This window comes from Vicia villosa, linkage group LG6, assembly GCF_029867415.1.
Source record: "Vicia villosa cultivar HV-30 ecotype Madison, WI linkage group LG6, Vvil1.0, whole genome shotgun sequence".
Classification (NCBI taxonomy): Eukaryota; Viridiplantae; Streptophyta; class Magnoliopsida; order Fabales; family Fabaceae; genus Vicia; species Vicia villosa.
In genome coordinates this window covers 142,713,979-142,833,463 of record NC_081185.1, presented here as the reverse complement: position 1 = coordinate 142,833,463, position 119,485 = coordinate 142,713,979, and the positions used below count along the sequence as shown (strand labels likewise).

At 34.7% G+C, this 119,485-nt stretch overlaps 10 protein-coding genes, 1 long non-coding RNA gene and 2 pseudogenes across 13 annotated transcripts; 9 read left to right on the top strand and 4 right to left on the bottom strand.

The window, feature by feature from the left end:
• The first annotated feature begins 8,542 nt into the window (after positions 1-8,542).
• LOC131612611 (F-box/FBD/LRR-repeat protein At1g13570-like) lies at positions 8,543-11,165 on the top strand. 2 transcript variants are annotated; one of them, XM_058884376.1, is made up of 5 exons: positions 8,543-8,678; positions 9,027-9,475; positions 9,695-9,846; positions 9,981-10,178; positions 10,253-11,165. In XM_058884376.1, exons 2-5 carry the CDS (start codon positions 9,034-9,036, stop codon positions 10,547-10,549), a joined length of 1,089 nt encoding a protein of 362 aa, XP_058740359.1. In that variant the 5' UTR covers positions 8,543-8,678; positions 9,027-9,033; the 3' UTR covers positions 10,550-11,165. The 2 variants fall into 2 exon arrangements, with proteins under 2 accessions (XP_058740359.1, XP_058740358.1); XM_058884375.1 differs by having other exon boundaries at positions 9,027-9,846.
• A 16,751-nt stretch (positions 11,166-27,916) lies between these two features.
• On the bottom strand, positions 27,917-29,725 carry LOC131614864 (uncharacterized). Its single transcript, XM_058886403.1, has 2 exons — positions 28,526-29,725; positions 27,917-28,390 (listed from the first exon to the last, which is right to left on the bottom strand). The coding sequence occupies exons 1-2, from the start codon at positions 29,723-29,725 to the stop codon at positions 27,917-27,919; spliced, it is 1,674 nt and encodes a 557-aa protein (XP_058742386.1).
• A 5,296-nt stretch (positions 29,726-35,021) lies between these two features.
• Positions 35,022-36,866, top strand: LOC131612610 (F-box/FBD/LRR-repeat protein At1g13570-like). Its single transcript, XM_058884374.1, has 3 exons — positions 35,022-35,915; positions 36,050-36,214; positions 36,289-36,866. Exons 1-3 carry the CDS (start codon positions 35,109-35,111, stop codon positions 36,589-36,591), a joined length of 1,275 nt encoding a protein of 424 aa, XP_058740357.1. The 5' UTR covers positions 35,022-35,108; the 3' UTR covers positions 36,592-36,866.
• A 1,029-nt stretch (positions 36,867-37,895) lies between these two features.
• On the top strand, positions 37,896-39,978 carry LOC131612608 (F-box/FBD/LRR-repeat protein At1g13570-like). Its single transcript, XM_058884373.1, has 4 exons — positions 37,896-38,035; positions 38,177-38,987; positions 39,081-39,242; positions 39,317-39,978. Exons 2-4 carry the CDS (start codon positions 38,184-38,186, stop codon positions 39,611-39,613), a joined length of 1,263 nt encoding a protein of 420 aa, XP_058740356.1. The 5' UTR covers positions 37,896-38,035; positions 38,177-38,183; the 3' UTR covers positions 39,614-39,978.
• Positions 39,979-47,292: 7,314 nt separating this feature from the next.
• On the top strand, positions 47,293-49,504 carry LOC131612607 (uncharacterized). The gene is made up of 4 exons (XM_058884372.1): positions 47,293-47,419; positions 47,715-48,518; positions 48,633-48,794; positions 48,869-49,504. Exons 2-4 carry the CDS (start codon positions 48,282-48,284, stop codon positions 49,163-49,165), a joined length of 696 nt encoding a protein of 231 aa, XP_058740355.1. The 5' UTR covers positions 47,293-47,419; positions 47,715-48,281; the 3' UTR covers positions 49,166-49,504.
• Positions 49,505-58,943: 9,439 nt separating this feature from the next.
• Positions 58,944-60,009, bottom strand: LOC131612606 (uncharacterized). 2 transcript variants are annotated; one of them, XR_009287437.1, is made up of 3 exons: positions 59,747-60,009; positions 59,291-59,437; positions 58,944-59,110 (listed from the first exon to the last, which is right to left on the bottom strand). It is a non-coding gene; the product is annotated as an uncharacterized LOC131612606 (long non-coding RNA). The 2 variants fall into 2 exon arrangements; XR_009287436.1 differs by lacking the exon at positions 59,747-60,009 and adding an exon at positions 59,567-59,723 and having other exon boundaries at positions 58,946-59,110.
• A 428-nt stretch (positions 60,010-60,437) lies between these two features.
• LOC131610299 (pentatricopeptide repeat-containing protein At4g13650-like) lies at positions 60,438-63,789 on the top strand. Its single transcript, XM_058882204.1, has 2 exons — positions 60,438-60,583; positions 60,685-63,789. The coding sequence occupies exons 1-2, from the start codon at positions 60,473-60,475 to the stop codon at positions 63,787-63,789; spliced, it is 3,216 nt and encodes a 1,071-aa protein (XP_058738187.1). The 5' UTR covers positions 60,438-60,472.
• Positions 63,790-63,956: 167 nt separating this feature from the next.
• LOC131610300 (T-complex protein 1 subunit theta-like) lies at positions 63,957-66,675 on the top strand (annotated as a pseudogene).
• Positions 66,676-67,005: 330 nt separating this feature from the next.
• LOC131610298 (protein NDH-DEPENDENT CYCLIC ELECTRON FLOW 5-like) lies at positions 67,006-68,656 on the top strand (annotated as a pseudogene).
• Positions 68,603-71,525, bottom strand: LOC131610297 (protein SINE1-like). Its single transcript, XM_058882203.1, has 3 exons — positions 71,390-71,525; positions 69,613-70,960; positions 68,603-69,316 (listed from the first exon to the last, which is right to left on the bottom strand). Exons 2-3 carry the CDS (start codon positions 70,951-70,953, stop codon positions 68,819-68,821), a joined length of 1,839 nt encoding a protein of 612 aa, XP_058738186.1. The 5' UTR covers positions 70,954-70,960; positions 71,390-71,525; the 3' UTR covers positions 68,603-68,818.
• A 14,535-nt stretch (positions 71,526-86,060) lies between these two features.
• LOC131612605 (uncharacterized) lies at positions 86,061-87,154 on the top strand. The gene is made up of 4 exons (XM_058884371.1): positions 86,061-86,309; positions 86,407-86,808; positions 86,914-86,959; positions 87,053-87,154. The coding sequence occupies exons 1-4, from the start codon at positions 86,275-86,277 to the stop codon at positions 87,056-87,058; spliced, it is 489 nt and encodes a 162-aa protein (XP_058740354.1). The 5' UTR covers positions 86,061-86,274; the 3' UTR covers positions 87,059-87,154.
• Positions 87,155-90,785: 3,631 nt separating this feature from the next.
• LOC131614863 (uncharacterized) lies at positions 90,786-92,352 on the bottom strand. The gene is made up of 2 exons (XM_058886402.1): positions 91,850-92,352; positions 90,786-91,512 (listed from the first exon to the last, which is right to left on the bottom strand). The coding sequence occupies exons 1-2, from the start codon at positions 92,350-92,352 to the stop codon at positions 90,786-90,788; spliced, it is 1,230 nt and encodes a 409-aa protein (XP_058742385.1).
• A 3,508-nt stretch (positions 92,353-95,860) lies between these two features.
• Positions 95,861-97,180, top strand: LOC131612604 (E3 ubiquitin-protein ligase SIRP1-like). The gene has a single exon (XM_058884370.1). The coding sequence runs from the start codon at positions 96,081-96,083 to the stop codon at positions 97,080-97,082; it is 1,002 nt and encodes a 333-aa protein (XP_058740353.1). The 5' UTR covers positions 95,861-96,080; the 3' UTR covers positions 97,083-97,180.
• Positions 97,181-119,485: the final 22,305 nt, after the last annotated feature.

Sequence of the window (119,485 nt, the reverse complement as noted above, 5' to 3'; positions counted from 1 at the left end):
TGGAAACAATTTGAGCTCAAGACCGAGAATTTAAATTGCCACTACCAAAAATATACTTACCACCCCAAATTTTTTCACTTATTTCAAAACTGCCTCTGGATAAAATTGGATTAAAATGTACTAGCGAGATTTTCAGTAGTTCATCTGAGATTTTTGGTATTAGTTAAAATTTATTTTCCATTCAAAATTGCCGGTATAAATTTATACCAATTATTTTTTTAAAAAAAATCAGTATCTTTAAAATAATACTATCGGTTTTTCAAAAGGTAATCATGTTATATCGGAAATTTTAACGAATATTAAATTTTCGGTAGTGCAAATTTTCAACAGTTACAATTATATTGACAGTTTTGCACGGATGTGATTACATCGACAGTTTTGTACGGCTGTGATTACATTGACAATTTTGTATGTCCAAAATAAATCTGAAGTTGTATAAATAAGGGTCATCTGTTGTTGAGAAAAACATCTCAGAATGCATCTTCCTCAATTTTGATTAAGGCATAAGTGTCCTTTAACGGAGTGAAACCTCTTGTAAAGTTATGGCTTTCGAAGGACACCGCGCATCTCTCCGGCTTGAGATCCACGTTGAATAATTTGTTGTCTGACACTGAGAATAGAAAGGTGGCTAAAATCAAGTTTCGTGCAGACTGAACTGATATTGATGGAAAAGTGAAATACGACCTTATTGAGTTAAAGACCGGTGAAGATTTGAAGGTTATGTGTAGAACATTTCAGCGTAGGCTAACGAAGGGTCAGTGGAGTTTGACACAACAATTTCAAGATCTGTCGACGATATAATCAAGATGTAGAAACATCCTGAATCATCGGATAGTGTCAAGGTTTTTATGTTCCTTATTGTTAATTTATGTTAGTTGTAATGTATTAAATTGTGTCCATCTTCCATATATGTATTCGACAAAATATTATGTAATAAAAAGTACAGTGACAAATAGTCCCATTCACAAAATATACAAATAATACAAAGGTAAAACCAAATAGCTAAATAGGCCCCCTACCGGGGGGTGTTCCTGCCCGCGATAATCTAGTAAAAACGTCACCATATGAATTTACCAAACTCATGAGGTTATCCATAATAACAACGATCATCTGCAGGCCTTATTGGTCATCAATACCATATGGAGGCGGCTGCACGTCATCAGCAAGTCCCCTAACATCCGAAGGCACATCATCATTCGTCAAAGTAGGTGGGAGGATGTGAGAGTGTGATACAGTAAGGTATCACTCCATGTAACCATCCTCACACTGCGTAGGATACAAAACCTCAATTGTGCTATGTCTAATGGCACGACCATAACTGATGGTATTACTCTAAAAACACTTGTCAATGCCCGAAGCTGAAACAACAGGAACTGGTCGTGGGATGTCTTAGACATACACATGCTGGCGCAGACACCTCTCAAGTAAGTGTCTAGCCACTAAGGTCCCCCACCGCATATAAACAGAAAATAGAGAAGACTCATCAAAATCACGATGGACTATGTGATTTGTGTAGGGTGTCCAGATGACATCCTCTACTATCAGCGCATGAAGCCTTCTCCTGCGCTCTACAACACCACTTAGATGTGCTTGCATGGTCTTCCATCTCTTTGCCCATGGGGAGCCAATAAGGGCATGCTGCACTCATATGTCACAAATGGTGAGGAAATACTCGTTTGTCCAACATTGATAAAAGAACATATACAAATCAAGAAATGTCATACATAAAAAATTTTAATATACCTGGAATAGACTCAAATAGCTAGAAAATTGTCTGGTGTCAAAGGCAGTCGCAACTCCAAGTGATACATATAGGTTAGTAAATATAGCACACCCAAAAGCCTAACTAGTTTGCTCAAGGCTACTGAACATACACATGTAACGAGCATCAATATAAATATGAGACTTATCCACAAAGATAGTACATGTTACTAGATGTAGCATGTATACACTTGCGGTTTCCTCATACATCTTCCGCTCCTCAAGCTCGGTATACCTATCTCGAAGCTAAGACATATGAAAGTGAGCCCCCTACAAAAATCAAACTCTTATTGCACGACCTTCTTAATAATTCTCAAATTCTGTGTAGTCGCGATACATGCAAGCTCCTAGTTAATAACAGGATCGAAGAAGAATCTACCGACAACAGGGAGATGGAACTAGAAGGATAAATCATCCAAAGTGATAGTCATCTCCCTAAATGGAAGATGGAAGGAAGATGTCTTGTGCCATCGCTCAACAAATGCAGCCAGGAGTGAAGCGTCAACCATGGTGAGTAAGCAATCACCATTAATAGAAGACCAAAATCAACAACAATTTACATGTCCTTGTTAGACATCACAACCTTATAGAAGTTTTTCATCTTTGACCCATGGGATATCACCTTCAGCATGGGATGTTCCTGTGACAAACAAAGTTTAAAAAATTATCAGTTACTTTTAACACATCAATAATAAATAACTTAAAGTTAAACAAAAAATATATATACCTCTCCCTACCATAATTTGTATGCCACATGGTCGACATATTCTATAAGCACTGATCGTTCATTGAGTCCTCCGGGGAACTCTCTGTTAGTATGCATAGAAGGCTTTGTGAAAGTAATACTAGTAGCATCGAAGTTAGCTTTCTCGACCTCAGTAGCAGCATGGATTGCGTCTATCACGGTCTCATCAATAATATGGGTTGCATCTATGTCGGCCACCTTATCAGCAACAGGGTCGCATCTGTCTCTACCACCTCATTAGCAACAGGGGTTGTATCTGTCTCGACCACCTCAGTTAGGTCAATAACAACCTGGCCTTACTCCTCCTTAACATGAGCAGCCTAGACAGCCGACTCATTTGCATCATATTTGGGCTACACATCAGCTCTAACAGTTCGGTGTTGGGTGCAATGAGGTGCGCGGAAGGAATGCTCAACCAAATGTTTCTGGTGAGAATCAGTTGGAACTACTCTTCCCTCCCGTAGTTGCGACGACTCTGCCTCAGATGCCCTAGCACGGGCCATCGTTGCCTCTCTATGTGTGATCCTAAAAGCAATACTCGCGTCTTTTCCCCGAAAGACTTTTGATAAATGCGAAAATTTTGAGTGAGTTTAGAAATATGATTTTAGAGTTGTGAAGGATAATATGGTAAATTCATTCAATGTTTGGAGTGGAAGCGGCAGATATAAGTTGGGGCTGACAGGTTAAATTTTTATGACTTATTATTTTGTTTAAAAAATAATTATTGTAATAATTTATTTTAATGAATTTAAAATATATAATATGGATTCAATTAGAAATTAAATCTACATAAAAAGTTTATAACATTAACAAAAATATATATATTTATACATGAAATACAAATTAATTATAATGACATTTTGTTCAACATGTGCTAAGTTTTTTGTTATAATATTAATAAAGAAATTTATTTTCATAATGATGACTTGGAGGAGATTGTGTAGTGTTTGACGATAGATCTTGATCTTGTTGTGATGTTTTGTCTAAAGTATTCATATTATCAAAATCAAATAAAGAAAATGGTTGATAACTCAAAACATCATTGTCCGCGATTGTGTTGGTGTTTGGCCTAGTTGGTTCAAGTGAAGGGGTATAATATTCATCTTGTGTGGATGTTGTAGTGTGTTGAGAGCAAGAATGGTTAAAGGTGTTTTTGCGATGGGGGTTTGAGTAGTCAAAGTTTGGTTGAGGGATTGAAGTGTGTTGAAGGTGACCAAATTTAGGTTTATTGTCGGGATTTTAGGTAGTAATAGTCTGTTTGAGGGGCTAGGGTGTGAGGAGTTTGTTGTTCAAGATGGGTGGTATAAAATGTTTCTTGTTGAGTGGTTTGAGTGTTGCTTGTGGAATGTTGGAGTATGTTGGCATTTGTAGAATTTTTTGGCCATAAGATTGTTGAGATTGAGTTGGTCGGAGGTATGTGATTAGATATGAGATACTTGAAGAATAAGAAGAAGGTTTGGATGGAAATTGTGATGGATAGACTTGGGGATGTCTCATTTTGCTCCTCGTTCAAATCGAATAAATTTTGATTCCATTACTTGATCATGGATGTCTCATGTTATTTTTTAAGGTGGAGATGATATTTGTTGTTGGAAGCCAAACTGGAGTTTGACCCTATCAGTCTGATGCATTTCAGTTATATGGAATTCATTGGCCAAATTGGTATTTGTTATTCTTGTTGGAAAGCTTCCTTTGACATCCCTATGAAAATAATTGGTCACAATATGAAGGATTTACTCTTTTCCATGACAAGCTTATGTGAAGCAAAAAGAAAGTACACTCAAACAATAGCCGCATTAGAATCAAAATGGACAATGTTGAGAAAGTAAAACGAAAATATGGGATTTGTCGCCTAACTGGCCATTTTGATGTAGGATGGCATTTTTAGCCTTTCAAGTTTGTTTCATGCCCCAAAATAATATTTTAATATTTTTCACAATTTTTTATTTTATTTTTGTTTTGGATTAAAAGTTCATTAGAGTTTTTTTTCTATTTTATTTCTGTTTTGGATTAAAAGCCCTTCAGAGTTTTTTTTTTTTTTTGTATTTAAATGCCTTTGGGTTTTGTCGTCAAGGTTATCTTTTCATATAATAAAATTCAGTATTTTATTCTTTATTTGGTGAACTCTAGAGCTTATCTAACAGGTTTTGCACTTGCAATCATGTGTTTTCATTCTAGGTTTAACAATTGCTAATCCCTAGTGTTTCTATTTGGGTCAGGTGGCATCAAAACATGTTATCTGCTATTTCTTTGTGTAGCTTACTCAGCCATAGGCGATCAACTAATGACTAGAGAAGATCTTAAGGGTATTACTATGGATTTTACTACAACCCTAACTACTTTGACCAAACAAATGACGATTTTAACAACTCAGATGAACAACACCAACAACAACGGGAACAAACAAATAGACAGGAGAAGGGAACCCATTAGGGTTCTGCGGGGTGGAAACAATTGTATTATTATTGTTGAAAATTTGAGTTTTGAAGAAGAAGAACACTATGAGGAAGAGGTTGATCATGGGAATCAATAGAATAACCATTATTGGGTGAAAATATGTACAATGATAGGTCTAGAAGGGGGTTAAATAGATCCTTTCCTAATTAGACATTTACAAATTCAATTTAGGTTCCATGTACGAAATCAAAGATTTTAAGAGGTACAGAAGCAAAACACAAATCAAGAGAGCTTGGAAGCATCTTAATAAATCAATCCATATGAAATGGTATATGATGTCCTATATGTGTTTGATTTCTTGGAATGTAAGTCAATCACAAGGCTACTCAAGTAGCTTTTCAACAAAGTATTTTAAAACACACAACTCATAGATTCTAACAAGACACAATTGAAGTCATGATACTTCAATAAGATTGATACACCACATACCTAAGCGTACACATTAAATCGCTATAAGCAAAGTCGAACTTATGTGGTATACAATCAATGAAAGAAATGCATCAATGCAATAACATGATAATGGGTACTAGAAAAGTAAACAAGGTAAGGGAAAAAGAAAAGATACACAGTGATATATAGTGGTTTTGCTATCGTCCTCGCATTGCCGACTCCACTCTTCAAGTATTGCACACCATTAGAAAATAATCACGATCTTTCACTATTTTGATAAGTTTGATTATAATATTTTGATTACAACGAACTATCATACGATAACTATCCCTATTGATGCAAACACCAAACTGCTAACAAAAAGTCAAGATCACTAAGGATCTTGATCCAACAACCTTGCTACACAATAAATTTTACTCCAAATATTCATATGCGGCAATCAACCTGATTCCACTTATCTTTTGTCTGAGTGATTGTCATAGCCAAGCGTTTATTAGACAACTCCCAACTTTGTTTGCAAGCAATCTTTCTCCAACGATATGACGACTTTTGCTCATTATTCTTTCGTTTTCATCCAATTTGCTCGTAAAAATCACGTTATGATGACTGTCATCAGATTGCAATGATAAAAAAAATAGAAAAAATTTATACCACTTTAAAGAATCCTTAAATCAACCGCTTAACCGATAGTGAAACTAAATTTGTTTCACATAGGTGACATTTCGATGAGCTTTATTTTAATATGACACGACTTTATTTTATTTTCTCATTGTTATTTATCTCTTAACGACACAAACCATAATGCGAAGAGATTTTTGAGTTTTAGAAGAGAGTTAGAAACGATGTTGTTTCACCATGGGAGCTCTTGCTACATTTTCCTCGTGGACTCTTGAATACGATCTTTTCCTCAAGAAAATTGTTGACATTTTTTTTCGTTTATTTTCTTTTTAGGTTTTTTATGGGTTTGAATTTGAGTATTAATGCTTCATGTTTAATTTTTAAGATAAGCTTCATGAATTTTAAATTGAAATTGATTTGAATCTTATTTCAAATGAATTTTAGTATCAATGACTCGTTGTAGTCTAAGGTTGTTTTTCTAAGTTTTTATCTCTATTTGAATGTTGATGTTTTGTGTTTTTTTTTGGGGACAAACCAAATGAGCTCTAAATTGAATCGGATAGATATGCATTTCATTTTCCTTGTGTTGTTTGGTGTTCATACTAGAGACAAGATAACCATTTTAGGATTCTGGTTTAAATTATTTTTTTCAAGTTTTGAATTTACAGGGTTGCAAAAGGCGCAGTGCAATTTTCTCAAAAATATACTATCGAGAAAATATAAGATATATGGTAATTTATCGTCTATGACCCTTAGAAGTTGTTGTGTAAATTCTACGTAAAAAATAGAACATTGTTTCTGTTAAGAGAAAATCTATCTATTTTTGAGATACTTACTATGTTCAGCTTAAAGTTATGTTTGGGAGTTTGGAGGGGAGGGGAGGGGAAGGCTTCCAAAAATAAAATTTAAAAAAAATGTAAGAAAATATTTGATATTTTTTGAAAAAATGAATTTGTTTAGAATGATAAAAGAGTTATTATCACTACTAAATTTTTAATTTTCAAAATAGTATAACAATGTAAAAGATATATCGAAAATTTATGTAACCCCTTCAAAACCCTCCAAAACCCTTCTTCAATACAATTTTTGAGTTCCCCCATTTTATGGGGTTTTTGGTGTTATGAATAAACTCAAACCCTCCAAAACCCTCCTACCCAAAATCTATTTATCCTTTTCACTCAATTCCTCCTATTTTCCAAAGCCCTCCCCTCCCTTCCCCTCCAAACTCCCAAACATAGCCTAAAAGAATATGTAAAGACGCGGGTACTTTTATGGGTTAATCCAGAAAATGACAACTATATTTTGTTGTTGAGAGAGAGAGGATTAAGGGTTCTCCAACCTTGATATATAAAACTGAAACAAGTCCAAAAAAAACAATATTACAAACCAAATACAATCACGATAAAAAAAACACCGGGTCTTTTCTTTACAAAAATCGTAAAAGTTACATAGAATAAGTAATATCACCAAATGAAGATCATCTCCACAACAAAATCTTGATTTTCCACACAATATCATTTATATTCCAAACCTCATTTTTAAAGCAAAAGTCATTTCTGGTCAACCAAATAATCCAACAAATAGCCAACTATAACACCCCCAATTTACCTACTTCATGTGAACATGTGTATCTTAATATTCACCTCTCATTATATCTGCACAATATATATTTTTATTATTATGTTTACATGTTAATTCACCATCTTATTAAATACATTACTATTAAGTATTTTAAGAAAAATATTTGATTATTTTTTAACTAAACATTGAATTTTGTGCTAATATTACCAAAAACAAGTATGACTATGTGTAAAATACCCATAGAATAAACGTTAGTGCAAGTTGGGTATGGAGATTTTTTTCATAACCTAAATATGGCGTAAATACTATAATAATCTATTAAACATAGGTGTTTATTGGTTCGGACAAATTTGAATCCAAACTAAATCATAGTGTTTTGTTCGAACACTTTTTAGTTCGCCCCAAAACTAAACCAAATCAATGAAATCCGATGTTAGTTGGTTCAGACATCGACTTTTCAAAATTCTATCCGCGGACCTGTCTATCCGAACCAACCTTAATTAATCTGTATAATTTATATCATAACTGTTATAGAAACTAGTAAAAAATATTCAACTTCAAAAAGAAAAAATCATTTATAATATCGGACCAGCGAACACCCCTACTAAAGCCCGACTTTTTTTTTTGGTTTATCACCACCGAACCGTGGTTCTCCCTACCAAATCTAGCGTCAATCACCACTGAACCAACGGGTACTAAAACCCTATTTATACTCATATTAAAATAAAACCAATTTAAATGTCATTTAAGCCTACCTTAACATCTTTGTTGCCAAAATTTAATTTAATAGACTAAGTTGATTAACAAAGAAGAACATAAATGTAATTTTTTTATAACAAAATGTAAATTTTATTTACTAAAAGACCAACTTAAAGTTATAAATTAAGTTTAAGAACCACCGGACTGATTGAACTTAATTTTAAATGTTGTTAGCTAATCATTTAAGTAAGTTTGTTTTATAATTTTTTGGGTCAAACTCCTGTATCTATAAAAAGTTTTTAAAATTTAACTAAATAAAAATAGTAAGAGACTCCATCATACAAATGACTCCACCCACTCTCTCACTTTATTGACCTTGTGAACATTTCGGCAATTCCTACAAGCCACCGTCGTCTCACTCTCAACGGTAATGTGTTCATCAAAATCGCTACTCTATCATTCATCTATTATCATCATCATCATCCATTCTTTTGTTTTCATAGCATTCATCTTAATGTTTAAGATTCATAACAGTGATTTATTAGGGCATTTCACTTTCAGATTTATTCAGTTTGAAATCACTCTCAGATCTGATTTTTGTACTATGATATGGTTCCAAGTATTAATTCATTCCCTTTTTGAAATTTGTTCTTTAGTTTGTGAATTTTTGTGAAAAATATTGATTAACAATGCAAATGCTTTACAACTCTATGCAAAAGAGCAAAATAAACATAAAAGATGTTTATATTATTTACAATTCATCTTGAATTCGTAGTTCTGTGATGAGGACTTCGCGGAAGAAGAAGAAGAAGGCCAATACAAATGATCGAATTAGTGACTTACCGAGCAATGTCATTGATGGTATCCTAGCAAACTTGAAAATCCGAGACCTAGTTAGGACTAGTATTTTGTCTAAAAAGTGGAGGTATATGTGGACTTCAGCCCCACATCTTTGTTATGATGATGACTTTTTTGAAAGGTTTCTGCGTCTTCGTGACCCTGACACGGTAGTTTGTAAAATCATCATGGATGTTCTTATGCTCCGCAATGGGCCAGTATGCAAGTTTTCTATTGACGAATCTGGATACTGTGGCTCTTTGTTCTCAATGGAAAATATCAATATGTGGATCCCTTTTATGTCAAAGGATATTAAACATCTCGAGCTTGAGACCTACTGTATTCCTGAAGATGAAAATAAAAAAATGCCGGATATTCTCTTCTCTTGTAAGGAATTGACTTTCCTTAAATTTAGTTCATTTGACTTGTCAGTTCCACCTAATTTCTACGGCTTTAAAAAATTGCTTGAACTTCACTTAGTTATGGTTACATTCGCGTCCAGTGCACTTGAGAGTCTTATTTCTGGTTGTCCGTTTCTTGAAAAACTCAGCCTTGAAGAATGTATTTGTTCTAATTATCTTGTTATAACTTCTCCTTCTCTCAAAGTCTTAGTGCTAGTATTGTACGGCGCAAAGTCAATTTGTCTCAAGGAAGCAAAGAATCTGATCGATTTTACACTCAAGGCATATCGTACTAGAAGTTTGATCAAAAGTTTGCCAAAAATTAAGAAGTTTTCTCTCGGCAAATTGATGCAACAGGTTAGAAAACAACACAAATTGTAGTATTGAATTCTGATCGATTGTCCAATCCAATATTTATAATGAAAGTTGTGTTATTGCTACTTCTAAGCTTTGTAAAGATAATCTCATAAATTTGTTGTTTGTATGTATAGTATCCATATGCTGGTATTCCACCAAATCATGTTATTCCTCCATATGCTGATATTCCTCCCATGCTGCTAACAAGTTCATTCAGCTCTTTAGAGTATTTGAAATTGGAGGACTTCAATTTCAATGATAAAGAAGACATTTTGTATGTTGTCAGTGCTCTCAAAAGTGCTCCTAGGTTGATTGAACTTATTATTAAACAGGTGAACATGAAAACCTATGCTTCTTAGTTTGTTTCTTATTGTTGTATTTTGACTCTTTCATTTTTATATTTCAGAGATTCAGCAAGGTTGATACCACACAAGTGTTTGACCTTTCAAAGGAGTTAAAAAGCCTTAGCTGTTGCCTTAAACTTCAGACAGTGAAAGTCTACACTGGAGATTGCTCTCAGTATGCAATGAGTTTGATAAAGTCCATACTTGCAAATTCACCTTTGTTAAAGATTCTTACTTTTTATTTCTGCAGTTATCATAGATTAGATTCACGTATGTTGTTAAAAATTTCACAAGACTTGTTAATGATGAAACGAGCATCACCAGGAGCACAGGTTAATTTCCTTCACTCTGCTTATTGACACTATTGAATTCTGCCATCCATCATCCCTCGAATCCAACTAACTGCCTTGAAATAAAAACAAGAAAGTTGTATTGAAAAGAAACCAGTGATGGATATTGCAGCTAAACAAGTTAAGATAGGGGAATGAGAGTATTTGGGGATGTGGTCAAGTGGATGTATTGTTTGATGTAATGAACTTGTACTCATGTAGCCATTGTTTATAATAGTTTGTGCGGTGAAGAGGGTGGTTGCACAATAGACTACTTCTTGGATGATGAATCAAGAATGTTTAAATCACAGTTTTCATGTTTTCTTGCCTTCTTGTCTTGTTTCCTTTTCTTTACTTACTAACTCCAATATGTTAGGAGTTAGTTATAATGGTTGAAAGTTAGTTACTTGAGTGCTAAGAAAAATATGTGTATGAGTGGTGCATGGAAGCTTATCATAGAAGTAACTCATTTTGTATATAAGTGTAGCTTACATTCAGTTCATATTCAATGAAAAAGTTTCCGTTTACATGTTTATTTTATAAACTTCACTAATAGAACTTGAATTATGGCCTTCCAACTCTTTTTAATCATTAATTATACTAATTTAAATCAGTGGAGCTATCTTTTTTGGTATAAAACATGTATCTTCTACGGGCATGAGATCCACTTCAAGACCTCCGGTTAAATTGGAAGAGACACTTACTATTTCTACCAGCTCTTGGATCCAGTTGAGTTACTTTTGTCATAAACTTGTTAAACTGAAATAAAATCTACAATATGTTTGCATTAATCAATAGTCATCTTTATTTTTCTTGTTGTAAAAAAATTTAGGTGAGTTAGACTTTTGGGGTTCACCAGATTACTTTTGGGTTCACCAAATTCAAATCATCATTATCCTATTTTACAAACTTAACCGGTAACAATCAAATATAATGACATTAGCAACAGTAAAAAAGTAATTAATATGTAAAAAAGAAAAATATCTAACACTCCTCCTTGAAATATTTCTTGAATACTCCAAGCATTGATCTCATTCTTCAAACTTTTCCTTTGAAAGAGGTTAGGTCATTATATGTGCGATATATTTTTTGAATTGCAAAGTTTTAAACTGACTTTCTTTGACTTATTAGTGAATACTTTTCCTTTGAAAGAGGTTAGGTCATTTATATATGCGATATATTTTTTGAATTGCAAAGCTTTAAACTGACTTTATTTGACTTATTAGCTTCACTAATAGAATGATATTTAACATTAATATGTTTGATTTTTTCATGCTGGGTTCGATTTTTTTCACGATAATATCATATTTATTATCCACCCTCATGACAATAACTTTGCTTTGAATTGACCCACATCTTACAATTTTTTTTTGATTAGTTTGATTATTGCTACTGCGAAGGAAATATACCAGCTTGAACTGATGATTGATTGATGACTTCTTGTTTTTTAACTCCTTGAGAACATATCACTGACAAATCAACTTGAGCTTTTATAAAATCAACTCAAATAATCTTGAACTACAACATGATATTTTGTACATGATCAACCCACAAACCTTTAACAACCACTCAAACTTGTTACACAGATTTATCTTAAAAATCGTAACCCTAATTTTTTTTCTCATTTAACTTACGACCTTCTAATCTTTTATAAATATTACGCAAGATAATCACATTATGAAACAAATTTCTGAATAGTACAAAGTACAACGTGACTCCCAATAATTTTTGACAATTTCTTTGTACACCCCCATAGCGTAAAGACCCTTGTTGGAAACCTCAAAATATCCCTATAATTCGGAGATGCATCTCCGAAATCACCCATTTTCACATTTTCAATAATTTCGGAGATGCATATCCGAAATCAGGTGAACATGAAAACCTATTCGTTTTAGCTTGTTTATTATTGTTGTATTTTAACTCTTTAATTTTTCTACTTTAGAGTCACAACGATAATGATACCTCCCAAGTTACAAGTGTCGGACCTTTCAAAGGAGTTAGAGTGTCATAGTTGTTGCCTTAAACTTCAGACAGTGAATATCTACGTTAGAGCTAACCCTCGATATGTAATGAGTTTGATACAGTTCATACTTGCAAATTCTCCTTCTTTAAAGATTCTTACTTTTAATTGCAATTCCAAAAAATTAAATGCACGCACATTGTATAGAATTTCACAAGACTTGTTATGGATGGAACGAACATCACCAAAGACACATGTTAAGTTTCTTCTTTCCACCTTTCCATAAAAAAAACAAAGTTCCTTCGTTGTGGTAATTAGTTGTAGTTATAGTTATAGATTGTATAATGAACTTGTACTGATGTAGCCAGATTGTACCCACTTTGTGAGATGAAGAGGTTGGTTGAACAATGGTACCTACTTGTAATAGTTTGTTAACTTTCTGTTTATAATAATTTATTGATATAAAATAAAGTTTGCTTTATCATCTATTTGATTCTATTTAGATTGAAAAATGTATCTCCATCCTTTAGTTTTCGTATAATTAAGGATTCATAACTATAATTTATTAGGATACTCACTCTTCATACTTAGATTAGTTGGTTTCAGATCCATTTATTTCTCATCCTTTTCAGTATTTGATGTTACTCTCATATCTTCGTAGAATATATGATTCTAAGTATTATGATATCAGATGCCAATTGATTCCCTTTTTAGAAATAATTTACAACTTTTTTACCAACATATTTAAATATTTATCTTGTGGCTACTCTTTATATCTTGATAGAGGACCAAAGGCGATTAATACTAACTGTAAACAAATATAAAGAAAAAACCAAGTATCATAACAATAATAATAGAGAAAATGGGTGATACACTGACAGTGTAAAATAGTTTTACATTGTCAACGAATCACAATCATGCATCCTATTAAAACACTCTTTTATTTTAAAAAAATTTAATGACATGACAAAATGGTGGTTGTTTATTGGATGACAGTGTAATACTATTTTACACTGTCAGTGCATATCCATTAAACTCATAATAATATAAATAAAGTTTAATTTATATCCACTGACAGTGTAAAATTATTTTACACTGTCATCCAATAGAAAACTAACAAAGTGCCTTGTCATTAAAAGAATTTTTAATTTAAAGTGTGATTTATTCTGATACAAGGTTGTGATTGGTTCACAGTGTAAAATAAACCTTGTTCTCATATAAATATATTTAAATTGACAATCATAATATTTCAAGAATTTGAATAATTAAAAGTAAAATAATACTACTAAATAACAAAAAAAAATCTAAAATAAAATAAATAATATTTATAGTAATTGTAATTAATATTTTATATATTAATTAAATCTAATAAATACAACGCAAATGCTTTACAACTTGCCAAAATATTCATATCACTTCACCCTGACTCTTTCACTTTCCTGACCTACCTTTCTGGGAACATTTCGGACTCCTACAAGCAACCGCCGTCTCATTCTCAACGGTAATGTGTTCATCAAAATCGCTACTCTATCATTCATTTATCATCATCATCATCTATTCTTTTGTTTTCATAGCATTCATCGTAATGTTTAAGATTCATAACTGTGATTTTTATTAGGGCACTTTGTCGCACGCTCGCGAAAAATGAACAGAGTCGCCACCAATATATTTATCCCATAAGGGAAAGGAATATCAGAAAACCTAACAAAGGAAGGAACAGGGTCTTGCGACCAGAGAATCAAGGTACGGGAGTCGGTTACGCGAGGGGAAGGTATTAGCACCCCTCGCGCCCATCGTACTCGATGGTATCCACCTATGTTTGTTTCTATCTAAAGGGTGTGTACTATGTCTATGTCTACATGTGAATGAATGCAAAAGAAATACGGGGAAAAGAAAGAATATTTACAAGTGTGCTCGTTCAAGCCCCGCGACTTGATGCCTACGTATCCTTTTCAGGAATCAGAGCGCCGTAGTTCGGCTCCATAGTTTCGTTTGTTTTTGTGTTTTTTAGTTGGGCGGCGTTAACGTTCGCGCTCTTGCACAAGGGGACAGCCTAGGATGCAATGGAGCGGAAATAACGGTGCCCTTAAGAAAGCGAGAGAAGAGAGAGAGAGTTTGAGTGTTTCGAGGAAATCCCTTAAGCAAGGGAAACTCGAGTTACTCTTTGGTTTGTGTTTTTTAGAGGTTGGGAACTTACGCCTGAATGGAACCCTTAAGCAAGGGAGCTCCAGGCACTCGAACATCCCTTAAGCAAGGGAAGTTACAAGCTTCCATTCCCTTTTTATTAGTCAAAGTATTTATTAGTCATTTTTTATGAGTTTTCTTGGTGTTTTTTATGGGAGTTTATTCAAGTATTTTTAAATGGATTAAAGTTGTAAAAGAAAAGAACTAGCCTAAGAAAACTAGCCTAATATGAATGAGGAATTCTACTTATTATTATCATGGTTTCTACCTAAGGTTAGGATTTAAAAGAAGCATGAAAATAAAGCGGTAAGTAGAATATAGCAAATAGCATAAAAGCATGAAGTCGAACAAGTCAAAAATATAGCACAAAAGATGAATTAAAAAATACTACTATTTTTTATGGATTTTTTATGGAAGAAATGAGTTCAAATCAAGTAAAAGACCAAAACAAAATAGCCTAAAACTACTATTTTTTAGTGATTATTTTTATATGTGTCAAAAATTGTGTATCAAAGTCTAAAATGATAGTGGAAAAACTAGTGTTTTTTATTTGATTAAAAGAAATGACAAAGCCTAGTTAAAAGCATAAAAAAAATAAGGAAACAGGGGGTGCAAACTGAATTTGAGGGTGTGATTAGTAGCTGGGCGTAGGGCCCAGAGTCTGACTCAAGGAGTTATTTCTGGTTCAGCATTCTCTTGTGGCCAAAAACGTGATATGGGCCAAGAGGGGGTGCGTTAGCAACCCGGCCCAGAATGGATCTCTTGTTGTTGTTCTTAGCACCAATGGGCCATATGGGGGGTATGAATAGCGGACAGGCCCAAGAGCTTATTTTCGTTTTGATCCATTTATTATATTCAGATTTTATTAACAAAATTAATTGAAAAGAAATAGTAAAAAACAAAAACAAGGCTAGGGTTGCTTCAATCCCAAATTCCTCTTCCAGACTCTCTCGTCTCACTCCCTTCTCTAAACCTACAACGGCGGCGGCGCCGGAGGAAACCGTTCCTCCTGGCAATCACCTCCACCGGATAACCTCTTTCCTTCTCTTACTCGGATCGAACCCAAAAGCCAGAGAAAACCAAATACGAAACCTAACATTTTCAATCGCGAATCAACGATGTACAACGAGAAATGAGGCGCACGACCTCAGGGGAAACATCTACGGAATCCTACTTTACACAACCATGGCGAGAACAAGCTAAGAACAGAGATAGAGGCCGAGGACTCAGGGAACTCACTTGTGGTGCTGAACGAAGTGGAGATCGCAAAATAAGCGTGCGTGACTGAGAGGAGATATAGGACCAGGTAACTTCGAATCCTTGTTTGCTGCTTCTTCTTCTTTGTTTTCTACTTTCTTCTTTTTCTTTGTGATTTCTATGCTGTGAGTGATCGAGAGCTGAGAGATGATGATTGTTGTTGCCGTTGTTGACGTGAGAGTGAGAGTGGAGAGGGGCTGAGCACAAGCTTGCCAAAGCTCTAGTGATGAGCTTTAACAGCCTTATGAATGTGCGTATGGTGGTGGTGAGGGTGGTGGTGAGAGCGTTTGAACTGAGGTTTCACGATCTTTCCTTCAAAGTCTACAAGCGAGACAATGGAGAGGACTGATAGTGCTTATGTCAGCTTATGGGTGGGTGGAGTTGGTTTTATAGGACAATGATTGGGCAATCATTAGGAATTTTTAGATGTGGGACTCAGGTTTACAACTTGCAATGCTTTTTCCTGATTTTTGAGTGTGGGACTTTGTTTGCAGCATATTTTTGATTTCTCGGATGTGGGACTCGTATTTGTTTTTTTTCTGATTTTTGAGTGTGGGACTGACATTGTTTCTATGTATGCAGGTTTGAGTCATGATTCTTTTGTGTTTGATGCTCCTGTTTTCGTTCCGTTTATTGGCTGCAAGTATATCAGGTATGATGCTGACAGGTCCTCATTTTCATTTTTGTCATCCTTTTTTCAAATTTCCTGAACTATCTTTGTGCTGTGATGATGCCTCAGAGGCATGGCCACCTTGCTTTCTAGCAATACCACTTTTCATTGAATGCCTTAAACTTGATGGTTCGGGAGGAATCATTGCAATGGGAAGCTCATAATCAGGCACTTCATCAACGGGCTCGTCTTTAGGTACGATCAATGCATTGGCATGAGGCATTTGGTTGCTTGGTAACACAGGCCTTCTAGGTTGAACTGTTGTTTATAACCCTGTTTTTTTGTTGATAACTCGCCGTCCAATTCTGTTTTGAACTGGATGTGGCTTTTGGTTTTTTGATTGCAAATGCGGGAATTGGTTTTGTATTGTATGATGACTGTTAGGAGTTATTAACAAATGGCTTTTGAATGACTGAAATGAGTTTGAACAAGTGTTATGATGGTGGTTTTGGATGCAGGGCAGTAGCAAGTTTTTTTTTTGTCAAATGGAGTTATATCCTCTTTTAGCAGAGCTGAGTTTTGGTAAATATACATGTATGTAATGCTGCAGGTTATTTTTGTTTTCGTTTTGAATTGGAATTTGAGGTGTATTTATTTTTCTGGTCTTGTAGTGCAGGGAATGTTGTGGTATGCTGTTGGAATTGGTTGAATGAAAATAACTCTGTGACACAGTTTGGACATGTACTGAACCGCTTTTGTTTGTGTACTGCAGGTGAATATATTATGGTCTGAATATATGGTGGCTGGACTATGAAAGTAGCATTGAATATCTATGAACCGTCAAGCCGAACTAGGTCCTTTTTTTGGTGAGATTTGTTGTCTTTCCTGGTATTGTGTGGAGGACTGTTTTGCGAAAGGTTTTAAGTTAGCTGAGGTGTGGTTAAGGGGTGAATGGTAATTGGTTAGGTTTGAGGCAGCTGCGGTTTTGGTTTATTGATGTGAGTATGGTAGCAGGTGCAGGATTTGCTTCCTTGTATTTATTATTATTTTTTTATATTGCAGTCAATGTTCATAGGAAACAGCCAACTAAGAAGCATGGAAACAATATCAAGCCCTTTTGAACATAGTTTCTCTGTATATGTTGTAGGTGGTATCCAAAGACACAACGCACACACTCCCGGAAATTGTTGAAGAGAATTGGGAGCGTCTATGCCTTGCACAAAGCATTAACAACTTGGGCATTATTGCGTGCAGAATCACAGCCTTCTTTTTTCCTTTTCTTCTCTTTTTTGTAACTTGGAATGAACATGGATTGTGAGATAGCATGAATTGTAATGGTTTGTAAAAATTCCCTTGCTGTTTTTTTGTTGGATTGATATGAATGGTGTAGCATATTGAACCCTTGAATGTAATACTTGGATGTTTGAATGAACAATATGGATATTGACGGGCCTTTTGGTAGTTTTGTAACCTTAACTCAAAGAGTCTCATCCGATTTTTATGAACTTTAATGTGAATATCCTTGTAACCTGATAAAGACAAATCCACAACGCATATGCCTCCAGAACCCCTAGTTCATAGATCAATACTCAGAAGGAATTGATGGATTAGGCTTATTTGATTCGCACACCTCAACCTAATGTGAAACCCTAATCTGCTTCATGATCCCTGATCCCATGCTTCTGAGTGCCTCATCAAATGAATGCGAAATTATGTAAATGACCTAACAGAGGTATGCAAATGATTCAAAGCTATAAGCCAGTTAGACATTAAGGGGTAGGACAAATTTGGGGTATGACAGCTGCCCCTATTTAATCGTCTTATACCTGAGGGTGAGATAGGCGCTAGCCTTTCGAACATTCGAAGTAGAAGAAGATTAAATATCAAGACCTGAAATTTGTCCTGAAAAGATGGTGTAGGTGTTATCCTTATTTTTGTTTTGATATCTGCTGGGGAAAGAGGAATTTATTTTTGCTTTTCTGGTGGAAGAATATACAGTGAATAGTTGGATGAACGGTGATAGCTTGTAACTTGGTGGCGGTGCCGACACGGGGTTTTCAAAGAGAATGGTGGTATGAAACAATGATCGAAAGGAAAAGACCTCGTGCGATTTACGACTCAACGTCAGGACTGAAAGGAATAAGATCTCGTGGCGATCTATGACTCAACATCGAAAGAAGATCTCGTGGCGATCAACTCGTCGACAGAAGAAAAGGGAATAAGATCTCGTGGCGATCTTATGACTCAACATCGAAAGAAGATCTCGTGCGATCTTCCACACTTTAGGAGGAATAAGATCTCGTGGCGATCTATGACTCAACATCGAAAGAAGATCTCGTGGCGATCAACTCGTCGACAGAAGAAAAGGGAATAAGATCTCGTGGCGATCTTATGACTCAACATCGAAAGAAGATCTCGTGCGATCTTCCACACTTTAGGAGGAATAAGATCTCGTGGCGATCTATGACTCAACATCGAAAGAAAATCTCGTGCGATTTTCCACACTTTGGAAAGGAATGAGATCTCGTGGCGATCTATGACTCAACATCGAAAGAAGATCTCGTGCGATCTTCCACACTTTAGGAGGAATAGGATCTCGTGGCGATCTATGACTCAACATCGAAGGAAGATCTCGTGCGATCTTCCACACTTTAGGAGGAATAAGATCTCGTGGCGATCTATGACTCAACATCGACTCAACATCAGGGGACAAAGGAAGACATTGTATCAGACGTTCATCAGAGATCGAGGATACCTCGCATCGGCACCGTGGTTGGAAGAGATTAGAAATGTAGTAGCCGATACCAATCGGAATTTGTAAGGACAACCTTTTATGTGGGAATGTATCATCGTCTTGATTGAGGGACGATTTGTATTGTCTGGCTTATGCTTTGTATGCATGTTTGAATTTTTCTATGGCGTAATGATCCGCTTTGACGGATATGCTACGCTTTTGAGGATGCAACATGAATGCAATGAATACTATATGCAAGGTGCCAAATAAAGGCTTTGGTGAGGCAGAGGAGTGGGATCATTGGGGTCCGTTGCTTGTGATCTTGAGCCATCATCGAGAGTTGATATTGGAACCCTACAGTACCAAAGATTATTGGTAACTGCGTTGAGGGTTGGAACATAGCCCTGTTGGTGATGACATGATTTTGCTCGACTCTCCTTACATCCTAAGGTGCTTGGGGAATCACGAGTTTTGAGAGACCGCTCTTCGTCTGTCATGTGGAAGAGGGATATGGACCTTTTCAGGTGCCCCATGCTTACCAGTACTGATGAATTATACTCTGGAACTTTCACGTGGGATGATGATGACTTTTGTGACACATCGTGAGCCAAGATGATGGCTAGAACCTGCAACCTGCACAGAAAACAACGTTTGGATGCAAATGGTGCCCCTTAGAACACTTTTATGTTTATGTAACATCATGTTTCGTTTTGATTTTGTGATTATTTGCCCCCATGCTTTCAATGCAATGTTTAATAACGAATTAAATCACATCTCGCATGCGAAAAAGAAAGAAAGAAAACTTTTGCATCGAAAGATCATTTTATTGATGGAATGCCTGTGAATAGGCTTCTGTACAAGGAAGCAACTCCTAAATGAGGTAGTTGCGAAAAAGAAAATAAAATGCAAAGAGTAAAATGGCAAAGAGAAATGCTCGGATTTCCATTAAAACTGATATCGCTACAGTTCCCATATCCTCGATTCTCTCAATGCTTTGCTTCAGAAAGGTAATGGTTGGATTGATTCGTCCGTTCTGTCAAGGGCGTATAGCGGTCTTTGTGAAGGATATTCAGACTGCAGCCTCTCGCTTTTGATCCCTAACTTTTGCCTGGATCGCCCTTTCGGGTTTTCAATCCAGCGGGATGCCCCTTTTTGCCTAAGTCGCCTTTTCAGGTTTTCAACTTAGCGGGTTATTCTTATTTTTTGTTTTATCCCTAATTTTTGCCCAAACCCTTTTGGTTTGCCGGGATGCCCTTATTTTTGCCTAGGTACGTCGACCTAGCGGGTCTTTTATGCGTAGTATTTTTTGACTGAGTCTGAATTGACTGGAAGCGGAACGTCTTCCCCATCCATCTTTGTCAAGATTAAAGCCCCACCTGAAAATGCTTTCTTCACAATGTATGGTCCCTCATAGTTGGGAGTCCATTTGCCCCTTGGATCGGTGTGAATTGGCAAGATCTTCCTTATGACTAGGTCACCTGTGTGGAATTCTCGAGGCCGAATTTTCTTGTCATACGCTTTCTTGATCCTCTTTTGATACAACTGGCCATGGCAGATAGCAGATAAGCGTTTCTCCTCAATTAGATTGAGATGATCAAGCCTCGTTTGAACCCATTCAGTTTCATCGAGTTTGGCGTCCATCAAGACTCTCAACGAAGGGATTTCCACTTCGACAGGTAGTACGGCCTCCATACCGTAGACAAGAGAGAATGGAGTTGCCCCAGTTGAAGTACGAACCGAAGTTCTATAGCCATGCAAAGCAAATGGCAACATGTCATGCCAATCTTTATACGTTCTAACCATCTTCTGGACAATCTTCTTTATATTCTTGTTAGCAGCTTCGACTGCGCCGTTCATCTTTGGCCGATAGGGTGATGAATTGTGGTGTTCAATCTTGAACTCTTCACACAACTCTGCCATCATCTTGTTATTAAGATTAGACCCATTGTCAGTGATGATCTTGTTTGGAACCCCGTATCGGCATATGATCTCTTTCTTGATGAAGCGAGTAACGACTTGCTTGGTTACGTTCTTGTAAGAAGCAGCTTCAACCCATTTGGTGAAGTAGTCGATAGCAACAAGAATAAATCTATGACCATTTGAAGCTTGTGGCTCAATTCGTCCAATCATGTCTATGCCCCACATAGCAAAGGGCCAAGGTGATGTCAGAACATTCAGAGGCGTTGGAGGAACATGAATTCTGTCAGCATACATTTGACATTTGTGACATTTTTTCACATACACATAACAATCACTTTCAATCGTCATCCAATAATATCCTGCTCGCAAGATCTTTTTGGCCATAGAATGTCCACTGGAATGAGTTCCAAAAGATCCTTCATGAATTTCGCGCATGATCAATTCTGCTTCGTGTCTATCCACGCATCTGAGCAAAACTGAATCATAGTTTCTTTTGTACAGGACGTCTCCTGACAAGAAGAATTTGGATGCTAACCTTCGAAGCGTTCGCTTATCACCGATCGTAGCATCTTCGGGATACTCTTGCTTCTCAACATACCTCTTGATGTCGTAATACCATGGCTTTTCATCATACACATCTTCAGTAGTGAGGCAATGAGCAGGGAATGCATGGGCAGGCTCTTTGTAACGGAGGATCGTTATGTCCGGCATTTCTTTAGGGGAGCTAACTCTGAACATGGCCGCCAAAGTAGCCAAAGCATCTGCCAATTGATTTTCCTCTCGGGGGATGTGATTGAAAGTGATTTCCTCGAAAGCGGGCAGCAACTCCAAGATATAGTCCTTATAAGGAACTAAATTGGGGTGTCGTGTTTCCCAATCACCTCTCACTTGATGTATAACCAAGGCAGAATCCCCATAAACCTCAAGGATCTTGATTCTCATATCAATGGCTGCTTCGAGACCCATTATGCAAGCTTCGTATTCTGCGACATTGTTCGTGCAATCAAAGCATATTCTAGCTGTGAAAGGGATGTGAGTTTGACGAGGAGAAGTCAAAACTACCCCAATACCATGGCCCATAGCATTTGATGCACCATCGAACGTGAGAGTCCATCGCTCTCCTGGTTCGGGTCCTTCATTATCATCTAGTTTCATGATATCTTCATCAGGAAAGTCAAACTTCATTGACTGATACTCTTCTAATGGCTGATGAGCAAGATGATCTGCAAGGACACTTCCTTTGATAGCCTTCTGTGTGACATACTGGATGTCGTATTCTGATAAAAGCATTTGCCATCGGGCTAGCCTTCCTGTAAGAGCCGGTTTTTCAAAGATGTACTTTATCGGGTCCATTTTGGAGATCAATAGAGTGGTATGAGTCAACATATACTGCCTCAGTCGGCGAGCAGCCCATACCAAAGCACAGCAAGTTTTCTCGAGTAGTGAGTAGCGGGATTCACAATCGGTAAACTTTTTGCTCAGGTAATAAATGGCGCACTCTTTTCGACCAGACTCGTCATGTTGGCCCAACACACACCCCATAGATCCTTCAAGCACAGTTAAGTACATAAAAAGCGGCTTCCCCGGAACCGGAGGCATGAGAATTGGTGGCTCTTGGAGATACTGCTTGATCTTTTCGAAGGCTTCCTGACAATGATCATCCCAACGGATATCTTGATTTTTGCGCAGCAGCTTGAATATGGGTTCACAAGTGTCAGTGAGATGAGAAATGAACCTGGCTATGTAATTCAATCTCCCAAGGAACCCTCGAACTTCTTTTTCATTCTTCGGTGCTGGCATGTTCTGTATTGCTCTTACTTTATCAGGGTCGACCTCAATCCCTCGTTGGCTCACAATGAATCCAAGTAATTTTCCAGATCGCACTCCAAAAGTGCACTTGTTTGGATTAAGCCTCAACTTGAATTTTCGCAGACGAGCAAACAGTTTCTCAAGATATACCAAATGTTCCTCCTCAGTTTGGGATTTTGCAATCATATCATCGACGTACACCTCAATCTCTTTATGGATCATGTCATGGAAGAGGGTCACCATTGCTCGTTGATATGTTGCACCGGCATTCTTAAGACCAAAAGGCATCACCTTATAACAATATGTACCCCACGGAGTAGTAAAAGTGGTCTTGGTCATGTCTTCAGGAGCCATCTTTATTTGATTATAGCCAGAAAAACCATCCATGAAGGAGAACACCGAATACTGAGCAGTGTTGTCGACGAGCACATCAATATGAGGCAGAGGGAAATCATCCTTCGGACTTGCCCTATTCAAATCTCGGTAGTCAACACACATGCGTACCTTCCCATCCTTCTTAGGAACGGGTACTATGTTTGCAATCCAAGGAGGATATTCACATACTGATAAGAAGCCTGCCTTCAACTGTTTTTCAACTTCTTCCTTGATTTTCAAAGCCATATCGGGTCGAGTTCTTCGTGGTTTCTGTTTTACAGGCGGACATTCTGGTTTGAGCGGTAACCTGTGCATAACTATATCCGTGTCTAAACCAGGCATGTCTTCGTATGACCAGGCGAAGATGTCAACATACTCTCGGAGCAGCTCAATCAACCTTCTCTTTACATCATCTTGCAAAGCGGCCCCTATCTTGACTTCTCTCTTTGCTTCTTCTGAACCGAGGTTGATGATTTCTATGGCTTCCTGATGTGGCTGAATAGATTTCTCCTCTTGTCTCAAGAGTCTTGCCAATTCCTCAGGGACTTCACAATCTTCCCCACTATCCTCATCAGCTTGGTCAATTGGATTCTCAAGGATATTAAGACGTGGAACTGTAACATTATCATTTTTGATGGAATTCGAGCCGGATCTGCACGATGGGTGATTTATGCCTTAGAATGCAACACATAAAAAGAAAAGGGAAAAGAAAAGCTTTGCCATTTTTGAAAAAAATTTTAAAGTAAAAACAAAAATGAAAGAAATGGAACAGTAATTGCATGCGAAGATATGATTTTCATTCAATATTAAACAAATTGAAACAACATGGGGGCCCTTCTTTATACAAGCGGTCAAAATGCTTAAGGCGAAGCATATGACTTATCGAAACAAGAAAATTACATCTCCATAAAAGTGACTCTGGGGACGTCCAAGATAGTCCAATTGTTGAGCTCCTGTCCAGGCGCAGCATGGCAAATGAACCTGGAGAGATCTTCTTCATCATCATCATCCACGGCGAGAACCTGACTTCCAGAACTGGTGCTTGCACTGACGAATACTTGAGAAATGGGGGGAATCACCTTCTTTCCAGGAATTATGCTGAGTTGAGTAGAAGAAGATGGTTGATACCCAAGGCCATACTTGTCTCGCTTCTCATGAACATCAATCAGCTTGCCCCAGGCACTATGGGGAGTACCAGCTTCTAAAAAGGCCTTAGCATCATTTAGAGACGAGAGGGGTGCTCCGAGTTCCTTCTTATTCTCAACCACGGGGAGTTTATCAACCGACACAATCTCTAAAGCCTGAAAAGGTGTCTCTTGTATCTCTCCCTCCACTTCAACGTAACGGTATGACGCCAGATTATTGACTATCAAATCTTCTTCACCAGTGATCACAACAATCTTGTCATTCACAACAAATTTCAAACACTGATGGAGGGTAGACGTCACAGCCCCAGCAGCATGGATCCAAGGACGACCCAAGAGGCAAGTGTATGACGGACGTATATCCATAACATAGAAGGCAATATAGAACATGTGAGGGCCAATCAAGACAGGCAGATCAATTTCCCCTTCTACGGACCTTCTAGAACCATCAAACGCTCTGACACTCATAGTGCACGGTCTCATCATAACCCCATCCATACTCAGCTTAAACAAAGTAGTCTTGGGCATCACATTAAGAGAAGAACCTGTATCAATCAGAACTCGAGACAACACAGCATCCAGACACTTGACTGAGATATGCAATGCTTTGTTGTGTGCCCTACCCTCAGGTGGAAGTTCATCATCGGAGAAACCCAAACAATTACCAGCAGCAATGTTGGTCACAACCCCTTCAAACTGAGGCACGGTAATGTCTTGAGTTACGTGAGCGGAAGCCAGAACTTTCATCAGAGCATCACGATGAGCTTCAGAATGCACCAAGAGAGACAAGATGGAGATCTTGGCTTGGGTTTGATCAAGTTGGTCAATCACTTTGTAATCACTCTTCTTAATGATCTTCAAGAGTTGCTCGGCATCTTGTGCATTACGTGTTGCAGGAGGGTCAACAGCAACTTGCTTTCCTTTTGCTTGTGCACTAGCCTCTTTATTGGTCTCTTTAGGAGGTGGAGGAGGGGCAGCAAAGATCCGACCACTACGGGTAATACCACTAGTGCCAGTAATATTTGTGATACTCGAAGTACCCACTGGAGGACAGTCAAACTTCTTCCCTCGAATATACACGACATTATAACTCCAAGGAACCGCCTTAGAATCATTCACAGGAGAGGGAACAAGAGACGAGGTTGAAGGAGTCGAAGGAACTTTTGGAACCTGAATAACCAACGGAATCCTCGGAGCCTGAATGACCAAGGGAGTACTCGGAGCATGAATGACCAAAGAAGTGTCCTGAGTCCTCGATACCTCAGCAGGATAGTAAGGTATCTCTAGAGTAGCCACATCCTCGACAGGAACGACCCTTTCCACTCTAAGAACACCTTCATCCATTAGTTTCTGGATTTCTTCCCTCAACCTAGTGCATTCCTCGGGGTTAGAAGAACATTGCAAACAGTAGTCATGTAGTTCACACAAAACCTTTTGTTGCATAAGATATTCTCTGACAACTGCTAGTGGCATCCTTACCTCATTAACATCACTTACTAGGATCTGATCATCACATAACTCAATAGCATTGGTTGCACCAACATGCGGAGGCATAGGGTTATTCTGCACATTGGGACCAGTAGGAGTGAATGAGATAAGCTTGTCGTCAAGGAGATCCTGAACCTTCAACTTGAATGCTCTACACTTTTCAATAGTATGGCCTGGAGTCCCTGAATGAAATTCACATCGAGCATTAACATCATAACCAGGAGGGAGAGGACTAGGTGGAGATCCAAGTTCACGGAGTTGTACCAATTGACCAGCAAGCAACTGAGGGAGGAGTTGGGCATATGACATCGGAACCGGATCAATACGCCTATCTTGGAATCTTGTTCTCTGTGGGCCCCTTTGACCTTGAGGCCTAGGGTTCTGTTGACGATTTTGAGGAGCGGCAGCTTGTTGTTGTGGTACGAAAGGCTGTTGGGGTGCCATCCATGGTTGTGGAAGAGCAGCAGCATATGCCTGAGGGACATATGGACTAGGAACAGCATAAGGCATCGGATAATAAGGAGGTGGAACAGCAGAATATGCAGGAGCTCGGCTTTGGTCAACAGAGGCAGTGCTAGTCTCACCTTCCTTCTTCCTCACAAACCCAGAATACGGCTTCTTACCGTTACCACTTGAGGTGCTAGGACTGGTAACACCCTGAATGGTACCCGCTTTGACACAGTTCTCAACTCTCTCACCAATGATAACCACATCCGAGAAGGAGGGGGAAGTATTACTAACCATGTGCTGAAGATACGGCCCTTTCAAAGTTCCCATAAACAGATCAATCAACTCGCGGTCCAAGAGAGGAGGTTGGACACGGGAAGCAAGTTCACGCCACCTCTGGGCGTATTCTTTAAAAGACTCCTCAGATTTCTGTGACATATTTTGCAGCTGTGCACGGCTAGGAGCCATAGCAGTATTGTAGTGGTATTGTTTCAAGAAGGCATCAACAAGTTCTCCCCAAGTACTAACATTAGACCTCTCGAGCTTCATATACCACTCTAATGGGGCTCCAGTGAGACTATCCTGGAAGAAATGCATAAGCAAAGGTTCGTTCTCAGCGTGGGCGGCCATCTTACGGCAGTAAGAACGAATGTGAGTCTCTGGGCAGGTAACTCCCTTGTACTTATCAAAATCTGGCACCTTGAACTTCGGGGGAATGACAATCCCAGGTACCAAGCACATAGCAGCGGTGTCAAAACTCGAAGTTTTAGCAACTTCAACAGCTTTAAGACGTTCTTCAAGAGCTTGGTACATCTTAGCAGTCTCAGTCAGCTCAGCAGTAAGATCATGTTCAAGGTCAATAACCTCGTGGTGGTCATCCACTACCTTCGGTATCCCCTCAGCAGGAATCTCCTTAGTTTTCACCCCTCCATCAGCAGAATTGGTAGGAGTGTCTTTGATCAACCCAGCAACGCTCTTTCTGAGCTCTTCTTGCCCTTGGACAACGACATGAAGAGTCTCCATAAGTTGGGTCATTCTTTCCCCCATAACATCCATATCCCTACGGAGGGCAGCTTGACTCTGTTCAAATTGATCCATGATTCTCTCGTTGCTCCTGGTGCGGTAAGGATGTAAGAAAGTCAGCTTCGTCGTTGGAAAAGAAATCTGGAATTGGAAGGGACCCCAATTAGAACCTGATAAAGAACCTGAAAATGCAGTATGATATGAGTGCATGGGTGCATGTGTGCATATTATATTATTTTCAAGAATTTTTGGCTTTGTCTCGAACCAACACCACAAGATAATGAGACATAACGAAGCGCCACCAAGATAAACAACCATAATCCATTAATTCCACAACCACGTTTGAAGTACAAAATATTCTGCTCTCATGAGCCAACAATACAGAAAATGGAAATAAGAACCCCATCCAACAAGACTGGTGGTGATTCTATAACAAAAACCAATACTAAGCAGAATTTCCCATGTCCAAATGACGAAGTGGGCTATCTCCAATGTTCTTATAGCTCCAAGCCTTCATTTCTTCAAACAGCTTTTTGGTCTCAGCATGGGTTGGTCTTTTAACAACTTCTTGAATCAATAGGTCCTTTCTGAAATGCATGGTCTCCAAGTAACGGCTTCTCAATTCCCAACCTCTGGCTTCCTCTTGAGCTTGAGTATCACTTTGGCCCTTTTCCTCCACTCGACCCTTCAACTTGCGAATCTCTTCATAACACCCCTCAATCCTTGCCTGACGTTCCAGAAGGAGCTTGTCTGCTTTCTTTCGACGGGCTTTCTCTGATTTGGCTATATCAGTCTGGATTTGGAGCCTCTTTGTCAGTTCTGCCAGCTGATCCTCATAATGCTCTTTGATCTCCCTCTCTTGAATTTTAGTGGACTTGGGATCGACAACCATTCTTGGCCTCTTCTGAGAAGTGCTTCCCTTGGCATACAACTCTTCAAGCTCTATTTCTCTCATTTTCAACTTATGAAGGGCAGAAAGCTTCTCTTGCCTATCGGTATTCATCTTAACTTGCATCGTCTCCATTTGTTCAGTCAATTTCCGATTCTGCTCAACAGTCTGATTATAATGAGGCATGGAGACAATGTTGGGTTGTGCGCCAACAGGAGGGTATAAAGGATCCTTGATAGGGAAAGGCATTCCTTGGGTATTAGCCACAGTTTCGACCCACTTAGTATAGTCTTCATAAGTCGCACAGTCCCTTTGACCAAAATGCTTCTTGTCTCTCCAACAGATGTTCTTCCAGGCTTGTACAGCTTCTGCCATCTGCCCATTGTCGGTGACCACATGATAGAAAATGTTCTCAGCTATCTCAGATTGCTCAGGAGGATTGACGAAAGCATACCCATAAGTTCTCCTAGCCAAGACGGGATTATAATTGATCCCACCTCTAACACCCATGAGGGGCACATTATTGAACTTTCCACAACTCATGATAACATCCTTGTCTTCCAAAGATCTGTTATACCATACAATGTCTTTGGCTCTAAGTCCCATAATCCTTTCAGCCCATTTAGAGGTGTGCCTACTATCGACGAAAGCTCCACGTTCAGGCAAATGTGATCTGAACCAACGGTATAGCAAAGGAGCAAAACATCTGACCAAACCCTTCTTTTGACGATTCTTTTGATGAACTGAATGATAAACATCCCCCAAGAGCGTAGGAACAGGATTCTGTAGAATGAACAAATGGATTGCACTCATGTCAACAAAATCAGGCACGTTCGGAAACATTAGGATACCGTAGATACTTAGAGCCAGGATAGCCCTAAAAGTGTCCCATTCTTTCGCTTCAGCAGCATCACACCCTCTTTTGACCAGGAACTCCATATGAAAACCCTGACATCTTCCTCTCTCGGAAAGATTTGCATCAACAACTGACTTGCTCAAATAAAGAGCCTTGGAGATTTCCAAAGAAGTGGGAGCCTTCATGGTGCTATAGTACGGAACTTCTCCCTTCTTGATCGGAACACCAAGGAAAAGAGAATATTCTTCCAATGTGGGAACCAAAAGGTAGTCAGGGAATGTGAAGCAACGGAGAGAAGGGTTGTAGAACTGAAGCAAGGTATGAACTCCTTCTTGCTCGTATTTGGTGAACGGCATCTTGAGAAGACTCAGAATATACCCATACATTTCACGGAACCTGGTTGTTTCATCCGGCGTGATTTTCTTAACCAGACACTCGAGAGAATCCAGATTCGGATTTAGAAATGTGTAGGAGATGTTGCGACTACCAGTCTTCAATGGAGGAGCCATAAGTTGGTCGGAGACAAAGCCAAATGTTCCTGAAAATAAATAAACATGCATGTTAAATGATATGGCGGAATGCATTTCATCGGGAGAATCCTAAAGTCCATTCGTAATTACATATTTTTTCTTTTTTCTTTTTGTGGAATAAGATATTCTCTTTTTCTTCCCATTTTCTTTTCTTTTCTTCTTATTATTTTTTTTTTTTTGAAGTGGACTTTAGAATTCTCCTCAAATGAAGTGAGGTGGATGCAGTAACATGATGTGTCATGGTGCAATGTGGTGAGAGACTGAGTGCCTCTCGCAATTCTGAATATCTGAGTAACACTGGGTATAACAAGTTCAAAGTTTCGGCTTCAGATTGCAATGTGAAAATCCGGGTATGATGAAGGCTAGTATCCTGTCCCTCCCCAAACTCACGGGTATGAATTCTAGACACGGACAGGTGGTCCCTAATGGTCACTAGGGTCTACAGTTCCCATGGGGTACAAAGTGTTTGAGGCAACAAGCGTGCCAGACACAGTGTTCCATGAAAGAACCTCGCCCAGTTGTGGTACCCCATATTGAACTCATCCATAGCAAGCGCTACGGTAGTCAACATGAGCATCCACGCTAATCCTATGTGTCACTTGGCCTGAGTAGTGGGCCTTTTACCTCAAAACCCCCCCACCTGCAAAACAGAACAGAAGACCCCAAGGAACACAGAATATAATCCATATGCATGATGTGCAAACAGAAATAAACATGATATGCAAGCAGAAAACATGCAAACATATATACAAGATATAAACATAAAAACAAGTAAACACCCAGTAAATAAACAAACAAACGTAGGCTAGGATCGACTCACTAAGGATGGGCCAGCAACAGGTCTAGCAACATCCCCAGCAGAGTCGCCAGCTGTCGCACGCTCGCGAAAAATGAACAGAGTCGCCACCAATATATTTATCCCATAAGGGAAAGGAATATCAGAAAACCTAACAAAGGAAGGAACAGGGTCTTGCGACCAGAGAATCAAGGTACGGGAGTCGGTTACGCGAGGGGAAGGTATTAGCACCCCTCGCGCCCATCGTACTCGATGGTATCCACCTATGTTTGTTTCTATCTAAAGGGTGTGTACTATGTCTATGTCTACATGTGAATGAATGCAAAAGAAATACGGGGAAAAGAAAGAATATTTACAAGTGTGCTCGTTCAAGCCCCGCGACTTGATGCCTACGTATCCTTTTCAGGAATCAGAGCGCCGTAGTTCGGCTCCATAGTTTCGTTTGTTTTTGTGTTTTTTAGTTGGGCGGCGTTAACGTTCGCGCTCTTGCACAAGGGGACAGCCTAGGATGCAATGGAGCGGAAATAACGGTGCCCTTAAGAAAGCGAGAGAAGAGAGAGAGAGTTTGAGTGTTTCGAGGAAATCCCTTAAGCAAGGGAAACTCGAGTTACTCTTTGGTTTGTGTTTTTTAGAGGTTGGGAACTTACGCCTGAATGGAACCCTTAAGCAAGGGAGCTCCAGGCACTCGAACATCCCTTAAGCAAGGGAAGTTACAAGCTTCCATTCCCTTTTTATTAGTCAAAGTATTTATTAGTCATTTTTTATGAGTTTTCTTGGTGTTTTTTATGGGAGTTTATTCAAGTATTTTTAAATGGATTAAAGTTGTAAAAGAAAAGAACTAGCCTAAGAAAACTAGCCTAATATGAATGGGGAATTCTACTTATTATTATCATGGTTTCTACCTAAGGTTAGGATTTAAAAGAAGCATGAAAATAAAGCGGTAAGTAGAATATAGCAAATAGCATAAAAGCATGAAGTCGAACAAGTCAAAAATATAGCACAAAAGATGAATTAAAAAATACTACTATTTTTTATGGATTTTTTATGGAAGAAATGAGTTCAAATCAAGTAAAAGACCAAAACAAAATAGCCTAAAACTACTATTTTTTAGTGATTATTTTTATATGTGTCAAAAATTGTGTATCAAAGTCTAAAATGATAGTGGAAAAACTAGTGTTTTTTATTTGATTAAAAGAAATGACAAAGCCTAGTTAAAAGCATAAAAAAAATAAGGAAACAGGGGGTGCAAACTGAATTTGAGGGTGTGATTAGTAGCTGGGCGTAGGGCCCAGAGTCTGACTCAAGGAGTTATTTCTGGTTCAGCATTCTCTTGTGGCCAAAAACGTGATATGGGCCAAGAGGGGGTGCGTTAGCAACCCGGCCCAGAATGGATCTCTTGTTGTTGTTCTTAGCACCAATGGGCCATATGGGGGGTATGAATAGCGGACAGGCCCAAGAGCTTATTTTCGTTTTGATCCATTTATTATATTCAGATTTTATTAACAAAATTAATTGAAAAGAAATAGTAAAAAACAAAAACAAGGCTAGGGTTGCTTCAATCCCAAATTCCTCTTCCAGACTCTCTCGTCTCACTCCCTTCTCTAAACCTACAACGGCGGCGGCGCCGGAGGAAACCGTTCCTCCTGGCAATCACCTCCACCGGATAACCTCTTTCCTTCTCTTACTCGGATCGAACCCAAAAGCCAGAGAAAACCAAATACGAAACCTAACATTTTCAATCGCGAATCAACGATGTACAACGAGAAATGAGGCGCACGACCTCAGGGGAAACATCTACGGAATCCTACTTTACACAACCATGGCGAGAACAAGCTAAGAACAGAGATAGAGGCCGAGGACTCAGGGAACTCACTTGTGGTGCTGAACGAAGTGGAGATCGCAAAATAAGCGTGCGTGACTGAGAGGAGATATAGGACCAGGTAACTTCGAATCCTTGTTTGCTGCTTCTTCTTCTTTGTTTTCTACTTTCTTCTTTTTCTTTGTGATTTCTATGCTGTGAGTGATCGAGAGCTGAGAGATGATGATTGTTGTTGCCGTTGTTGACGTGAGAGTGAGAGTGGAGAGGGGCTGAGCACAAGCTTGCCAAAGCTCTAGTGATGAGCTTTAACAGCCTTATGAATGTGCGTATGGTGGTGGTGAGGGTGGTGGTGAGAGCGTTTGAACTGAGGTTTCACGATCTTTCCTTCAAAGTCTACAAGCGAGACAATGGAGAGGACTGATAGTGCTTATGTCAGCTTATGGGTGGGTGGAGTTGGTTTTATAGGACAATGATTGGGCAATCATTAGGAATTTTTAGATGTGGGACTCAGGTTTACAACTTGCAATGCTTTTTCCTGATTTTTGAGTGTGGGACTTTGTTTGCAGCATATTTTTGATTTCTCGGATGTGGGACTCGTATTTGTTTTTTTTCTGATTTTTGAGTGTGGGACTGACATTGTTTCTATGTATGCAGGTTTGAGTCATGATTCTTTTGTGTTTGATGCTCCTGTTTTCGTTCCGTTTATTGGCTGCAAGTATATCAGGTATGATGCTGACAAGTCCTCATTTTCATTTTTGTCATCCTTTTTTCAAATTTCCTGAACTATCTTTGTGCTGTGATGATGCCTCAGAGGCATGGCCACCTTGCTTTCTAGCAATACCACTTTTCATTGAATGCCTTAAACTTGATGGTTCGGGAGGAATCATTGCAATGGGAAGCTCATAATCAGGCACTTCATCAACGGGCTCGTCTTTAGGTACGATCAATGCATTGGCATGAGGCATTTGGTTGCTTGGTAACACAGGCCTTCTAGGTTGAACTGTTGTTTAAAACCCTGTTTTTTTGTTGATAACTCGCCGTCCAATTCTGTTTTGAACTGGATGTGGCTTTTGGTTTTTTGATTGCAAATGCGGGAATTGGTTTTGTATTGTATGATGACTGTTAGGAGTTATTAACAAATGGCTTTTGAATGACTGAAATGAGTTTGAACAAGTGTTATGATGGTGGTTTTGGATGCAGGGCAGTAGCAAGTTTTTTTTTTGTCAAATGGAGTTATATCCTCTTTTAGCAGAGCTGAGTTTTGGTAAATATACATGTATGTAATGCTGCAGGTTATTTTTGTTTTCGTTTTGAATTGGAATTTGAGGTGTATTTATTTTTCTGGTCTTGTAGTGCAGGGAATGTTGTGGTATGCTGTTGGAATTGGTTGAATGAAAATAACTCTGTGACACAGTTTGGACATGTACTGAACCGCTTTTGTTTGTGTACTGCAGGTGAATATATTATGGTCTGAATATATGGTGGCTGGACTATGAAAGTAGCATTGAATATCTATGAACCGTCAAGCCGAACTAGGTCCTTTTTTTGGTGAGATTTGTTGTCTTTCCTGGTATTGTGTGGAGGACTGTTTTGCGAAAGGTTTTAAGTTAGCTGAGGTGTGGTTAAGGGGTGAATGGTAATTGGTTAGGTTTGAGGCAGCTGCGGTTTTGGTTTATTGATGTGAGTATGGTAGCAGGTGCAGGATTTGCTTCCTTGTATTTATTATTTTTTTTTTTATATTGCAGTCAATGTTCATAGGAAACAGCCAACTAAGAAGCATGGAAACAATATCAAGCCCTTTTGAACATAGTTTCTCTGTATATGTTGTAGGTGGTATCCAAAGACACAACGCACACACTCCCGGAAATTGTTGAAGAGAATTGGGAGCGTCTATGCCTTGCACAAAGCATTAACAACTTGGGCATTATTGCGTGCAGAATCACAGCCTTCTTTTTTCCTTTTCTTCTCTTTTTTGTAACTTGGAATGAACATGGATTGTGAGATAGCATGAATTGTAATGGTTTGTAAAAATTCCCTTGCTGTTTTTTTGTTGGATTGATATGAATGGTGTAGCATATTGAACCCTTGAATGTAATACTTGGATGTTTGAATGAACAATATGGATATTGACGGGCCTTTTGGTAGTTTTGTAACCTTAACTCAAAGAGTCTCATCCGATTTTTATGAACTTTAATGTGAATATCCTTGTAACCTGATAAAGACAAATCCACAACGCATATGCCTCCAGAACCCCTAGTTCATAGATCAATACTCAGAAGGAATTGATGGATTAGGCTTATTTGATTCGCACACCTCAACCTAATGTGAAACCCTAATCTGCTTCATGATCCCTGATCCCATGCTTCTGAGTGCCTCATCAAATGAATGCGAAATTATGTAAATGGCCTAACGGAGGTATGCAAATGATTCAAAGCTATAAGCCAGTTAGACATTAAGGGGTAGGACAAATTTGGGGTATGACACACTTCACTATTCATGCTTGGATTAGATGCTTTCTATTATGATATGATTCCATGTATTTTGAAATCAGATGCCAATTCATTCCCTTTTTTAAAATCTATTTTTTTGTTTGTGAATAATTAATAAATATATTGATTAACATATAATATACTACTGTATTGTTGAATGGATACTCATCACCTGCAATGCAAATGCTTTACAACTCTATTGAAACGAAAAAAAACGTTTATATTATTTTCACTTCATCTTGAATTCGTAGTTCTGTGATGAGAACTCCGCGGAAGAATAAGAAGGCCAATACAAATGATCGAATTAGTGACTTACCGAGTAATGTCATTGATGGTATCCTAGCAAACTTGAAAATCCGAGACCAAGTTAGGACTAGTATCTTGTCTAAAAAGTGGAGGTATATGTGGACTTCAGCCCCACAACTTTGTTTTGGTTATGACTTTTTTGTAAGGTTTCTGCGTCTTGATGACCTTGACCCGGTAGTTTGTAAAATCATCATGGATGTTCTTATGCTCCGCAATGGGCCAGTATGCAAGTTTTCTATTGACGTACCTGGGTACTTTGGCTTTGAGTTCTCAACGGAAAATCTCAATATGTGGATCCCCTTTATGTCAAAGGATATTAAACATCTTGAGCTTGTGACCTACTGTACTCCTGAAGATCAAAATAAAATAATGCCGGATACTCTCTTCTCTTGTAAGGAATTGACTTTCCTCAAATTTAGTTCTTTTGACTTGTCAGTTCCACCTAATTTCTACGCATTTAAAAAATTGCTTGAACTTCACTTAGTTAAGGTTACATTCGAGTCCAGTGCATTTGAGAGTCTTATGTCTGGTTGTCCGGTTCTTGAAAAGCTCAGCATTGAAGATTGTACTTGTTCTGATTATCTTGTTATATCTTCTCCTTCTCTCAAAGTCTTAGTGCTAGTATTGTACGATACAAAGTCAATTTGTCTCAAGGAATCAAAGAATCTGATCGATTTTACACTCAAGGGATATTATACTAGAAGTTTGATCAAAAGTTTGCCAAAAATTAAGAAGTTTTCTCTCGGCATATTGACCGAGGTTAGAAAATAACACAAATTGTAGTATTGAATTTTGACTGATTGTCCAATCCAATATTTATAATGAAATTTATGTTATTGCTATTTCTAAGCGTTGTACAGATAATCTCATAGATTTTTTGTTTGTATGTATAGAATCCATATGCAGATATCATTCCTCCCACGCTGCTAACAAGTTCATTAAGCTCTTTAGAGTTTTTGGAATTGAATGGCTTGAATTTGAAGGTTAAAGGAGACATTTTGTATTTTGTTAGTCTTCTCAAAAGTGCTCCTAGGTTGATTGAACTTGTTATTAAACAGGTGAACATGAAAACCTATGCTTCTTTGTTTGTTTCTTATTGTTGTATTTTGACTCTTTCATTTTTATATTTCAGAGTAACAATGTTGATACCACACAAGTGTTGGACCTTTCAAAGGAGTTAGAAAGACATAGATGTTGCCTTAAACTTCAGACAGTAGAAGTCTACACTAGATCTTGCTCTCAGCATGCAATGAGTTTGATAAAGTCCATACTTGTAAATTCTCCTTTGCTAAAGATTCTTACCGTTTATTTCTACAATTATGATAAATTAGATGCACATATGTTGTTAAAAATTTCACAAGACTTGTTATGGATGAAACGAGCATCACCGGGAGCACAGGTTAATTTCATTCACTCTACTTATAGCCCCTATTGAATTCTGCCATCCATCATGCCTCGAATCCAACTGCCTTGGAATTTTAAATGGGAAAAAATAAAAACAAGAAAGTTGTATTGAACAGAAACCAGTGATGGAGATTGCAGCTAAACAAGTTAAGATAGGGGAATGAGAGTATTTGGGGATGTAATGAACTTGTACTGATGTAGCCATTGTTTATAGTAGTCTGTGCGATGAAGAGGGTGGTTGCACAGTAGACTACTTCTTGGATGATGAATCAAGAATGTTTTAAATCACAGTTTTCATGTTTTCTAGTCTTCTTGTCTTATTTCCTTTTCTTTACGTTTTTTAGGTGAATACATCAATTAATGATTTGTATTTTTATTTTGGCGGAGTGCTAGTCTGCTAAAAAAAGGAGCAAGATACTGAAAGTACCGTGTTTTCATTCCTAATTATATAGAATGCGGTAGGCATGGGGAAACAGGCTTGCATGGAAATCTAAGATGGAGTATGCAATTTAAATGATCAATATCCTATTCAACTTTCTTACATGATCAATATAATATTTTCTAAAACTGTTCCTATTTATTTTTCTTTAAAGCTAAAAATTCAAGACAGATAATAATAATAGTTGTGGTACCCTTCTATGTTTATAGGATACTGTATTATTGAGTGTATAGTGATCACCTGAAGGTGGTTTTCATCCGTATGTGATCCAAAAGTAAAATGAAGAAAAATAGGATTAAAATCAGAATACCTAACTTCTGAATTGAAAATCTCAGAAAGATTTAAAAGAAAAACATAAGAAAAAGTAAAATGATGAAAAAAAAAAAGAAGAATCAGAAACCTAAAAAAGACAAAAATATCAGAACAAGACTTTTGATGGTTTGTTATAATGAAATGGACAGTACATAACAAATATATAGAACTAAGTCATAAACTTGTTTTTTAATGGTAATTTGGTAGTATATATTTATAGAACTTGAAATCTTCACAAAACACAATGTGACTGTCAAAATAAAATTTTCACTATTTTAACACTAAGGCCAACTATAGTGAAAACAAAATTTTCTAAACTGAATGAGAGTAGAAATGATGTTTTACCATTTGCAGTTCAATCTAGTAAAATTTTAGATTGAAATTCCTTTCGTTTTGATAAAATAATCTAATATATGTGAATTGATGATCATTTTCACTTACCCCTTGAAATTTTTTTGTTGACATAATTTTACTAGACTTGCATTTTTGTTCATTTATTTATTTTTAATTTAAATGAAGTGAAATCATTTTTAATGTTATTGCAACAATGATGACGTTGACACTATCTTTTGAGGTATGTTTGGTTTGATGATGATAAGGGTAAAGTAGCAGCTACACCACATATCAAAATGTGCTCCATGAACTCTCACTCTCTCACTGTACCGACATTTCTGTGAGCATTTCGGAGACTCCTACAACCCACCACCGTCTCACTCTCTAAACTGTAAGAATTCATCAAAATCATCACTCTTTTGTTTACTTATTAGAGATGATTTATTAGATCACCTGCACGTAGTTTTTAACTGTATTTCTCAACTTTTTTGAACCTTTGAAAGTTAACATATAATATACTTCTGTATTGTAGTTCTGTCATGACTTTGCTCAACGAGGAGACATATCAAAATGATCGAATCAGTGATTTACCAGGTAATGTCATTGATGTCATCTTAGGAAACTTGAAAATTCGAGACCAAATTAGGACTAGTATTTTGTCAACAAAGTGGAGGTATATGTGGACTTCGGCCCCTCAACTTTGTTTTGACCAAGACCTCTTTGAAATTTTTCAACATCTTGATGACCCTAATACCGTTATTTCTAAAATCATCACGGATCTTCTTATGGGTCACAATGGTCCAATACACAAGTTTACTCTTTTCATACCATATAACTCCTATTTCAAGATCACAATGGAACACCTCAATATGTGGATTCCGATTTTATCAAGGAAGGACATTAAATATCTTGATCTTGTGAACGACTACGGTCAAGTTTATCAAATGCCATATATTGTCCTCTCTTGTAAGGAATTGACTTACTTTAAAGTCGGCGGATTTAAATTGTCAATTCCACCTAATTTCTACGGCTTTAAAAGATTGCTTGAACTTCACCTAGTTTGTGTTAGATTCGAGTCTGGTGCACTTGAGAATCTTATGTCTGGTTGTCCATTTCTTGAAAAGCTCAACATTGAATTATGTGATGGTTTTGAATATCTTGATATTTCTTCTACTACTCTCAAAGTCTTATTACTACAATTAAGTGACGATATGAAGTCAATTTGTCTCAAGAAAGCAAAGAATTTGATCGATTTTACCCTTGATGCTAATCACAATAGCTTATCTGATTCGATCAAAAGTTTGCCAAAACTTAAGAGGTTTTCTCTGGTCCGTGGGAAAAAGGTTAGAAAACATCATTAGTTTTAGTATTTTCATTATTGTTCAATTGGCGTCATGGTACAGATAATCTAATAGATTTGTTGTTTGTATACGTAGAACCCATATGCAGAAAGCATTCCTCCCACTTTGCTAACAAGCTCATTCAGCTCTTTAGAGTATTTGCAATTGGATGACTTGAATTTGAACGATAAAGAAGACATTGTGTTTTTTGTTAGTGTTCTCAAAAGTGCTCCTGGGTTGATTGAAGTTGTTATTAAGGTGAACATGAAAACCTATTCTTTTTCGCTTGTTTATTATTGTTGTATTTTGACTCTTTAATTTTTATACTTTAGAGTCACAACGATAATGATACCTCACAAGTGTTGGACCTTTCAAAGGAGTTAGAGTGTCGTAGTTGTTGCCTTAAATTTCAGACAGTGGATATCTACGTTAGAGCTAACCCTCAGTATGCAATGAGTTTGATACAGTTCATACTTGCAAATTCTCCTTCGTTAAAGATTCTTACTTTTAATTGCAATTCCAAGAAATTAAACGCACGCACATTGTATAGGATTTCACAAGACTTGTTATGGATGAAACGAACATCACCAAGGGCACATGTTAAGTTTCTTCTTTCCACCTTTCCATAAAAAACAAAGTTCCTTCATTGTGGTAATTAGTTGTAGTTATAGTTATAGATTGTATAATGAACTTGTACTGATGTAGCCAGATTGTACTCACTTGTGAGATGAAGAGGCTGGTTGCACAATGGTACCTACTTGTAATAGTTTGTAAACTTTCTGTTTACAATAGTTTATTGATATAAAATAAAGTTTGTTTTATCATCTATTGATTCTATTTAGATTGAAATTGTTGAAGTTGGTATTTGTGTTTGTTAGAATTTATTTGAAGTTCCACGTTGTTTTAAGTTTCCGGACTGTTTGGTGTATAAATATGTGAGGACAACCTTACTCTTTGAGTTAGCTTTTGGGATTGTGATCCATACATATTTAATATGATATGAGAGTCGGGTTAAAGATTGCAATGTATTTAACAGAAATATGTATTTTTTATCCTTTAGACTATGTTTGGGAGTTTGGAGGGGAGGGAAGGGGAAGGCTTCCGAAATCGATTTTTTAAAAAAATATAGAAAAATATTTGACATTTTTTGAAAAAATAGTTTTGTTTAGAATGATAAAAGAGTCATTATAATTACAAAAATTTTAATTTTCAAAATAGTATAACAACCTAAAAGATATTTGGAAAATTTATGTAAGACCATGTGCAATGGGTGTGTTTAGTTGAACTCAACATGCAAAATCTCTTCCAATGGGTGTTTAGAGTAGTGTTGAGTGTGAGGTGGAAGAGAGAGGTGTTGAGAAAACTCAACACAATTGAGGCTGGCGCAGGGGGGCATGTGGCAGCTTCTGATTGGCTGGCCAGATTTTTATCCATTTAATACTTTGAATTCAATTATTTCGTTGCAAATCATTTTTTATTTTTTTATTTTTTTACCAAAATTCATGATTTTTTTTTTCCTCTATAAATAGAGACTTGGTTCATTTGATTTGGACACAAAAAAAAAACAAGTTTTTCACTATCTTAATCTTATTATTATCATCTTTCTATTAGTGTTTATTTTGAAGTTAAGTGTCTTTTTTTAGTGAAATGGATCCCAATAATCATTTTAACACTCAGAATTCTGCTAATTTTCCATTTAACCAAAATCCCAACAATTTTCAAAATCCCAACAATTATCAAAATCCCAACTAATTTTGTTTTTATTACAAAAAATTAAAAAATAAATTGTTAAGTATTTATTATTTTAATTTAATTTTAATCGATAATTGTATTTTATGTAATTATAAAAATAAAAATAAAATTTAAATAAGAATATGAAAATAAAAAGTGGTGGGGTAGGGTGTTGAGTGAAAAACCATTGGAGAATGTAAAAGTTGAATGAGTCTTGAGTTATTAGGTGGAAGAGAGAGAAAATGATGTGGAGTGTTGTGAGTTGAAAAAGTGGGTGTTGAGTGTTGAAACCATTGTAAATGGTCTAAGCCCTCCAAAACCTTCTAAAACCCTCTTTCAATACAATTTTTGAGTTCCCCATTTTATGGGGTTTTTGGTGTTATGAATAAAATCAAATCCTCCAAAACCCTTCTACCCAAAATCTTTTTATTCTTTTCACCAAATTCTTTCTATTTTCCAAAGCCCTCCCTCTCTTTCCCTTCAAACTCCCAAACATAGCCTTAGTGTTTGTATAATTAAGGATTCATAAGTATAATTTATTAGGGTATTTCATTTTTCATGCTTAGATTAGTTGCTTTCAGATCCATTTATTTCTCAACATTTTCAGTATTTGAAGTTACTCTCAGATATTTGTAGAATACATGATTATAAGTATGAAATCAAATGCCAATTGATTTTCTTTTTAAAATCTGTTTTTTAGTTTTTAAATAATTTACAACTTTTTTACCAACATATTTTGTAAGACTGTTCAAATTCTTTTTATGGGAAAACTTTGTTATTCATTGTGGTTCTTTTCATTACAAATTATAACTTATTTTATCATTTTATCGGCTTATAACTTATTTTTATATACTATTTTAAGTAGTATTTTAGTTTATAACTTATAATTTATCATTTTTCTTTCACTTTTGTCCTTATTATTTTATCTAAAATTCACTACTATTTTTTATAATTTATTTTAATTTAAAATAAAATAAATATATATTAAGTATTTTATATCATTTTAATTTATTAGTTAATTAAACATTAATTTTATCAAACGAGTCGATTATCTTATCAGCTATAAATCATCAGTCATCAACTATCAATCTTAAACTATAAACTATCAACTAACTTATCAGTTAAGTAGTTAACCAGCTATCAATCATAAACTATCAACTAACTTATCAGTTAAGTAGTTAACCAGCTATCAATCATAAACTATCAACTATTAACTAACTTATAATTCAATAGTTAACCGTTATTTTTACCAAACAAACTTGATATTGAATTTCTAAAAAAAACTATTAACTGATATTTATTTATAATTTACTAAACTCGATCAATTTTTTTCATTAACCCACTTTTTAAGAGTTAGTTTAATTGAAATACACTATCAATTTTACACCGTCTTTCAATTAGAATGAAACATTTTGACACATGAGTATAGAATTAAAAATAAAAATAAATAAATTATAATTAAATTTTTTTAATAACTACTTTCATAATTCTCTCTTCTCATGTGTTAAAATACCTAATTCTAATTCTAATTGGATGACGGGGTAAATCATATATTAAAATGCCTAATTCTAATTTTAATTGGATGACGAAGTAAAGTTGTTTTACAAAGTGTATTATAATTAATCTCATTAGACATTTCTTTTATTTTTTATTTCATGTTTTTACCTTATTATTTATTTTTTTTATTTTTTCTAACACGTAGTTCCGTAAGTTAACTATTCAATTTTACTTACTTGTGCTATTCAAACTTCAAATTAATGTTATTGTTATACTCAATTGTGCTATTATTTTATGTTTATTATTACACTTTTGTCTAATTTAACTTTTATATACTAAATGAAAAGTTGTTGTCAAAATATGACAAATTTTGTTGTTATTTGATAGTGTATAAACGTCTAAATACAAAGTTATGTTATTATCTATATATGTATCTATGACTCAATAAAATATTTGTAAAAAACCAAATCAACCCAACCGAATCAAAGTGCATTGGTTTGATTTAATTTGGTTAGATTTTTTTTTTAAATCAACCGAACTAAACTAAATCACACAATTTTTTCTTTAATGATTCGAATGATTTTTTTTTGTCAAAACCGTCCAAACGGCACCGCGCACATCCTATGATTAAACATTACATATAATATTATACTGTAACTTTTTAAGGTCCAAATACAAAGGGTAAAATGGATGTACTCCATCAATAATTCACTGTAGCGACATTTCTGTGAACATCTCGGTGATTCTTATAAGGTTATGTACAATGGTTTGCATATTCAACATCCTCTTTTTTCACTTTTTATTCTCCACATCATTTTCTCTTTCTTCCACTCACTACAATGATTTTGTTTAATAAAATTCAACATCCAATTCCACCATTTTAAACAATCACAACAACCAATAAAATTTTGCAAAGTATTATATGTGGGCCTACACTTTCTCATTCAACATGTTGAATGTTTTCAGCACATATTAATCCACATCATTTTCAACTCTTTATTCAACACCTCATTGAACATATTCAACTATTAAATAATTTTGTCAACATCCCCATTATAAGTGGTCTAAGCCACCGCCTTCTCGCTCTCGGATTGTATCGACCTTTGTGTGAACATTTCGGCGATTCCCTCAAGCCACCGTCGTGTCACTCTCTCAACAATAAGAATTCATCAGAATGGCTTCACTTTCCTTTACTTATTTTATCATCATCATCCATTCTTTAGGTTTTTATCCTATTATTAAACATGATTCATAAGTTTAGATTACATGCTTTCAGGTCCATTCATTTCTCATCCTTTTCAGTTTTTCAAAGTATCATATGAATAAGGATGCATACATACTTAAATTGTTTTTACTATTTTATTTACACTTGTTCTTCAATTTTCAGTTCTGTCATGATGACTTTACTCAACAAGAAGGCTAACCAAAGTGATCGAATCAGTGACTTACCGAGTAATATTATTGATTGGCATCCTAGTAAACTTGAAAATCCGAGACCTAGTTAGAAGTTAGAACTAGTATTTTGTCAAGAAAGTGGAGGTATATGTGGACTTCATCCCCACATCTTTGTTTTGACCAAGAATTTTATCAAAGGTTTGAGCATGTTCATGACCCTTTCCGGATGTTCTTATGCTTCACAATGGGCCGATGCACAAGTTTTCTATTAAGGTACATCCATTTTGGATCTCGGTGGAAAATCTCAATACATGGATCCCTTTATGTCAAAGGACAATAAACATCTCGAGCTTTTGACCTACCAGTTCTGAAAATCTGGATATTCTCCTCTCTTGTAAGGAATTAACTTACTTCAAATTAAGCTCATTTAACTTGTCAATTCCACCTAATTTCTGCGGCTTTAAAAAATTACTTGAACTTCATTTATATTTTATTGAACTCGAGTCCAGTGCATTCGAGATTTTTATGTCTGGTTGTCCGTTTCTTGAAAAGCTCAGCATTGAATTATGTGAGGGTCCTGGTTGTGATTATCTTGTTATATCTTCTACTTCTCTGAAAGTCTTAGTGTTAGAATTGTCCAATACAACAAACTCGATTTGTCTCAAGGAAGCAAAGAATCTAATCGATTTTACACTCAAGGGATATCTAGCCAAAGATTTTATCAAAATTTGGCCAAAAATTAAGAGGTTTTCTCTGGACTGTTGGGAAAAGGTTAGAAAATCACTAATTGTAGTATTTTCATTATTGTTCAGTTGGCCTCAGGGTTAGATATTTTAAAGACTATCTTAAAAAATATTTATTCAAAATGAAGTTACGAACGAGTGTAACTCGTGATGTAACTCTTCGGGTGTAATTTTATCCTTTCTCATATGTATGTTGTTGAATTTTGATTGATGGTCTTATCCAGTATTTATATTGAAAGTTTTGTTATTGCTACATCTAAGTGCTGTACAGATAAATCTCATAGGTTTGTTGTTTGTATGCAGATAATAGATGCAGATATCATTCCTTCATTGCTGCTAACAAGCGCATTCAGCTCTTTAGAGTATTTGAACTTGGATTACTTAAATTTGAATGAAAAAGGAGACATTTTTTATTTTTTCAGTCTTCTCAAAAGTGCTTCGAATTTGATTGAACTTGTTTTAAAGGTGAACATGAAAGCTATTACTTCTTAGCTTCTTTCTTATTGTATTTTGACTCTTTAATTTTTATACTTCAGAATTACGAATACGATGGTGCTATCAAAAAAGTGTTAGGTCATTTAGAGGAGTTAGAAAGCCATGGCTGTTGCCTTAAACTTCAGACGATGAAAATCTACATTGGATCTAACTCTCATCACATAATGAGTTTGATAAAGTTTATACTTGCAAATTCTCCTTTGTTGAAGACTCTTACTTTGTATTGTATTTATGATGAATTAGATGCGCCTATGTTGTTAATGTTGTTAAATTTTTTACAAGACATGTTACGGTTGAAACTGTTAGAAATCCGGTATGATAATCTTGGATATCTTCGAAGAATCGTGTTTGTTCACTTTCCGAACAAAGTATTTCGACCCTATTCTTGTCTGGGTTCACGAAATCTTTGCGCGGATAATTCTTGAAGAGCAATCTGTTTCTGACAATAGAGAACAGATCAGAATGTAGAGAGGAAGTATAATTTCGTGTGCCAAAATTGACGCCAAATGACTCCTTATATAGGAGATTAATAACAGAAACCGAAAAGGTACAACTTTTCAGAAAAACGGTTATGTCGGTTGGGAAAGGGTACAACTATTCAAACGAATTTTTCGAACGGGGCGCTGCCCCGCACCCTGCCAGGGGCTCTGCCCCTTGGACCCCGACGGGGCGCTGCCCTGCACCCCGCCAGGGGCTACGCCCCTTGGAACCCCATTTCTATTATTCGTATTCAATTACACGTTTGGCTCGACGAGCGTGCACTCCGCACTACCCTAACTCGTTTCAAACTTAACCCATAATTGCTTTGGCCTATAGTAAATCACATTACTACCAAAATACATTGATGATACTAAAATCACCAACAGTAACGGGCATCACCAGGAGCACAGTTTAATTTCCTTCACTCTACTTATGGACAAAGGCATCATCTTATAGGGCATGATTGAATTCTGCTATCCCTCATGCCTCAAATCCAATGGCCAGGAAATTTTAAAGGGAAAAAATAAAATTGAGAAACGTGTATTGAAAAGAAATCAATGGTGGAGATTGCTTGCTTGAAAAACTGCAGGAGAGAAATAAAAGGAGATAATATGGTTCCCTTGTGAAAAGGGAACGAGAGTATTTAGGGAAGTGGTGACAGTGGATGTATTGTATCAGTATGATGTAGTCAAATGGTTTGTATTAGTTTGTGATCAGGAGACTTGTTAATTTCTATTTTGGTTGTTTGTTGGCTGATTTTAGATTTTTGCACGATGAATCATGAATGTTTAAATGACAATGAGATGTGACAAAACAATGGTTCTGGCTTTTTAGCACTCAACTCACTAGTTTTATTTTTATTGAAATTATTGTTTTTTAAATACAAATTTGGGGGGAAAATTACAATGAAAAGGTAACGTGTAATATTAATATTTTGGAAAAAGATTCAAAATCAGAAAGAAAAAAACACTACCACCCAATAGTCGGGGGAAATACGTGGAGGGTCAAATCTTTGAGTGGTTTTGAGAAGAAATGATTCTAACTTAAAATAGAAATTTCTTTAACTAAATATATTAGTCAATTCACGTTTACTTTACTTGTTTAAACATAATTTAATATATTTTCAACTTCACTTTTAAACAAAATCAAAATTTTAAAATTAATTTAATGAAAATTAACTATATATATAGCGTGTGCATTACATATATAGTTTGATTAAAAATTTTACCTTAATATTTTTTAAAATAAAATATATATATTTGATTAAGTATAGCTAATTATAATTATATAATTAAATATGTTTTAAATATAAAAAATTTAACAAAGATCCTTAATAATTTATATATAAAATAATTTCAATTATGTTCTTTAAATTTGAACTATACGTCATATTTACGTGAATAATGTTGTGATATTATAAAAATATATATATATTATTTGTATATATTTTTATGATTAATCATTAAATTCATAATACATATAAAAGTAGATCAATTTAAATTTTAATTATTCATTTAATATTTAATTTATAATTTACAATATTTAAATTTTTTTTATTCTATGTCAAATTTAAATCATATATTCTCTAAATTTTTTTTTATAATCACATTCATATATTAATCAAGTAATTCCATTCATATTTCTTAACTAAGTTTTGAAAGTTAACTATTCAACTTTTATTTTAATTTGTTTGTGTTTCTTTTATTTATAAAATCAACATTAATTTAAATATTTTCATATGATTAACTATTTTATATATATATATATATATATATATATATATATATATATATATATATATATATATATATATATATATATATATATATATATATATATATATATATATATATATATATATATATATATATATATATATATATATATATATATATATATATATATATATATATATATATATATATATATATTATAAATTTATAGGGTCCAAATACAAGAAATGGTAAAATGGATGTACTCCATCATGCAACACAGATAAAATGTGCTCTGCGCCTCTACCCACTCCTTCACTGTAGCGACTTTTCTGTGAACATTTAAGCAATTCTTACAAGCCACCGCGTCTCACTCTCAACGGTAACAACTCTTTCATTTACTTATTATCATCATCATCCATTCTTTTGTTTTCAAAACTGTGATTGTTTATTTATTAGGGCACTTCATTATTCATTGTTAGATTATATGTTTTCAGTTCCAATCAATTCTCAAGCTTTTGAGCATTTGAATTTACTCTCAGATCTTTTTAGTACTTAATTGTTGCTGCAGGTGGTTTACAACTCTATGCAAAATAAGAAAATAAACATAAAAAATGTGAACAAAATAAACTTAATATACTATTTTATTTATAATATTTACACTTTTGAATTTGTAGTTTTGTCATGACTTTGCTGAACAAGAAGGCCAATCAAAATGATCGAATCAGCGACTTACCAAGTAATGTCATTGATGTCATCCTAGCAAACTTGACAATCCGAAACCAAGTTAGAACTAGTATTTTGTCTAAAAAGTGGAGGTATATGTGGACTTCAGTCCCTCAAATTTGTTTTGACAGCGACTTTTCTATGTGGTATTCATATCTTGATGACCCTTACCCCGAAGCTCATAAAATCATCATGGATGTTCTTATGCTCCACAATGGGCCAATACACAAGTTTTCTGTTGACTTATCTGGAGACTTCGAATTTGATATCTCAATGGAAAAACTCAATATGTGGATCCCTTTTATGTCAAAGGACATTAAACATCTCGAGCTTTTGACCTACTGTATTCCTGAAGATGAAAATAAAACAATGCCGGATATTCTCTTCTCTTGTAAGGAATTGACTTCAAATTTAGCTCATTTAACTTGTCAATTCCACATAATTTCTGCGTCTTTAAAAAGTTGCTTGAACTTCACTTAGTTAGAATTGTAGTCAAGTCTAGTGTATTAGAGAGTTTTATGTCTGGTTGTCCAGTTCTTGAAAAGCTCACCATTGATGAATGTATTGGTTGTGATCATCTTGTCATATCTTCTCCTTCTCTCAAAGTCTTGGCGCTTGAAATGTGCGAAACAATGTCAATTTGTCTCAAGAAAGCAAATAATCTGATTGATTTTACACTTGAGGGATATCAGGGCAGATGTTTTATCAAAAGTTTGCCAAAAATTAAGAGGTTTTCTGTGGAAAGATGCATAAAGGTTAGAAAACATCACTAATTTTTTTCGTTGATCCAATCCAATGTTCTTAATGAAAGTTTTGTTATTGCTACTTCTGTATAGATAATCTCATAGATTTGTTGTTTGTATGTATAGTATCCATATGCTGATATTCCTACCACGCTGCTAGCAAGTTCATTCAGCTCTTTAGAGTATTTGAAATTGGATCACTTCAATTTGAATGATATAGAAGACATTTTGTATTTTGTCAATGTTCTAAAAAGTGCTCCTAGGTTGATTGAACTTGTTATTAAACAGGTGAACATGAAAACCTATGCTTCTTAGTTTGTTTCTTATTGTTGTATTTTGACTCTTTAATTTTTATATTTCAGAGTTACAATGTTGATACCACACAAGTGTTGGACCTTTCAAAGGAGTTAGAAAGCCATAGCTGTTGCCTTAAACTTAAGACAGTGAAAGTCTACACTAGAGCTTGCTCTCAGCATTCAATGAGTTTGATAAAGTCCATACTTGCAAATTCTCCTTTGTTAAAGATTCTTACTGTATGCAGATATGATAAATTAGATGCACGTATGTTGTTAAAAATTTCACAAGACTTATTAATGATGAAACGAGCATCACCAGGAGCACAAGTTAATTTCATTCACTCTACTTATGGACACTATTGATTTCTGCCATCCATCATGCCTCGAATCCAACTGCCTTGAAATTTTAAAAGGGAAAAAATAAAAATAAGAAAGCTGTATTGAAAAGAAACCGATGCTGGAGATTGCAGCTGAACAAACTGCAGGAGAGAAACAAAACAAAAGGAGAGAATATGGATCCCTTATGATAAGGGAATGAGAGTATTTGGGGGATGTGGTGACAGTGGATGCATTGTATGCTGGCTTGGCTGACTTTAGTAGTCAAATTGTGTTTGGGATATTTTTTTTTTATGGTTTGTAATAGTTTTTGAATCAGGAGAAATGTGAATTTTCTATTTTGGTTGTTTATTGGCTGATTTTAGAATTTCGGATGATGATGATGATTCATGAATGTTTAAATGACAAGTTTCATGTTTTTTAATTACTAGTTTAGTTCACTTTTCTTGAATGGTCTTTTACTTACATTTCTCAGGTGGAAAAAATTAATTACTGAATGTTGAACACTGAGATCTGAGAAACCAATGGTTCAGTGTGATCATTGGATTAGACATATGGGAGCCATTAAACCTTCTAATGTGTAGCACCCAACTCACTCTAGTTTTATTTTTGGAGGGTCAAATGTTTTAGTGCTTTTGAGCAGAAATGATTCTAACTTAAACTAAAGTGGTTTCTATAACTAAATATATTAGTCATTTCACTTTTGTGGACTTATTTAAACATAAATCGATATATTTTTAACTATTATTAAACATAATCAAGTTTTTAAAGCTAATTTAATGAAGCCCCCACTTCCAACATTCTATGGAGTGCTCTGAGGTTGGGATTGCCTTAGCATCTACTGCATCATCTACAATATAAACTGATGCTGTTGCTACTAGAGTTCTAGGCCTCCCATGACCTATGCGTCTAACCGCCACGATCCTGTTGTCTTAGGTATAGAAATCAAGTTGATCCTGTTGTCTTAGCTCAAAACATCGAGTCATCAACAATGCAACAGCAGCATTAGTCGGTAACATTTTGGTTCTGATATATTTTCGCGTTTCATGGTGTATATGTTGTTATTTTGATTACGTTTGTTTTTTAGCTGTAATTTTATGATGGATTGTTTTTTATGATGTTGTAATATCGTTGTAATAATATAAATATTATGCGTGGTTACTATGGTTTACTTTTTCTTTTGACATGTTGAAACCAAGCTAAGATTCGAAAACATGTTAGCAACGTCGTATGACTGTTTGCTATGCGTTAAGCCTTTGCGCGATGATTTGCGTGTGATGTCGTTTCATATGTTAATTTAATGTTGCAATTACTGTATAATTTTTTATTCAATTGTGACGAGAGTGTTGTGCATTAGCAACTCGCTGGATTTTCTTGTACATGCGTTCGCCATTTTTCTTTCGTTGTCGTTACGTGTCATTCGGTTAAGTATTATGTTAAAGGTCTCACGTCGCATTTCTTCGCGTTGAGGTTATTTGATTTTATCGCTATATTATGTTATTGTTATTTTCCTTTGCTGGCACGTTACATTTCGTCATTGTTTCCTTTGCATTGAGTTTATGTATCATATTTCGATTTGGTTGCCATGATCGCGTCTCACGCTAGCAATTTCTTATTTGATTTGTGTCGGTGCGACATTTCGATTCCAATGCGTGTAAATCAGATCAATTTTGTGTATATGACATTGAATTCTCACCCTCCCGTTATATGAACCCAATTTGTGCCCTCGTGTTATGTGAAATCAATATGTGTCCTTACGTGACAATTCGCGTGTGGCATTATTCCATCTGTTTACTTTATATGTGAGTTATGATTTTTTTTCTTTTTTAATTTGATTTCGATGAATGTGTCATATGCGTCTTGGTTGTGATTATTGTGTACGCACGTTGATTTTCTTCCTAGCGGTTATTGCATGTTGGTGTACCGCTTTCCGTTACATTTCATATCTTGCTTTACTTTCCGATACTCTTGCACCGTTTCATCAAGCTTATTTGCTTGATTGAAACTGACTTATGGCCCTGCAAGCTGCAGAGTTTAAACGTAATTCATTGATACATCAAGTACGTAGTACACACTGGGAAATGACTCACGAACGAACCTACACAATATGAATTGGACATATAGTTAAGGATAACATAAAAGAAATAATATATTCCAAACCAAAGCATAAACTGCTTACTTTGTAAATCATCTTAGAGTCAGTAACATATATTTTAGGAAAATTTCTTAACAGACCTCCTAATCTTCTTGGTCATCCCTGACAAAATTTTCAAAATACCCTTTTTCGGAAATAAAACGTACTTTTATTGAAGAAAAAAAAAGGTGTTTTCGGAAATACACTTCCGAAAACACGAAAAAAAGGTGTTTTTGGAGATGCATTTCCGAAAATTTGGAGATGCATTTCCGAAAACCCCTTTTTTGAGAGAGGGGTGTTTGAGGGGTGTTTTCGGAGATGCATATCCGAAATATTCCAAGACCAAATTGGTCTTGGAATGTTTCGGATATACACTTCCGAAAGAATTCAATAATTATTAAAAAAATTAAAATCAAGGTGAATCAATATAATTAATAGGTATAAAATGAAAGTGAATCAATAAAATGAAGGTGAATCAATAAAATCAAGGTGAATCAAAATTTCCTAAACAATTTTAAAGTTAAAAATTATTTTACTAACTTATATAAATCAAAAACATCTTAATTTCATATGTAAATTTTGAATTATATAAAATTAAATATAAAATTTATTCATTAAATAAAATTAAGACAAAATCTTTTTTTTAATTTTTTTAAACTAAATAAAAAATTATAACTCATTTTTAATTATGAATCAGAATAGAAATATATAAATATATAATCATAATTATTAATTTTGTAAGTGAAATATATAAATATATAATATATAAATATATAATAATTATTATATAAATATATAAATATATAATAATTATTATAAATTAAAACACTCATTTTTTTAATTTTTATAATTATTATATAAATATATAAATATATAATAATTTTTATAAATATATAATAATTATTATAATTATTATATAAATATATAAATTAAAACACTCATTTTTTTTATTTTTTTTATAAATATATAACAATTATTATAAATAAAAAATTATAACTTATTTTGTAAGTGAAATTATTTTAGTTTTTTTAATTAAAATTATTTTAAATTTTAAAATATGAATCAGATAGAAATATATAATAACTATTATTCATAACTAATAAATTATATCAAAATATATAATTATTATTATTCATTACTCATAAATTATATCAAATTTATGATATGTGAATTAATCAATATCCTAAAATTAATTTTTGGGATTTTTTTTAGATTTTTTTTTGTTGTTTCGGAGATGCATCTCCGAATTAGTCAAAATTCCAATTTTTGGGATTTTTTTCGGAAATGCAAGTCTGGAAAAATTTTTAAAAAAAAATATTTCGGAAATGCATTTTTCAAGCGGGGTAAAATGGGATTTTCGCTGGGGGTGACCCCATAGGGAGGTGAGTAAAGAAATTTTCATATTTTAGACACCATATAGTGAACTATATACTTTATTAACCCAGTATTCTTTAATAATCCCATCCTTTTCTATCTATCACTTGTTCAGTGGAGGCACATCGTATTTCATAATCATAACTCAAAAATAAACAACAAAATCACAAATCAATACTCACCGATTAACATTAACCTAAACCACAAAACACATTGAATTCAAAAACTAACTAACATACAAATGGCTCAAAACATCTTCTAGGTTAGCGAAATTAATGTAATCTTTGTTGTAGTAAAGTCCTTGAAAATCCTAACTTAAATATCTCCACTAACCTGATTAAAAGTATCTTAGAGTTCAAGCGATCCATAGAGATGGAAGTTTGACAATATTTTGTCGTTCACTCTTGAGGAGGATTTTCTTAAGGCTTGAGATTTTGAGGAAAGTCGCTTGGTAGAATTATGAATCGGAAAACTCCGAGGAAATTATTTGGCAAGTGGTCGTTTTATGCTTAGTGAATATGATTTATCACTCACACATTTTTGTCTTGAATTGATCATGTCTTTAAGATGTTGAACACTAACGATTGAAGGGAATATCGACCCCAAAGTCCTTAATAAACCATGTATAGATGTACAAATATTCATTCTTCACCCTTCGTGGCCACCACAAGCAAATCTTCTAGTATGACAAGCATAACTCCAATATCACTCCGACCTCATTCTAATATGGATAAATCTAGATATTATCAGAAAGCTTGTACCTAATCATCTTCAAGACAGATTGAACTAATGTTAATAAGTTTATAACATCTTCACAAAAGGCAAATCACTTCCCGAACTACCATTAGATAAACTCCCATAACTACTGAAAAGTTCAATCTCTACAAACTTCTAATCTACTTTCTTTGTACCTTGTTTCAAGCTTTTCAAGCACCGAGACCACAACTCACACCTCTCGACGTCGTTTCGGGGATCTATGACCCTCTTAGTGAACTCACACTATCAAATAAGCACCATGATATAAGAAATGGAAAGCACAAAGAGGAATAAAAGGTTACTTGGTTATGAGCAATTGATAGGGATGAAAGGCAAGGAAGGGAGAAAAATACAGGAAATATTTAATGCAACATAGGAAGGAAATGAAAAACCATCGACCCTATTTATAGGGTTGATTGATAAACAAAAGGAAGACTACATTTGTCGCTATCCTCTTAGGACTATTAAAAGCATGAATATGCCATGAGTTACTACTATTCCCAAGGCATTTGATATTCATCATAACTAGTGTAAATGGAATAGTAAAGAAACCAACATTAGCCGATCATGGTCAAAGGTCTCCCACGCACGAAAAAATAAGATAAAAGCTATCCCAAGAAAGATCGCTCGTTAAGGCACGTCTGACAATCATTAACTGATCCTAGGCAAGATTTTTTCCCCTATGCAACTTATGTTTAATGGGGAGTGTACATGCCCGATCTCTCAGTAGGTCTTTCGACCTTACGCAACTCATGCTTGATGGGTTGTGTACTTGTTCGGTCTTTCGGTAGGTTTCAACCCTGTGCGACTCATGCTTGAGGGGTTGCGTACATGTCCAGTCTCTAGATATGTCTCAAGAAAGAATTTTGCTCTTACTCAGCTCATGTTATAGGAGATGTGTACATGTTCGATCTATTGTGTTAGGTCATCGAGAGTGAGTCAGTTGTAGCCCAATCCGATATAGCACATCTCAAATTGTAGCTCGTCCTGCAGGATAAGGTCGAACTAAGACATCTGATAGGTCAGATTAATCATGTCATCTTAAAACTAATACATAAGAAATATTTGAATTAAAGATACAAGAGATAATACATTTATGGCCGATTGATAACATTATGTACATGATTTGACAATTAAGTTTTATTACTAATTACAACTAGTAGAAGACTCGTGCGTCCGCACGGGTAAATTCATTCATATCTTAGGTCATTTGGTAAGGCTTGGTTGTTTCTGATATACAGTTGTTATTATAAAATTATGAATAACTATAAAATATTTAAGAATGAATATGTAACCAATCACCAATATGATAAATTTAATATGTCTAATTGCTATCTATATTTATAAATATCACTAATAACTATAAATGTTTACGAATATTTGGTTGATTAAATTAAATTAAAAAAAACGTATTGTGATGATAGTGACCCGTGAAAATAAGGAGTTTCAGTGATAAAATTCACATGAGATAATAATATTTTTACACTGTCAACCAATGAGATACATGTATTCAAATAAAACATAATTTTAATTTTAAAAAACTGATATGACAAGACAAATATAATGATTTTGATTGATCGTATGTGTAATATTGATTCACATTCCCTTTGACATCTGTCCGGACAACAGATGTTGGAAGCATTCGGCCAACGGTGACTTATCTTTAAAGTTGGCATATGAATTTAAGCGTAGCAAGGGTATTTGCAAGGATTGGTGGAAGATGATTTGGAGTAGCTCGATTCCCCCCGGCAAAATCTTTTATGGTGTGGAGACTTCTTCACCATAAGTTACCCACCGACGATCAATGGAAGAGAAGGAGCTGCTTCTCTTTCCCTTCTATTTGTGCGCTTTGCAATTCAGAAGTGAAAACTGAGACTCACTTGTTTTTTGAGTGTCGGTATGCGATAAAATTATGGAGATGGTTGGAAAATATGCTGAACATGTCATTTGCTATTTTGGGTTGGTTAGATGTTGGGAGATTAATGGATATAGATGGTGCGGTTCAGTGCAAGATAGTTAACAAAGCGGCGGTTGTTAGTCTTATCAACTCGATTTGGAAAGCTCGGAATATGGTTAGATTTCATGATACTTTTATTTCCTTGTCATCTTCAATTTCTTCCATTTTGGCTACTATTTCTTCTACTGGGAATGCGGTGAGTACTGGCTCGCATATTGGTATGGAGGAATTTGTGATACTCAAGAAATTTAAGATTTGTATCAGGCCTCCAAGAGCTCTAAAGATTCGAGAGGTGTTATGGCAGCCCCCTCTGAGGGGATGGTTTAAGATAAATTGTGACGATGTTGCTACTCCTATATCGTCAACTTGTGGGGTCTTAGCTAGAGATTGCGATGGTTGTTTTATTGGCGCTTTTTTCGTCTTTTTTAGGTACTTCTAATTCTCTCATTGCCGAACTCTCGGATACTATGCAAGCAACTGAGTTCGCTAATGAGAAGAATTGGCGAAAGGTTTGGTTGCAAACAGATTCAATGGTCGTGATCAAAGCTTTTAAACCTCCGTTTAATGTTCCTTGGATTATTAAGAATAGATGGATTAACTATATTCAATTAGTTTCTCATTGGAATTTTGTAGTGTCTCATATCTTTAGAGAATGGAATAGCTGTTCCTGAATCCCTGTTCCTGAATTGCTTTCTGGAAAATTTGTTCACTCTCTCCAGTCTAAATTAATTTGAAAATTGTCTGAACATTGTTAAATGATTAGAAGAAAAACTTCCAAGCACAATTTTTTTTCCATAAATGAAAACTCAGTTGCAAAATTACCTCATCATCAGCTTGTTTGCCTGTTACTGATAATGAAAAAAACCAGAGAATAGCTCAAATAACCAAACCATAGACATCGTCAATTCACATTTCAACTCGTTTAACCATCTGATTCAGGTTGGTTTTCAAAACTTTCTCTAAACACCGATCCAATACAAAATACCAACCTTAGTAGAAATTAATGCACACATTCCAAAACAGAAACATTTAAAATTATATAAAACTACAAAATTAGTCAATAGTGTCTGACTTGAATTTTGTACGACATAAATTTGGCAATATTTTCTACTAATAATAAATTCACATGTCTATTTGGTGCTCTTTTCTTAGACTTTCCTGGTCCAGAGGTAGTAAATACCAACCTTACAGAAATCAACTCCCATAAGGTTTCTCCACATACATCATGGGTATATGTGGATGAAAACTTACATGCCATGTACATTACACGTGGCTGCCATGACAGTCTTTCCAATACACATAAATGCAGCATTAACATTGTAAATAAACTTATCATACAAGAATGGTCCACATTTTGATCGAGAAAAGACTAATAAGATAACTGTAATATGTCAATTCTAGAGATTATGATTGAATTTTTATATTCTAAACAATAAATACATTATTTCGTAACTTATTAACAAAATATACTTATTTATAACTTTCACTTGAAGAGGTTGTAGCCTAGAATTGACAAATAGAAGTCGTCGAATATATTGACCATGTAATCTAAGAAGTATTGACAAAAAACATAGGCATGGATATATAAACACCGATAATAATGTGAACAAATAGAAGTCATAGAATGTAACCACATGCATTGGGGACATATCGGTGTCAAATTGCAAATGTATCTTCAATATAAAATATCAGTGCTGCCTAGCTCATAACCATCATAAAATACTCATAAAATTGCTGAGATCACAACACAACATAGGCAGAGAAAAAAATAGAACATAAAACACTCAACATAATAGCTGACAATGCAATAACGGCTTTAAAATAAGCAATATTTACAAACAAAATAAAGATAAAAAAGTCAGAACAACAAAACAATCCAACCAGGAAGGTCTGCACAAGCAATCAATATTAGCAGCCATCTTGAAAACTATAACTAAGCAAAAATTTCCTCTCATATAAGGAAGGGGTTTCACAAAATAATAGCAGTTGATAACGATTCCACCAAGGTTTTGGAGCAAATATAGGTTTCAAACCACTATAAGATGTGATAGTTTGGTGAACAATATGTAAGAGGCATTCAACTCAGTTTTTGTAACTGCTAGGACTAAGCCAATTGTTACCATGATTGAAGAAATCAGAGTTTATCTTATGTTGAGATGATAGTCCAATAGGAGGAATATTGTCAAATATGAAGGTGACATTCTACTAAATATAAAAAGAAGGATAGAAAAGGAATCACAAAAAACAAACAATTGGAGAGTGAGGTAATTGGTGAATTCTAAAATTGTGAATATTTATTTTGTCTGTTACAGTTGGATTGTTAGGTAATTTGTGAGTTATATATTTCTTACAAGTGTGATGGTGAATACAATTATGAGGTTATGCATATCTTATATAAGGGAGAAAAATATATTGCGAGTATGTTAAAAAAAGAAATCTCTTGAGAACATGGATGCTGACAGGGCTACCATATTGTCATGCATGAAGAATTTGTGGATCTATTGCTTTCAAGTATGAAGTTAATGACCATGTTGAGACCATTCTAATATTTTGAAGACAACAACACCAATGATTGTTGAAGTCGGTGATGATAACTTTCCAACACTATATCGATGGTGACCAAACATGAAGATATCTCAAGCCTCATCAAATAGGAGACTCAAGATTCCATTGAAATGATTATATAATTAGTGTATATAGCAAAAGATATTGAAATCCTCAAAGTTGTAAAAGCTCGCATAGTCGTGTCTGTCTGAGTGGCCAGACTCTTGTGAAAGTAGGATAGTAACTCCTAAGATACTACAATAACTCTCTCTCTCTCTCTCTCTCTCTCTTGAAACCTCTTTTGCCACTAACAAAACGCTAATAAATGTTTTCAAGCCATAGCTAGATGATTAGGAAACTGTCAGCTTCATAAAAGTATTTTTTAAGCTATCTAATTGTTTGGGGCCTATAGATATTCAATTGATTATATGATCAATTATGACATTGTCTTAATGATTAGGAATGACTTTTCGTCCAAACAATGAGCTTAAATAATTGACTATTTAGGTTATTTAATCGATTGGAATTAGGACCTATTCGATTGGACAATTAATTTTGCTCATGGATTGTTTCCTTTTTAAGCCAATTCTTCTCATATATAAATGAGGCGTCTCTCCTCTTCAATTTACACCAGAATTTCGAGTTTTTATATTTCTTTGGAATCTATCTCTATTTTCTCTCTAGAAATATTTTTTTCATCAAAAGTTGCCTTAGTGTCATGTGAGAAAAAATTGTATTGGTGTCGTGCGTAAACAATCTGTCAGAAGTTTCTAAGATATAACACACTACGAGCAACAACTCTATATGTTTTTACATTTAAATACAAGAACCAAAATATCTTGTAGTCTTCTTGTCTTCAACTTCTGTGTGAGATCTTCTTCTTCTAAAAGCAGATAAAGAGCAGCAGCTCTTATGTTGGATGCTTCTATCTTGATCTTCTTCTTCAAATCTTCTTAAGCAGATTCAAAGCATCAGCTCTATCTTGATCTTCTTCTTCAAATCTTCTTTAAGCAGATTCAAAAAACTATAACTCAGGGCAGTGAAAGCACCCGTTTCAAATGGAGAAGGGGTTTCACATATGAATTTCAAGTATAAGGAAGATCTACATCTGATAGGTCCCAATAATCCTCTTCTTCGAAATCATCAACCTTTTTCCTTAATTGGAGTATCAGATTTATTCGGTACAGGAGTTCTAAAATATAGCTTCCTGAAATCCATGAGAGCAAATTAATAATAGACAATGCTTGACAAATTTTCTTTTATCACATGTCAGTTTATTGAGAAAATCTGTATAGTAAACTCAGCATGTCCAGTGGATTTTATAGCTATAATAATATTCTTACTGTCATGTCAGAAATATAATAATTAAACAATGGAAAACATGTACCTCTGATTTTGCATCTTGAATTGAAGAAGTAATTGCTTGAAATGCTGCATTTCCATCTACAATATTACAGGGTCTCTAACTACAGGGTCTCAAATGCTGCATTTGCATCTTGACGGTGTTTACGGTATTACGGTTGCTCCACACAAGCTGTAATAACAATATGAAACTGAATAGCTTACCAGAATGCAAAATCAATGAAAGAAGCATAACAAATCATATCAATGAGAGAAAAATCAAAGAACATAGGGAATAATCTATAGCAATGTATCTACTCACACTATGTAAAAGAAGGCAGGCTCATAGGATGGAAAACATAACATCGTATCAACTGAAATTAGAATGATGAATAACTAAACTCGTTCAAGATCTAAGAATAGATTTAAGATTTATCCAACTATGGATAAAAAGAGAAGGAGTGAAAGACAAATTGAAATGAAAGATGAGTTTATATGATACCATAAGACGAAGATTTGTATGGCTATGGGTTTCTGCATTTGTGAGTTTGACTCGTCTTCCATTTCACTGTGAGTTTCAACCGCGCTAGGGTTTGACAGCCAAAGAGAGGAGAAGAGATAAGATGGAAGAGAGAAGGAAAATGTTGTTGTTATCTTCAGGAGTAAAGGAGAAAGGATCCGTAGATTACCGGGTAATAGTAAGAACTTTCATTGGGCAATGAAGTCTGGGGAAGAAAAGATAGACAAGAAGAGGGAGACACTATGCAGATGAAGAGAAAGAAGGTAAGGTATTGAATTTTAGAATTTGTTTTATCCTGGTAAAAAAAAGTTGTATAATATTTTCTATTGGATAAAGAAAACCTAATGGATATTAAGATGCATCCATGGGAATTATGAAATAAGAGCGCCACTTGGATCTATGGAGAAATTTGATTGGTTGGAAAAAATTTTGAATTAGTAAATTACAAAAAAGTATATTTTTAAAGGGCAATTTTATTTTACAATAAGGATATTTTAGGGTGTTTGGTAGCATGTCTTATTATTAGTTAGGTAGTTGATTAGTTAGCTAGTTGATTAAAATCATTCGAATTAGAAACAATCCCTTAAAACATTGATTATAGAATGAGTCAAAAGTACTATATACAAAAATGATCACGAAGAAAATATATAAAGAATTCACATAACATTCGATAACTACCATACAAAAATATTTATAGATGTTAACAATATGCTTTCTTCTTCTCCATTTTCTCTCCGTTCCTTCTTCTTCTATTCTCAACTACCTTTCAAATTCAACCATCACTATTTTACCACCAAACCCATTTTCAACAATTACAAGGTACTTCCAAAACACCAACTACTATGTTGTTACCTTCATGCTTCTTGTTCCCCTGACAAAACAAATTTGTGTTTTTTTTTTTCTTATTCATTTTTGTGCAGTTACTTTCTGGAAATTTGAGTTTTGCAGCATTCAGAAACACTGCATTAAGCTACGCACACAGTGATGATGAACTTCCTGAAAAGGAGAAGGAAAGGGATGATGCAAATGCCAGTGGAATTGGCTTCTTGCATCTCATGGAACAACGTGGTGTTCGTGCTAATTCTCAAACTTTTTTGTGGTTATTAGAAGGTTGTTTGAGTTCTGGATCGTTTTTGGATGGTTTGAAGCTTCATGGGAAGATTCTGAAGATGGGTTTTGTTGATGAAGTGGTTTTGTGTGAACGTATTATGGATTTTTATCTTGCATTTGGTGATTTGAATGGTGCAGTTAAGGTGTTTGATGAAATGCCTGTTAGGTCTTTGGCTTGTTGGAATAAGATTTTTCAGAGGTTTGTTGTGGACAGGATGACGGGTGGGATTCCGACTTTGTTGCGGCGGATGATGAAAGAAAACGTCGAGATTGATGAGAAAACTCTTGCTGTGGTTTTGAGGGGTTGTAGTGGTAATGTAGTTCCTTTTCATTTTGTGGAGCAAATACATGCTATGACTATAACACATGGTTTTGAAAGTAGTCCTTTTATATGTAATCCTTTGATTGATCTCTACTTTAAAAATGGTTTTCTGAATTCTGCTAAGAAAGTTTTTGAAAGTTTAAAGGTGAGGGACAGTGTTTCTTGGGTGGCTATGATATCTGGTTTATCGCAGAATGGGTATGAAGAAGAAGCGATGCTTTTGTTTTCTCAGATGCACACATCAGGAATCTGCCCCACGCCGTATATTTTTTCGAGTGTGCTAAGTGCCTGCACAAAAGTAAATTTTTTTAAGCTCGGGAAACAGCTCCACGGCCTTGTTTTGAAGCAGGGATTCTCTTCCGAAACATATGTTTGCAATGCCCTTGTAACGTTATATTCCCGTTCAGGGAATTTGATATCTGCAGATCAGGTTTTTAATGCAATGTTACAGAGGGATAGGGTTTCGTATAACTCACTCATCTCGGGTCTTGCACAACAAGGATATAGTGATAGAGCTTTAGCGTTGTTTAAGAAAATGCATCTTGATTGCCTAAAGCCTGACTGTGTTACAGTTGCAAGTCTTTTGAGTGCCTGTGCATCAGCTGGGGCTCTTCCGATTGGAAAACAATTCCACTCGTATGCGATGAAGGCTGGAATGATTTCTGACATTGTCGTGGAAGGTTCATTGCTCGATCTTTATGTAAAATGCTCTGATATAAAAACCGCCCATGATTTTTTCATTGCATCTGAAACTGAAAACGTGGTGATGTGGAATATGATGCTTGTAGCTTATGGCCGGTTAGATAATCTGAACGAATCATTTCAAATATTTACGCAGATGCAGATAGAGGGCATTGTACCTAATCAATTCACATATCCAAGTATTTTGAAAACTTGCACTACTTTGGGAGATATTGATCTAGGAGAACAGATTCATACTCAAGTACTGAAAACCGGCTTTCAGTCCAATGTGTATGTTTCTAGTGTGCTTATTGACATGTATGCTAAACACGGAAAACTAGATACTGCCTTGAAAATATTTAGAAGACTAAAAGAAAATGACATTGTTTCGTGGACAGCTATGATTGCTGGGTACACACAGCATAATAAGTTCGTTGAAGCTCTTAATCTCTTTAAAGAAATGCAAGATCAAGGGATACAAGCCGATAATATTGGATTTGCAAGTGCAATAAGTGCATGTGCAGGTATCCAAGCACTTGATCAAGGAAGGCAGATTCATGCACAGTCATGTCTATTTGGTTATTCAGACGATCTTTCAATTGGTAATGCACTTGTTAGTCTTTATGCTAGGTGCGGGAAAGTGCGAGAAGCACACTTGGCTTTTGATCAAATATTTATCAAAGACAATGTGTCATGGAACTCATTGATATCTGGTTTCGCACAAAGTGGATATTTCGAGGAAGCATTGAATATATTCGCTCAAATGAATAAAGCTGGACTAGAAATTAATTCCTTCACATTTGGCTCTGCAGTTTGTGCTGCTGCCAATGCTACTAATGTTAGAATAGGGAATCAGATTCGTGCCATGATTAAGAAAACTGGCTATGATTCAGAAATTGAGGTTTCTAATGCTTTGATCACATTATACGCAAAATGCGGTTGTATTGATGATGCCGAGAGACACTTCTTTGAAATGCCCGACAAAAATGAGGTTTCTTGGAATGCTATGATTACTGGTTATTCCCAACATGGTTGTGGATTCGAAGCGCTTAGCCTTTTTGAGGATATGAAACAGCTTGATGTATTGCCAAACCATGTCACATTTGTGGGAGTTTTATCGGCATGCAGTCATGTGGGTTTGGTGGATGAGGGAATTAGCTACTTCCGATCAATGAGTGATGTTCATAACTTGGTGCCAAAACCCGAACATTATGCATGTGTTGTGGATCTTCTTGGGCGGTCTGGTCTCTTAAGTCGCGCAAGGAGGTTTATTGAGGAGATGCCAATTCAACCAGATGCAATGGTGTGGAGGACCCTTTTAAGTGCTTGTAATGTTCATAAGAATATTGATATTGGAGAGTTTGCTGCGAGTCATCTTCTGGAGCTGGAACCGAAAGATTCAGCAACATATGTTCTTCTTTCAAATATGTATGCAGTGTCTGGGAAATGGGGATGTAGGGATCGGACGAGGCAAATGATGAAAGATCGGGGTGTTAAGAAAGAGCCTGGCCGTAGCTGGATAGAAGTTAAGAATTCTGTTCATGCATTTTTTGCTGGTGATCAGAATCACCCACTTGCTGATATGATATATGAATATATCAGCGATCTGAGTTTTCGAGCAGCTGAAAATGGTTATGTACCACAGTGCAACAGCCTTCTCAGTGATGCAGAAATACGTCAAAAGCATCCAACCGAAATCATTCACAGTGAGAAACTGGCAATCGCTTTTGGATTGCTTAGTTTATCTAGCTCCACTCCTATACACGTTTTTAAAAATCTTCGTGTTTGTGGGGATTGCCACAACTGGATTAAGCATGTCTCTCAGATATCAGACCGAGTGATCATAGTGAGAGATTCATATCGCTTTCATCATTTCAAAGTCGGCAGTTGTTCGTGTAAAGATTATTGGTAAGACTGAATAACGTTGGCCAAACTAATGAATCCCTCAAGACTCGTGGCATGGACCACAATTTATGACAAGTGCAGAACATAGTTTTTATTGTTGGACTATACCCTTTTCGTGGAGGCAGCACCACCGTTGATTAACAGAAACCATCGTTACAGTGAACATAGACGAACGCCCGATTTTTAAGGAAACTACAGTATCACCATCAACAAGCAATGGCTTCACAGTAGTCTGTTTTGGTATCGGTGACTGCGAAGGACTCTGAGGGTGACAGAATGGACGGTGTGGTTCGCAAGGAACAACATGAACAAGGTATTCTTGCTGCCTTCTTCTTTTTGCTAAATATGCAAAAGCCCTAAAAGTCTCAAGTACAAGAACTTGGTTATTAGTTGATCTAAGACAAGTTGATAAACAACTCGGGATAAGCTCAGTGTTTTTCAGTTTTATAATGGAATCAGCTTTATATTTGTTTTAAATAAACTGAGTGCAATATTATTCTTTTTCGTTTTATGTATAAAAAAATCATTTAGATTTTATGTAGAAATCATTTAGATTTTAGATGCTTAAGCTTGAGGTCTGGCAGGTTGCTATAAGTCTAACAACATGGACTGTCTTATTTCTTCTTTAACGCACACCAGTGTCAAAATTTTCAAATTATGCCTTTATTTGTGTGTCCACCGTCCACCTGTTTCTGATTGTGCTGGACTTATCTGTGGTGATTTGTTGTTGTGAATTTCTTGCTTGAGCCTTTGCTTGGAAACTATTTCAAATATTTTAAGCTCGAACTTGTTACGCAATATGTAAATAGTTTTTAGGACAATTTGTGCTATTGATTTTTAATCATTTCTTACTGTGTAAGGCAATGGCTTTATTTATTACCGTACCCGATACTGTATTAATGGAGCTTGAGATTTCAGCCAATATTTTATTTTCATATAACTTATAAAAAAACTGCTCAAGTATGTTTTTTAAATCATTTGTTGGTTTTGGTTATTGTGGATTTATTCTACTTGTTTTGATATGTATAGCAAGAAAACTATTCAAAAATTGAGGAGGCTAAAGTAGAGGAGCTCATCAAGGCAGTAGTGGACTCTGGTGCCAAAGTGATTGTCAGTGGTGCCGCCGTAGGAGAGATGGCTTTGCATTTTTGCGAACGTTACAAGTGTGTAAAATCTAATGCTATTGAATTTGCATTAATATTGTCAATTTTAAGCTGTGGTATGAGTATAGTTTATTTTCTAACTTGAATATTCCTATAGGCTTATGGTTCTGAAGATCAGTTCAAAGTTTGAATTACGTCGATTTTGCCGAACAACTGGTGCTACTGCAAAGGTTAGTATCGTTGCTTCTTTGGGTACATATAGACTTTTGTTACCTACCTTCTGTCTAATCCATTTTTTTCCTTCGACAGCTGAAACTTAGCCAACCAAACCCAGATGATCTTGGACATGTTGATTCTGTTTCAGTCGAGGAAATTGGTTGTGCCAGGGTAAGTTGAAGGCTTTTTCTCTTCCTTCTTTTTTTTCTCATTTCTATGTGTGGCATATAATTTTCCATTCTTTTATGATATGACATGCAGGTAACGACTGTGAAAAATGAAGTTGAAGGAAATTCTGTATCCACTGTTGTTTTACGAGGAAGTACCGATAGTATCCTAGATGATCTTGAAAGAGCAGTTGATGATGGAGTCAACACTTACAAGGTGATTTCCAATGTTTTCCACTTTCATAACAAGAAAATAATAAAATAAAAACTCCACATTAACCCTGTAAAATTTGGGCTTCTGCAAACCAAAGAATTCCTATTACATCAATCTGAATTACACTTTCTTCTGATGCATTTTTCTCGCAATTATTTGTTTGTCAGGCCATGTGCAGGGGTAGCCGCATTGTGCCTGGAGCTGCTGCAACTGAAATTGAGTTAGCTAAAAGGGTGAACGACTTTTCCTTCAAGGAAACAGGGTACGTATCTAAAATCCAAATTTAATCTTAGAATTTTTAAAATTTAATCTTGGAATTAGGCAATACTGTATCTCTGCTTTTGGGCTTTATTTTGTTTATTCAATAATCTTTTTTGACGCCTCTGCAGATTAGATCAGTATGCTATAGCGAAATTCGCTGAAAGCTTTGAAATGATTCCAAGAACTTTGGCCGAGAATGCTGGGCTAAATGCTACGGAGATTATATCTTCTCTTTACGCAGAACATGCATCCGGAAATACCAAAGTTGGCATCGATTTGGAACCAGGTGTCTGTAAGGATGTTTCAACCATGAGGGTCTGGGGGATCTCCATGTCACTAAGTAAGATATTTTTTCTAATTAATTTTCTATTTTGAAATAGGCTTATCATATGGAATACTAGTTTCATGATATCGTTTTTTTCTGCTCAGGTTATTTGCTCTTAAATATGCCGCAGATGCCGCATGCACCGTACTTCAAGTCGATCAGGTAATCAACTAGAAATAAATAGCAGTTAATTATTCACTTTCAACTCCTAATTGGCACCTTGGAAGCACTTTTTCTTTGCATAAATTTATGGAAATTGTATTTTGATATTTTCAGATTATAATGTCAAAACCTGCTGGTGGACGTGGACCAAGGAGAAATCAACCTGCTCCTGGCATGGATGAAGACTAATTCATTGTTTCCTTGCTTGTGTTAACAAAACCAGCTTAAGAAATTTTGAATTTTAAATTAAAGAGATTGTAGTCTGTAAATTTATTTTCATTCCTCTTTTTGAGTAGTGTCAATTCTCCATCATTTCCTTGGTTTTTTGGATTTTCTTTTGGAATTCTGTAGAGTGTAGTTGACTACTGTGGTTTTGAATAGAAACAAAAAAAAGTTCATGTTTGATGATCTAAACTATAAGCAAAAGCTAATTAATTTTAACTCATTATATTTAATCTTTGTTATTTACTTTAGTAATATTGTTTTAAACATTTTTAGGATTTATTTAAACCTATAAATATTTTTACTTAAAAAAAATGAACATTGAATTTTTTTTAAGAACATCTATATAGTAAAATAGGATCACAATATTAATACAGTAATAACTAAATTGTAAACTAATTTCTCATAATTGTATAAGCCTATGATTACAATGTGAAGTCTGCACCTTGGAATAATGTATTAAGTAACATGTAATTTTTTTCTGAAAAATACTCAGTTGATTTAACAAACAAACATACACCAGAGTCTATAGAAAAGGACAAAAACTAGAATAATATCGTGAAATATTTATGATGCTAAATAGTACTATGAAATACAAAGGTAAGTATCAAAAACCTTATCTACTCATGAATCAATTTCAAGCAAGAAAAAACCAACAAGAGGAACACAATTCTTCTCCTTAATGCATGAAACAACATCTCATTTGTTTATGAAGCATAACCATGGCTTCTTCAACTTCACTTTATTGCTCCAATTTCTTCATTCCAAAATCTACTAGAAACACACTACTACCATCACAATTTTGTTTACCTTTTTCTAGCTATACTCAACACAATCATCAATACAAAAGATTTTTCCCACTTCCAAAAGTAGCTTCTGTGCCTTACCAACCAATCAACTTTGATTATTTACAACAAGAATTTAATGGACATGGAGTCACTTTTGAAGAAGTTGGTGGAAGTTGTATGGCCAAAATGGAATTGAAAAATGGAAGCATTGCTACCATTTTGCTACCAAGTGGATTGGTTACTTCCTATAAAGCACCTATGAGGCATGGTGGAAAATTTGAGCTTCTTCATACTGCTGTATCAGAAGGTGAATTTGGTGATGCCATTATTCAAGGTGGAGTTTCTTTAAACTTCAACTTTGAAATTTACGACGACGATGAAGTTTCATGGTCTCCAACTAATTGGGCTTTGCATAACATCAAAGGCAATGCGGAAGAATCTATTCAGGTATATGTTTGTCTGCGCTAATGACTATTTTATAACCGTCTCAGATGAAATATGAACTCGGCTACAATGTTTTATGCAGGTAGAATTAATAAACAAATGACTGAATGGTAAGATCGGATTAAAATACATTGTAACTTTAGAAGAAGATGGATTAGACTCCGAGCTTGAAATCTCAAACTCAAACTCTTTGCCTCTTCAAATGAAAGGTTCCATCTTGACTCATTTTACAGTAAGCACACCAGAAGCAACTTATGCAATAGGATTAGAGAGATCGAATTACTATATCCGACCGCCTTTTGAATCGGAGTTCATTTTGAGTCCTCCGGATTCGAGCGAGGACAAAGGTTTCAAAAAAACATGGAAATCTTCTGTTAAACAGTTTTTTCCTGGTTGGGGAACTACCAATCAAAACAATGAAGTGGAAGGAAGTCAAAGTGATAGTGAAGATATGATTGGTGAAGAAATGGATACCTACAAACAATTAAAAGAAAGAATAAGTCTTGTATACACGGACGCGCCTCGAAGTTTTACACTGATCAATAGGGTATGCAATTGTCATCCAAAGCAATAGATTTATCAATACGCCTATATCATAAGCGCTTATCAAATTTCTATCTTAACAATAATCGTTTTCCTTTTTTGAATCAGGGTAGAAGAAACTCGGTATTAGTTGGAAGGAATGGATTCAATGAAACCTACTTGTTCAGTCCGGGCTCATCAGGCGTTGAAAGTTACAGCAAGTATGCTTACATATGTGTTGGTAAAGCTGCTGTCCTGGAACCAATAGTATTAAGTTCACAAAATGTATGGAAAGGAGGACAGTATCTACACAATCCAAATCTATAATGTTTTGCAATGAAATTTATCTATTTGGCTGACTGTAATGAAATGATTCATCTAATTCCAAACACAGCATTTGTGTTTAAACTTCAATATAAGGTAAAATTCAGTCAAAAGCTATTACAGAATCTTACAAAGAAAATTAAACCATATTGAAAGTGCTACATTTTACTGATCCACTACTTCTAAACAGAACTTTCCAACATTTAGTTGGAATTAACCAACTACTTCTTAAGACTCTATTCATAATTCTCTAGATCCTCAAATTGTACACTAGAATGAACAAACACATTATGTAGGGACAAGGAAATGTGCTTCCTCTTGACCGTTGATCCAGAGTAAAGGTGTAACCATCGTAACAATGAGAAAAGAGAGCCCACAGAAGAATTTGCGCTTCGCCTTTTGAAGTGGCTTCACCGCAGGAAGAGTGTGTGAAACTTTTCTATTCTCAGTAACCTTTTCAGAAGGCTTCTGCATATCAGAATTACCGAGAATGTCATCGGTTGATGAGACTGATTCTTGTTCATCTTGATTCTGCATGTCATCGCCACACAAGCTTCCATTCTCGTTGCTATCATCGTATTTGACGTGATGAGCAATACCGTTCTGGTCATACTTGGAGTTAGATGATGGACTCCAGATAATGTTTCCTGAGGATAGACTCTTGTATCGTCTAATCGGTTTTTCAGAACAATCAGAACTATCATCGGTTGGGTCTTGAAGCGAGCGAATGAGCCTCTTTGGAGTCTCAAAAATTTGAATCCCTTCAATGACTTGAGAGCGTGATCTCTGATAAAGGATACATCAAGTTTCAATTAATAAAAAGGAACACTAATTTGAAACCAGAAATGATTTATGCTTATGAAAAGCTTGTGCTAAGTAATAGCATATTCAGGTTTATACATGTTCATAAAGCATTATGATATGTAAATGTAAGCCGTAAATTAAAACGAGTGAACAAAAAAGTTTAATGTGTACAATAGTGATTATGCATAAGCAATTCATTAGCAGGAAACGTAAATCGAAGCAACGTAGAAAACCAAACTAGAAATATCAAACTATTGGGTAAAGAATGCGACACTTACAAGGGGACTTGTGTTGGTACTTCTGGATATTCCATGCCTAGGATTTCTTGGGACAAAACCAGCAAATTCTTCGATTAAATCTCCATTTCCATTGGAAAACTTGTGATCTGTTGTGTAATCGAATAAGCCATTTCCCTCCTCTGCATTTGATGAGAACAAACCATCCTTGAGAGACACATCGACTCCTCCATTTTCAAGGCTCCAAAGCTTCCTATTGACACTCCTTCGCGAATAGTTCAGATTATGAGAAGACTGAAGAGTCGAAATGGGAGACTCGGTAAGGGATCCGTGTCCGGGAAAATAGTCAAGTGTACGTGATTCGGGTGAATTAGATGCCGGAGTAAGGTCTCCGTCGCCCGAAGAACTATCCCCTTCCATATAGTCTCTCCTACTAAAATTTGAATTTGAACCTGTCACAGATGCAGGACTCTTCATACATCTCAGTTTTTTGTCGGTTGCGACTTTCTTGGCTGTTTGCAAGGCTTCAAGTGCAGCACCTTTGATGAATGCCATCTTGTCGAATTGGCATTGTTCCATCTCTTCAATCACTTGTTCGACTTCGGAGAAAATACTCCTCGGATCCAGACACTTCATCAAGTAGTTAACCATTTGAATAGCTGAGAACCTCTTCTGAGAATTCCCGTCCGAATGCTCTCCACCGACATTTAGTATTTGAAGCCCGGAATGTATGAGCAGCCGGGCATAAGCTTCGACAATCAGAGAGTTGCGCTTGGCTAACGCCATAACCAAACCCATATGCGAATTAGTCTGAGTAGACTTTCCGTCTAACGCCGCCGCAACATTTTGGCAAACGTTATTAACCATTTCATTAGAAGCATACCGCCAATTATCCGAATCAACAAGTGCCTTCAAGCAAAGAGCTGCGCCGCAGCTCAAACTCTCCTGAGAACTCGTGAGCGAATCAGAAAGAGGCTTACAAATGGAACGAATTATATTCTTCTTCTTATCTTCAGGCATCGTAGGGTCAATTCCATACCTCGCTACAGCTGGAACAACCTTGGAACAAGCTTGTTGGAGAGGGAAAGATCCTGCACTTGAAGCTAAAGTCTGAATTATGGATTGCATGATACTCTCAATCATAGGAACGATTTTAACACCATGAACCCTAGCAAGAACCTCGTACAACGATATCGTGAATTCTCCGGACAAAGTACCGGTTTCTTTCGTCTCAGACACTTGAGCTAGAAAGATAGGAATTGTCCTAAAGTCCAAATCTTTCACATAAGACTTCAATGCTCGCATTGCCGATTTGCGACTATCAGCGTCTTTGTCGAGATTTTCAAGCTCTCTTTGCAGCACAGGACTCAAATTCCTTCCCATTGTTGAACTGAAACCAAAAAACAACAACATCAAATCCAAAAACTCATGAACAATCAAACACAAAAATTTACCTCATTTCATATCAAATATTCTATAAAACAGAAATTCATAACCCCATTAAATTCTTCAGCAATTTTTCCTTAAAGCTCAAAGCTTTTCAAAACAAAAATAAAAAACCACCATTCTTTCAAATGGGTCAGCTCAAAATTTCACATTTCACAGCTATTTTTAACAAAATAAACAAATAAAAGATTAATCTTGAAAATAAAATAAAAAACTCACAAATGCAAATCCAATAAATCTAATAATCAAAAAACAATCTTTTCTGGGAATTCACAATCCATTAAATAAAAATGAAAAAAAAAAAGTTTTTTTCTGACAAAACCCTAATAATGTAATCATATTATAATTATAATGAAATGGAAAAAGGTAGTACCTTTATGAAATGGAATGAAGAATTGAAGGTGGAAATTGAGCTGGGGAGTGGTAGAGTGTAGAAGAATGTGAGTACTATGTAGTAATGTTTGAATATAAAATTTAGGTTTTGATGATTCAATTATTTTGGCGTTAATAGATTTTGAATTGTTTGAGAATTCTTTTGTCCGAATTCCACCGCTATCCCTTCACTTGTGGGGTCCACATGAAAATGATATTTAATATTTATATATATATTTTTTAAAAGATTTTTGGTTTTTTTTGGATTGTTATCTGAATTTATTGATTGAGATTTGAAATTTGAAAAATATGGAAGGAAAATCTTAAAAGAATTCATTTTTGTTTTATTTTGGATAAATGTATGTTTTTTAAATTAATTAGAGTTGTTATTTGAGATATTGTTATTTTAAAAGTGGTGTAGTAATCTAGAAGAAATATTTATTTTAGGAATTATTGATAAGGTGGTTGAATTAATTTTTTTTATATGGTGCAGGAATTAATTTAATATATTTAAAATTGAAATTGAAAAATTTCAAATGTAACAGTAAAATTAATTAGGATGGAACGTTATGGCATATATAAATAAAACTTTTAATATTTAATATTAATAATAAGATCAGAAAAGATGAGAATAAAGAGAGTAAGTATTGAGCCGAAGAATTAATGAGACTTTTATTTAATAATTAACTAATTATACAATAAAGTTTTATTTACATGCTTTTATGCTTTATTAGTAGATATGCCACACAAGTGAACATTCTCTTATACTCCTACATTATAAGAAAAAGATGTGACACACAATTGAATATTCTCTCAAAAACATTAGGTTAAATTATAGTTTTGGTCCCCTATTTTGTCATTTTCACGATTTTGGTCTCCCTATTTTCTTTTTAAACAATTTTGATCTCCATCCCAATTTTGAACCAACTGGTCATGTACTGTTCATGTACGGTCATGTACTGTTCATGTACGGATCATGCACTGTTTATGAACAAAATTGGGATGGAGGACTAAAACTGTTTAAAAAGAAAATAAGGGGACCAAAATCGTGAAAATACCAAAACAGGGGACTAAAACTGTAATTTAGCCCAAAAAAAATTAATAGTATGCTTTTATGAAAGAAATTATCTTTAAGCATCTACAAATATAAATAACTTTTATTTATAGTTAATCTTTGACCATCTAATAATATGCTCAGTTTAAAATTCAATAAATAACTTTTATTTGTATCGACTATATATTTGACTATTCAAAATATTTTGAAAATATATTAAAAAACATTTTTTAATACTCTAATAATAATAAAACTTATTTTAAAAATAATTTAGAGGCTTAAAAGTTTGACCAAAAAATATTTCTTACGAATTTACAATTTATAATATAAATATTTATCACTTGAAAATGCTTATTTATAAATTTATTTGAACTATTTATATAACAAATAATAAAAAGTTTTTTTATTAATTTTACTTAATTAGAAATTACTTTTGTAAGAATATATTAAAAGTTTTTTATACAAACAAAATATATAAAATTTAGTAATATTATTTATAGAATAATATTCTATAATGGTGTGGAAGTATGGTCATGTGAGACTTTTTTCTTTTCTATTGAATAAAAAATTAATCAATTGTAATAACAATTTTTTAATCAAATATGAAATATATTTTAAAAATACAAAAGAACAACTACTTCATAAATTATTCAATTTTAAAAATAGATTAACTTGTAAAAAAAACTCTTCTATAATGTGTGTCTGTGTAGGGATGCACTTTGTCGTAATGATTCAAATAAATAAATAATATATAAAGTATTTTTTATTAATTAAAATATGTTCGGAGATAATATTCACATTAAAAAATGCACAAATGAATAATATTAAGTCTCTTTCTAGTTAAAAATTTCTTCAATTTGTCTAGTTAACAAATTTGATAACAAACACGTTTTCATAAAGTTCAATTTGAAAGGAAGTACAAACTCCAATCTTCATTAAGAAAACTCCCAAAAATATTTCTAGATTATCCCTAAATATGTCACCAGAAGTTGATATTATTGGATTTCCTCTTAAGAATATTTTTGGATTATCCCTAAATATGTCACCAGAAGTTGATATTATAGGATTTCCTCTTGAAGATTCATCTAAATTGCAGTTAATCCAATTATGACTAGGAAAACGCATATTAACTTGCAAGATTCTAGATGTGTAAGAAGGTTGGTATTTAATGTCAAAACATTTAAATAATTGTAGTCCTGAATTGAAGAATATGCTTGTCCTTTGAAAGACATAGATGTGTTATAGACTAATTGTTTAACATAAAAATTGTCTTTATCAAAATTAATTTTACCATTTTGAATATGATATCACTTATAGTGGGTCAACTTTTCCAAAGAATTATTACGATGAGAATCATGATCAAATTTTGAATTTCAGAGTTAATTCCAACTTCTACTAGTAAGTTTGAATAAACTTTAACAATTAATCTCTATCAATGTTCATGCAAAACAGTCACTTCATTTAGTACCTTAAAAGTAAGGTGTACCTACATCTAATAAATAAGTGGTCTATAGTTATCACATCATGATTGCAAAGAGATCACCTAAAAACCATTTGCAATCCTCTTTCGAATCAGGTTGTCTTATGTTGCAATAACATTATGCATTACCTTCTAAATCATTAGTGACTTAACAAGAGGTGTGAAAGGATGCTAAATGAAATTTGTCCAAGAAGGCTCAATGTGTTCCCTCATGATTCAGTTGTAGGCATATTTAAAAGATAGATCGCCAACTGAGTTCATTAGCAGTAGTATTATCAACCGACAAGTTGATCTTCAAAATGCCTTTAAAATTTTGAGGACCCAAAATGGATAAATCATAAGGATTTTTCCAATTGTTGTCTTGAATAATTGAATCGACCTTAAACGAACTTAGTGAAGCTCATTTAGTTAACGAACTTAGTTTTTAGCTCCTATTCAGCTCATTTGGTTCATGAACCTAGTTCAACGATTTAATTTTCGAATTAAATTTCGAACTATTTTCGAGTTGGTTTGATTCATTTTTAGCCATATGAGTCGATAATAACATTCCCACCATTGTATGAACTCTCACATAAAAAATTGGAATCCTTATGTCTAGTAAAACTTTACACTCTCTTTTGTGTTTATATATATATATATATATATATATATATATATATATATATATATATATATATATATATATATATATATATATATATATATATATATATATATATATATATATATATTAATTTACATAATTTTAGTTAGTTTATAGTTTAGTAAAACTCTCTAAGATCGTCTAAGAGAGGTTCTGTTTCTACACCATATATCTAGCTACCACCTTCGTGTTTAGCTAAGTTATGTCTTGTTAAAGATTAAATTTGTACATTATTATGGATTTTATGTATTTGATGTGATCATGACATTATGCCTCGTTTAATCAATAAAGCATATTTGATTTTTATCTCTTTCTTAATTCCTATTACATCTATATTATTGTTGTGGATATATGAGGCGTTGAGAGAGACTCATAGGTCTAGATCAAGGATAACTTGTGGCTGTGCCTTGGAGGACATGATCATTTATAACATGATATGTGGATCTAAGTGATATCAGAGAGGTGTTGTTAGATTTATACCTAGATAATCATCTACATGAGGTAGAATCTAGACATAGATCTAGACATGGTATTCACATATACAGGGTCGACCTTGAGCCAGGGAAACAAGGCCCACGGTCCAGGGCCTCCAAAAATTGGGGGCCTCGAAATTGAAAGAACACAAAATATTATAACAAACAATAATAATATTTTAGAGCATTTCATTTAATTTTTAGGTGCATGTGGTGCTCCACATTTTACTTGTTCGTTTCATATTTTAGAGCATTTCTATTTTCCTTATTTACACATGCTTTATTGTTTTAGATCTTGTTTCCTTAAAAATAGTTGTTCGAGTTAGTTAAACTATAACAATGGAACACAAACCAAATGTTGAATTATAAAACTCCTTATGCCTTTGATTGTTTTGAAGACTCCTATGACCTTCATGAACCTTGGTGCGATTGAGAAATGTTTTCATTCTTCATATTCATTTGTTTCTAGCAGGGGTGGCAAAACGGGCTGCATGCCCCGCCCCATGTCCGCCCCGCCTTAAGCCCGTCTAAAAGCGAACGGAGAAGGCAAGCCCGCCAAATAAAATGGGCATAAAATTCATATTTTAATAAATTAATAGTATTTTTTACCTTTCAGTTAAATTTTTCACTAATTTTTTAGAACAATTTTTTATAAAGCATATTTTAAACAAATTTTACCTAAAAAAATATTGCATATATTTACAAATAAATGTATAAAATAAAACCATCAAGAATTTGAATGACTGGAATTAACTAAAAAATGGCGAGCTTAAGGTGAGACGAGCTTAACGAATAGGTGAGGTGGGCTTTAGCGGGTGGCGGGCTTTGGCGGGACGAGCTTAGGTGGACGGTATATTTTGGCGGGGCGAGCTTTGGTGGACGGCGGGCCCAAAGTCCCAACTCAACCCGCCATTTTTTGGCGGGTACGCGGGCCGGCCCGACGGGCTACCGCCCATTTTGCCACCCCTAGTTTCTAGCTTGACTAACCTTCACTTGGCTATTTGTAATTTGACTGTCAACCATTTAGCTAAACCTAATTTGGTTTGCTTGTCGTGCTCGATTGTCAAATTAGATTATTTTCAGGTGTGAACAAATGTCTCCTTATGTTGCATTATATGTTAATTTGAGTTGAAAGATGATGCAATTTAGCTAACAATTAGTGCATGAAAGGTTTTAATCATTGTTCCGTAAGTAAAATAAAATAGTTGTTGCAATCCTTTTCGACTTGTGAATGGGAGAAAAATCCATAAACATTTTCGGACGCATTACCACAATGTTAATCTTGATTTATCTCATTTAATTGCATAATTTAATCGACTATATCACTAGAAAAAATTATTTTATAAATAGTTTTAACCGAACCTTAAGTTCTTCACTTTACTATTTACTTTTTTGTTGGTATCTCCTTGTTTTGTTTTTCAATCTTCAATTTTATCTCAAGCACCTTTTTTTTTGTAACTTTAGCTCCACCATGCCTTCATTGAGTCACAAAACTACTCATACCTATTACGAGTATTATCATCTTCCTACCACTTATGATTGCTTACCATAAAAAGAAGAATCAGAGAATTAATGTCTTTGTGGATCTATGTGCTTGCAGGTACTTCAACTATGATGCCTTGATTATTTAAGTGATCATAATGGTTTTGACAATGACTTTGTTGTTAGGTAGAAACACTGTGGTTGAATTGTTGCTTGATCATGTTGATCCCTGGTGATATCTTTCCAGCTGTCTCTGATGATGTTACTCATCTTGAAATTATCTCAAGCCTCATCAGAGAAAAGATTCAAGATTCCACTAAAGAGATAAAGTCAAAGATAATATAGTAAAGATCTTGAAGTTTCAAAGTTGTGAAAGAGAGGAAGTGTGAAAGCTCGTCTGATCATGTCGTGCTTATATCTAGTTGGTTATAAGTCCAAATAATCAATAACAAGTGAAATTTATATTGAATAATCGGTTATCCAATAGGCCTAGTCAATTATCTCAATTGTAATGCCTCATAATCGATTATTAGGGTTGATAGTCAATTAGTAATTGCGAAATTTGAAAACTTTCTATTTTTAAACTACATAATTGATTATGAGCATTAAAAAGGCCATTGATTGTTTTACTTTTTGAGCTACATTTTCTCTTATATAAGTAAAGCACCTCCTTACTATTTCATACACCAGAATTCAATTTTAAATAATTATTCTATCATTTAAACCTCTCTCCTTTTTATTTTTTTTCACTAAAAGTCATCTTAGTGTCTTTGTGAGTGAAATACATTTGTGAGGTTTTAGTTGTACTGATGTTTCAACTATTTTATCAAGAGTGTGATTCTATTGAAGTCTCTCTTGATCGATTGTTGAGGCTAGCCTTGCAAAATCTCTATTAGGTTTCCGAGATTAGCCTGTCAAAATTGAGTTCTTGGGTTCATGAGCTTAGCTTATGAAAAGCTCCACTTTTTTTTGAGGTACCAGCCTTGTAAAATATTTCAAACGACTATATATATAATAATGTTCATGGGCATAACCATGTGCAATCTCTCTCAACTCTCTCTATTTACTTTCACTCATTTACTTTCCTTTGTCTTTCTTTTCTTTCATTTATTGTTGTTATATATATCTTTAACTAAACTTGTAGATGTTGTTGATTGGCTGTAATTTTTGGTAAAACTAATTGTGATTCTATCATGTCAAAAACAGTGTCATGACATGCTTTATGTTGTTGTGAAGTCCTTCATTATGCAGGCCTTCACCTGATGTCAGGGCCGATGTCATGACATTCGCAGCTGTTCGTTATTTTCTATTACTACTTATGATTGTATGATCTGATAAGACCTTATGAGCTATATTTGGTAATAATGGATTCTGATCTGTTTCAAGGACGTCTTGGATGATTACTATTATGAGTTCCTTGTGTAATGGAGATTTGTTTTAATTAGGGCAAAAACTATTTTGAGGATCCAAGGCCCAGTTGCTGTACTGCCTGAAGGCTATTTAATCCGTGCAGGTGCTGCTGTTGCCGTCAGGGGTTTTTTTGTTGAGAAACTGTTAGAGCTCTTTTTGATTTAGTTTTCTCGTTGTAGTTTTCTTGTAAACCAAACAATCATCATGATGATTGTCTTGGTCTAGGCGTTTTTGTTTTGAGTTGTAGAAGTACTCAAAGCTTTTAAGCAGGAGTACTATTGTACTTGATCAAAGCTTTTAAGCAAGATCAAGTTGTGTTTTTCGAAGAGTGTCTTCTTATGTTATTAGTCTGTTAGTTCTTCATCACTGCTGTGATTGAGGGGGAGTGAGTAGGATCTCTAGTCTAAGTTGTTTAGATTGAAGTTGCATTGGGTAGATATTAAGTGAAAGGCGTAATATTGAGTTGTATTACCTTGAATTGATATTACTTATAGTGGACTTCCTCCCTGGCTTGGTAGCCCCCAGATGTAGGTGTGTTTGCACCGAACTGGGTTAACAATTTTCCTGTGTTGTTTTCTGTTTACACTTTGTTCATTTGTTTAAAAACATTCAGATAGTGATGTCGTGACATCCTGTAAGACATCGCGTGTCTGAGTCCAGAATTTCAATTGGCATCAGAGCAGGCACCCTGCCTGTTTTTACTGGGTGAGATCTAGGGAAAGTATTTTCTGGTTCGATGGACAAAGAAGGTGGTGGATTTATTATGAGACCACCCGTTCTGGATGGCTCTAATTATGATTATTGGAAACCTCTCATGGTGGCCTTTCTGAAATCTGTGAACAGCAAAGCATGGAGAGCTGTGAACAAAGGATGGGAACATCCTGTTATTACTGATAAAGATGGCAACAAAACTCTTAAACCAGAGGAAGATTGGGACAAAGATGAAGAGGCATTGGCGCTTGGCAACTCTAAAGCCCTAAATGCTTTATTCAATGGAATTGACAAAAATATATTCAGACTGGTTCACCAGTGTGAACTAGCCAAAGATGTCTGGGATATCCTAAAGACTACTCATGAGGGCACCTCCAAAGTGAAGATGTCAAGACTTCAACTGCTAACTACAAAATTTGAAAATCTAAGGATGAGGGATGATGAAAGTATTAAGGATTTTCATATGAATTTACTTGATATTGCTAATACCTCAGGAGCTTTGGGAGAAAAAATGTCTGATGAAAAGTTGGTAAGGAAAATCCTTAGATCCCTACCTAAGAGATTTGATATGAAAGTTACAGCTATAGAAGAGGCACAGGACATCAGCAAAATGAAGGTAGAAGAGTTAATTGGATCCCTTCAAACCTTTGAGATGGGAATCAATGAAAATTCTGAAAAGAAGAACAAAAGCATAGCTTTTGTGTCCAACTCTCAAGAAGAAGTTAAGGAAAGTAGAGAAGAGAATGTATCTGAATCTATAGCTATGCTTGGTAAACAATTCAACAAAATTATGAGAAGGATGCATCAGAAGTCAAGACCTAATGTCAAGAACATCTCATCTGACATCAATAGATCTTATGACTCTGGCAGAGGAGTTAAACCAGAAGAAAAGTACAACCACAACAAAGGGATCCAATGTCATGGATGTGAAGGGTATGGACATATTAGAGCTGAATGCCCTACTTATCTCAAGAAACAAAAGAAAGGATTGTCAGTTTCCTAGTCTGATGAAGATTCTGAGAGTGATTTTGAAGAAGAATCAGCCAAACATGTCACAGCCCTTACTGGAGTTTGCAATTCTGATGAAGATGCTAGTGAAGATGAGCTAACCTTTGAAGAACTGGCAATTTCCTACAGAAAGCTGTGTATCAGAAGTGCTGAAGTATGTCAACAAGGTGAAAAGCAGAAGAAATACATAGCCCAGTTGGAAGCTAATAACAAAGAGCTTAATGAAACTATATCTGATCTGAATGGTGAAATTATCCTGCTACAATCCAAACTTGATCAAATGTCAAAATCTGTAAAAATGTTGAACAGTGGCACGGATATGTTGGAGGAGATCTTGCAGGTTGGAAAAAGTTCAAGAGATATGTCTGGTATAGGATTTATTGGTGCAAAGAAATATGTCCAAGATAGTAGCAGAACTAAACCTGAAGCTGAGATGTTGAAGCCGATGTCAAAACATGTGACTTAACATCACGTGAAAGGTAAAATGAAGAGAAAGTTTCAAAGATGGAGATGTCATTACTGTGGAAGATTTGGACACATTAAGCCTTTTTGCTTCAGACTATATGGATATCCAGATCAAACTCCTTCTTACAAACCTAAGCAGATCATGCCCATCCAGAAGCAACAATGGAAACCTAAAAGTATGGCTTTAATAGCCCATACATCTCTTAGAGTTTCAGCCAAAGAAGACTGGTATTTTGATAGTGGATGTTCCAGACACATGACTGGAATCAAAAATCTGCTTGTTGATATCAAGAGTCATTCTACAAGTTATGTAACCTTTGGTGATGGAGCTAAAGGAGAAATCAAAGGAGTTGGAAAATTAGATGGTTCAGGAGTGCCAAACTTAGAAGGTGTTTTGTTAGTCAAAGACCTGACTGCCAATCTCATAAGCATCAGTCAACTCTGTGACCAAGGATATCAAGTCAACTTCACTAAAGCTGAGTGTGTGGTTACTAATGAAGAAAAGGAAGTAGTAATGAGGGGTGTCAGATCCAAAAATAACTGCTACTTGTGGGTGTCTCATGAATCCAGCTATTCTACTATATGCTCTAAAGAAGAAGAAGCAAAGCTATGGCACCAAAAACTTGGTCACCTTTATCTGAGAGACTGGGCAGGCAGTGCTGATGACAGAAAAAGTACTTCAGGAGGATGTTCCCTCTTGGGAAGTAGCTGTTCTCAACTTGTTTGGATGAAACAAATGTTAACAGAATACAATGTCACACAAGATGTCATGACATCATATTGTATCAACTTAAGTGTCATCAACATTTCAAAGAATCCCATTCAGCACAGCAGGACCAAGCATATTGATATTAGACACCACTACATTAGAGATCTTGTTGAGGACAAAATAATTGGCTTGGAACATGTTGCTACAGACCTTCAACCTGCTGACATTTTTACAAAAGCCTTAGATACAAATCAATTTGAAAATCTAAGAAACAAATTAGGCATTTTTCTTTGTGAAGGATTATAGCAATTAATTGGGGGTGGGGCCAGCACTATTTCTCTCTCCAAATCTTGGATATCATTACACATTAAAGTGTATTTTCCCCCCCTTTTACAAGTTACCCAAACGGTTTTCATTCCTCCAAAACCTCTCCTCCACACTCACGCTATCTCTCTGTGTTTCTGCATTCATCACTCTTTACCCAGCCTCTCATTTTCTCTCACCATGTCTCAGAGTCCTTCCTCAAAGGAATCTTCTCCTACTTCTGAAACAGCATCAGGCTCTAGGGCACCAAAAGTTGTGAGCGATCAAGATGTTGTGCTGGATGTTGTGCCATTGAACACTGTTCCTCCTTCCGATTCTGCTCGCAGTCAACCAAGAAAGATGCATGCAAGAAAATCAACCGGAGGATCTGTCCCAGAAACTTTTTCTGTCCAGGGTAGAGAGGGCTCTTCCTATGTTCATAATGCGATTGCAAATATGGTCACCAGAATCTTGAATGAAGGGCACAAAGTTGAAGGGATTTCTGTTCCTCTAGCCCAAATGCCTGCTTCCGATGATGATCAAGGTGTGCAAGATGATGAGACCCCTGTTGATAAAGATGTTAAGACTACTGTTGGTAATGATGAGACATCTACTGAGAAAAATGATGAGACTCCTGTTACCAAAGATGTTGAAACATCTGAAGCTATCAATGTTGAAGCATCTGATTCCAAAGATGATGAGACTCTTGCTCCTGAGAAAAATGAAGAGGTTCCTGCTGTTCCTGCTAAGAAAGATGAAAACCCTAATGTGCATGATGTGGTGGATCTAGATGAACTTGATGATCCTATTGATATTGCTGATGATGACCTCATCTCCAGCATCTCCAACAGGGTCAAGGCTCGTAAGGGAAAACAAGTCTGTGAGCAACATTCTCTCAAGCCACAGGTTACTCCTCTGAAGACTGTTACTAAAGAAAGGATGAAGAAAGTTCCTACTGGACCCTCAAAATCTGGAAGCAAAGTTAGTGTGAAGAAGAGGAAGGAAAGAAGTATTTCTGACTCTGAAGCTGATGTCCCAAGTGATGTCCGTGACATCCCCTCCAAGAAGAAGATTGCTGTTACTAAATCTGCTACAAAGATTCGTGATGTTCCTTTGGATAACATATATCTACACTATGCCTCTAATGCAATCCAGTGGAAATTTGTGTATCAAAGAAGGCTGGCCCTAGAAAGAGAACTAGCAAATGATGCTCTGGAAAATCAAGAGGTTATGCAGCTCATCAAGTCTGCAGGTTTGATTAAGACTGTTTCTCAATTCTATAAATGTTATGAAATGCTTGTGAAGGAGTTTATTGTTAATTTGTCTCAAGACTGTGCTGATGGTAGAACAGATGATTTTCATAAAGTTTATGTTAGAAGAAAATGCATAGAATTCTCCCCTACTGCTATAAATCACTATCTAGGTAGAAGTGCTGAAGCTCAACCTGAGCTTGAAGTAACTGATAATGAGGTTTGCAACACCATCACTGGGGGTAAGGTTAAAAAGTGGCCCATCAAAAGCAAACTGTCTGCTAGTCTCTTGACTGTCAAGTATGCTCTGCTGCATAAAATTGGTTCTGCCAATTGGGTGCCCACAAATCACACCTCTACCATTGCTGTTGGTTTAGGTAGATTCATTTATGCTATAGGGACCAAGACTGTGTTTGACTATGGGACCTATATTTTTGACCAGACTATGAGACATGCAGGTACCTCTGCTACTAAGCTTCCTATTGCCTTTCCATCCCTAATATATGGAATCATCCTAAAGCAATACCCTGGCATCTTGAAATCTAAAGATTCTGTCTGCAAAAGGGAAAGTGCTTTGACTTTTCACTACAAGCTGCTTCAAAGGTCTGATGCCTCAACATCTGCTGGAACATCTCAAACTAGCAAATCTGTGACCAAAGCCTCTCTTATAGCTGAGCTGAAGGAGACTTGCAAAGAGCTGGAAAATAGGAAGATGAAGCTTGAGCAGCTTATACAAAGTCTTGAGCAGTCTGCTGATAGTGATGATGATCATGCTGCTGGTGGTGATGATGAGAAGATGGATGCTGATATGGATGCTGATAGTGAGGATGAATATAAGTCTAGTAGCTCCAGTGATGAAGAGATAAGTGAGGAGGATGATGATGATACTGCTGGCTCTGAAGATTAAATCTTCATCTGATGTTTGGCTCCTTTTGTGGCTAAAAAGGGGGAGTAATGTGTGTTTGTTGTTTTGATGCAGTAGGATCTGGGTTGATTGTAATGGTTGTATTGTTTGTCTTGATTGTTCTGATGATCTTTTTCTTTCTTGGACAATGTTCTTTTTGGTTCCCTTTATTTGGGTGTTCTTTGGTTCTTCCTGACAATGACAAGTGGTTTCTGTAACAATTGATTAAGTAGTTAGTTTTTGGTGATTAATCAAGTTGCTGTTGTTTTTTTTACAGAATTTATTTTTCTGTTGTTGGCTGCTGTATGCTCTGATATCTGTTTGCATCTATTATTGTTTTAGCCAAAAATTCGCCAAAGGGGGAGTTTGTAGATGTTGTTGATTGGCTGTAATTTTTGGTAAAACTAATTGTGATTCTATCATGTCAAAAACAGTGTCATGACATGCTTTATGTTGTTGTGAAGTCCTTCATTATGCAGGCCTTCACCTGATGTCAGGGCCGATGTCATGACATTCGCAGTTGTTCGTTATTTTCTATTACTACTTATGATTGTATGATCTGATAAGACCTTATGAGCTATATTTGGTAATAATGGATTCTGATCTGTTTCAAGGACGTCTTGGATGATTACTATTATGAGTTCCTTGTGTAATGGAGATTTGTTTTAATTAGGGCAAAAACTATTTTGAGGATCCAAGGCCCAGTTGCTGTACTGCCTGAAGGCTATTTAATCCGTGCAGGTGCTGCTGTTGCCGTCAGGGGTTTTTTTGTTGAGAAACTGTTAGAGCTCTTTTTGATTTAGTTTTCTCGTTGTAGTTTTCTTGTAAACCAAACAATCATCATGATGATTGTCTTGGTCTAGGCGTTTTTGTTTTGAGTTGTAGAAGTACTCAAAGCTTTTAAGCAGGAGTACTATTGTACTTGATCAAAGCTTTTAAGCAAGATCAAGTTGTGTTTTTCGAAGAGTGTCTTCTTATGTTATTAGTCTGTTAGTTCTTCATCACTGCTGTGATTGAGGGGGAGTGAGTAGGATCTCTAGTCTAAGTTGTTTAGATTGAAGTTGCATTGGGTAGATATTAAGTGAAAGGCGTAATATTGAGTTGTATTACCTTGAATTGATATTACTTATAGTGGACTTCCTCCCTGGCTTGGTAGCCCCCAGATGTAGGTGTGTTTGCACCGAACTGGGTTAACAATTTTCCTGTGTTGTTTTCTGTTTACACTTTGTTCATTTGTTTAAAAACATTCAGATAGTGATGTCGTGACATCCTGTAAGACATCGCGTGTCTGAGTCCAGAATTTCAAAACTATCATAAACTATTGTTTTTAGTAATTAATCCTAAAATAATCAAGAATTTTGAATAGTATAATTCACCCCTATTGTTCTTGGAGTCACCTGTTCAACAATATTTCCTTCCTCTAATGACTGACTAGTTAACATGGTTGCCTCAAAGAAAGACTCCTAAAACTTGTAGATGGAAGAAGTTTGGCATTTATAATATGATTATAATTTCAAACAAGGACATGATATTTGACATGCATAACTTTTTGGTTTTATCAACCACTGGTTTGTAAGTATAAATGTTATTTCGTTTTTCCTTAGGGTATGATAACCCCAAATGATATGGGAGAGGTTGTTTGCGCATGAGATAAATATCTTACCAAGTAATTCCTTCCAAGAAATTAGAAAACTAAACGGGGAAAACAATAGATAGATAAGGTTTGAAAGATGAAGAAGGGAGGTTGATGGGTGCTAATCCACAAGTGTACAAACTTATCACTGTAGTTATAAAAGATTATCGATCCCACAAGTACTTAATAATCAACCTCACCGTTATCTGTCGCTTTGAAATCTAAGGGTAATTAATTAAAAGGGAACTTAAAACTAAAGTTTAAAGCTAAAAATTGACTTAAGGGATTAATTAAGGGATACTGGGATGTAATTTCCAATCGTTCCTCTGGGACTCATAGGTTATATTTTAAAATCACTTTTTAGAAGGAAGATATTAGTTTAAAAACATTAGTCCCAACTCTCGTTATGTTAACCTCTGCTATATTTCAAGACCGCGGGAATTTTACTCTCGTTCACCCATTTAAGTTAAGGAATACTCTTTGAAAACCAAAGAACTCCTAATTAATCCTAAAGTGCTCTCATTATATTTAGAAACTAGTAAAGGACCCGTGCGCTCGCACGGGTCACGTAAAGTCGGTATAAATATTTAATATATTTAATATGTTTATGGTTAAAGAATTCTAATAAAAGTTATAATAATTAAACAAAAAAAATTCGTAAATAATAATTAGCATATCCATATTAATTTAATGTCTAAATTTTTATTTGTTTTCAATATGATATTAAAATTGGATAAAAAAGTTCATAGTATTATAAATAAATAATTATTATAAAAACAATTAAATAAATAAAGTTTTAGATACTGTAGAAATGATGTACTAATGTGAAATAGCGGGTCACGTAAAGTCGGTAGGAATAAACATTAAACAAAAAAAATTACGGTTAACGATTTATATAAAATAATATATTAATTAAGATAAACAATTTATTCGATGATAATTAAAAATTCAATATAAATTTAAATAGGTATTTTTAATTTGTTTTTTGCTATAAATATAAAGTCATGTTTGATGCACTAACATGTTTAATAATCTATGCAACGAAATAATTAAGTATTTGTATTACATTATATAATAAATATAAATCAATCAATTATTTTCCCACCCAATAAAATCATTTGACTTTTAGATTATGGTGTGAAATTAATTATTACTATTAAAAAGATATAATTAAATTTACTTCTGCATGTACAGAAAAAGGCATTTCAACAGTTTCCAAAAACTTGTGCACGTTTACCTACTGAAAGGAAGTCTAACAGGTAATGGGAGTTTGAGTATATATAGTACAAAGGACACAGTTTTTTTCCACTCTTCAAGTACCAAATCCTGAAACCTAATCCGTGAGTTGGAGATTTCACAAAATGGGTAGCTTCTCCCAAGTTGCAAAGGCTTGCAGGTACTCTTCGTTCTTTTTTTTCTGTAATCGAATCTCATTGTTTCGTTTGTTTGTTATGAAATGTCACTTTTGTTCATTATTTTTTCTGATTTTGCAGAACTATGAAATTTTTTGTTGTTCAAGACCCAGTCAAACGATTGGCGATTAAAAGGAGGATGAAGCAAAGATCGAAGATGTTGCGGATGAGTTTGAAGACGAAGAAAGAGCGGATTACCAAGTTGTGCACTGAGTGGGCTTTGCATGTGATGGATGGTGTTGCATGCGCCTGGCAAAGGGGAAGTAAGATTCAGAACATAGCAGGGGTGTGGCAGGATGAGATGCTTGGAATCAGGTGGTCGGGGAAGCATCAGGAATTGAGGGGTGGCTTGAGGTTCGCTGTACTTGAAGACGTGGATTTTTTAACGGATGTTCTGGGAAGTGTTGGACTGGAGATAAACCCCAGAATGATAGAAATATCGAACTCAGTGTATATTGGGAATTTTTTCTTTGAAAATGAAAGGTATAAGAATGTTATTATCCGATTTTCCGAAAAGGCATGATATTAGGTTATATGAATTCAATTTAAATTTAAGCATTAAGTCTGTGTATGTTGTTTAAATGACAGAGAATGGATGATATGGACAGAGTTGGTGGAGAAGCTGAAAAGAATGGTTAGATATATGTTTTACGTGTTAAATTATTTGTTGCTGTCATTGTATGTTTCTGAAAGTTAACAGAAAAATTATCATTCTGTTGTATTGCAGGGTTAAAGAATATGTGTTGTTGGGTATTGATGGCTATGGTGAATGAAGAAGTGCAAAGTTTTGGAAGAACAGTAGATTGTTTTGGATGATGTTGTTGGGCTTTTTTTTTTCTATTTCAGTTGTATGTGGATTAATGTTATGTTTAAGACTTTTTGTGTTTGTTATTCATCAGTTTTCTTTGGATTGAAACAGCTAATGTTATCCTTGCTACTCTATAATTGCAATATAATAGTCATATGCTTTGCAACAATGTGTGAAAATCAAATGGATGAGCATGGTTTAAAATTATCATTTATGTACTCCTGTTAGTATAATTTGGTTATGTTTAATATTTTACTTATTTTTCAACATAAACTTCAAGTTAATAGGAGAATGGGAACTCTGATATATATATTGAAATATGCACATAAGCATATCAGTATGGCTAATAAATCTTGAAACATGTATTATAGTTTAGTTAAGTATGTATACAAATATATATATAACTTCCCAATGTTTTTGAAACATATTAGTAAGTGTTGAAGAATAGTAATAAAAATGTTTTGTATAATATTAAAATTAGTGGGATCAATAAGCAAAGTAATATTAGAAACTATATGGAACAAGCCTCACGCTTCCGCTCTATTGGTTTGAAACCTTAGGGTTTCCCTCGTCACGTAAAACTTTTTGGAAAATATTCATTTAAAAATAGAACCAGAAAGATAGTTTAAAAATAAGGTTTTCATGCCAATTTAATGGAGGGAAGGGAAGGGGAGGGGAGGGATTTTTTGTAATTACATATATGTTTGGTTCAAACGAGGGGAGGGGAGGGGAGGGGAGGGGAGGGAAGGGATTTTGTTAAAAAATATGTTTGGTTCACGAGGGGAGGGGAGAGATTTTAATAATAATTTACAATTTTATCCATGTAATTTTATATAAGTGATATGATATTCAATTGAAAAAATTTCATAAATATTTTCTTGGAAATAATATTTGTATAACTGAGGGATTAAAAAATCATAACTTATCGCATAATATTAAAAAAATTGAGTACACTTCATTCGTATTATAACTCTCGACACAAAATAAACTATGCGTTGATAACAACTTTTGAATATATAAAATAAATTATAATAAAAAATAAAAAAATTATAGTAATTATAATTTTTATTAAATAAAAAAATAAAAAATAATTTGAAGGTGAAGAATAATTATAATAAGTTGATGGAAGCAGTAGAGAAAAAATCACAAAAAAAGTAGGAACATGAAAGAAAATAATATTTTTAAAATAATAAAATAAAACTGAGGATATTTTAGTAAATATATTAATTTAATTAATATTAAAACTCAGATCCTCTCCCCTCCCCTCCGAATCCCCCCGATTCGGGGTATACAAAAAGTGTTATTTGGAGGGATTTTGCTCCCCTCCTCCCCCTCCTAAAAATTGAACCAAACACATTTCATTTTAAATATTCCCTCCTCTCCCCTCCCCTCCCCTCCCCTCGCAAGATTGATCCAAGTAGGCCTAAAATACTACTGTTGTGATAGCTCCACAATGTGAGAAACTATCACTTTTACAAGTGATTTTCTGCCTAAAACTATAAAAAGAATCATAGCTCAAAAGTGCAGAGTAATACGATAAAGCTTGGACCATTTTTTCCAATTCAAAATGGCCTTTTATAGGGGTTTGGCATCAGAATTCGTCACCTAAAATAAAACAAAACATGGAGAAAAAACTTAGCCAAGCCTCCAGGCTGGCCTTGGGCCAGGGCAACTAGACCCACGGTCCAGGACCTCAAAAAATCGAGGACCTCAAAATCAAGAAATTGGTTAAAAAATTATTAGGCTATTAAATTATATATACATTTTATGAAAAATATACAAAGACATAGTTTAGTAGCCGAGTGGTTGTGACAGTATCTTGTAACGTCTGTGTTGTGGGTTTTAGTCCCAAGTTAGTCATTTTTTATTATAATTTCATATCTTTACTTTAGTAAATGTAATGCTTTAATATAAAACAATGTATTACTTTAATAAAAAAAAAAAAACTTGTATTAATTTAAGTAACTAAAAAATGCGTATCGAGTCGTAAAATGCGGTATAAAATGTGTTCATCAAAGGTGCTACAAATTAGAAGATTGATAAGTTGATAAGGAATCGTCACAATGGTATAAGATTTAATTAGAGTTTTAATCCAAGAACCAGAAAGAGAATAAAAAGCTCACTCACATTTATCATGAGAAAAAAATTCCAATTCATTTCAAACTTGTCCAAACGAGGCTACAAAATACTTACTTAAAGTAAGATTTCTCCTAAAACTAAGGGTATGTTTGGATATCACGAAATGAACGGAGCGGAATGGAATGGAGCGGAGCGGGATGGAGCGGAGTGGAACGGAGCGGAACGAATGTACCATTCCATTGTTTGGAAATTTTAGAACGGAATAAGACAAATTATTCATTCCGCCCAAATTGGAGGGGAAGGAATATGGTGGTAAGTGATGGAATGGAATGGAATCCATACCACTCCTTTCCGTTCCGCTCCATCCGTTTTTAAATTATCCAAACAACAAAATATCATTTTATTCCATTCCATTCCGCTCCGCTCCATCCGATTCCATCAATTCAAACAAAGCCTAAATGAATCATAAACACCACTCAAGACCCATATTGAGTCACATCATATTTTCCTAAAATAAGGTAAAGGAAGCAAACATCTAGTTCTAAATTAAATCTATTATAATCCCAAATTAAAACTAAATATAATTGTTTCAAAACAGATTAAAATAAAATATTTAATTCTCTTCTTCATGCTACAGGTCCTCATCAATTTATCATTTTTGAAGAAATTTGACCACAGATTTAAGCTCTCTTTATGAAGAAAGGATCCAGATTAATCATGATATCCACAAAGGTTAAATGAAAATTATGGAAAACTCCAAATATGTCAAGTAGGTGAAACATCATTTCATTTTTTCATTCAATGTACCAAAATATTCATTTTCAATGTATGATTTTTTAAAATAGGGAAAATATTTTCCTTCAATTTAACAAGAGATGCACATAATATAAGTCAAATCCTCTCAATTCTTTACGTTAATCTAGATGACATAACATAATTATCTCATTTTTGAAAGACACATCTAATAGAGATTTATTTTTTCCCCAGAATTCCTTAATGAAAATCTTTGACTTTGAAAATACAAATTGGTCAAATTGATTGTACTCTAGAATATCAACATAAAACTATTGATTTTTCCTAAACTATCCCTTAATCTCTTGGAGAGAAAAGAAACATCATACATTCTCTAAGAACTCTTCATAGTCTTTTTTTTTTTTTTTAATAAGCAAAGATGGCATTAAAAAAACACAAGGAGTGCTAACCAACAATTATATAGAAAAGGAGAGTAAAGAAACTCCCCCAAATCCTCTAACAAACATCACCTAATACATAAATTCGGATTGACACACCAATCACCCCAAAGGATGGAATCTACCCCTTTATAAGATGAAAGAAACCATTCCCAAGCAAAAAACTTAACCATACCTACGGTGTCAAAATCCCTCAAGGAAACACCCTCAAACACAATGGCATTCCTACAATTCCAAACACCCCAACAAAAAGTCATTCCAAATAACCAACTAGTATCAACCTTAAATTTGGATTTACAAGACAATTCCAAAAGAGAAAGGCGATTAAAAAAGTTACCCGGAAAAAAAGTGTTGTCAAAACCGAGCCAATCACACAACTTGGTCTACCAAAGAGAAGTAGTCGGACAAGAAGCAAAAAGGTGTTCCAAATCTTCCTCCTCCAACCCACAAAAAGGACAAAGAATCTCCGTAGAAGCTAACATAATCTTTCGCTTAACTAAATTTACCTTTGTTGGAAGTTTGTCAAGAAGAAGCCTCCACCCAAAAATTAAAAACTTACTAGGGATTTTGGTCTTCCAAAGCCGAGCCAAGGAATTCACAAGATCGACACCGAGTCTCACACCCCGAATCTGACCTTCCAACAACATTTCATAGGCCTTCTTCACTGAATAACCTGAAGAATGTTTCCACCAAATGTATGTATCTTCCAAATCATTCGTAGGCGTTCTCCCATCTAAAACCCGAATAAGATCCTCCACAAAATCACCTTCGACTTCTTCTACCAAGTACTCGTCAAAATTAATACGCCACTCCCACACACCCGATATCCAAAACCCGTTATCAATCACTTTAGAACCTAGAGCCTCCATAAACCGATATATAGAAGGAAAACGGTCACAAAGAGGAGCTCCTCCCGATAACCATCTATCTAACCAGAAATCAACGTGCTCACCATTTCCCAGCTTGCATATGAAAGCAGATGGGAACCAATTTTCCAACGGTCCACTTCCTCTTGAGCCCACCGAACAAAGGTCTTTCCACCAAAGCGACGCCTTGTTTCTTTTGTGAATCACATTATTGGAAAGCATAGCTCTCCTAATGTCACTGTACCTGCAAGAAAGAAAGTTAGTCCATAAAAAAATTTCCCCATTAAGAATCCTCCATCTCCACTTACTCAACAACGCCTCATTAAACAAACCACAATGTTTGACTCCTAAACCTCCTTCCTTCTTAGAAAGACAAACTTTATCCCACCCAATCCAATTAATCTTCCTCTTATCCTCCTAACCTCCCCACAAAAAATTCCTTTGAATCTTAATCATCTCTTTAATAACCACTTTTGGCGCTTTAAAGAATGAACATAAAAATTGGAATACTAGACAAAACCGAATTTAAAAGCACAACTCTCCCACCAATCGATAAATGTTTAAATCTCCAAGACTCCAACCTTTTTCTTAATTTGGATACCACCGGCCTCCAAACCTCCCTCCTCCTATGATTTATGCCCACCGGTATACCTAAGAAAGAAAAGGAAAAAGATCCCACCAAACAATTAAGAAAGGTAGAAGCCGCTTGTATAAAATCCGTTTCCAAATTCAACCCCACAAATCTACTTTTAGAAAGATTAACTCGAAGTCCGAAAACCAACTCGAAACCTCTTAGCATGGCCTTAATACTCCACAAGTTATTCCACGACCCATCACCAATCAAGAGAGTGTCATCCGCAAATTGAAGAATCTCAAAATGAACTTCATTACCAACCTTAAAACCAACATAATCACCCAAGCTTGTTGTTTTCTTCATTAACGCCGTTAAACCTTTCGCTACTAAAAGAAAAAGAAACGGAGAAAGAGGATCCCCTTGACGAATCCCCCGTGAAACAACAAAATCTTTAGTCGGACTTCCATTTACTAGAATTGACATTGAACTAGTAAAAACCAAAGCTTCCATCCATTTTGGCTCTTATGAATTGTATGGTTATTATACCTGCTTCATGATCTTTCAATTTCATGTTTCAAACCTCATGTCCTATGTTTTGACAATCAAATTTCCATCCACATTATAGCCAATCCTATCTTTCATAATATAACAATATCAAGAAACTGATTGCCCTTTTGTAAGAGAGAATGTTCAATAAAGAATATCCAAGCTCTTGCCACCAAAAATATGTAATTTTTTTTACCCAAGCTAAGCATGCTCAAGATATACCATACATTTAACCTTTAAAAACTATTATTTCAAAAGAAATCCTAGTTTTTTTTAATAGGGATTTAGGCTTAAATACAAAGAGGACAACAATGTACAAAATGAACGGAAGAATCACATATGAGTCATGTTAGCATTATTTAATAAGAGTATCATTAATATTTAGTACATACACAATGATTTATTTGATAGAAGATTGCATGAGTTTATATTAAGGATATATATATATATATATATATATATATATATATATATATATATATATATATATATATATATATATATATATATATATATATATATATATATATATATATATATATATATATATATATATATATAACAAATCACTCAAGAGTTATGGAGAGTTAAGTTTTTAGGTGTTGATAAATCAGTATGTTGTTTCTTAATTAGGAAAAATCATGGGTTTCCTTGTGCTTGTAAGTTGGAAAGGACCTTATTCGTTCATAGACTTTAAGCTTCCAAATCAACCTCCAACCATTCTTGTCATTTTGCCTAATAAAATTACACATTAAGTTATACCTATATGAAACAATAGACTCACCTTTTTTATCACTTGACAAACAACAAATATCTCTTTCACTATTAACATCTATAGGGAGAATAGTTATGATTATAGTCACCATATTTTAAGGAAGCAATTGCTTTAGAAGATCCATATTCAATTGTCCATGTTGATCTAATAAGTCCACTAAATGTTGACAATCAACCATATTGACAACATTCATATTAATATCAATCAAATTCATACTAGGTTCAACCCAATAATGAGACTAAACATCTATGATGGCATCATCTCCTAAGACCAATATGCATATTGAGTAAAACTAGGCCACATGTTACCGAGATTCTTCCACAAGTTAGAATCATTTGACTTAATAATCACATCATCATAACAAACATTATTCCTCATATATTTTCTGTGCATGACCTCACACCAAAGAAATTTATTGTTGCTACGAATGGCCCAACCAAGCTTCATAAGACAATTACTATTCATAACATCCAAGCGTTTAATACCAAATCTTCCTAAACACTTAGGAAGCATCACCACATCTCACTCCACCAAATGAACTCTTTTATGCTCCTCACCATCACCCTAGATAAAAGAACCTTGTAACTTTTGAATCTCATGCAAACAAGATTTAGGAATGCTATAATAGTCATCATAGTTTAGATAAAAAGTGCTAGAATAATAGCTTTAGAGAGAGTTACCCGACCTACAAAGGAAACTTTCTCCAAGAGGCCAACTTCGACTTAACTTGCTCCAAAATATAATTAAAATAATATTTCGTTGGTGCTTACTAAAGAGAGGGACTCTCATTTATTTATCAAGCGATTGAGTTTCACAGAAACTAGACATAGCAGCCAATTTACGAAGAATTATCAGAGAAGTGTTTCTTGAAAAAAAATGCTTATTTTATTGATACTCACTTGTTGACTAGATAACAAGCATCGTTGATTAAAAATATCAAGCACACGCGGCATTTGAAGCTCTATAACTTAACCAAACAATAAAAGATCATCTGTAAACATAAAATGAAATATGAGAGGACCATTTACCCGCCTTCAAAGTTTTCCAAAAATCTTGCTCCACACTATCAGAAATAAGACAAGACAACTTATCCATAAAAATAATAAAGAGGTATAGAGAAATAGGGTCTCCTTGCCTGATACCTCTTTGCAGTTTTAAAACTCAGATCTAGTTCCATTCAAGTTCGTAATAGTAGTCATAGTTGTAATAGAGGGCGTAATAAGAGTGATTAGCTCTGAAAGAAATCAAACCTCCTTTAAGATATTCTCAATAAAGGACCACTTTAGTGTATCATATGCTTTAGTTAGATCAAATTTGATCATAAAATAACCTATTTTTCCTTGCATATTATGCATGTAATGAGCCATTTCTTGTGCCACCACAATATTCTCATAAATATTTCTCCCTGAGACATAACTCGTTTAAACTAGAGAAACAATATGAGGAATAATAAGCTTCAACCTATTTATAACCACTTGCAAAAAATCTTATACAGTGTATTACATAGAGAAATGGGTCGGAACTAATTAATAAAATCAGGATGAGGTACCTTAGAAATTAAGCAGATATCTATTTGATAAATCCCAACAAGAGCATCTTGATTAGCCCACACCTTCTTGACAAAATTACAAGTATTCAACCCAATGACATCCTAAGTTTTTTGATAAAAATAGTAGGATATCCATATGGACCAAGTGCTTTTCACGTCCCATATCAAAAACATCCTTCCTTACCTATGTATCCTTCGCATCTAAATTGAGATGATTTAAATAATCGTGGAAAACTCTAGGAAAAAAACAAGTGTCTGGAACCAAGTATCCTCTTTAGAAGACTCAATAAAAAGATCCTTGTTGAAAGATGGTTATAGATTACTGTTGGGAACCATCATCCATCCATATACCATTAGTATCACAAAGATTAGAACTTAATTTTGTCTTCTCCTATTGACAACTTTTAAATGATAGTAATTTATATTACAATCACCATCATGAAACCACTTAACTCGAGAGTGTTGAAACCACATAAGCTTCTCTTGATAAATTTTATTTCACCATTTTACTAAGTTTAAATTAGAGTTGAATTACAACATACACTTTCCGTGTATAAACAAAAAAAATTATTTAAATCCATACATAGGCCTATTTAATTTTTTAGAAATTTAAAAAATCAATCATTCATATTAAGCCCACTTTAGAGTGCAAAAGGTGAATGAACTTTTTCCCTAAAATCTCTCTTTCATAACTATAAAAAACTCCGATTTCATTCCACAATTAGTATTAAAAAATAAAGTTGAGATGAGCTATTAGATGAGTCAAGCTAAAAATGAGAAAGTTACAACTTTAGCAAAATTTAAATTTTAGATATATGAGATAAGTTAATCTAATCTACAGCTAAAAAAGTGCATGTTGCAATTTTATCATCTATCTTGATTCTAATCTTAAAATATCATGAGATTTTAAAAAATGATTGGTAAAAAATCTTTTAGCTAAAACAAACTGAATCTAAAAAAGAACAATTACAAAAAGTATAAGAGGGCTCATTAGATCATTGAATTTTGAATGTTGTTTCTTCGTCTACTTCCACTACTCAAAATGGTAACAAACTTTTATAGTTATATATATTTTCATAATCAAATTTCATTTGTTTTTTTTTTCTTTCAAATTTATCCCTTTTTACTAATTTATCACATGCAATCTTAACTGCAAATTTGATGGTTTATTCTTTGCATAATATTTCTATTTCAGATGTTACATGACTATTGGTAGCAACGGGAATATTCTTCCCAAGGAATTGAAATCCTTCTCAAAAAAATAAGAGCACCCTTTAATTGAATAGTTAATATTGATATTTTATTATTATTATATCTAGTTTATATGAAAAAGAGGAGAATTTATTATAGAAAATTGAAGTTTGCAAAATGGAGAATGAGCAATGGTGCACCATATGCTCTAAAATGGTGAGCCCAATGAGTGAATATGAAAACAAATGTCCCTTTTGTGATACACAATTTAGTGATGCAATGGAAAATCTAATTGATCATCATAATAATGATGCTATTGATTTAAGGTCGGCTTGGGTTTTCTCACTTTATGCACCAATTTTTCTTGGTTTGATGAATGCTTTTACTCCTTCTCTAGCAACAATTTCTTCACAAGCAAGCAGTACATCAAGAAATGATGAGGATTTGGAACAAGAGAGAGGAAATTACAATGAACTTGTAATTGGAAGAAGGAGAAGAACTTCAACTTACATGATGCATCTCTTTAGAGGACTTCATGTTAGAATGGTTTCAGAAAATGAAAACATAGAACAAAATAGAAATATTATTGACAACAATAATAATATTGTTAATAATAATAACAACAATAGTAATAATAATAGTATACTTGTTATTGATCCATTAAATGAAGGTGCATTAATTGTGAGAGGACCCAATTTGAATCATACAAATTTAAATAGGTCAAATGAAAATAATATTAATACTATTGGATCTTTGAATGATTTTGTGGATGGAAGTGGATTTGATTTATTGCTACAACAATTGGCACAAATTACTCCGAGTGGTTATGCAAGTGTGAATCCACCAACAAAGAAGGTAGCAATTGAAGCAATGGAAAATATGATAAATGATGAGACATTGCCATGCACAATATGTTTAGAAGATGTTGAGATTGGAAGTGTTGCTAAAGAAATGCCATGCAAGCATAAGTTTCACAGTGAATGTATTGTTTCATGGCTTAAACTACATAGTTCTTGTCCAGTTTGTAGGTTTCAAATGCCTTGTGAGGATTCAAATGTTTTGGCTAATTTGGAAAATGGAAATAGAGAGATTCAAAATAATGAGGTTGTGAGGAGAGGTAGAAATGGAAGGAGGAATTGGTTTCCAGTGCTTCAATCTTTTAATAATTTTCTTCCTTGATCATTACTTTGATGGAGTTGTAATTATACATCAAAGCAAGTACATTTAGGAATTATCATGCTTCTTAAATTGTTTCATATTGTATATAGTATTTTAGATTGTATAGTTTGATTTCATTGTACTCTTCAAATATGTATGTGTTTTTCAATAATTTGAATAACAAAATACATTTTACTAGTAATTTATAGTATTATCATAACATATAATATAAATGTTTCTACTAAGATTGGAGATATATTTTTTAATATTTGGAACAAGAGCCCAAGTCTGCATGAATTCAACTTTATGACTGTGCTATACTTCCTAAGGGCTTCTCTTTTTAATTTATTACTCTTGTGCCGAAAGTCTACCCCCTCCCCTCACATATTAGGGGGACTTCTGATCAATCTCTTATTACCAAGGTTCTAGAATGTAGGCTAGAAAAGGTCATGGATTATATCATATCTCCTAATCACCCAACCATTATTAAAGGGGGATAGATGGGGATGGTGTTAAAGTCCCTTCTACTTTATTCCTATATTTTTTTGGGTATTTTTTTGTCGTAATGTTTATTACTTTAGTAATTGAGTCCTTCACAATAAACAATATTGGGCATCTCTTAAAAAATAGTTTTTGCATGTATAATATTGGCCGTTGACTAAAACTCAATGCAAGTTGATTCAAATCAGTAAGTTTGTGACTTGAATCAAGAAACTATCATAGACATGATTCGAACAATACATAACCTTGATTTGAATTAAATGTTTATTTGTTTCCTATAAAATTAATTCTTATATTATTATTAGATAATTCATCATTGCTTTGCTTTTCTTAGAATCTCGTTATACATTTGTTCAACTGTGTAATTTCTAAAAATGCTTTTCAAATTTTTGACTCCGTTGACAATTCTATGTTAAAAAATATTTTAAAAAAATAAATGTCTATTCAACCTCTTTCTCTTTCTAGACCATCTTTCTCATGCTCTTCCTTTGCTAATCATGCTAATTAGGCTGCTTCTTGAGTTGCTCTTACATTCTTCTCGATCTCCAAATCAAATAATAATTCAATTAATTCGGTACCTTACATAAATAACCAGAAAAATATCTTAATAGTACTACACTAATTAAAAAATGACTATATACAAATAGAAAGTTGAAAATAAAATAAAAAATAAAAAAATAAAAAAAATAAAACAACATATAAGTAAAACAAAAATTAAAAATAATAATTGAAGCATAAAAATTGTATTTTTCTTACTAGAGAACCTATAATTGACAACTTTTGGACAATGAAGACTATTATGCGTTACAATGAAGGATGTTTGCCGCCTCTTTAATCCACCTTTGAGAAATATTGACCCTCATTATGACAATTTTTTGATAGTTAACTTTTATTCCCGACATCACTTCGAACAACAAGTTTGCTTTGATAATCCTGATAGTAGACTAGCTATTTTCGCCTATGATCAGAGTGTCATCTGCATATTTAAACGAGTGAATCAGTCTTCTCCTTTATCAAATATATAACCGACAAACTTTACCACCTCAACTGCGCCTTTGATCAATACTCTGGCCATCAAGAATAAAAATGGTGACAGTGAGTCTCCTTGCCTTAAACCGCTAGTCATCTTGAATTCTTGTGGCGCTGCAGTTAACAAGAACTGAGATACACGACGATCTAAGGCATTCTGAAATCCAACTTCTCCTTTTTTCATGAAAACCCATCTTTACCATCATAAAGTGCATAAAATTCTAATCAACTTAATCGTAAGCCTTCTCAAAATCCACCTTAAACATTATGATTTTTTTTTCTTTCTAGCCTCATCCACTATCTCGTTTGCAATTAAAATCTCATCGGGAATTTTTCTTCTCGATATAAAGGCTGATCGAGATTCTTATAACACTGACCTAATCACTTTTTTAACCTTTTAGCCAGCATTTTAGAAATCACTTTTGTATATAGACAGGGCCGGTCCCGACTTTTTAGAGGCCCGGGACAAATAAATTAATGGGCCTATAATAAAAAAACACACCTTTAACTCGCCTCCAAAATGAAGAAAAATCTCGAAGACAAGATCAAAAATATAAAGTTTTGGTTGTTTCGAACAATAAAAAGAATTTCAATGCAGATAAGTAGCCATATGCAAATAATTAAGAATTCAAAATCGAAATATAACCTTCCGTTTTTTATTATAAGTCGTTTTGGAAAAATATTTTGTATTTAAATATAAGTCATTTTACAATTTCAATGAATAATTAATGTTGTTTTTTCTATTATATTCTTAAATATTTATTATTCTCTCTCCTTTCAATTATATAAATTTATCTTCCACATGTCATTAATGAAGGATAATTTTGTAAAAACCTTCATAATTTCTCATTTTCATACAACAATTATTATTTTTCTTAATCTGTGTGAAAAGTCTAAAACGACTTATAATAAAAAACGGAGGGAGTATTTCATAATGGAAGATTACAAGTAATGGGCTATATATATACATTGAAGTAGTGAAGCCCATTATACATGGTGTAGCCCATAGACTAATAGAATGTAAAAGCCCATAATTCTAATATCATCATCATCATCCATTCTTTAGTTTTCATAACATTCATAGTATTATTAAAGATAATTCATAATTGTGATTATTTATTAGGGCACTTCACATTCGCATTTCGTGCTTACATTACATGGTTCACATCCATTCATTTTCTCAATCTTTGAAAGAGTCTAAGATCTCTGTAGTATGATAAGATTCCAAGTTTTTTTTAGTTTTTGAATAGTTCAGAAAAATATTGATTAGATATAATGTATTCATGAACGGATAGTCATCATCACCAGCAGGATAGTCATCTCCGTACTATTTATTATTTCCACTTGTTCTTGAATTTGTAGTTTTATGATGATGACTTTGCTCAACAAGAAGACCAATAAAAGTGATCGAATCACTGGCTTACCATGTAACGTCATTGATGCCATCCTAGCAAACTTGGCAATCTGAGACCAAGTTAGAACTAGTATCTACAATATAAGAAAATTATATGCTCTGGAAAATACCATATTGTCCTTCTGTTACCAAATTCAGCCACGTGGATGCCTTAACAATCTTCCTTTTATTTTGCTTCTACTACCAACCCTAATTTGCTTCTACTACCAACCCTAATCTCTCTCTCTCGACTATTCTTATTCCTCTTCCTCAAATTTCTTCCTCTTTCTATCTCTCTTCCTTCTTCTCTTTCTCTAACACTGAGATAAAACTATAATCCCTAATCGAAAGGGTTTTTGCGTTTGGTGGATCTGCTTCTCCTCTTTCTGTTTTTCAGGTATGTTCTTCTTTTTGGATTAACAAGTTTGATTATTTACATTACTTTTTGTCAGAGATATCGAGATTTGAAGCATATTGTGTTGTTGCAGATGAAACAACAAGAAGACAAGTTCCCATGGTCTTTAAAGATAGTGTCAAGAACGATTTTGTCAAGGATGATCGTGTCCATGTCCATTTTTCTTCTTCAAATATATTGATTTTTGCAAATCTATGATTTATTTTCTTATTCAATCTATACTCATTTCCTCTTTTGCATCCCAGATTCAAATATATAGTATATTTTTTCTTTTTCAATTTGTAGTCATTTCCTAATGTTGATTTTTCTAAAACCTATTTTTTGTAGGTATCAAGTATCAGGGGTCCTTCAAGTCTACAACATTCTGTTGAGGAGAAGTTAATGCAAATACTAGCACTGGTTTGATATTTATAACTTTTATATATGACTATAGTGATTTTCTGTACATTATATGTTATATATTTCAATCTTTGTTGCGTTGTTTTTTTTTGGTTGGATTGAAATATCCCTTGCTGACATATTTAGTGATAGATGGTTGATGGTTGGTTGTGATTGGTAATTGAGCAGATGGAATCGGATCACGACAAGCTTTTCATTGGAGGAATATTGTGGGACACGGGTGAGGAATGTCTCAGGAGTATTTTGCGACATATGGGGAGGTGATTGAGGTTGTGATCATGCGGGATCGTGCAACGAGACGTGCTCGTGAGTTTGGTTTGATGCAGGGCTTTGATTCTGAATTTAGACACCAGTTAGCTTGATGTATATGGCTGCTGAGATGATGTGACAGTGATTGAATCCAAATGGAATCGTCCCATTTTCTATGGTAATTGCAGCTTTTGTCGAGATGAAAAAACTCAAAGTGGCTCATCTTTGGCATTGCTCTTGGATCATTAGGTTTTCACTTTTCCCCATTTTTCATCATTTTTAACTTGATGATTAATGGTGGAGTTTTGCATAGAATATTGGATTGCTTTGTTACAGTTCTGCATTTTATGGCAAATAACAATTTCCTCTTCACTGACCTGTCTATCTTTTTGTGTTCTTTATGTGATGCTTATGTGCTATTTGGAGCATATCTAACTTCTGCAGAAGTTGTTCCGCACTCAATGGAAACTATGTTCTGGATTGTTAAGACTGTTTCAAAACAACTTATAGAACATTTTTTTATGGTTAGATATGATTGTTAGATATGATTGTTAACTCATTTTCTCATATGATATGTATGCACTTTTTGAGTAAATTAATCATTCACATTGTAGGCCAACAATTTATTTCTGTCCGAAGCCTCAAACATGGTGATTGTGACAGGCCCCAATATGTAAGAAAATAGATGTTTCACATTCAAGGATAACTGTTACATACTGGAGGATTGGTGATAGTGAAACCCTAGATGAAATTTAGATCTATATGTAAGGAAGTGATTATCTATGAGTACAAAAGTGTGTATGGGCTTATTAGTGATAAGAAAACGTAGTACAGACTACAGATGATATATATAATTTTTTTCAAACGAGGTTGTTGTCTTTAAAAATCCAATAAACAATTGATGCTGAAACTAGATTTAATTAGGTGATGTAAGCATGTCCCGTGCATTTCTCTTCAAACAATGCCTTAAAACCCGGCACCAGTTTTTTGAAATTCTTATGTGTCACTTATAGTTTTATTGTGAATATTTGTGAACTGCACCAAAGATTACTTTATATTTGTGTTGCTATCTGTTTAGATGAAGAATATAGTCCCTGAGTTTATTTCTACATTCCTTTCCCCCAGGAGCAGAAATAGTACTTTCCTTCAACAAGTGTGTCTCATAGTTATTCTTGCTCAAGTTGGGTGTTATGTCCCTGCCTGCTTCTCGACTTTGAGGGTAGTTGATCGTGTTTTCACAAGGATGGGTGCAATTGATAATATTGAATCAAACTTTAGCACGGTACAATTTCTTGATGCCTGTGTTTTGAAGCCATTTGATTATGATCATACGGACTTTGATTATATATGAAGTTATCTGGAAGTGTAGTTCATGACAGAGATGAAAGAGACAGCTTTTATCATGCAAAATTTTTCACAGAGGTAAAACTACCTTTTGATTTTCTTCACTCATGGTATGCATCACAACTTCAAATATTTTGTATGTTGCAGGAGTCTGAGTGTTATGGATGAACTTGGTAGGGCTACTTCTTCATCTGATGGATTTGCAATTGCATGGAGCTTTTGCGAACATCTTTTGTCACTTAAAGCGTAATTGTTGCTTAATCATGATTTCCTATTTCTTTTGCCATTTATGTGGAAATGCAAATAATGTGTCGGTGTTAAAAAAAATTTGAATGGCTTATAGGTAATGCTGACCGTCTTTCACAATTGACACCTGATCAGATCCTTAAGCTTAAGCAGCTGACGGTTCTTACACTCGCTGAGACGTACAAGGTATTGCCTATCAATCCAAAGTTGTTAGCTACACTTTATGGTCGGGTTCTGTTCCTGGTCTTTGTGGTATTTTGCTCAGGGTTGTTTAAGGGTTTCAATTTTTGTTTTCTGGAACATATTTTATCCCCCCAGTTTTCTCTGATCAAATGTCTTTTACTATCATAGTGGAAAAGGAAACCAAATCTTCCCTTGAATATGTTTTTGATTTGGTATAGAACCGTTTCATCTCATTCATCATTTTAAATTTCATTTTCATCTCCAATGTAATTATTTAGAACATAATATGATTGATTAACATTCTATGTTTCTTTTATCGAAGTGAATGGATGCCACAATATTGGAACCTTGGGACTTGAATCTGTTGGGAAATCATATCAGTATGTTTTATGGTCCTATATTTGTATTAGCTTGTGGTATTGACATAATAGTCAATGGTACAAGTTATAAAATGTTTAAATTTTCCATCAATGATGCTAATCTAAGCTCTTCATTATGCAAACATCTCTCAAAGTTAGCATTGCTTTACTGCCTAAGAATTGGTGATCTTGGGCTTCTTCGGGTTGGAAAGGGATGTCAATTCTTGCAAGCTCTTCACTTGGTAGATTGCTCAAGTATTGGAGATGAAGCCATGTGTGGTATAGCTACTGGCTGCACAAATTTAAAGAAGCTTCATATCCGACGTTGTTATGAGGTACTCCATTTGTGTTCATGTTTGATTATAGAAATGAAAATGTCATTATGTATGTGGAGCTTCATTTTTGGCTTTGGACGTGTTTGGGTGGCTCACTTTCAAAATGCATTTTGGACCTTATAAACTAGAATAATGGTATTATTATTCATATTGGCCATAATTAATACTGGCATGCATTTCATACAATATCTATTTAAGATTGTTGTACTCAATGTAATGTATGACCTAATGTTGTAGGTTCAAATTGATTTGGTTCTCTAGGTAATTTGATAGGATACTAGATTTAGACTTTAGCCCAATTCATGTATTGAATGGTGAGAGTAGTGATGTGGAAACTTTCTGTTAGGAGGGGGAAACAATTATAGAGGGATAGGAGTGGGTGTTGAGAAATAAGGGTCATTGTTGTTTATTAGGAGCCATAGGCTCTGATAGTTTTTGTTTCCATCTTGAAGAGCTCTTGAACTCATCTTTTTCATTGAATAATATACAAATTGACTCTCTTGAACTCATCTTTTTCATTGAATAATATACAAATTGGCTCTGGCACCACCGAAGAAACTGCCACCAGACATTGATTCATTGGTAACAGCTCCTCCAAGACAAGAAATGCTGATCATCAGTAGTATTGTGACATCCCTTTCGTCATTGTGGGAGATGGTGAGCATATCCCCATGAGAGGAGTTGCTGAAAGAGAAACAGCCATCAACACCAAAGCCAATTGGTATAATTACATTCAATTTCTAATTTTGTTCTCCTACTGCAATATTAATTTGTATCATGTGTCTTACCATTATGGACAAATTTCTAATTTGCTACCATAATTTTATTTCTATTTAACTGTGTCTTTTATATCTACATTTATTTTATGCAAATATTTGTAAGTTTTTTTTTTCCCTTTCTGTCAAAATTTATTTCTCTTTTTCTATTTCATCTCAATATTGTTATTATTTTATTATTTGTTGAGTTTGTTGAAGATAGAGACTTGATTGAATCATTATGAGAATTGATTGAATTGTTATGAAGTTTAATCTCTAGAGAAAAACATGTTCTTTATTGCATGCCAATTATTTTTAATTTGTATGTCAACGGTCAGATTTAAGTTATTCAATTGCTTATTTTCTTCAAACTATTTCATGTATAGTAATATTGAGTTATTTTCAGTAATTTATCCATAACTTTTTGTTTTTTTAAAGAGAAGTGAAGGGAAAAAGAAGTAGAAGAGTAAGACAAGAAATAAGACAAGAAAATGGTAGAGAAAGAGGAGATAGAAGAAGTTACAATTATCTTTTGACAACTGTGAAATTTTCATTAATCTGTAACAATATATCTATAACTCCTTTATTTTATTTCATAAATATTCATTAATTAAAAAAAAAAGGTAACTTCTCAATTGCATTATCTTTTAAAGGCAGTTTATTTCTATATTTATCTTTTGGTTGTAGGTAATTTTTATTCCTATTCATAAGAAACAGTATATAATATCATTTAATTTATTCAACTTAATTTTATAAACTATTAAATAGTCAATTTAACTGCTTATAGAAAAAGAAAATTTAATTTTTAAATTGTTACATATACAATTAATAACAAATATCATTAAATATATACTACATTTAAAAATATATTATGTATATAAATTGAATTATTATCTATATTATAACAAATAAATATATTAATTTATTGAACTATATAATTTAATATTAATGATATCTTATTCATATAAATAAAATTACTATATCAATATAGTAACAAATTTTAACAATTATCCTATTTTTATGTTTGCAATTAATATTATTTTTATATCATATTTTCACATTTATGAAATAAATGTTTATAATAATAATAAATAAAAAACTAAATATTAACGAGTTAAGTTCATTATTGATCAATATATATCTATTAGAAATGGATAAATCGGGTGTGAGTATGAGCATAGGTATTTAGATATTCATAGGACACGGGAACAAGCTCAAACATTGGTGCCCACGCGAATATGGGCTTGCGTACGTAAATTTTTTAAACTGCGGATATAGGAACGAGTACTATAATTAATACCCTATCTGTACCCTACCAATTGATATCCCTATTAGCATATATCCTTTGTTAAAAAAAAAATTAAATCTTTTTATCCTATTTTTATATTTGCAATTAATATCTTATTTTTATGTTTACAATTAATATTATTTTTATATCATATTTTCACATTTATTTCACATTTATGAAATAAATGTTTATAATGATAAAAATAAATAAAAAACTAAAATATTAACGGTTAAGTTTATTATTGATCAATATATATTTATTAGAAATGGATAAACGGGTATGAGTATGGGTGGAAACGGATACTATACTACCCAATCCATACCACTACCAATTGATATCTCTACTAGCATCTATCATTTGTTATCCAATATCTTATTATATTAGACAACTGATATTATGTTGTGTATTCTTTATCCAGGTCACCTTTTGTTCTAATGTTGGTAAAACAATAATATTTTAAGCCAAATAATTGCGCTGTCCAATTTTTATTGCATACTAATAAAATAACACTTAAGTATCCGTGTTTGTGAAGAAAGAAACGTTGTGGTCTCACATAACCATTTTTCTTAAATCCACTTTTAATTGTATTATTCAATCTACAATAATATTAATATTATTTTCTTAATAACTTTTTATTTTTACTATTCAATTTTTTTAATATTATTATTTTTCAAACTTTTCTTCTAAATCAATTTTTTTATTAATACATTTTATTTTGCTCATTCCAAATGCGCGTAACCGACGGGTACCCGTGCGAACGCACGGGTATCACACTAGTTTTGTCTAAAAAGTGGAGGTACATGTGGACTTCAGCCCCACATCTTTATTTTGATAGAGTCTTTTTTGAAAGTTTTGGGTACATTGACAATGATGTAATTTCTAAAATCATCACGAATGTTCTTATAGATCACAATGGGCCCATACACAAGTTTACTCTTTTCAAACCAAATAACTCCGGCTACACTATCACATTGGAGTACCTTAATATCTGGATTCCAATTTTGTCCAGGAGAGAAATTAAATATCTCGACCTTTTGCACCTCAACCTCTACCAAAGAGTTGCTCAAATGTCACTTATTTTCCTCTCCTGTGAGGAATTGACTTGTTTTAAATTTGGAGGACTTTACCTGTCAATTCCACCTAATTTCCGCGGCTTTAAAAAATTGCTTGAACTTCACTTATATATGGTTCAATTTGAGTTAGGTGAACTTGAGAGTCTTATTTCTGGTAGTCCATTTCTGGAAAAGCTCCACCTTGAACTGTGATGGTTTTGAATATCTTGATATTTCTTCTCCTACTCTCAAAGTCTTATTACTAGATTTACGTCATGATATGAAGTCAATTTGTCTCAAGAAAGCAAAGAATCTGGTCGATTTTACACTCAATGCTAATCACAACAGCTTATCTGATTTGATCAAAAGTGTACCAAACATTAAGAGGTTTTCTTTGGTTCGTGGGAAAAAGGTTAGAAAACTTCACTAATTGTAGTATTTTCATTGATGTTCAGTCGACCTCATGGTTAGATATTTTAAAATCGGCATATTTGTTTATAAGAGAATCAGTGTTGAATTTTGATTGATGGTCCAATCAAATATTATACTTCTAAGTGTGTTTTGTATGCATAGGATCCAAATGTAGATATCATTCCTCCGACATTCCTAACAAGCTCTTTCAGCTCTTTAGATCATCTAAGATTGAGTGACTTAAATTTGAATGAAAGAAGAGAACTTTTGGATATTGTTAGTATACTAAAAAGTGTTCCTAGCTTGGTTAAACTTGATATACAGGTGAACATAAATGTACCTATGCTACTTAGCTTGCTTCTATTATTGTTGTATTTTGACTTTTTTTTAATTTTTATATTTCAGAGTTATAACAATGATGATACCACACAAGTGTTGGATCCTTCAAAGGAGTTAGTGTCAATAATTCTTGGCTTGATGCTTTTCTCATTATTATTTCTCGTATATATAAAGGTTACAGGGCTATATCGGTAATTACACTAAATAAATACATTTAAACTAATTCCTATTCACATCCCCCCTCAAATTGATGCTGCTTGTCAATGAGCATCAATTTGCTAACAAGAAACTGATGACGTGGACGCGGAACAGCCTTGGTAAGAATATCTGCAATCTGCAACTGAGTACTGACATGAGGAAGTGATATTATTCTGTCATCATAAGCGTCACGGATTGAGTGACAATCAACTTCAATATGTTTGGTGCGTTCATGAAAAACAGGATTCGCAACAATTTGGATGGCACTTTGTCATACCCCAAAATTTGCCCAACATATTTATTCATATTTCAATCCATCTGACTTTCAAGTGCTCAAAGACACATAGGGAACATGGAAAATTATTTTTGATATGAGACCAAAGACACTGGTTAGAGGACTCTCTAAGGCTCCTAAAAAGTCCTGTAACCCCTCCATACCTCAAAAATTGAGGGAGATGTGTCTTGTCGAAATTGATGAATTTCAAGTGAGGTGCGTGAAGCAAATAAGGGCCAAATTTGATTTTGCAAATGAGCCTAATTGTTTATGACCCAAACTTAATCTTAATCTCATCTACGATCCAAAATCCCTTTTATTTATTTTTATTATTATTATTATTTATTTTATTTTGGAATTTAATTATTTAAAATTCAATATAAATTAAATAAATAGTAAAAATAGTAGAAGATTAGTTTTGATTTATTTTCTCCTCAAATATCTCATTCCACAAAAAATCTGAATCATACCAAAATCGTGGAAAAAAGGATTGGAGAGAGGTAAGCCAAAAGGGAAGTTCTTAAGACAAATTGAATCAAATATTCAATCAAAGATTTAACCTCTCAATGATTGATTTTGTCCAAGTTTGTTAACCTAGATTCAACCCTTATAAGTACTGAAAACATACAAAGCAAAGGGGGATTTTTTTTCGGACAAGGATTCTGCAGCCAAAGAGAGCCCAAAACCGTGTTCAAACTTCAACAAAAACTCAGAGAAAAAGAGCCATCGATTTTGGAAATTAAGGGAGGTTTGGAGAGTTTTGAAGATTCATAGACAATCATTGAAAGTCCAGGAAGCTCTCCCGATCACTTTCAACGCGCGGAGGATCCAGAATCGTTACCAATTCACCACGGTTTGCTTCCTTTTTTTAACATTCGATTTCAATGATTCATGAGCTTTAAATACAATTTGATTGCATAATCATATTCAAAACCATGTTTTCAAGCTATCTGGATATGTTAATTTGGTTTTAGCCGCAGATTCAAGTACGCACCATGGTTAGGGTTTGTAACCTTTAGAAAGGGGTTTTTGCGTTAGAGGTAATTTCAGGTTAAATTGACGAGTCTACGGGATTCGTGAGGCCGTGTTTATATAATCTGGGTCATTACTTGGTATTGTTTGAAGGTGATTTGCAGGTTTGGAGAGCCATGGCGTATGGCCACGGTACAAAACCGTGGGTAAAAGCTCCTTACGTTTTGCAGAAAATCAACGATGAAGAAGAAGGACTGAACGCGCGTTCCTTTTTTCTAAAGGCGTTTTAAATTTTGTGTAAATAGTTTGCGTGTGCTTCCAAAAACAGCATAGACACGCAGCTCCATTGGTGAGGCAAAACGCGCGTGGAGTGTTAAGACCCAGGTTCGATCCCTGGGTGGATCGCTTTTTTATTTTCATTAACATGTTGGTACCTGAAAGAATCCAGCGTGCCCAGCAAGTGAAGGACCATCGTACGTCCTCACTGTATAACCATTGGATCATCTCAGATGTTGATCTAATGCCCGGAAAGCATGATGCACACGATGCACCCTCATACCTGAGCCGCACCCAATCATAAGATAAGTCTCCCAAAAGTTTCTTTTCGTTTCTTTTTCTTTCTTTTTTTTTATTACATAAATTTGTTAATTTATTTTATATATATATACAACTCTTTTTAAAACTCTTAAAAAATAATATGTTTCTTAATTTCTTTTTTTTTTTACAAAATGTGATAAAAATAAGTTTATTTTATTATGGTTAATAATTTGTGTTTTAAATGTTTTAAAATAGTTTGGTTTATTTAATCATTTAATTAACTTTTATTAATCGATTTAAAATACACATTAGGATGAGATATTTAATCGAAACCTTATTCTTGTCGATTTAATTAATTAGGTTGAAAACCAATAATTAATTAAAATTGACTTTATTTATTATATTTTCTTATTTAATTCGTACCCTAATTAGGGATTACGAATATCATTCCATACACTGAGATATTTGTTTCTTTGTGCCTTTTCAGGGTTATCCTTCAAGTGCCTTCCGACTACAAACCACATCAGATCAAATCAAAAGCTAAGTCCTATTTCATATTTATTTTAAAATAATCATTCTATTTTATTTTGTTTTTATCAAATTAGGGTTAAATTTGATTGCCATTGAATTAGCCATACGCTCACTGCTTCCTCTTATTTTTCTATTCAATTATCAGATGGTCAGAGTCAATGCTTCAATCTACCTCCAATTCTCAACCTTCATCAATCGAAGCTAAGTTTCTTTTACCTTTTTTTCTGTATTGTTATGTTTATTTCTAGGGTTAACCCTAGTTGCCTCTGAACAAATAATACACTCACTCTCTTCTGTTTATTCTTTCCTTTTCAATTTTCAGGGTTTGTTGACTGCCAAGGCTACGAGTGTTGGTAACCCTAAACTCTAACCTTTTATTCTTCTGTTTTTAATTATTACTTATGGCAAACCCTATTAAGGGATCCGCTGGTTACAATTTCCCTCCCCCATATCTGTTTTGGTTATATTATTTAAATGCGTGGTTAGTAATCCTAGGGAGTGCAACCTTTGAATTGAACATAGAATCACTAATTTTACAAGATAATATATTCGAATATGATCACGTGATTGATGCACACACGCACACTTTTGGGTAACCTCTCTGTTGCCTTGTTGCCTGTTGCCTTGTTGCCTTGTATTTTGTGCAGAATAGCCAGTCCCTCGAATACGAGGATACCTCAGCCATGTTGCCTCGATTAAAGGTCATGGTCCCTAATGATGCTGCCTTCGATACACTAACATGACCTCGACCCTCGGAAGTTGCCTACGGAAAAGGCTGAGGTATCTTCTGGTTGCCTACGAAAAGGCTATTTTGATCCTTCCCCTTAGACTACCTGCCTCTCTATGGCATGGGTCAGTCTTTGAGCGAATGATAATTCGATGACCCTTCTACCTCCAAACGAAAGGCTTCCTGCCCTCTTATGGCAAGGACTGACCCTTTCATCCTGAAAGGCTAAAAAGAGACCTATCATCTGAGTTTAAGGTAATTGCCCCTAATTGCCTTGCCATGCTCCATTTTCTATATTCTTTCTCAAAATTCTTCAGAAAACTGGCTACGCTCATTTACGAGCTAAAGTCCATTTTTCCTCTTTCATCTACATTTTCTAAAAACGAGCAAGCAAAGCAATTAAGAGCCCATGGAAAACCATGGATGCAAAGGGTGCCTTACACCTTCCCTTTGCATAAATTACCCCCCGAACTTAGATTTCTTTAAAAGGTTTTTTTCTGTTTCTTTTAGCCTTTCTGAATTTGTTTGGATAAAATAAAAGTCGGTGGCGACTCATGCTTAACCGCGACATTTCGATTAAAAAAGTCAATTCACCGTATTACAGAACTGGCGACTCTGCTGGGGATTTATGATAAAAGAGGGGTTACCTTAAAAGTTTAGGAATCACTTGAATGTTTTCTATTGTTTGCTTTGCTTGTTTTATTTTTTCAGGGCTGTTTTGGGAAAATTGAAGGACGAATCCTATTCCCGGATTCAAGAACACTTAAGATTAGGAGCGGCATAGTCATGGAGACCCCCCTTGTGCATGCTTGGGGTTGGTCGAAATGAAGTTCGCACTTGAGTTAGGCCTCCACTGGTTATTGTGTACCTCTTTTGCATGAGAGAGGTTTATGCATGTATCTTTGGGTGCGTCGGAGCTCAAGGACCTTTAGTCACCTTTAACCCATCCTGACTTTTAGGAACGTAGTGGGAGGGCTATTCTTGGTGCATGCCAAGTTATGGTCGCTACCCGATACTACAGCTCAGATAGGTTTCTTCCTAAAGTATCATTGCGTGGTATGCATGTACCATGTTCGAGGGTGCTTTAGAGGGGGCTGACAATTCTGGGTCACTTGGTAGAACCCGTTGCTGAAATCTCTTTATCCATAGAAATACCCTTGGGAAGGACACCTGATCAGACTCCATGCAAGCCTTAAGCCAAAAACTGTGTGACTTGTGTGACTTGCGTGACTTGTGTGACTTGTTTGTGTTTACTACTAACCCTCATTTCCTCGCAGGTTTTGTTGAAAGGACTTGTTTGTCCTTACCATCTCGCATTAAGTCTAACAAACTGCATTCGCATAACATCATGACATCATGACATCATAAGCATAACATAATTAACTAACCCTTTCAAGGATCTTAGGAATTTAGGGCGCACAATTTCAGGTGCTATTATCAAGGACTGAATTCCTATCTAGGGGCAAGAGGATTTATTTTCCTCTAGCCATACACTTTCAAATTCAGAAGTATCCCGAATCAGAGGCTATGACCCACTGGATATGGTGAGCTTGATTCCCATAGAAGAATATCCAAGAATCAGAGATTCGACCAAACCATTTTCAATGTTGCTAACTAGATTCCTAAAGATCCTTGAAAGACATTGCATTTGCATTCATAAACATCGCATAACAGGTTTCTTACAATAGGTCTCTCATCCTTCCTCGATGTTTATTTCAGCATCATGAATCTCGAACAATCAGTTAAGGATCTCCAAGCTCAAAACACTGAGTTCCAAGCCTTGATTCTGAATTTGTCCAAGGGGCAAGAAGAGCTGAAAGCCATGCTGACTAAAAAGAAGAAGAAGAAGGGTAAGAAGACTCAGGTGAAAAAGCTTAGACCGATCTTGCAACTCAGGGATGCTGAAACCTCTGAAGACAGTGATGAGGATGAGCAAGGTGATGATGCTAGTATCAAAACCGAGGCAAAAAGTAACCATGATACTGCCAAGCCTTCTGAAGAAGACGAAGACTATCACCATGAGGATGAACATCCTGATGACAAATACAAGCTGCTTGAAGAACGTATGAAAGCCGTAGAAATTCAGAAGATACCTGGACTGGATTTTGAAGAATTGGGACTCGTTCCTGGAGTCATTATTCCTCCGAAATTCAAGACTCCCGCCTTTGCTAAATATGATGGGATTTCATGTCCCAAGTTGCACTTGAGATCGTATGTAAGGAAGATTCAACCTCATACTGCTGACAAGAAACTCTGGATCCATTTCTTTCAAGAGAGCTTGTCTGGAACTCAACTCGAATGGTACTATCAACTGGAAAGTACCAACATCCATACTTGGGAAGATTTGGTTGTTGCTTTCTATAAACAATATCAATACAATTCTGATCTTGCGCCAACTCGCATGCAACTACAAAGCATGTCCATGGGACCCGAGGAAAGTTTCAAGGAGTATGCTCAGAAATGGAGAGATCTAGCTGGAAGAGTCAAACCCTCCTTAGCTGACAGAGAATTGGTCGATATGTTTATGAGTACACTGACTGGACCTTTCTATAATCATTTACTAGGAAGTTCATCATCTGGATTCACTGAACTCATACTGATTGGGGAACGTGTCGAGAATGGCATTCGAAGTGGTAAGATTCAAGTGGCTACATCCTCAGGTACTACAAAAAAGCATTTCAATGGGAGGTCGGATTCAAATGCTGTGTATGGGCAGAAAAGGATGAACCATGATCAATCTATTGGGGCAGTTCTGAGCTCCACACCGGCGCCTCAACAAGGTCGTCAAGACAAACAAGTTACACCCAGACGTCAATTCACAAAGATCAACACGTCGCTAGCTCAGGCTTTACAACATCTGCTAAAGGCAAATTTGATCACCCTGAGGGATCCTCCTAAGAATCCTAACACCTCTGCTCCTAGTTATAAGCCCAATGCGAGGTGCGCATATCATTCTAATAGTCCTGGGCATGACACAGAGAATTGTTGGCCGTTGAAGAACAAGATCCAAGATATGATCGACGCTGGTGAAATTGAGTTCGACCCTCCTGCAACTCCTAATGTGATCACTGCTCCCATGCCTAATCACAACAAGATTGCTAATACTATGGATGGCTAGAAGGATGAACTTTTTAGATCATTAGATTTACTTTTGTTTGCAATTTCTATTCTGTTTGTTTAAACATTCGACTTATGATAGACATTATCTGTTTTAATAGTTATCATCAGTGCATTGCATATGTTTGTCTTGAATACATTATTTCGTTACCACTCATTTCAAATCACGTATTTACTTTGCATATGTTTTGTGTTTATTCAACTCCTGCTAAGCTGTAAGCCTTTTGAGGGAGGATGACGAAAACGATACCGCAACCTCATACAATATGCTTTTGAACGGACTATGTTGACGATGTACAGGCATTGTTTCAATTCCTAAACAGTGGAGATATAAGGATGTTAATCCCTCGTCAACCCCTTTGAGCCTAAGAAGTAGAAGTTTCTTTCTTGTACTAATTAAAACCCATGATCATAACCTGGGGCAGGGTAGTTCTCAGTTAATTTGGCCATGCATCCTATTTCAAGAGAATAATTCAGTACACCTTTTTTCAATCACAAGCGTTCATCCGCACACATCAAAGAAGTGTTGGAGATGCCAATCAAAAGACAATGATGGTTCATTAATCATCAAACAAGGCAGTCAATAACCTTTCAAAAAGAAAAAGAATGATGACAAAACGTATATACAAAGAAAAGCCTGCTAAATCAACATCAAAAAGATGACTTAGGCAAAAATCAAGGCATCCCGCTGACTGTAAGCTCAAAATAGACAGTTCAGGCAAAAGTTAGGGATATCAAAAGAAAAAAAGAAGTCAATAAATTCTTGAACAACTCGAAGTTGTGACTACCAAAAGGAAAAAGTGACTGCCATCTCAAAAGTTCTCTCTACTTGCGAATCATCAACATTATCAAAATCTCTTGGAACCTGAATACATAAGGTGAATTAACTGAGATTAGGATCGAAGAACATCACGAAGAGGGGTGGGTACAAATAAACTTTGAGCCTTTATCCTTTGTTTCTTAAACTGTGAACCAAGCCACGTTACAACCTTTGAAAGTCCTAATTGAAACATGGTTAGTTCGAAAGCATATTGTCACCAGAAAGGTATCCTGACTCCTTAAGGTTTACCAAAAATGCTGAGTTGATATTTCGTTTTTTACAAATATCACGTTGTTACAAATATCATGTTTTTGCAAATGTCATGTTTTTACATCTCCTGTTTTAAAAAAACTCAAGACCAACGTATGCATTGCATCTTATGAATACATTATTAAACATATTCTGCTACATAATTTCAAATGTCAGCAACAGAAAGAATTTGCACAGGGTACAACTAATGACTGAAAGTTATCCCGAAAGACACTATTATTCCAAGAAGCCATGTCTCTGACGTATACAAGGGGCATGACATGTTTTGCCCAATCAATCTGGGGCAATCAAGTCAAAATTCCAAGAATATCTCATGGACGCTCGAACAATCAGGGGCATGCATCCAAGTATATCTAAAGCTACTCCCCAATCAACGTAAGACATTGTCATGAGCCTATGATTACTGGGGGCATATCGCCCATAGTGAACATCTCACAAAGTCCTCGCGAGGCGAATCTTTCCAAAGTTCCTGCTAACTGGGGCAAATCTATGCAAGTCCAGTTCAACATCTTGATCAATACTCAATGGTGTGTCTTGAATCGAGTAGTAAGTTACTATGATACTGGGGGCAACTTTCAAGACATCCACATCTCCCCACAGAGCCAGGCTCATAAGATCATATCCCCACAAAGTAATCATTAAGAAGATATCTTCAAAAGTTCTCGTCCCGACACAGATATGGATCCCCAACAGAGTTTACATCTTCAACACTGTCGTTTCTCCAACACTTTGCTCTTCGCCAACATGGTTTATTATGGTCTTTATTCCCAATCAGGGTACATCAAGTTACTGATCATCCCCAAGCAAGAATCATAAATCCCCGTCTGTACTTCTTCAAGACAAAATCAAACGACAAAATCACAATGATACAGAAATTTATTTTCTCAAAGATACTCCAAATAGCATAAATCATTTTCATACATCATCTGTCATAGTAAATTCATACATAACATACATACGCCTATGCATAACACTTTCATTCATAAACATTACAATACATGCATCACAACATTGCATAAAACTAATGTTCCTTTTTCAGCCCACTTTTACAATCAAATAAACATTGTCTTCTAGATATAGTACAGAGATAATCAAATCAAAGATTTAATTCTGACGCTCATTCAAGATGGAGATTTAGTTCTGATACTTAATTTTGGATATCTTCCAAAGATAGCTCAGAGATAATCAACACATACATCTAAATTCTGATACTTAGTTCCGGATATTCTCCAGAGATAGTTCAGAAATGATCAAAACAAAGATTTAGTTCTGACACTTAATTTTGGATATCTTCCAGAGATAGTTCAGAAATGATCAAGACGAAGATTTAATTTTGACACTTAATTTTGGGTATTCTCCAAAGATAGTTCAGAGATAATCAAGATAGAGATTTAATTTTGACACTTAATTTTGGGTATTCTCTAAAGATAGATCAGAGATAATCAAGATAGAGATTTAATTTTGACACTTAATTTTGGGTATTCTCCAAAGATAGTTCAGAGATAATCAAGACAGAGATTTAATTCTGATACTTAACAGTTAAGAGATAATCAAGATAGTTATTTAATTCTGACACTTAATTTTGGGTATCCTCCAAAGATAGTTCAGAGATAATCAAGATAGTTATTTAATTCTGACACTTAATTTTGGGTATCCTCCAAAGATAGTTTAGAGATAATCAAGATAGAGATTTAATTGTGACTATTATTTCGAAGATAGTTCAGAGATAATCAAGACGACGATTTAGTTCTGATACGTAATTTCGAGTATCCTCCATGAATAGTTCAAAATTCAGTCACTACGAACAGTGCTGACACGATCAATCTCCAATAAACTTTCTCTCAAGGCTTCGATGGCATCTTTAAGCCCATCTCCGACAAAAGTCCCTACTTCAGCTAGGGCAAATTTCTCGGTATTCTAGTGTTCAATCATCTTCCACCTTCAGATACCGACTGGCATACAAACCACTCTACATCTTCAGGTTTAAGATAATTGAACAGGGGCAGCTGTCATACCCCAAAATTTGCCCAACATATTTATTCATATTTCAATCCATCTGACTTTCAAGTGCTCAAAGACACATAGGGAACATGGAAAATTATTTTTGATATGAGACCAAAGACACTGGTTAGAGGACTCTCTAAGGCTCCTAAAAAGTCCTGTAACCCCTCCATACCTCAAAAATTGAGGGAGATGTGTCTTGTCGAAATTGATGAATTTCAAGTGAGGTGCGTGAAGCAAATAAGGGCCAAATTTGATTTTGCAAATGAGCCTAATTGTTTATGACCCAAACTTAATCTTAATCTCATCTACGATCCAAAATCCCTTTTATTTATTTTTATTATTATTATTATTTATTTTATTTTGGAATTTAATTATTTAAAATTCAATATAAATTAAATAAATAGTAAAAATAGTAGAAGATTAGTTTTGATTTATTTTCTCCTCAAATATCTCATTCCACAAAAAATCTGAATCATACCAAAATCGTGGAAAAAAGGATTGGAGAGAGGTAAGCCAAAAGGGAAGTTCTTAAGACAAATTGAATCAAATATTCAATCAAAGATTTAACCTCTCAATGATTGATTTTGTCCAAGTTTGTTAACCTAGATTCAACCCTTATAAGTACTGAAAACATACAAAGCAAAGGGGGATTTTTTTTCGGACAAGGATTCTGCAGCCAAAGAGAGCCCAAAACCGTGTTCAAACTTCAACAAAAACTCAGAGAAAAAGAGCCATCGATTTTGGAAATTAAGGGAGGTTTGGAGAGTTTTGAAGATTCATAGACAATCATTGAAAGTCCAGGAAGCTCTCCCGATCACTTTCAACGCGCGGAGGATCCAGAATCGTTACCAATTCACCACGGTTTGCTTCCTTTTTTTAACATTCGATTTCAATGATTCATGAGCTTTAAATACAATTTGATTGCATAATCATATTCAAAACCATGTTTTCAAGCTATCTGGATATGTTAATTTGGTTTTAGCCGCAGATTCAAGTACGCACCATGGTTAGGGTTTGTAACCTTTAGAAAGGGGTTTTTGCGTTAGAGGTAATTTCAGGTTAAATTGACGAGTCTACGGGATTCGTGAGGCCGTGTTTATATAATCTGGGTCATTACTTGGTATTGTTTGAAGGTGATTTGCAGGTTTGGAGAGCCATGGCGTATGGCCACGGTACAAAACCGTGGGTAAAAGCTCCTTACGTTTTGCAGAAAATCAACGATGAAGAAGAAGGACTGAACGCGCGTTCCTTTTTTCTAAAGGCGTTTTAAATTTTGTGTAAATAGTTTGCGTGTGCTTCCAAAAACAGCATAGACACGCAGCTCCATTGGTGAGGCAAAACGCGCGTGGAGTGTTAAGACCCAGGTTCGATCCCTGGGTGGATCGCTTTTTTATTTTCATTAACATGTTGGTACCTGAAAGAATCCAGCGTGCCCAGCAAGTGAAGGACCATCGTACGTCCTCACTGTATAACCATTGGATCATCTCAGATGTTGATCTAATGCCCGGAAAGCATGATGCACACGATGCACCCTCATACCTGAGCCGCACCCAATCATAAGATAAGTCTCCCAAAAGTTTCTTTTCGTTTCTTTTTCTTTCTTTTTTTTTATTACATAAATTTGTTAATTTATTTTATATATATATACAACTCTTTTTAAAACTCTTAAAAAATAATATGTTTCTTAATTTCTTTTTTTTTTTACAAAATGTGATAAAAATAAGTTTATTTTATTATGGTTAATAATTTGTGTTTTAAATGTTTTAAAATAGTTTGGTTTATTTAATCATTTAATTAACTTTTATTAATCGATTTAAAATACACATTAGGATGAGATATTTAATCGAAACCTTATTCTTGTCGATTTAATTAATTAGGTTGAAAACCAATAATTAATTAAAATTGACTTTATTTATTATATTTTCTTATTTAATTCGTACCCTAATTAGGGATTACGAATATCATTCCATACACTGAGATATTTGTTTCTTTGTGCCTTTTCAGGGTTATCCTTCAAGTGCCTTCCGACTACAAACCACATCAGATCAAATCAAAAGCTAAGTCCTATTTCATATTTATTTTAAAATAATCATTCTATTTTATTTTGTTTTTATCAAATTAGGGTTAAATTTGATTGCCATTGAATTAGCCATACGCTCACTGCTTCCTCTTATTTTTCTATTCAATTATCAGATGGTCAGAGTCAATGCTTCAATCTACCTCCAATTCTCAACCTTCATCAATCGAAGCTAAGTTTCTTTTACCTTTTTTTCTGTATTGTTATGTTTATTTCTAGGGTTAACCCTAGTTGCCTCTGAACAAATAATACACTCACTCTCTTCTGTTTATTCTTTCCTTTTCAATTTTCAGGGTTTGTTGACTGCCAAGGCTACGAGTGTTGGTAACCCTAAACTCTAACCTTTTATTCTTCTGTTTTTAATTATTACTTATGGCAAACCCTATTAAGGGATCCGCTGGTTACAATTTCCCTCCCCCATATCTGTTTTGGTTATATTATTTAAATGCGTGGTTAGTAATCCTAGGGAGTGCAACCTTTGAATTGAACATAGAATCACTAATTTTACAAGATAATATATTCGAATATGATCACGTGATTGATGCACACACGCACACTTTTGGGTAACCTCTCTGTTGCCTTGTTGCCTGTTGCCTTGT

What these genes read in the sequence shown, in the direction of transcription:
- LOC131612611 (XM_058884375.1), top strand. Translation starts at nt 9,034, where the DNA reads ATGAGGACTTCGCGGAAGAAGAAGAAGAAGGCCAATACAAATGATCGA. An exon ending in TCGGCAAATTGATGCAACAG is followed by an intron (nt 9,847 to 9,980) that starts GTTAGAAAACAA and finishes TTGTATGTATAG; the next exon opens with TATCCATATGCTGGTATTCC. An exon ending in TTGAACTTATTATTAAACAG is followed by an intron (nt 10,179 to 10,252) that starts GTGAACATGAAA and finishes TTTATATTTCAG; the next exon opens with AGATTCAGCAAGGTTGATAC.
- LOC131614864 (XM_058886403.1), bottom strand. Translation starts at nt 29,725, where the DNA reads ATGGCTCCTCCATTGAAGACTGGTAGTCGCAACATCTCCTACACATTT. An exon ending in TGCCTCATTATAATCAGACT is followed by an intron (nt 28,391 to 28,525) that starts GTTGAGCAGAAT and finishes TTGTATGCCAAG; the next exon opens with GGAAGCACTTCTCAGAAGAG.
- LOC131612610 (XM_058884374.1), top strand. Translation starts at nt 35,109, where the DNA reads ATGAGAACTCCGCGGAAGAATAAGAAGGCCAATACAAATGATCGAATT. An exon ending in CTCTCGGCATATTGACCGAG is followed by an intron (nt 35,916 to 36,049) that starts GTTAGAAAATAA and finishes TTGTATGTATAG; the next exon opens with AATCCATATGCAGATATCAT. An exon ending in TTGAACTTGTTATTAAACAG is followed by an intron (nt 36,215 to 36,288) that starts GTGAACATGAAA and finishes TTTATATTTCAG; the next exon opens with AGTAACAATGTTGATACCAC.
- LOC131612608 (XM_058884373.1), top strand. Translation starts at nt 38,184, where the DNA reads ATGACTTTGCTCAACGAGGAGACATATCAAAATGATCGAATCAGTGAT. An exon ending in CTCTGGTCCGTGGGAAAAAG is followed by an intron (nt 38,988 to 39,080) that starts GTTAGAAAACAT and finishes TTGTATACGTAG; the next exon opens with AACCCATATGCAGAAAGCAT. An exon ending in TGATTGAAGTTGTTATTAAG is followed by an intron (nt 39,243 to 39,316) that starts GTGAACATGAAA and finishes TTTATACTTTAG; the next exon opens with AGTCACAACGATAATGATAC.
- LOC131612607 (XM_058884372.1), top strand. Translation starts at nt 48,282, where the DNA reads ATGTCTGGTTGTCCAGTTCTTGAAAAGCTCACCATTGATGAATGTATT. An exon ending in CTGTGGAAAGATGCATAAAG is followed by an intron (nt 48,519 to 48,632) that starts GTTAGAAAACAT and finishes TTGTATGTATAG; the next exon opens with TATCCATATGCTGATATTCC. An exon ending in TTGAACTTGTTATTAAACAG is followed by an intron (nt 48,795 to 48,868) that starts GTGAACATGAAA and finishes TTTATATTTCAG; the next exon opens with AGTTACAATGTTGATACCAC.
- LOC131610299 (XM_058882204.1), top strand. Translation starts at nt 60,473, where the DNA reads ATGCTTTCTTCTTCTCCATTTTCTCTCCGTTCCTTCTTCTTCTATTCT. An exon ending in CCATTTTCAACAATTACAAG is followed by an intron (nt 60,584 to 60,684) that starts GTACTTCCAAAA and finishes ATTTTTGTGCAG; the next exon opens with TTACTTTCTGGAAATTTGAG.
- LOC131610297 (XM_058882203.1), bottom strand. Translation starts at nt 70,953, where the DNA reads ATGGGAAGGAATTTGAGTCCTGTGCTGCAAAGAGAGCTTGAAAATCTC. An exon ending in GTACCAACACAAGTCCCCTT is followed by an intron (nt 69,317 to 69,612) that starts GTAAGTGTCGCA and finishes ATCCTTTATCAG; the next exon opens with AGATCACGCTCTCAAGTCAT.
- LOC131612605 (XM_058884371.1), top strand. Translation starts at nt 86,275, where the DNA reads ATGGGTAGCTTCTCCCAAGTTGCAAAGGCTTGCAG. An exon ending in CAAGTTGCAAAGGCTTGCAG is followed by an intron (nt 86,310 to 86,406) that starts GTACTCTTCGTT and finishes CTGATTTTGCAG; the next exon opens with AACTATGAAATTTTTTGTTG. An exon ending in TTTTTCTTTGAAAATGAAAG is followed by an intron (nt 86,809 to 86,913) that starts GTATAAGAATGT and finishes TTTAAATGACAG; the next exon opens with AGAATGGATGATATGGACAG.
- LOC131614863 (XM_058886402.1), bottom strand. Translation starts at nt 92,352, where the DNA reads ATGGAAGCTTTGGTTTTTACTAGTTCAATGTCAATTCTAGTAAATGGA. An exon ending in GTATCCAAATTAAGAAAAAG is followed by an intron (nt 91,513 to 91,849) that starts GTTGGAGTCTTG and finishes TCTTTCTTGCAG; the next exon opens with GTACAGTGACATTAGGAGAG.
- LOC131612604 (XM_058884370.1), top strand. Translation starts at nt 96,081, where the DNA reads ATGGAGAATGAGCAATGGTGCACCATATGCTCTAAAATGGTGAGCCCA.